The following is a 141,472-nucleotide window of genomic DNA, read 5'->3' as shown; positions in this document are numbered from 1 at the left end:
TACTGCTTTCTTAGTGGACATCTCTCTCTGCATCCTGGGAAGATTTAGAATTAAATGTAGATGAGGCCGGCGCTGTGGTGTAGCAGGTTAAGCTGCTGTCCGCAGTGCCGGCATCCCATAAGGGTGCCAGTTTGTCCCAGCCACTCCACTTCCTATCCAGCTCCCTGGGTAATGCAGAGAGAAATATCTGTCATTCACTAGTTCACTCTCCAAGTGCCTGCATCAGCCAGGGCTGGTCCAGGTCCAAGCCAGGAGCTAGGAACTCCATCCTGGCTTCCCACTTGGGTGGCGAGGGGCCCAAATCCTTTAGCAGAGCTGCTGGTACTCAGACTGGCACTCTGATATGGAATGCCAGCATTGCAAACAGCAGGTGCACTGTGCCATAATGCCAGCCTCTAATTAGAAATACTTTCAGGAGCCGGTGTTGTGGTGTAGCGGGTTAAGCTGCCACCTGCAATGCCAAAATCCAGTATGAGCACCAGCTCGAGTCCTGGCTGCTCCACTTCTATCCCACTCCCTGCTAATGCACGTGGGAAGGCAGCGGAAGATCGCCCAAGTGCTTGGGCCCCTGTAACCTATGTGGGAGACCTGGGGAAAGCTCCTGGCTCCTGGGTCCTAGCTTTGACCTAGTCCACTCCTGGCTGTTGTGGCCTTTTAGGGCGTGAACCAGCTGATGGAAGATATCTCTCTCTCTCTCTCTTCTTCTGTCTCTTCCTCTCCCTGTAACTCTACCTCTACCTTTCAAATAAAATAAAAAAATCTTTATAAAAACTACTTTTAGTGCTTAATAAAGTATCTAAACATCTGTCTTGTAATGCTAATTTTTAAATGTAAAATTAACTGTTTTAGACTTTTGATTTTTAAGTTAAAAACTCTTTAAAAGTTTACACACTGTTTTGGAAGTTTACAAGTCACCATATGAATTATCTTAATTTATTAGTTTAGTGAGAATTAATTAAGAATTTGGGAAGGTTTATGAATCATAAAATTGAAGTGTTTGAAAAATAATCAAATTATTAAATTAATAAGTGCAGTTTAAAATGCTTAACCAATTGGATCAGACATCAATTTTCTAGAACTATAAATATAATAATAAACTGTTTAATATAAAGCAGGATCTTAATCTGCAGGTAATGAATATTAATTTTTAAATCCAAAGTATCATTTTAGGGTGACAAGCTCTAATGCATTTTAAAAATCTCTACCTTTTCTTTTTCTTTTTTGTGCTGCTCTACAGCAAGTTCACAGGGAGCTCTCCAGATCCAGAATGTAAATTCTTCCCAGTATGAATCGCTGGGAGAGGGCGGTTGAGGCCGCGTGAGTAGGCAGCAGATGCGCGCGCTGAGAGCGTCGGAGGTTAATAAAAATGACACCTCGTGAACTCTGACTTCTTACCTTCCTTCCAGGCTGGTTTCTCCAGCCCGCAGATGAAGATTCTTGCATCACCTTCAACCTTGCATTTCAGAATCTTAGCTGTCATTCCCTTATCTCCGTCTCTCTACTTGTGGCCTTAGCCCAAAGGCTTCCATTCAGAAGCACTGTGTTGATTGCACCACAGTCAGCCCAACTCCATAGACTGGAAACTCTGGTCATTTTTCACTCTTGCCTCACTCTCTCACCCAATCCTGATAAGCCTTTCTATGTTAGGTCTACTTTCTTCCAACCTTTCTCAGTCACCATTATCATCCAGGGCCCCAAGATCTTCACAAGGATTTCAGCCCTAGTCTTTGGTCAGTCTCCCTCTTTGGGGTTCATTCTAAACAGAGCTGTCACAAGAGTCACCACATTCTGTTTTTTTTTTTTTTCACTAATATTTTATTTGCTTGAGCGTTTACCAACTCTCTAACATCTGTCAAATAAAACCCAAGCTGTCCTTGACCTCCATGGTCTTTCACTGACAGGAAGTACTCCTAATCTTAGCATCTTCATCTTTATTTTTTCTTTTTTTTTTAAATATTTATTTATTTATTTATTTAAAACTCAGAGTTACACAGAGAGAGAAGGAGAGGCAGAGAGAGAGAGAGAGAGGTCTTCCATCTGCTGGTTCACTCCCTAATTGGCCGCAATGGCCGGAGCTGAGCTGATTCGAAGCCAGGATCCAGGAGCATCTTCCAGATCTCATACTCGGATGCAGGGGCCCAAGGACTTGGGCCATCTTCTACTGCTTTCCCAGGCCACAGAAGAGAGCTGGATCAGAAGTGGAGCAGCCAGGACTTGAACTGGCGCCTATATGGGATGCCAGCACTGCAGGCAGCAGCTTTACCTGCTATACCACAGTGCCGGCCCCAAATCTTCATTATTTCTTGATGAGACCTGCTGTGGTTTGAGGTTATCTGCCAAACTTCGTGTCCTGGAAGCTTGGTGTCCAGGCTGTTGATGTTGGGAGGTGCTGGAACCTTAAAGACATAGGGCTTGAGGCTGGCATTGTGGCACAGCGAGTTGAGCCTCTGTTTGCAGTGCCAGCATCCCATGTGGATGCCAGTTGAAGTCCCGGTTGCTCCACTTCCTATCTGGCTGCCTGCTAATGCACCTGGGAAAGCAGCAGAGGATGGCCCAAGTGCTTGGGCTCCTGCACCCATGTGGGCGAGCTGGAGGAAGCTCCCGGCTCCTAGCTTCAGTCTGGCCCAGCTCTGGTGTGAATCACAAGATGAAAGATATTCTCTCTCTAAATCTGACTTTCAAATAAACAACAAGCAAATAAATAAATAAAAAAAGAGTATCAAGTGATATATTTTATATGACTGTATTTTGTGCACTACAAAATTCTGTTCAAATATAGGGTTGGGTAGCTGTGCTGTGGCTATAAAAGCCAAGGATTTGGACTTGGAAGCTGTACTTGGAAGAGTTGAGTTCTTGCCAGTTGTGTTTTCAGCAACAATTAAACTTCCCTGAGTTGAAGCGACTTCACCAGGAAAATGGCTCTAAAATGCTTCACGTTGAAGGAGTCGGGAAGATGAAGCAAATGGTCATCAATAAAAGCTTTATAAAAACTTTGAAGGGCCAACGTGTATTTCTCAGTGATGACGAGGCAAGCACTTGGCTACTAAATGTTTACACAGAGACCAATACATGTTGACTTGATGACTCAGAAATATTTTAAGATGAGGCCCACATACCAATATGGCGTAAGTAGCATCACTTTATGAATGGCTTATTGTGGCAGAAAAACAAGGAGCTTTAAGGATTCAAACGCAATGAACACTTCTAACCTACAAAGGAAGTAAACAGGACTCCAGGCATCAAAAATGGCATCCAAAAATCTCACCGAAAATCAATATTTCTTTGAAAGCAAGTCAATATATTTATTCAATTAGGAGAGATTAGTTGAAAGTCATGGCCTTTGTCTGTATTCTCTCAATTTCTGGGCCCTAGGTCTGAAGTCTACTCAATATTTTCTCATTCACCATTGTTTGTGTTGGTTCCAGCACATATTAATGGTACATCATGCTGAGCCCTGGTTTAAGCCCTGGAGATACACAAGTGAAGATAGTTCAGGTTCCTGGGGATCTTACATCCCAGCAGAAGAGAAATAACTAGTTATTAAACAAAATAATTACAGATTATAGTAAATGCTAGGAAGTAAGTAGTAGAGCAGGAATAGGGTTGGGGAGCACTCTAGATGGTGCATTCAAGGAGGACATCAGGAGGAAGTGACATTTAAGCTGAGGTTGGAGGATGAAGTAGAGAACCACACAGGGAGTCCAGGAGGGAGCAGGCCAGACTGCTAGAAGGGTGAATGACACAGAGCGATCTGGCTGTGTTCAGAGGCCTCTGCAGTTGGAGCCTGGGAATTTAGAAGTCTAGTTACAGATCATGCAAAGTTGGTGGGTCTTGGGGAGGAGTCTGAGTTTTCTTCTATGTGCAATGGAAAACCACTAAAGAGGTTTACATATTATTGGAATGTAAATGGTGCTATTTAAAAAAACATATTCAGTGTTATAATACTAAGCTTAGAATTGGTTCAACATATAAGTTTAAAAGAAAATGGAGGGAGTGGGCAATTGGCCTAAGCAGTTGAGACACTGATTGAGATGCTCACAGCTCCCTGCCACTCATAAGGGGGATCTGGACTGAGTTTCCAGCACCTGGCTTCAGCCTTGGCCCAGTCCTAACTGTTGCAGGCATTTGGTGAGTGAACCAGTAGAACTGAACTCTCTCTTGTGCCTGATTTTCTGCCTCGCAAATAAATAGATAGATGAACATATAAATAGATAAGAAAAGGGACCAGGCATTTTGAAATTTGGGCTTCCTCCATGTGGGTGGGGTGCATTGAGTAGGGACTGCCACAAATTTCACCTGCTGTTCTCATTATCCATCTTGGGAAACTAGGATTCTTAACATTCCAAGTGCAGGCTGCTTTCTGGGTTGTGGAGACGAAGCCTTTCAGGTCTGGTTTTTTTTTTTTTTTTTTTTTTTTTTTTTTTTTTAATTTTTTTTTATCTTTTTCTTTTATTTAATGAATATAAATTTCCAAAGTATGTCTCATGGGTTACAATGGCTTTCCCCCCCATACCGTCCCTCCCACCCACCACCCTCCCCTTTCCCACTCCCTCTCCCCTTCCATTCACATCAAGATTCATTTTCGATTATCTTAGTATACAGAAGATCAGCTTAGTATACCTTAAGTAAGGATTTCAACAGTTTGTTCCCACACAGAAACATAAAGTGAAAAATAATAGATGATTTTTTTTTAAATGATGATGAAATCAGATCAGACCTATTGTCATGTTTAATCCCAGTGAGAGTCAAGTTGGGAATTGATAGTTTCTTTTCTTTTTTTTTTTTTTTTTTAACAGAAGATCAGTTTAGTGTACATTAAGTAAAGATTTCAACAGTTTGCACCCCCATAGAAACACAAAGTGAAATATACTGTTTGAGTACTTGTTATAGCATTAAGCCTCAGTGTACAGCACATTAAGGACAGAGATCCTACATGAGGAGTAAGTGCACAGTGACTCCTGTTGTTGACTTTACAAATTGACACTCCTGTTTATGGCATCAGTAATCTCCCTATGCACCAGTCATGAGTTTCCAAGGCTATGGAAGCCCCTTGAGTTCTCCGACTCTTATCTTGTTTAGACAAGGTCATAGTCAAAGTGGAGGTTCTCTCCTCCCTTCAGAGAAAGGCACCTCCCTCTTTGAAGATCAGGTCTGTTTTTAAACAGCTTCTTAAAGCTCTATAGTCATAGAAGATGACTGGTATGGAGAGATCTCTGCAGTATGCTAACAGGAAGAGAAAGGCTGTGTCCAACAATGATGTGTTGACACTGTGTATACATAAAGCGTCTTTGGGATGCCTACGAAACTCATGGTGTTGGCCACACCTATGGTGAAGAGATCTGGGTAGCTGGGGGATAGGATGGGACAGGATTCTTATTGTATTTCTTTTTGTCTCTTTAATATTTTAAGCGAAATGAATATTAGCTATTTAAAAATTAATTAAAACCCTGAACTTTTTTTTTCAATATAGATCCTTATCTGAAAGGAAACAGACTATGTTCCAGGTTTGGTGAGGAAGAATTTGCATCACTGGACAAACATGAAGTTGTTCTATCTGATTGAAATCTAGACCTATGACGTCCGATACAGTAGACACCACCTTAGTTGTGTCTACCTTACTTCAAATCAAATTGAATTGGATTTAAGAAGTGTGGTCCTTGGCCATACCAGGCATATTGCCAGTACTCAGTAGTCATGTGCCTCACGTGACTAATGGCTACCAGATTGGACAGCACAGATTTAAGACATTTCTGTCATCACAGAAGGTTCTATTGGACAGCCTGCTGTAGACTTATGCAAAATATTGCCATAGTTATGCAGGAGCTCTTAAAACTTGAGATCAATACATAGAAACTTGGGAGTACAATAATTCAAATATATTCCAACACTAATTTTCCTAAGATGACTCACTAGAACGACATTTTGAGATGCAATCAAAACTCCCAGTATTAGATTTCTAAGGTAGGCAGGGACATGTTGGAAAGGTGCCTACACACACAAATAATTTTGTCACTACAAAAAAAATCAGTTTGCACCAGTGTAGACACAGGCAGTTATAGCCTGAGCATTAAAGAATTATTTTTCTAAATGTAGATTTAAGTAAAACTAACATGCTTGTTGTTTACTGAATTTGGCACTCTGCCTGATATAATAAATGAGTCAATAGTACTAACATGATAACAGGTTGAGTAATGAGATTCAATTATATTCAACATCTTAAGTGCAATTTGTCAACTTTTCTCATTTTTTGCTATCAGTATGCACTCAAAGCTTTTCACAAAATGTATTTTAACCAACCATAGTCATCATTTTTCTATTGATATTCAAATTGATAGAATTTAATCAATGGAAGTCCCTTGAAGCTGGTTTCTGCATTCTTTTATGTAGTACCAATATTTTTTAAAAGCATCTTTGTAGGACCGGCACTGCATGGGCATCCCTTAAGGGCTCAAGTTCGAGTCCCGGCTCTCTACTTCCAATACGGCTCTCTGCCATGGCCTGGGAAAGCAGTGGAAGATGGCCCCAGTCCTTGGACCCCTGCACCCTGGTGGGAGAACCAGAAGAAGCTCCTAGCTCCTGACTCCTCGGCCCAGCTCCAACTGTTGCAGCCACTTAGGGACTGAACCAGCGGATGGAAGACCCCCCTCTCTCTCTCTCTCTTTCTCTCTGCCTCTGCCTCTCTGTAACTCTGCATTTCAAATAAATAAACATTTAAAAAAAGATAAAGCACATTACCACAAGCTTAAAAAAATAAATAAATAAAAGCATCCTTGCTGGGGCCGGTACTGTGGTGCTTCAGATTAAAGCCCTGGCCTGAAGTGTCAGCATCCCATATGGGCACCAGTTCTAGTCCCGGCTGCTCCACTTCCAGTTCAGCTCTCTGCTATGGCCTGGGAAAGCAGTAGAGGATGGCCCAAGTCCTTGGGCCCCTGCACCCATGTGGGAAACCCGGAAGAAGCTTCTGACTCCTGGCTTCGGATCGGTGCAGCCATCTGGAGAGTGAACCAGCAGATGGAAAACCTCACTCTCTGTCTCTACCTCTCTCTGTAACTTTCAAATAAAAATCTTTTAAAAAAATTTTTAAAAGTCTTCCCTTAAAAAAAAAAAAAAAGCATCCTTGCTTTCTGACCCAGCAAGATGTTCCAAGACTGACTGGTACCTTCTAAGGCTGAGACATGCAATTGGTATTATCTCTATGGCATGCTGGTTCTTTTCATTGAAAATGGCATTTGATCCAAAAATTTAGATAGCAGACACACATACGATCACATTTACAATGGAGCAATAATATTGTTCTTGCCGGTGCCGCGGCTCACTAGGCTAATCCTCTGCCTTGCGGCGCCGGCACACTGGGTTCTAGTCCCGGTCGGGGTGCTGGATTCTGTCCCGGTTGCCCCTCTTCCAGGCCAGCTCTCTGCTGTGGCCAGGGAGTGCAGTGGAGGATGGCCCAAGTACTTGGGCCCTGCACCCCATGGGAGACCAGGAGAAGCACCTGGCTCCTGCCATCGGATCAATGCGGTGCGCCGGCTGCAGCACGCCGGCGTGGCGGCCATTGGAGGGTGAACCAACGGCAAAGGAAGACCTTTCTCTCTCTCTCTCTCACTGTCCACTCTGCCTGTCAAAAAGAATAAAAAAAAAAAAACAATAATATTGTTCTTTGGACATTTCAATGAACAAACCAAGAAAATATATATTTTGTTAAATTGTATTGGTTTCTATTAATATTTCCAACTTAGTTCTCACATAACCACAAGCTTGCTTCCACTTTTTATTTTTCCAGATAACTGTATTTTCCTTTCTTTATAATCAATGAAACATTCAGTTACCACTCCAAATAAAAATGTTGTATTCTTGACAAAGTTAGCAAAATTGCTTTTATCTGCCAATGCAGGAAAGTATGAGATAGTAATGCAAATATTAATCTTAACAGTAAAACCGTTGAATAACATTCAAATTTTTCTTTGCTTTTCTCTTCTAATGCACCTCACTAAGGATGGTCAGATCAATTATTTTGCCATTCATGATAGCTCTTCGTCCTGTGTGCTTGTCTAATATTTACAAAGGTATGGTCTAGTCCTCTTGTCTTGGTTCACATGTGGACATGACAGGCAGGCAAACAACTGTCACCTCTGAGTTCTTGGATGGCACTGATTTTTTTTTTAAGATTTATTTATTTGAAAGTCAGAGTTACAAAGAGAGAGAGAGAAAGGCAGAGAGAGAAAGAGGTCTTCCATCCACTGGTTCACTCCCCAGATGGCCTCAACAGCCAGAGCTGCACTGATCCGAAGCCAGGAGCCAGGAGCCAGGAGCTTCTTCTGGTCTCCCACGTAGGTGCAGGGGCCCAAGGACTTGGGCCATCTTTTACTGTTTTCCCAGGCCATAGCAGAGATCTGGATCAGAAGTGGAGCAGCCGGGTCTCAAACCGGCACCCCTACAGGATGCCGGCACTGCAGGCAGTGACTTTACCCGCTACGCAACAGCGCTGGCCCCTGCAGTGACTTTCAGCTTCTCACTTTTTTCTCATGACAAACTAGGATTATTTTAAATATGCAAATTATCTTATCAATAGTTAAAAGGCAGATAGGCTACCTGCATATTATATTTTTAAAATAGATTTTTACATAAAAGGAAATGAATGGCGTTCAGAAATTATTAGTGAAAATGAAATGGTGTCACTGGGTAACCTGTTATAGCAATTTTTAAAATTTGCAGTTATTTATTTTAATTTTTATTTGAAAGGCAGAGAGACAGAGAGGGGACTTTCATCCTCTAATTCACTCCCTAAATGCCCACAGAGGCCAGCGCTGGGCCAGGCAGAAGCCAAGAGCCAGGAACTCCACTGAAGACTCCCCGTGTGGGTGCCAGCGACCCAGGTACATCAGCGATCGCCTGCTGCCTCCCAGGCACAGTATCAGGAAGCTGCATCGGGCGAGGAGTAGTCAGGACTTGAACTAGGCATTCTGAAATGAGATGAGGGCATTCAAAGTGGTGACTTCGCCTGCTGCACCACAACGCCAGCCCTACCTGAAGTAATTTTAGCCAATCAACAACAGATTTAAAATTTAAAATTTAGACTTTATAACCATAGATTTCTAAGACACACACTGAACACACATGATTTTGTCACCATAAGCACTCCATATATACATATGAGGATGCAGGAGGTTAGCCATCATTTGACATAAATGTATTTTCTTGTTCAGCCTATGAATGAGCCAGTGGAATGATTTCTGGAAGGAATTTGTGCATACCTGCTTGGTTTCCTAAAAGAAAACAAAACAAAACAAAACAAAACAAACAAACAAAAAAACGAATCAGGACTCCCTAATAGTAATAGTGAACCAGAACTGATTTTGCCATTACATCTGGTGGGTAGATCACGTGGGACTCCCTGAGCTGCCTCCGTGCTCCAGCAGAGCCTGACCCAGAGCGAGTGCCACTGTTGCCTCATGCATTCCCGGTGGGCCTGGGGCTGGGGTCCAGCTGGATGCTGACCTCCTCTGGGCCTCACTTTGCTCTCCTGAGCTGCCACTTTGAGCAAGAAGGCCCGTTATGGGGTGGTTACTATCAAATTAGAAAAACTCAGCCTGGTCACGCCTCTATGTCCCCAACTCCAGCTTGTGCACAACACACCTGTTTGTGTCCCCACAGCAGCCTGTGCTCATCCTACTGCCACACCATTTATTGCGTTGTGTCATAATGGCTGGCAATCCTGGCACCTTTCATACCATATTTTACTATTATAGGACTTCAGAAAGTATAACCTTTCAGTTGGAATTAGCTGTTCCCTCATTACTTGCATCAGATAGGCCTCCTGAGGTTAGACTTAAAGACTTCATGAAACCACTGAACTCTGATTTATCTTACATAATGAGATACACGCTTTTTGTATAAATATATATATATATATATATATATATCCTAGAGAGCAGCAGCTTGGAAATTATTTATAAATCTCTAAGGAAGTTCAAAGAGTCAAGTTTTCTAGGGAAGTCTGCAATCTATGTACTAAGACTTAAAAATAAGACAGGTGAGTTGTCAGGTGTTGACGCTGTTGTACCTTCTTCAAGGTAGAGATGCTCTTGTCCATGTCTCTACCTGCGATGTTTGAAGGCACTAAATGTATCATCCAGTGAATGTCTGTGGAATGAGTAAAGCACATGAATGTAAATACATACACCTTTTCCTAATCACCAGCCCAGGAGGGCTGTCCTTTAGTCACCAACCAGAGGCTTTGGTAGGACCTGGACTTCAGTCTAGCTCTTGAGAAAAGCCCAGGTGACAACACGGAGAGCTGAGGTGTGCTGCCCAAAGGCTACACAACCATGAGCTTCTATTGATTTCGTGACCTCTGCGTCAAATTCAGTTCTCGACAGAAGCGCCTTTACTGGATTATGATTAGTCATTGCTGAGTTGGAACAAAGGAAAAAACCCACAGGACATTGTTGCTGTGTTGAAAAACAAAATCACTATTTAAGACAACTGCCCACTTCTTTAGAAAGTAAGCTCAATGAGAGCAGAGACTTGGCTGTTCTCAACATTTTATATTTTAAAAGATTTATTTTTATATTATTCATTTGAAAGGCAAAATAACAGAAAGAGGAAGAGACAGAGATAGATTTTCCCATCTGCTGCTTTGCTTCCCAAATGCCCTCAATGACCAGGGCTGAGCTAAGCCAAAGTCAGGAGCCAGGAATTGCGTCCAGGTCTCCCATGTGGGCGGCAGGGACTCAAGTACAGGGGCCATCCTCTGCTGTCTCCTAGGTGCATTAGCAAGGAGCTGGATCAGAAGCAGAGCAGCCAGGACTCAAAACAGCACTCCAATATGGGATGCCATTGTCATAGGTGGCATCTTAACCCACTGCATCACCAGGCTGGTCCCTTAATATTTTTTGTAGTGTTATAAATATCACACAATGTGGGCCTAGAAACATATTTAATTTATATTGAATGAATGAATGAATTTTATCATCCAATGTCCTTTATGTAAAGAACTATACAATAAGTTCTTTCTTGATGTACTACATGAAGAAAGTTAGTCTTACTGAATAAAACTGGTGTGCATCTTTTCACTAGACAGCATGAACTTGTTTTTCTTTGACTTTGCTTCCAGGAAGACCAAAGTGAGCCATTCTAAGAATATCTTAATTGGACTTCCTTTGTCTCTCCTCTTTCCAGTCCAGTCCGCCACGGCCAGGAATTCTTTATGGAAAAAACCATGAGACCAAAAGATTACATCCTGTGCCCCCTTTTCATTCGAGCCCCAGTCCATTTCTCCCATGCTCAAGGCCTCGTCTATTTGTTCTGTCCTTGTCCCCCTGTCCCACTTGCCTTTGCCTTCTGCCGTCTGCCATGTTTCATGCATGAGATCCATCCTCCCCTTAGCACAAGCTGTGTATTCCCACCTCCAGCACATTTCTGCTACTTTACAATACTCCTTCCTCTCATATCTCAAGTGCTGATCCTCCCTGAACTCCCTGACCAGAGACTTCATTCTTTTTTAAGTATTATTTTAGAATTTGATTTATTTGTTTTCAATTTATTTGAAAAGCAGAGAGACAGAGAAAGACACATAGAGAGAGATCTTCCACCTGCTGGTTAACTCCCCAAATGCCCGCCACAGCCAGAGGTGGGCCAGGAGCCTGGAACTCTATCTGGATCTCCCACACAGGTGGCAGGGGCCCAAACACTTGATATAACCTGCTGCTCCCAGGAGGCACATTGGCAGGAAGCTGGATCCAAAGCGCAGCAGCCAGGACTTGAATCAGGCACTCGGATATGGGATGCAGGTGCCCCAGTTAGCAGCTTGTACTGCCTGTGTTTGAATCAAAGTAGCTCCACTTATTATGACTCAGTTTCCTCATTAGTGCTACTGTAGTTTACTGCCTGGTAAGGTTATATAAGGTTTCAATACAACTTTACCCATTTTCAATATTAGCTACTAATATTCTCCCTCTCTCTCTCTGTAACTCTTTCAAATAAAGAATCTTAAAATTTTTTTTTACTTATTTGGAAGTCAGAGTTAGAGAGAGAGAGAATCTTCCATCCTCTGGTTCATTCCCCAGGTGGTTTTAATGGCCAAGGCTGGGCCAGGCCAAAGCCAGGAGCCAGGAGCTTCATCCAGGTCTCCCTCATGGGAGGCATGGGCCTAAGCACATGGGCCATCTTCTGCTTTCCCAGGTGCATTAGCAGGGAGCTAGTTCAGAAGTGGAGCAGCCGGGGGACTTGTACCTGAGCCCATATGGGATGCCAGCATCACAGGCAGCAGCTTAACCCACTACACCGCAGCACCAGCCCCTGTGTGTCTTTTAACAACAAGGACGTGTTCTGAAAAAATTGTGTTGTCGGCCATTGTGTCACTGTGCTCACATCCTGCGATGGGCCTGCAACAAACCCACAGTAGAGGTCAATCACTCAAGATAGCTTCTTGGAGCAGTTAGGAGGTCTATGAACAAGAGCTGAATGCAGCTGCTTCCAGCATAACATAGCATCCTGTTTCACAGTCACCTTTTTTTTAAGAGTACACTCTAAAACAAGCATAGGCAGCGAGCATTTAGCCCACCTGTTAAGATGCCCATGTTACACATCAGAGTGCCTGGGCTCAGTTCTCCCCTCCCGCTGCTGACTCCAGCTTCCTACCAACACAGACCCTTGGAGGCCACAGTGAGATGACTCAAGAAATTGGACCCCTGCCACCCATGTGGGGGACCTGTACTGAGTTCCCAGCTCCTATCTTTGGCCCCTAGGGGACATTGCAAACATTTGGGAAGCAAACCAGTGGACAGGTGCTCTCTGTCTCTGTTTGTCAAATGAACAAAAATTCTTCAGAAAATGATTGAGCATGGTATAGTAAATACAGATCAATAACAGATATTTATTAGCATTACCAGGTATTATGTACTGTACATAACTGAATTACTATATTTTTGCTATATGATTGGCAGTACAGTAATTCGCACCAGCGTCACCCACAAGACAGATGAATAGTGCATTGCACTATGACATTACAGGGGCTATGACATCACTAAGCAATAGGAATTTTTCAGCTTCATTAGAATCTTATGGGACCATGGTTGTATATGTAGTCCAGCCTCGACTTAAATGTCATTATGTAGTGTGTGAATGTATTATCTTACTTAAGTCTCACAATAATTCTATTAGGTAGGAGGCAGTATCTTGGTTGTAGTAAACACGCATTATAACAAGGTCACTGGTTTAACACAGATGACTGTGTGGCATCAAAAGAGCACTTGGTAAGAATCCTTAGTACTCTGAGATTTCCTTTCAGTTTCCTTTCAATATTGTTTCTTTCTTTATTAGTCTGTTTATGACCCTACCTGGGTTTCTGTTTCAAGATTCAGGTCTTCTCACTTGGCAGCCTTTTTCTCAGAGCCAGTGACAGGTTATAACATCTGACACACACTCCTGGGCCAGGACCCAACTTCAAACTCTTCTACAAACCCTTTGTTCTGGATAGGTATGAGGAAAACACGTAATGCACATGGAAGAAAGTGTAAAATCTGACTGAGACTCATTACAGGAAGTCCTTCTGATCATGGACATGACCGTTCACTGTCTTTCTCCTCACCCCAGCAAGCTGGTGTAGGGAGACGCCAATAATCTTTGAAGCATTACTTGGTTTGGGTCTTATCATGACATTATATTAGATTTTTCTAAGTCGAGGACTTAGGGAAGGTATCCTCTTTCAGATGGGAGGAGGCTGCTCTATCCACTCATCATCCCTCTCACACATGTATCTCAGTATTATCTAAGGACCTTAAGATGCCAGTCAACCTTGGCTTCATCTTGCATCATACAGGATACTCTAAACTATTATGGCTACGTTCTGAATATACACTGGATAGAGACTGGAAATTATTTATACGTGTTCAGTGAAATTCAAGTGCACAAATTCCCTGGAGAACTTTACAATACAGTCATTTAAATAAAACAGGTTAATTGAAAGATGTTGATGTCATTAGACATTCTTAGGCCCCCACAGTGAGATGCTGCACATATAAAGACAGGATTCTACCCCACAGCTTGCAATCTAAAATTAGATAAACACAGGCAAGCCAGACAAACATAGGCAGCACTTTTTTTTTCAGCCAAAAAGAAATGATGGAAGAGAAAAATGAACATAGTGAGTTAAAAAGGCAAAGGGAATTGGCAAATATTTTATCTCCTGCCTTTCATCTGTAGCCATAATTACCTCTGCAGAAGCAATGGTATTAAGTTAAAGAGGGAGGCTGTGTGAGGGTCCCTGACGGATGTTGGAACAGCAACCTCCAGTCTCAGATGTCCGGAAACTCCTTTTATCCAGCACTCCTGGTATGTGCCCACTTGCCTGACTTTGGGTCCCGAAAGTCCACTATCTCCAAGCTCAGCACCAGACCTGACAGCCCGACCAGCATGTTAGGGACCACAGCTTCCAACAGCTGATGGAGTTTGGAAGTTATACACTGCAGCAGGCCACGTGCTCTGGAGGTGACCAGCCTGGGTGCCCACGTGAACTTCAGGTTGAGACTCCCTGTTAACCCCCATCCTATGTGGTCAGTCCACAAGCCAAGTTCACGGCCAAGCCTGGCTGACTTCCTCCCTGATGTTAGGTTAAACACACACACACCCCTACAATGTGCCTGGCTTCAGGCTAGGTGGTAGGGCTGCAGGTAAATATGCCTTCTTCTGGAGCTTACAATTTATCCTGGGAGACAGCTGACAGAACATTTTAATATAATGTGGTAAATGCAGTGGCAGAGGGCTGGTCAGGGTGAAGCTCTAAGCAAAGCTACCCAGCCAGACTGGGTGGTCAGGGAAAGGTTACTGGAGAAGAGCATTCTGAGAGCGGGGCAGAAGGGAGCCAAACGCCAGACGAATAGGTTTTCAAAAGAGAAAGAGAGAGGGAGGAAAACGGTCAAACTCCACAGCTGTCAGGTAGAATGGATCTGGAGAAAGTCTGTTGGACTGTCAAGTAGCAGCAGGTCAAGGGCAGCCGCGGGCAGGGAAGTCAGGAGGTGAAGGCAGTCCCACTGCCCGCAGGCTGAGGAAGTACAGGGAGATAAGACACAAAGCGTGGCTGAGAAAAGAAAGTGAATGAGAGGAGGATGTCATCAGGGGAAGTTGTGTTTTTGATCAGCAGGGCAGGTTTCTAATCAGAGAAAAGAGCTGATGGGAGATAAAGAGAAAAAGAGATAATTGATGGACACAAGGAACAGGTTCTTCCTTCCAGATTTCACTTTTGTTCTCATGGGATGGGCTCTGATCCTCCTCCTGATGCTAGGAGCTCCGAGGCAGACCTGGCTTCTAGTTTCCCTTGCATGGAATGCACCTCCCTAAAAGATAACAATGACACGGACTAAATCACACAGAAGTCCTGATGGCCGACTCCCTTTCCAACAAATCAATCTAAGAACTAATGTGCCTACAAACACGTGATATACCTTTCTAGTTTAGAACACTTGCGTCTACAATTCAGGGCTTCCATGTCCCATGTCCTGGAGGCTTAACTATTAACTGGACTAACCAATTGGAAGGTTCTTGGTTTGAAATGGTTTTATAACAAAGAGGGCTTTAGAGAGTTATTTAATCCAGGCTCGGGTGAAAACTGAGGGTAAGACCCCCTATAATCGCTGGCGTACTCAGCCGAGACAGTGCTTGCCAAATTTGCTCCATGACAAATCTTCACTTTCGTTGTTTATCATCACACATTACTGAGGCCATCAGAAACTGTACCCTCTGTTTCCTCCACAACAAGTATATGAAAAGGTCTTGGGTAGGCCTTCTTAGTAACTGAGTTTTGGTAATTTTAACTATTGGTGTAAATAGTTACACTATTTTTAATTTGGTAATTTTAACTATTGGTGTAAACTAATTTCTCAGTTACAGGAAACTAATTTCTAAGTTACAGGAGGTGATCTTCTTCTTCTTCTTTTTTTTTTTTTGACAGGTAGAGTTACAGACAGTGAGAGGGAAAGACAGAGAAAGGCCTTCCTTCTGTTGGTTCACCCCCAAAATGGCCGCTATGGCTGGAGCTACACCAATCCGAAGCCAGGAGCCAGGTGCTTCTTCCTGGTCTCCCATGTGGGTGCAGGTGCCCAAGCACTTGGGCCATCCTCCACAGCCCTCCAGGGCCACAGCAGAGAGCTGGACTGGAAGAGGAGCAACCAGGACTAGAACCCGGAGCCCATATGGGATTCTGGCGCCGCAGGCAGAGGATTAGCCAAGTGAGCCACAGCGCCAGCCCCTCTTCCACTCTTTTATACTGAGAACACCTCCTCCATTATGCTGACTTGGTTTTTCATATTGTTTAGTAATTTAATAAAAAAGCCAAAATGAAGTTATGTCTTCTTTTAAACTGCAACAATAGAATTCAAGAAAAAAATCGGAGCTGACAGCCAAAAAGAAACAGAAAATTGCTGCAGCCCAATAAAATGCCAGAATTTGATTTTTTTTTTTAAGATTTATTTTACTTGAAAGGCGCCCTTACAAAGAAAGGGAAGATACAAAGAGATCGATCTTCCATCTACTGGTTCACTCCCCAAATGACCATAATATCCAGGGTATGGGCCAGGCCAAAACCAGGAGCCAAGAACTCTAGCCAGATCTCCCATATGGGTTGCAGGGGCCCAAGCACTTGGGCCAACTTCCGCAGCTTTCCTAGGCGCATTAGCAGGGAGCTGGATTGGAGGTGGAGCAGCTGAGACTTGATCCATTAGTCAAATGGGATGCCACGTCCCAGGCAACAACTTAACTCACAACGCAATAATGCTGGTCCATGTTGCACTTTTTTTTTTTTTTTTTAATTTATTGGGGGCCAGCGCTTTGTCACAGCAGGTTAAAGCCCTGGCCTGAGGTGCCGGCATCCCATATGGGTGCTGGTTCTAGTCTCGGCTGCTCCTCTTCCGATCCAGCTCTCTGCCATGACCTGGGAATCAGTAGAAGATGGTCCAAGTCCTTGGGCCCCTGAACCCACGTGGGAGACCTGGAAGAAGATCCTGGCTCCTGGCTTCGGATCAGCACAGTTCTGGCCGTTGCAGCCATCTGGGGAGTGAACCAGCAGATGGAAGACCTCTCTCTGTCTCTACCTCTCGCTGTAACTCTTTCAAATAAATAAAATAAATATTTGGAAAGGCAGTGTTACAGAGGTGTGTGTGTGTGTGTGTGTGTGTGTGTGAGTCTTCCATCCGTTGGTTCATTCCCTAACTAGCTGCAAACGGCTGGCCAGATCCGAAGACAGGTACCAGGAGCTTCTTCCGGGTCTCCCACATGGGTACAGGGGACCAAGGACTTGGGCCATCTTCTACTGCTTTCCCAAGCGATAGCACACAGGTGGATCGGAAGTGGAGCAGCTGGGACTCAAACTGGAACCCATATGGGATGCCGGGGCTGCAGGCAGTGGCTTTACCTGCTATGCCACAGCGCCGGCTCAGCACTGATTTCAATGCTTGTATTTATTACGTACCAGGGAGCTCATCATAAGCCGCTTGAGAACAGGAATTGGTTTTTGTGTCATCTATTCTCCTTACCCACACAGTACTTACCATTTTGTAGGAATTCAGTGAACACAGGTAATAGTGGGTTGATTTTAAAAAAGTTTTAATATGAGGCCTTCAAAAAGTTCATGGAAAATACCTCTAATGTAAAAAAATACATGGGTTTAAACTTTTTTGCACCAAAATACATTTTTCAAAGATTTTATTTACTTTATTTGAAAAGCAGAGTTACAGAGAGGCAGAGATAGAGGTACTCCATCCACTGGTTCACTCCCCCAATGGCCACATTGTCCAGGCTTGGGCCAGGCCAAAGCCAGGAGCCAGGAGCTTCTTCCGGGTCTCTCACTTGGGTGCAGGGGCCCAAGCACTTGGGCCATCCTCTACTGCTTTCCCAGGCCATAGCAGAGAGCTGGGTTGAAAGTGGAGCAGCCAGAACTTGAACCAGCGCCCACATGGGATGCCAGCACTGCAGGCAGCAGCTTTACTTGCTACGCCACAGCATCAGCCCCTAAATTTACTCTTTATTTCTGTTTTTCCACAGAACTTTTCAAAGTACCCTCTTAGATTTGTCATTTGGTAATACAAGTATCTTCCCAAAGCAGAGTCCTAAGTTTTGCTCTTTTAATAAAAGCACACAAGGCAACACGCTTTTCATAAAATATTACCTTCCTCCTACCGAGACTGGGGAAACAGCATCGTGAGTGATTCTTTTGGTTTAAATTCTGAAATTAAATGCGATCAGCTATACAATACTGGCATGCAGATATACACAGGGCACACCTGGCAACACAGTTGGCATGTATCAACACTTATTGAATTAAAGAACGAATTGGGCAATCATTCAACCTGAGGCTGTTCCCTTACCAGTAAAATAAAGTTATTACTTCTCCACCTCCCACCCAAGATTACTGTCAGGAACACACCATAGAACAGTTGTGGAAATGCTTAAATGCTCATTACCACCTGACGGCAGATTCTGTATATTGACCTGTCACTCCTATGAGCTGGCATTTTTAAGGCTACCAAGTGAATTTAGTGTTTAATTAAAGCTCACAACTAACGTAGGAAATTACTTTAAACATTTATAATTGGGGCGTTGTAGGCCATTCCTAATTTTGTCTGGTTGCAGGGCTGCGGTGCCATACACGAAACGGCTGTAACCAACTCCCACTCTCAGGAGAAACTCGTTTTTCTCCGGTGTGCGACCAGCTAAGCAAATACACAAACAGCACGAATCAGTGATCCCAACCTAGCACCTCAAGGCAACGCGTGGTCAGATCCCCCCCAGCCACAGCGACCCCGGCGACACGGAGGAGGGAGAGCGAGGCTCGGACCCCAGCACGCCGCCCCTCCCCCTCCCCCCGCAGCCCCGGGGCGGCGACGCGGGCCCCTCGCCCCGGACGGTTGGGGTCCCCGAGCGGTGGCCAGCACCCGCGGCCAGTTGGGCAGGGCGAGCGCCGCGGCCGTTGAGGACTGCAGCTCCCGGCAGGCACCGCTTCCGCGGCCGACGCGCGTGGCGGCGCTGCCCGCTGGGAGTCGTAGTGCGGTCCGGGTAGGAGAAAAGGGGGAAGCTGCCACCACCGGCTCCTCCCGTGCACGTTTCGGACACTGGGCCTGGAGGGGCCCTCGCCGGCCTACCCGTACCCGGCGTCCCCTCGGAGCATAGGGAGCGCGGAGCGGGGGCCGGCGCGGCGGGAAAAAGGCCCCCGGAGGCCGCGCACGTGCGGGGTGGTTAGCGCTGAGGAACCCGGAAGCGCCGCGCACCGCCCACCGCGGCGGTGACGGGTTAACGCTCCTGCGGGTGGAGGTGGGGGAGGGCTGTGCGCCACGAGGGGCCGCCCCAGCCGACTCCGCCGAGCAGCGCCCGCCGGCCGGCCCTCCCTTCCCCCCCTCCCGCGGGCCCTACGCCGCGAGGCCCCGCCCCCGGCAGCGGCGCGTGCGCAGAGGCCCCGCCCCTCCGCCCAGCCCCACCCCCACACCCGCGGCCGCCACCTCTCTCCCATCCTCTCCGCTCTTTCCTCCTCCTGCTCTCTCTTCCCTCCTCCCCCTCGCCGCCTTGACTCCGCCTCCTCCGGCGCTGACGCTCGCGTAGGGCTCTGGCGTCAGACGCGCGGGGCGGGGCGGGTGCGGCGGGGGGTATAAGTAGAGGGTGCAGGAGGCGGTGCTTCCCCTTCTCCCCGGCGGTTAGTGCTGAGAGTGCGGAGTGTGTGCTCCGGGCTCGGAACACACATTTATTATTAAAAAAATCCAAAAAAAATCTAAAAAAACCTTTAAAAACCCAAAAAAAAATTTACAAAAAATCCGCGTCTCCCCCGCCGGAGACTTTTATTTTTTTTTTCTTCCTCTTTTATAAAATAACCCGGTGAAGCAGCCGAGACCGACCCGCCCGCCCGCCCGCAGCAGCTCCCAGAAGGAACCGAGAGACCGAGGCCTTCCCCGCTGCCCGGACCCGACACCGCCACCCTCGCTCCCAACCGGCAGCCCGCAGCCAGCGGCAGCGGATCGACCCGGTTCTGCGGCCGTTGAGTAGTTGTCGATTCCGGTTGAATTTTGTCCCTCTGCGCTTGCCCCCGCTCCCATCCCCCCGGCGCCGGCCCCCCGGCCCCAGCACTCGCCCTCCTCCTCTCACGGAAAGGTCGCGGCCTGTGGCCCTGCGGGCAGCCGTGCCGAGATGAACCCCAGCGCCCCCAGCTACCCCATGGCCTCGCTCTACGTGGGGGACCTGCACCCCGACGTGACCGAGGCGATGCTCTACGAGAAGTTCAGCCCGGCCGGGCCCATCCTCTCCATCCGGGTCTGCAGGGACATGATCACCCGCCGTTCCTTGGGCTACGCGTATGTGAACTTCCAGCAGCCGGCGGACGGTGAGCGCCGGGCCCGGCGGGCGGGCGGGCGGGCGGGCGGCCATGAGGCCCGGGCGGCGGCGGCGGCGGCGGCGGCGGCGGGCGGGCTAGGCCGGGGCGGGGGTGGGAGGGCTTGTCACCCACCCTGCGGGGGCCCGGCGGGGCGACACCCCTGGCCCGCCCGCCCGGGGACCCGCGCGGCCGGCCGCCCCACGCCCCCCGCGTGCCGGGCCACTTCCTCCTTTGCGACCATTTTCTCGGCCTCGGCGGCTCTGAAACTTTGGGGGTGATGACGCGCCGGGGAGGGCGGCTGAGATGTCCGGTCCCTGCCCGGCGCTCCCGCCGCCCAGCCGCAGCAGCGTTCGCCGCCGAGTTCTCGGGGCGTGGGTGGGAGGCGCTCGCTCCTGCCCGGCGTCCCCGGCCCGGGGAGGAAGTGCAGTTTGGTGCTCGAAAAACACCACGTGTTGAACCCTGTAACCCCGCAGGCCGAGGCCTGTGCCTGCTCCCGGCCCAGTCGCCTGGGGGAGCCACCGGGCCTTAGGATGAAGTTGAACGTGGGGAGGAGTGGCGGGGGTCCTGAGCCCCGCGGGTGTGCCGTTCACTGCTGCGTGGCTGGCGGCCGCGGAGACGCACATGGCCCGGGAGGCTTTCCCCGGGGTGCGGCAGCGTGGTGGGAGGGGGCCGCGCTGCAGACCCCTCCCCGGCGGTCTGGGCCCCTCGCGGCCGACTCGACCCCCCCTACCTCAAGACTGCTCCGCGATGTTGGTGGTACTTGTTAGGGGGCCCGGCCTCGACCCCTGAGGTGGTCGGAGTTTGTCTTTTATTTCTAGCAGTGGCTCAGACTGTCTAGGAGTCTTGGGGGAGAAGTGAGTATTGAGCGCAGACTAATCGAGGTGATGGGCGGGCGGGAAATGCCGCCAGCCTGGTCTTTTTATATTTGTGTTCAAAACCAAAATTTGGAAATCAGGGAAAAAAAAAATCTGAGGCTTGATGGGCTTCCGTGTCTGGCCCGGTGGACTTGCAGAACCAGCTCCTCGTGATATGGCCCGATTTTCTTTCCCCTTCTGAGCTGCTTGGAGCCGTGTCAAGTGTTGGAAGATGGGAAGAATTCCTTTTTATTCTAGCGGAAAGGGTCTTCGAGGGTGGACTTTGCGCCTTGATTTCATTAAGGTCCCCGGCGGGACGGGGTCAGCGGCCAGTGCTCCCCTGGTGAAGTGGGTAGTTGTGATTGGGGCGAGCAGGAGGTGACAGAGCCCGACGCTGGGAAGCTGCAGTGCAGGCTCCCTGCCCTTTGGCTCTCCAGCCAGAGTTGCGAATGTCACTTCCTGACAGCCCTCACTCTGGGCACGCGTGTACCTGGAGGAGATCAGAGAGCGGAACTCTGCAGAAGCCGTGAATGTGTGCTAGAGACAGAAAATGGCAGCTTGGACGTGGCGGTAGCTCTACGGTCAATGTTTTTAAATCCCCAAGAACAATTGTTTGAATTTTTTGGGACTTGAAAAGTTGGACTTCGGTTACCGTGGTTACGGTATACTGTGTGATCAGTCCCTCCAAGTTGACTAGTAATAGTGCGGTGACTGCTCAAGAGAAGGTCGCATTTTTCTGTCTTCTATTTTTTGGTTTACCATCTTTTCCAAATAGATTTTGGAGTGTGTGTGTGTGTGTGTTTTCCCCTCTGCATTGATGGACTTGTAGAATAGCTTCTGCAAGTGACCAGTATTCAGTTAATGAAAAGAGGCTCAGCAAAGTCAGCTAAAAAAAAAAAAAACCACTAGGGGAGCTGAGTGGGTGTGGTCAACTGATAATGAGCTGACAGCTGTGTATCAGTATATTCTAGAAACTGGAGCGTTCATTTATACAAAGAAGTGCCTGGAAAATTTGTCCTGTCGATAACTTTACATTTACTTTGGAGTGGAATTTGTGTGTTTCAGGATTTCAATCTGACCGTTTCTCCCTACTTAGGACTTACTTTTTGTACTTGAGGATAGAATTTTCCATTTAGGATCTCAACTTTAAAAAATGTTTCTTTAACGGTATAGGTACACATAACTTAGTCCTTTAGAAACTGATTTTAACTGTAAGATAGGTATTTGAAATTTTCTGGCACTTTCCAGATGTAACTAGAGTAAATTGATCATCAATTGTGAAGAAAACTAAAATGATAAAATTGAGGTAAAATTAATTGTGCGTCAAGAAAGCATTAAAAGTGAGTTGTAAGTATTTCAGAGCTGATAGTCAGAAATTCTGTAATGACACAGCTAAGCATGTCCAACTTCGCATCCGTTTGTGAAGGCATTTTCAAACCTTCCTTTGGCTTTGCCTTGTTTTTTCCATGGGAATAGGAAGTTGTGCCATGAGTCACTGAAAGGTCCCCCATAATTTAGGAGGTTTTATTTTTTAAGACTGTTGAATAGTTTTTGTATGATACTGGCAATGATAAGCAATGAAGTGACCGATCCTGGCAGATAGGAAAAATGTGAAATGCTCAAGTCTGGAAACTGCTTTGAGCCTGTCAATAATGTGCAGTAGCCTAATGTCTTTTATATTGCTCATTAAACAGGCTGCGGATGAGGAACCTGGGTTTTAGGTTTACTAGATACAAATGGCAATTAAGGGGAGAGATTGTCTCAGAAACACGTTAATTAGCAACGTGCCGCCTCTGAGTCTGTGGGAAACTTGGGGTTTCTGGTATTTGTCTTTTGGCAATACACGGTGCGCGACACTCTGCATGGTCAGGGGACGAGTCCAGCTGTGGGAGCGCGCGCCCAGCCACCACCCCAGTGCCACAGCTGGTGTGGCCCCCAGTGGCCGCTGAGTGTGGAGTAACCTCTGCTCGTGTCCTCTCTGCAGCGGAGCGTGCTTTGGACACCATGAATTTTGATGTGATCAAGGGAAAGCCAGTACGCATCATGTGGTCTCAGCGTGATCCATCCCTTCGCAAAAGTGGAGTAGGCAACATATTCATTAAAAATTTGGACAAATCCATTGATAATAAAGCACTGTATGATACATTTTCTGCTTTTGGTAACATCCTTTCTTGTAAGGTAAGCAAACATGAGACAAGTAAACACATTCAGAGTGTTTACCGACTTTTAGTTTAGTCCTTAAAATAGTCATTGCAGTCTGTTAATGACGGGTGTCTTTACTTCCTAAATACTTAAGTTAAATGGCTGACAGATGATCTCTGAACACTGGAAAAATATTGATAGCAAGTAATGAAAAGGGGGTGTATACTTTTTCCCTAGGTGGTTTGTGATGAAAATGGTTCCAAGGGCTATGGATTTGTACATTTTGAGACGCAGGAGGCTGCTGAAAGAGCTATTGAAAAAATGAATGGGATGCTTCTAAATGATCGCAAAGTGTAAGTATAAAGAGTCATTTTTGTAGATCCTGTTTCTATTCTAAATCCACTCTTTAAAAAATACTGTGCTTTTAATAGGTAGAAGTAGAGTGGAAATAAACCGCATCTTGGTAAGAGGTTTCATAATTATCTTTTTCCTCAGCACAACATACAGATAACGTTGAATTTAATGCAACTGGTCAGCATTCAGAACCAAAAGAAACAAGATAAGTTAATGGGGACATAAAACTTTTTTCAAAATAAGTGCATTTGAAAACCAAGAATTCGTTCACACTTAACATGAATACTTCCTGAGCTATGATTAGGTTGGTCCATGTCACAGTCGGGAACTGAAGCTAAAGTATTAGTTTTTACGTGGTAGTAGGAAAGACGAGTTGACTGACTTGACGTGGCAAGTGTTTTTAGCCTCTGTGCCAGTGCGTTTCTCTTAGCCGTCTGGGGAAATTCAGCTGTAAGGTCACACTATAAGGCCATAAATGATCTCTAGGAGCCTGTTGCTGTGTGACCCACGTCACTCTTCAAGGTGTGGGTCCCACAAGTCTCGGGAGGGCTGTGATCTGTATCGGTTCCATAACCGGGGAAAGCCTTTGTCGTGGACGTCTCTAAAATCCAGTGTCTTGTATTGCTTACAAAGGCCAACTTCTAGAAATGGTTCCCCTCCTGAAGTGAGAATACTCACTGCCATTAGTCCAGGCGGAGTGCCGAGTCGGAAGTGGCGGGTTTTAGTATATTTCAGATTTTTTAATTAGGGGTCCTCTCTGCAAGTATCTCAGAATGCAAAAACCTTGGATCTCTGAAACAATATTTCTGGTTCTTGGCACTTTGGGTAAGGAATACTCAAACCTGTACTCAACAGGTGAAATGCTTGCCAGCTGTGTTTCCGAAAAATAATTAAAAGTGCTTCACACTGGTGAGATCCAGAAAAATGAAGTGATTGAAGCCTTTTGGAAAATAGATTGTATATATAAATATTCCTAAAACATTTGTGTTCCTTTGAATCACAAGGACAAATATGAAGCATATAAGACTAATAACGTGGAAAATGCATGCCATATTTTCATGGGGATAAAGAAATAAGACTATACATGCATCCATTACTGAATGTATGGGGGAAAAAGTTAAAGGTTTTTATATCATTCTGTTGATAATGCTGCACTTAACACCAAGCTGTTTTCTGAAGGTACTTCTTGAGTTTTGTGGAATATGGAATTAAAAGATGTTTATTTCACTGCAGAAAAATCTTGAAATCAGTTTGTTGGTTTTTTTTTTTTTTCATAAAATATATTTTCCATAAACTTTGTAGACCCTTAATATGTGGTTTTCAGAAATTTTTACACCAGGGTCACTTTCCTGTCAACTGGGTAAGCACCCTCATGTCACCAGTTGTAAGTTCTTATCTTGGGAAATGGCACTGAGGGCTGGAGCCCCCCTGCAGAGCAACTTCAGGAAGGTCCCTTCCCTGGCACGTTTCATGCTGCTGTCTCAGGCGGAGTTGCACTTTGACCCGGATGTGCTTCCAGAGGAGAAAGTGCTTACTGAGAGAAATGTTGCATTACTGTGATTGCACTTCAGCGGCTTGTTCTTTTTAAATAGTTCCTGTGTTCAGTGAAGACCCTGTTTCTGTTTCATAGTAAACGTTTTGTTACAGAGTCTGCAAATTCTTAATAACAATTAGAATATCAACAGTCTGTTTAAATCGATCAACTTTATTATAAAATAGAACCTGATGTTGTAGTCCTTACATATTTTAATAGGTTTGTTGGACGATTTAAGTCTCGTAAAGAACGAGAAGCAGAGCTCGGAGCTAGGGCAAAAGAGTTCACCAATGTTTACATCAAGAATTTTGGGGAAGACATGGATGACGAGCGCCTTAAGGATCTCTTTGGCAAGTTTGGTAATGTGTCTGAATTAAATTTTTATATTCTGTCTCTTCCTTTCTGTATTTCCTCTGCCTTTCAGATAAACTAATAGGTGTTTGCTCTCAAAGTTCTGAATAATTGCTCAATGTTTAGTTTTGACCAATATGTCAGAAAAAACTGAGATACCTTTCATGGAACTTAAAAGTACTTGCAGTTACTTGAAATAAGCTACTGGCTGTTGGACAGACTACAATGTAACATAAAAATAGAGTTTTATCCAGTTTAGATTAAAGGTTAATCGTGTTGGATTAGCACAGTACGGTGTGAGTGAGTAATTAGAACAGATTATAAAAGGTTTTGCTTTTAAGATGCTGGATTTGCACATATTTCAATCTACCTCCTCCAAGTCATGCATTTGCCACAGCCAGCTTACGGTGGTATGCGGTCTGTAGTTCCAGGGGGGAAAGTGAGCCAGTCTCAGTAGCATCACGTTTGAGCTGTTTAAAAGGACGGTTTTCAAAGGTGAAGCCAAAACCCGCTTTTTGCAGTGATAACCTCCTTAGACCGGCCTTCTCAATCAGTGGGATCTTAAAATACTGTTGTCTTGGATTTATACATGATGTCATTAAACTTGAAATTAATCAGCTGTAAACCAGCCTTACTTTGAGGAGTGGTAGAGTGAATCAGTGGTTTGCTTAAGCCACCCTTAACCTTTTGTTAATAGAGATGGCGTGTGTGTGTGTGAGAGAGAACTAACAGTAAAGAATAAGGAAATTTTTTGCCAGCCTGCATTGAACATCTACTCCTTTGAACAAAAAATATTTTGCACAAAGATAAATAATTTAAGGCAGAAAATGAGTGACTTGTTTTACATCTTACTCCAGATTCATTTGGGCCCTGCCTTTTGTGTGTTTCATCTTCCTTCTTAGTCTTTCTTCAGTGAGAGGCTCTTTCTAAGGTTGATACTTACTTAACCCGGATGAGTAATGCTATGTGAGTTGACCACCGAGTATGTAAATATGTCAGATATTTTCTTCACTTTGTCTTGCAAGGTAGAGATTAGAAGATTAAAAATAGGCCAAGAGTACATAAGAAAGTCTCTCTGTTCTCATACATCTTCTAAATTCTCTGATTAAATTATTAATAGTCTTAATTTCCTCCACATGGCCTGAGATTTTTGTGTATGCGTGCCTCTTACGTTTTGAGTTTCCCTTTTCTCTCAGAAAGGGAAGGGGGAACCTATCTTAGGAAGCATCACCTCTTTCAGGTGACTGACTGAGCTGTGTCTGAACAGAGGGCCAGCCATGTATGCCCTCCACTCCCCTGTTAAAGGTCAGGTGGGTGAGCGCTTAAGGAATTAATACTTCCATTATCAAAAAAAATCAGATTATTGGCCAAGAAAAACTGTTAGGCTAAGAGTAAAACATCCTGTCTTAAAAGGGGCCGGTGCTGTGGCATAGCAGGTAAAGCCACTGCCTGCAGTGCCAGCATCCCATATGGGTACTGGTTCAAGTCCTGGCTGCTGCACTTCCGATCCAGCTCTCTGCTGTGGCCTGGGAAAGCAGTAGAAGATGGCCAAACTCCCTGGGCCCCTGTACCCGCATGTGAGACCTGGAAGAACCCCCTGGCTCCTGGCTTCAGATCAGCACAGCTCCGGCTGTTGCAGCCATCTGGGGAGTGAACCAGCAGATAGAACATCTCTCTCGCTCTCCCTCTTCTCTGTGTAAATCTGACTTTTAAATAAATCTTTACAAAAAAACACATTCTTTAATTGAAGGAAGACTTTTAGAGAATAGAAATTGCTTTCTTAATGGAAATAAAGGGCCTTAGAAGAGAAAGTGCCTATGGGACGCACAGAGATCAATTTTAAAGTCTTAGGTATTTTTTTTTAATTCCCTTTCTCTCCTGCCATGGCTTTGCTTTTTGTATGTTGAAAGTTGTCAACTAAATATTGTGTGGAACATCTTTGAATTATTAAAAAACTTTTTTTTTCAGGACCTGCCTTAAGTGTGAAAGTAATGACTGATGAAAGTGGAAAATCCAAAGGATTTGGATTTGTAAGCTTTGAGAGGCATGAAGATGCACAGAAAGTAAGACTTAAGGGCACTAATTCAATGTAGTGTGATCTGCGGTGAGGAGGGGGTATATAGCTGAGTTGCTGTGGTATTGAAATTTCTGTGCATACCAATGGCTGTTTTATATGTTCTTGCATTGTTTTTAGTGTTTTACACTTAAAGCATTGGGTTTTTAAGAACGTAAATTGGGATCCTACATTGGGGATGAGTTTTTATGAGTTTAACGTGAACAAGTTTCTGTTACTGTTAACGAAGTAAATTTCTACATTACAAGTTACTAATTAAGATTTTTTTGTGTGTGATTTCTGCAAGGCTGTGGATGAGATGAATGGAAAGGAGCTCAATGGAAAACAAATTTACGTTGGTCGAGCTCAGAAAAAAGTGGAACGCCAGACGGAACTTAAGCGCAAATTTGAGCAGATGAAGCAAGATAGGATCACCAGATACCAGGTTCAGTTTTAATTGAACAAGCAAAATAAGACAGGGATGAGGAAACCTATTTTACATGCATTTCAGTTACTGCAAGGTAACTGGAGGGTTTGAGAGGGGGAAGGAGAAGAAACATGGGATAAAATAAGTATGTGTAGGTGCAACTGTGGTTTCCCTTATACTTCTTCTACAGTTTTCCTTTCTTTTTATTAGGGTGTTAACCTTTATGTGAAAAATCTGGACGATGGTATTGATGATGAGCGGCTCCGAAAAGAGTTTTCTCCATTTGGTACAATCACTAGTGCTAAGGTAAAATGACATGATAACGCACTTTGGAGCATTTAGGGGGGAACATCTCTTGCACGTGGAGGGATCTGAATGCAGCACAGGGAGGGGTGAGATCAATATCAGATCTTTCATTTTCCTAGAAATGTTTTGCTTCATTATTTTAAAAACTGAAGCTAGCATTTGAAGTGGGTCTTGCAGGATGATGGTTTGTTTTCTGCATAGAGAAGGCTGCAGGGGGCACCTGGCAGTTTAAATTACTGCTTGGGATGCCAGCGTCCTGTATTGCATTGCGGGGGTTCGAGTCTGCCACTGAACTTTGATCCAGCTTCCTGCTAATGCAGATGATGGCTCGAGTACTTAGGTACTTGCCATCATGTGGGAACCCAGATTGAGTTCTGAGCTCCTGGCTTCAGCCTGAACCAGCTGTTGAGGGCATTTGGGAAGTGAATCAATTTTTCTCTCTCCCCTCACCTGCCCCATTTGCTTTCAAATAAGATGAAAGTACGTTATTTTTTGAAGACTGCACTTGGTGACCATAGTTACTGATCCTCAGGTGATAAGTGTATTTCTAGAGTCTGTTAAACTAGTTATTTTACTGCATTTATTAGGGGATGATAATTGTTACTGCAGTCTGAGTATATAATTCATTCTAGGCAGTCAGGTCCCACCCCTCGTCCCCTAACGATAGTAAAGATAGAGATTGTGTTTCCTTCCTACAGTCAAATCAGAAACTAGTCCAAATTCTGAACTCCTGACTTGGGAGCTTGTGCTCTAGATGTCTGTGTCCTGTGTCCGTTGGCCAAAAGGCCTTCTGTGTACACATAATTTTGCTGGGGTAGGGGAAAGCAGTAAAGGAACAATCATAGCCACTAATCTGGACTGACCTCGTCTGTCGTCTTTTCTACTGAACTCTCCCTGGCAACCCATAGACCAAGGGAGCTTCTGTGATGGTGAGGAATGTTTTAAGTGAAGTAGAATACAGTTAAAAATGCAAGTGCTGTGTTGGAGCATTTTCTGAGAGTACTTGCAGTGTTAGGGAATTCATTCCTGAGTGTCTGTATTCCTTAGAAGTTGTTTAAATGGACCATTGTGCATCTGTTTTATTTTGAATGGATGACGCACGCATGTTTTTTAAGGGAGAACTCTCATTACATTAAGTCCTACGTGGATTATAGCACTCAGGTGAGAAAGTTAGCAAGAATTTATTCTAGAGGAGGTCTAGTTTGACTTGCCAGAATAAAATTTCAGATTTTTGCAGTGAATGTCAGTTTAGTAGATCTTGAATGTATTTAGATATTTAAAATTTAAATCTAATGCCAAATTAGCTATCTTGCAAAGTTGACTGTTTCCTCTACCTCATTCTTTCCTTTGGCTTTCTTGCTTGGCTACGATAATAATGTGTGGCTTGTCCTTAATATTGGAATGTTAAGGGGCAATTTTGAACTCCAGGGGTGAATACAAGATGATCACAGCATTAGCTGGGTTTAGGTATTCGATTCAGCAACTGGTGTTCACCATAAGTGGTAATACTGATTCTGCCATTGCATTAACTTTATATTTTTCTCCTCTCTTACTAGGTTATGATGGAGGGTGGTCGAAGCAAAGGGTTTGGTTTTGTATGTTTCTCCTCCCCAGAAGAAGCCACTAAAGCAGTTACAGAAATGAACGGTAGAATTGTGGCCACCAAGCCCTTGTATGTAGCTTTAGCTCAGCGCAAGGAGGAGCGCCAGGCTCACCTCACTAACCAGTACATGCAGAGAATGGCGAGTGTGCGAGCTGTGCCCAACCCCGTGATCAACCCTTACCAGCCAGCACCTCCTTCAGGTTACTTCATGGCAGCTATCCCACAGGTAGGTTTTAGGAGGAACCGGAGTTTCAGGAGAGTCATTTCTCGGGGTGGTGCCCCCAGAATAGGAAAGGCACAGATGACACTAGGAGGGGAGGATTGTGACTCAGTTGGGTAAATACTGGGAGAGATTGTAACTTGTCGCATTGTTTGCCTTTTTCTGGAAGCCTGATACACGTTTGCCTTCCTTTCTGCAGACTCAGAACCGTGCTGCATACTATCCTCCTAGCCAAATTGCTCAACTCAGACCAAGTCCTCGCTGGACTGCTCAGGGTGCCAGACCTCATCGTAAGCCTTTGGGTTTTTTTTTTTTTCCATTAAGGTTATGGATTGGATTAAAACTAAACAGGCAAATTAGTTATATTTTGGTGATACATTAGCTATTGCTTTTCAGAATTTATTTTTTAATGGATGTTGACTTTGGGGATTCTAGCATTTATTAAAGGTGCCCAAAAATGCCTCACCATTCCTGTCATAGTTAAACAGGAATGTCTGCTGGTTTTGGTTTTTCCTATTATGAAAATTTGGGAAATAGATCCAGTTCTTAGTTTCCTAGTGGGTTATTCAGTAGCATTAAAAGATTAATTGTGTCTCGTCACCTATGAGTGTTGAGGTTCTGGCAGTTAAGCCTTGCCCCTTAGAGAACAGGGCCACCTTGTAGGAACACCTGGGATTTGAGGATACATTGTTTGAGGTTTAACTAAGTACTTGCCTTCTAGTCTGAAAACAGCAGCTGTGAAACTTAGCCTTTAATGTTAGTACAGCTCAAAAAATACAGCCTGAACATTGGCTTGGTGAGTTGTCTCAGTTAACGTCTGTTCTGTCTCTAAATGTAGCATTCCAAAATATGCCCGGTGCTATCCGCCCAGCCGCTCCTAGACCACCATTTAGCACTATGAGACCAGCTTCTTCACAGGTTCCACGGGTCATGTCCACACAGCGTGTTGGTGAGTCTTAGCCCTTCCTGTACCAGTTCATCTCTAATTTGAGGTAGCAGGATAAAAATAACAAAAATGTTGTTCTCCTGTAGCTAACACATCGACACAGACAATGGGCCCACGTCCTGCAGCTGCTGCTGCTGCAGCCACTCCTGCTGTGCGCACGGTTCCCCAGTACAAGTACGCGGCAGGCGTTCGCAATCCTCAGCAGCATCTAAATGCACAGCCGCAGGTGACCATGCAGCAGGTGTGTGGATTAAGGTGACAGGCCTCGGTCGTGAAGGCAGCCGTGCTGGGAGAGAGAGGTCAGGTTATCGGGAGCATCTTGCTAGTTGCTGATAGGATCTAGAAAGGAACTAAAGGAATTAAACAAGACTAGAGGAATTAGACTAAAGGAATTAGACAAGCAGCCAGCAGTGTCCATCCTGAGTTACTTGCACGTGTTTGAGATTTTTGTTTGAGATAGTTGTAAGGAAGAAATGAAAGAAAGTTTTGGGTTTTTTTGTTTTCAATTTATTTGAGAGGCAGAATAACAGAGAGAGGGAGAGATAGAGGTCTTCCATCCATTCGTTCAGTCCCCAATGGCTGCAGCAGCCAGAGCTGGGTTGATCCAAAGCCAAGAGCTTCCGAGTCTCCCATGTGGGTGCAGGGGCCCAAGCACTTGGGCCATCTTCCACTACTTTCCCAGGCTATTAGCAGGGAGCTGGCTGCTCCATCCCATATGGGATTCTGGCACCACGGAGGCTTAACCTGTTTTGCCACAATGTCTGCCCCAAGAGTTTATGTTGGACTGTGAGATTGGGATTGAACTCATTTTGTTCTAACCCTGGAACCAAGACCCATCATAGAGATGGGACTACAAGGGATACCCTGGGTAAGAAAGTGATAACTATCAAATGCTGTTGAGCATATTTGATATTAGATTTGAGCATTTGATATTAATTAGGTTTCTTAGTCTGTATTTCTTATCAGTCACTCTGGTGATTGTCCACTGATGACTGTGTTTGATTTTGCTATTGACTCTGTACTTAAAGCTTAAGACTATTTCTGTATTATATCTAGCCTGCTGTTCATGTACAAGGTCAGGAGCCTTTGACTGCTTCCATGTTGGCATCTGCCCCCCCTCAAGAGCAAAAGCAAATGTTGGGTAAGTGTGTTTGTCCCACCTTCTCAGTTAGAGACTGGAAGGACAAGGATCACTTTGACATCCTTTACAGTTAAAAATAATGGGGCAGTGGGATTTGAATTGGCTTAAACCTAAGTGCCATTAAATTCTTAATTGTAGCTTTTGAATGTTTGTATTCCTAGGTGAACGGCTGTTTCCTCTTATTCAAGCCATGCACCCTACTCTTGCTGGCAAAATCACTGGCATGTTGTTGGAGATCGATAATTCAGAACTTCTTCATATGCTTGAGTCTCCAGAGTCTCTCCGTTCTAAAGTAATTTAAATTTATCATTTGTCTAGTTGCTTCTTTTATTATGCATTTCACAGCTTTTTATGGGAACTTAACTCTACAGAGTGTTTACATAGTGCTTTGTGTAAGCCATGCACGGTGCTAAGAGCTTTGTAAATATTAATTGTAAATACATACCCTGGGCTGCTCATTATCCCCCATTTAATGTAGATAGGGAAACTGAATCATAGCATGGCTGAATAGGCTGCCCAGTGCTCGCAGAGCTAGTGAGTGGCAGAACATGCATTCAGGTCCCGTCAGCATCTGTGTTCGTCCCTGCTTTGCTGTTAGGAGGAAAAATTGAGTGCTAGTCAGCCTTGTCCCTTTTTTTTTTTTTTTTTTTTTTGTCAAGAAGCACAAGGGGGTTCCACAGTGAGCTGACTTCAGAACGGGGGGTTCCGCACTGATGAGGGAAAGGCTGACCGCTCTGCAGTGTTTTCTTAGGCCTGTCCTCTGCCCGTGTGTTTCCTCCGTAGGTGGATGAAGCTGTAGCTGTACTACAAGCCCACCAAGCTAAAGAGGCTGCCCAGAAAGCAGTGAACAGTGCCACCGGCGTTCCCGCTGTTTAGAGTGAGTGTTTTCCCCACTGCCTTATGTTTTAATTTGTTTCATTCATATTTTCTTAAAAGTTAGTGGAGTGTATTTTGAAACATACTTAGGAAAAATGTATTTTTATAGGCAATTGAAATGTATTGTTAATTCTCAGAGAAGTAGAAATATAGATACAGAGAAGTGAAAGGAAATCTTGCTCTTGGATCGACTGGAATTGTTTGTCACAGCCTTGTCTTAGCTGCTCTGTAAGGGGCTGGCTTTTGTAGTTCAGACCTTTCGGTAGTGGATGTTGGCTTCAGTACTTGGTTGCTGTTTCCCTAAATAGCTTTGGTTTTTTAACTGCTAGTGCTGCTGTAGGTTTTATTTATTCAAAAATTTTTTTTTACATTTACAGATTGATCAGGGACCACGAAAAGAAACTCGTGCTTCACCGAAGAAAAATATCTAAACATCGAAAAACTTAAATATTATGGAAAAAAAACATTGCAAAATATAAAATAAATAAAAAAAAGGAAAGGAAACTTTGAACCTTATGTACCGAGCAAATGCCAGGTCTAGCAAGCATAATGCTAGTCCTAGATTACTTATTGATTTAAAAACAACAAAAAAACCACAAAAAAATAGTAAAATATAAAAACAAATTAATGTTTTATAGACCCTGGAAAAAAGAATTTTCAGCAAAGTACAAAAATTTAAAGCATTCCTTTCTTTAATTTTGTAATTCTTTACTGTGGAATAGCTCAGAATGTCAGCTCTGTTTTAAGGAACAGAATTGATAACTGAGCGAGGAAACGTAATTTGGATTATAAAATTCTTGCTTTAATAAAAATTCCTTAAACAGTGTGTGATTCTTTTTTTATTTTCTCATGGAATAGCTTAACGGTACTAAGCTGGAAGTAGCTGGCAGTCTTTTCCATGAAAAAAAAAATGCAAGATATAAAGATTTTAGTTTTGTGTAAAAAGGGCACAGAAGACAATTCCTATAGTGTATTTTATGGGTTTAGATTTCCATATGAATTGAACCAGTGATACTAACCGTTCATGTACAAAACTGACAACCATTAAGTTTTGAAATCAGGCCAGTTGATGACTGGGAGTTTTTAGCTAGCTCATTAGTTGAAACTCTTAAGTGATATAAGACAGAAACAACAACTACAATATTGGGAAGACAGATACTGTTACTTTGGATAGCAAAGCAGGTTCGTTGTAAGCCACCTTTTTTTTTTTTAATTTTATTAACTTGAGAGGCAGAGGCAGAGAGAGGTCTTCCATCCGCTGGTTTGTTCCCCAGATGACTACAACCTACAACACCTAGAGCTGGAGCCAGGAGCTTCTTCCAGGTCTTCCACACAGGTGCAGGGGCCCAAGGACTTGGGCCATCTTCTACTGCTTTGCCAGGCCATAGCAGAGCTGCATTGGAAGTGGAGCAGCCGGGACTCAAACTGGTGCCCATATGGGATGCCAGCACTGCAGACCAGGGCTTTAACCTACAGTGCCACAGCACTGGCCCCTCAAGCCTTCCTCTTGAGAGCTCTGTGTTTTGGTAGTTGATGTTTATGCTGTAGTAGCTCGTGAACTCACTTGGATCATCACAAATGGAGGCGATCACCTCTGCAGCCCAGGACCATATCTTTCTGCACACCACTAGAAGAGTTCACTTTTTTTTTTTTTAAAGATTTATTATTTGAAAGAGTTACAGAGAGGTAGAGACAGAGAGAAAGGTCTTCATCCGCTGGTTCACTCCCCAAATGGCCACAATGGCTGGAACTGTGCTGATCCAGAGCCAGGAGCTTCTTCCAGGTCTCCCACACGGGTGCAGGGGCCCAAGGACTTGGGCCATCTTCTACTGCTTTCCAGGCCATAGCAGAGAGCTGGATCAGAAGTGGAGCAGCCGGGTCTTGAACCGGCATTCATAAGGGATGCTGGTGCTTCAGGCCAGGGCATTAACCCGCCTGCGCCACAGTGCCAGCCCAAAAAATACACTAAATTGGACTTCTGGTTCTCATTACCTGCTGGAAGTAACTAGATTGCCTTTGGGAGCAAATAATTCAAATTAAAACCCTGGCCTGTGACAGTGACAGCCCTCCCTTCTGTAGCTGGAATGTTTCTCCCTGTGGCTGGAACCCTCACCCTTCTACCCTGTGGCTTAAGTCTCTGCAGAGGTCATGCTAATGATTACATTTTGCCTGGTCTGCATGTACCCCTTTAAGGGCTGACTGTTCATTGAGATGACAGGTTTAAGATTTGCCTCAAGGCTTCCGGGAAGCAGAGAGGTGAGTATATACCGTGCTACTTGAAATTCTGATGGAAAGTGGTTCAAAATGGAGCAAGTGTTAGGGAGAGGTTTGTGAAGTTTCCACAGTAGCTTCAGAATCTGTTGCCGGTAGGGTTGGTACGGCTGGTAGCTTCCCTACCTTGAGTGCTTGGAACTCAGTGTTTCTGGTGGATGTAATACAGATCATGCCCTGCCTGTCCTCGAGATGCCTGCGTGTCTTAGGTGTCACGACTTTACATGGCTGTTGGGCCAGAGCCAACAAAGGTGGGAGGCAAACCTCAAAGGCATTATTTTAGGAAAAGTTAGGAGTCAGTCTCATGTAAGGGTTCTGTGTTGGCAAGTTAAGCTAAAATGTGTAACTCCAAAATCAGTCCCAGGCTGCCTTCAGTTGTTAGTGGATGTGTACAGAGCAGCAAAGGATTTCAGCCACCTGACGGGCACAGGCCCGGGATGGGGCTGACGCCCTGCCTTCCTGTTGGACCTATCCTAGAACAAGTGTGCTTCTGTCTAAGGGAGCGAAGAGGTGCTCGCTGCTGTTGCTAAGCTGTCAGGGAGGAAATGAGCTGTTAGGTCGGTCTTTTTCAGGCAGCAGTGCCGTTAGCAGTGAGTTCATTGTTTAAATACGTGGTTAGGGTGTCCCAAACGGAAAACAAGGGTATGTTGAATCGAGAACGGAGCAGGCTCATGGCAACTTAAACCTGGGTTTCCTGTAGACGGTGATTCAGTATTTACTAATGCGGTGTTTGTGGTCACTTCATAGAACATGACTTCCATGAAGAACAGGAACTGACAATACGTCCTTCATCTACAGTGGCTCTGGGGTGGAAAGCTGCTGTCATTGGGCTGCCACGTGTCGTCCTGTGTAAAGCATGTCTGTGGGTGGCTGCATCAGCTGGACGTGTTGACACAAAGTTGATAGGTGACTTTGTTTTGTGGCTGCTACATGTATGGTGACCAGTCCAGGTCCTCCCCTCCACGTTAACATGTATGCTAAGACCCGTGTGGTTGAGATGAGCTACACCTTGACAATGTGCTGTCTTTGGGGAGACTGAAAAAGATCGGATACTGAGGTTTAACATATTTATTAGATCTTACATAGGCAAAGGGAAGGCAGAAAGACGGGTGGAAGCAATCAGTACACCAGCTAGTACTCTCAACCGGGATGCACACCTCTGCCAGCCAGGGGACCCGGCCAGCTGTGCAGATGTCACAGAGTGACCAGGCAGGGCAGACACACTCGGACGATGCCAGAGCTACAAGGATGAGTATCTCCCTTTTCCTAGCTTTCTGCTGCTGCCTCTTTGGTCGATGTAGCCTGTCTTCAGACAGTCTCGTAGGATAGATTTAAGGGTTCTTGGCTACCGCTTTGCAGTGACACATCACTTTGATATGTCTCGGGGCATCTGCTTTCAAGTGCTCTGAATACTGGGCAGGATCACAGGGTAACCTAATTCAGGATAACCGTCGTAATCACGGCTGGAAAAGATTGCACGATGTATGAAGGGAGGAAAACATGCCATTTACTTTTACAGACAAGGGTGCTTTCAAAAGTTCACAGGAAGTGGACATTTTGAAAAGTCTGGATTTCAGAATTTTTCTCAACATGTTGCGCTGTTTGGACTGCCAAGCATTCCTTAGGACCCTCTGATCATTTTCCTAAACTTGTTCATTTTCCTATTCTGGCGTCTCTTGGAACCGGCGGACTTAACCCACTTCAGCCTTTAATAGACTTAGCCTTTATCCACATGACCTGTTTCACTTCTGTGCCAGTTAGGAGGAAGTCAACCTTTTCTCAACAGTTAGTAAGACAAATGCTGAATGAAATTCCGACTGTTGCTACTAAAGACGACACTTCCACCAAATGGGACGTGTTACCTTTCAGATGAGTGACACATCTGCTAGTTCAAGGCAAAGCCACCTCTAAATGGGGCTCCTGGCTGACTCGGGTCTGTGCTATTAACTTCAGGTTTAACTTAGCTTTTATTTCTTTAGTTTTTTTGTTTGTTTTTTAAAGATGTTTGTTTGAAAGGTAAAAAGACAGGGAGACACAGATGCTCTTCTGATGGTTCACTCCCCAAATGGCCCCAGTGGGTAGAGCCAGGAGCCCATAATCCATCTGGATCTCCCACCAGGGTGACAGGCCCCTTAGGCATGAGCAGGGAGTTGGATGGGCAGCAGGGCAGGTGGGACTTCAGCTGGTACTCTGATATGGGATGTCATTGTCAAAAGTGGCTGTTTAACCCACTGCGCCAAAACACTGGCCCTCTTGTTAATTCTTGACAATTTTTTGGTGTTTTCTTTACCGATGATATTAATAGTAGTTTCTCAAAGAGATTATTTTGGTCACTTAAACTTAGCTTTCACCTGAAGGAGCAGTCATGATTGGTACAAGTCCCAGTTCGCCCCTTAAAATACATGGACCAGTGAGCTCTTGGAGAGACGGTGAGTGAGCCAGCACGTGGGAGTGCGGTTAGAAGGCTTCGCATGCTGTAAGCAGCTGCCCTTGAACTGACTCCTGACCACACCCCTGTGTGGCCATGAGGAAAAATCACCCCTTGTCTCGCTTTTTAAAGTTGTTCTTAGGGCCGACGCTGTGGTTCAGCAGGTTAATGCCCTGGCCTGAAGCGCCAGCATCCCATATGGGCGCCGGTTCTAGTCCCAGCTGCTCCTCTTCTGATCTAGCTCTCTGCTGTGGCCTGGAAAGCAGTGGAAGATGGCCCAAGTCCTTGGGCCCCTGCACCCACGTGGGAGACCTGGAAGAAGCTCCTGGCTCCTGGCTTTGGATCAGCGCAGTTCCGGCCTTTGCGGCCATTTGGGGAGTGAACCAGCGGATGGAAGACCTCTCTCTGTCTCTCTCTATGTAACTCTGCCTTTCAAATAAAATAAATCTTAAAAAAAAAGTTATTTTAATTCCACCCAGAGTTTAAATTTTACTTCTTGCGGTACCATTTATATAGAGCTAAGTCTAAAGCTCTAAAGACAGCTTTATGATTGTTGACGAGTGTTTGTACCCACGCAGTCACCTCCCACGTAAAAAGAGTGAACAAACATTTCCAGTCCATCCAGGCTCCCGGGGGGCCCCCACTCAGTTCATTTTTGCCCCTTTCCCAAGAGATAAACAGTTTTCCTACAGCTGTCACCATACATCCATGTTCGATGTTCTTGAACTTTGGATGCTTGGCTCCTGTCTGCCGTTATGTGTGCCGGCTTCATATGCACAGTATTAGTTGGCTCATTTCTGTGTGTGGTATTCCACCTTGGACCGCATTGCAACCCATTCTCTTGCTGACGGAAACTTGAGTTTTCAGTTCTTGGCTGTTTAGAGAGAAACGCAAGCCACAGTGAGGTGGCAGATAGGATCTTGGGTGCCGCAGTGATAATTGCTCTGCTAGGGCCACCAGCAAACTACAACTTGATTTATTGCACTGAACCACAGCCAGAAACTCCAGACAATGCAACATTGATTTTTGCAGAACAATCAATGTCTTCACATTGATTCCGAAACAAAGGGGAAATATCTTCAGATCTCTGAAAAAAATGCGAGCAAGTCTTAAAATGTGGACTGCTAATGCATTAATAAAAATGTCTTGAAATGGATGCTATTACCTCGTGCCTTTAACCTACAACCTCCTTTTTCATTTTTAAGCTTTCCTCAAGTGTTAAGTCTTTTTTAAGATTTTATTTATTTATTTGAGATGCAGAGTTACAGATGGGAGGGAGGGGGACACAGAGAGAGATCTTCCATCCGCTGATTCACTCCCCAAATGGCTGCAACAGCCAAAACTGGGTCGATCCAATCTTCAAGGTCTCCCACATGGGTGCAGGGGCCCAAGCACTTGGGCCATCTTCCACTGCTTTGCCAGGCCTTAGCAGAGAGCTGGGATGAAAGTGGAGCAGCCAGGGCCAGAACTGGTGCCCATATGGGATGCCAGCACCACAGGTGGAGGCTTAGCCCACTATGCCACAGCGCTGGACCCTGGAGCTTTTTCTATTTAAAGACAATCAACTACAAGGACAGAAACAGTGCATGGAGCCATCCCCCCGGAAGACAGGATCCCGGATGGAGCCTATATCATTTCTTCTCTGGTGACGATTTCTGAAATGAGGAACGTAGTCCTTGCATGATGCCATACGTTTTTACTTTCCATTGAGAGAATGTCAAACTTAAAGAACCTTACATAAACAGTACTGAGAATTTCCACATCCCCTGTGCCCAGTTCACATCTGCTTTTTCATTCTCTCCACGTGTTTGCTTCAGAACCGCGTTAGAATGGACTGCAGAGATCACTCCCCTTTACCCCGTGTTTCCCGAGCATAAAGGTCTTTTATGTGACTGCAGGAACTCAACACTGATACCCACAGAAGTCGTGGGTCTTGACTTTGCCAGGCAACTCTCACGGTGTCCTTGGCTCCCCAGGCTGTTGAGCCTTTGGTTGCCTTCTCCTTTGTCTTTTGGCTTCTTTCATCCGCCCGCTTTCTCAGCCCTTTCTTGACTTTTGCGAAAAGGACCCTATTTTATAAATGTTTTTTAGTTAGGGTTCACTGGAAGCTCTGCTTCTGATTCCAGCTTCCTGGGGATGCATCCCTGGGAGGGCTCAAGTAGTAGGGTCTCTGCCACCCAAATGGAGTGAATTTAGGCCTGGCCCAGTCCTGGCTGTTGCAGTCGTTTGAGGAATGAACCAGCAGATAGAGATCTCTGTTTTTCTCAGATTAAAAAAATTCAAGGTTTATTTGTACCTCCCTTGGACCAGGCACTTCTCTAAGGAGCCCTGGTGCCTTTAGCAAGGAAAGATGCTTACCAAGATGAAGGCGTTAGCTTAGGCCTGCTCTTTGCTACTGATCTAGCATCGCTTCCAAGTCAGGAAATACGAGTTATACAACCCAACCCTCACACGTTCTCCCCCATCCCATATGTGCATCTCCACTCTCCCCCAGCAATGTCAACACATTCACTCCAACTCTCCGAACGCAGGTGGCAGCGTCCTCACCGCTGCACCCCCACCTCCACAAACCCCAGTTCCAAACACCTCTCCCGGATCCAGCGTATTGGATTACTTTTCCCCTGCCCTACCCACCCCCCTCCCCCAGCTTATTTACGATAGTCATTTGAAATAATGCAATTGGATTTCTTTCTTTCCTTCCTAGACGTAATAGCTGAATATCTAAAGCACATAAAGCAGTAAAGGTTTACTGTTGGATTTGTTGGTTGTTCAGGTGAATTAGTTTTCTGGGGTGTCGCCAATTCCCTGGAGGCCCGTTGTCCCCTCAGCCATGAGTGGTGGTTCTTGTCCACAGAGCATGCCACTCTAGGGGGCGAAAAGGGAAGCATAGTGTGATTTAAGTGTGAAGCTGAACTTTTTTTTTTTAAAGCTTTATTTACTTACTGATTTATTTGAAAGGTAGAATAAAAAGAGAGGAAGAGACAGAGGTCTTCCATTCGCTGGTTCATTCCCCAGATGACCACTACAGTTAGGACTGAGCCAGGCAGAAGCCAGGAGCCAGGAACTCCATCCTCATCTCCCACATGGTTGTCAGGAGGAATCACCTGCCTCTCAGGCACACTAGCAGGAGCTGGATTGGAAGTGGAGTAGCTGGACATGAACCAGGCCCTCCGAAATGGGATGTGGGGGGGGATGGGGTCACCGGTGGCTGCTTAATCCACTGCACCACGATGCTTTCACACATATATGGACTAATTTTATCTCTTCACGCCTTTTGCCCATTTTTAAATTGGGTTTTTGATGTTTCTCCCTTTAATTGAGTGACTGATGTGTATATTAAGGATATTAGTCATTTGTGATATTTGTCGGGAACACTTTTTCCCGAATTGTATTTTGTTTTTTAACTTTGTTTATGATGGGTTTTTGTCATACAAAAGTGGTTTTTGTTTTTTTTTTCTAAAGATTTATTTATTTTTAAAATTCTTAAAAGATTTATTTATTTATTTGAAAGGCAGATTTACAGAGAGGCATAGGCAGAGAGAGAGAGAGAGGACCTCCATCCATGTCTCCCGCGTGGGTGCAGGGGCCCAGACACTCAAACCATCTGCTGCTGCTCTCCCAGGTGCATTAGCAGGGAGCTGGATGAGAGGCAGAGCAGCAGGGGCTTAACCTGCCGCACCACATTTTGGTCTCTGACCTCTTTGGAGTTTATTCTGGACAGTGTGAAGAATGGCTCTAATTTTCTTTCTCCGAAAGCTTGTCCAGATGTTTTAATGTCGTTTGTTTAGAGTCCATTGTGATATGAGATGCCATGTCTGTCATACTCCACATCTCCATCTAGAGCTGCATCTATTTCTGGACTTCTGCTCTTTTCCATAGTCTGTCTGTCTTTTTTTTTTTTTTTAAGATTTATTTATTTATTTGAAATTTAGAGTTACAAGAAAGAGAAGGAGAGGCAGAGAGAGAGAGAGGTCTTTCACTCTCCAGATGGCCGCAATGGCTGTAGCTGTGCCAATCCGAAGCCAGGAGCCAGAAGCCAGGAGCTTCTTCCAGGTCTCCCACATGGGTACAGGTGCCCAAGGACTTGAGCCATCTTCTACTGCTTTCCTAGGCCATAGCAGGGAGCTGGATCGGAAGTAGAGCAGCCTGGACTCGAACTGGCACCCACATGGGATCCTGGCACTAGAGGCGGTGGCTTTACCCACAAAGCCACAGCGCCAGCCTCCATGGTCTTTCTATTCATGTTCCCATACTATGGCCTTCATTACACCGAAGCACCATTGTCTCCGAGCCTTTTCCTAGCTATATTTGCATGTTTTTTCCTGTGTGATCATTTCAGTTTGTCTTGCTGCAGGGGAAAAAAAGTTTCTTGGTAATTTTATTGGGATCACATTAAATTTGTAAATTAACAGAACTGAAATCTTAATAAAGTTGAAGTATCCTAACCAAGAACAGATGTCTTTCTATTTGTTCAGGTCCATGTTTTTGTCTTTCAAGATTACTTTATAGTTCATTTTGTAGATTTTGAACATTTCTCGTTAAGTTTTATTCCTATTTGAGCTTTTTTATTGGTCTTGTAAATGGGTTTTTTCTTCCATTATTTATCTCAACTGGTTAATACTTATGTGTATGAAAGCTACTGGGTTTTGTATGTTGATGATATTTCCTGATATATTGACTTTTTAAATTAAAGAATTATCTGTTCTATTGGAAAGCCAGACAGAGAGGGGGAGTGAAAGGAGAGAGAGAGAGAGAGATAGAGAGATATTGTCTGTTCACTGGTTCATTCCCCAGATGCCCACAGCAGCCAGGCTATACTGGGCCAAAACTCATATCCAGGAGCTCCATCCAGATGTGCCATGTGGGTGTCAGGGACCCAAGTACTTGAGCCATCTTCTTCCTCCCGGTCAATTAGCAGGAAGTGGGATCAGAAGCAGAGTTGTTGGGACTTCAACCAGATGCTCCCGCGTGGATGCGGGTGTCCAAGCAATAGCTTTAATCTGCACCATAAAACCTGGCTCCGTTAATTTTTTTTTAAATGAATTCATTTTATCATTTCTTTCTCTAGAATCTCCCAGGTATGCTAACATGTCATATCATATGGTAAAAAAAAAAAAAGATACAGTTTCACTTTATCTTCAATATTTGTATGCCTTTGCTGTGTCTTAATTGCATTAAATATAGAGACCACAGGAATCTGTGTTCTTTCCGCCCTCCAGTGTTTCATGATTAAGTAAGAAGCCATTGTTAGGTTGGCAGTGTCTCCTTACACACACACAGCACCCACAATTTATATAGGATACATGTACACACATATAATGTATAGGTGTATACTGAATAAAGTAGAATAAATACATGTGTGTGTATCCATTGTAAGCTGTGTCTTTTAGCATTTTTAAAAATTTTTTTATTTTTTATTTTTCTGACAGGCAGAGTGGACAGTGAGAGAGAGAGACAGAGAGAAAGGTCTTCCTTTGCCGTTGGTTCACCCTCCAATGGCCGCCGCAGCTGGCGCGCTGCGGCCAGCGCACCGCACTGATCTGATGGCAGGAGCCAGGTACTTATCCTGGTCTCCCATGGGTTGTAGGGCCCAAGGACTTGGGCCATCCTCCACTGCACTCCCTGGCCACAGCAGAGAGCTGGCCTGGAAGAGGGGCAACTGGGACAGAATCCGGCACCCCGACCAGGACTAGAACCCGGTGTGCCGGTGCCGCAAGGCGGAGGATTAGCCTATTGAGCCGTGGCGCCGGCCATGCTGTATCTTTTAGCATTATACAAGTATCCTCCTTTGACTAACGTATACTTTGTGAGCTGTTTGTGACATACTTTTCTTCCAATGGGAGAGAGTACACCTGTTCATTCATGGACAAGGCAGCCAGGTACAGTCCCTTCGCTAGCATGCCCATTTGTATTATGATTACCAGATACCTAGTGTTGTGTTTCTGGTTTACTTTATGTGGTATCGCCGCTTTTTTGTTTTTAGATTTGTTTATTTGAAAGTTAGAAAGTTAGAGTTGCAGGGGGGGGGGGGAGAGAGAGAGAGAGAGAGAGAGAGAAATCTTCTGTCTACTCCCCTCAGATGGCTACAACAGCCAGGGCTGGGTCAGACCAAAGCCAGGAGCCAGAAGTTTCCTCTGGGTCACTGTGTGCATGGCAGGGGCTTTTCCCAGGCCATCAGCAGGGAGCTGGATCAGAAGTTGAGCAGCCAGGAAACAAACCAGTGCCCATATGGGATGCTGGCATTGTGGGTGGCAGCTTTACCTACTACACCACAACACCAACCCCCTTGTCTGCGTTTTGTGTATGTGTGTGTGTGTGTGTGTGTGTGTGTGAAACCCTTTTGGTGTTTTGGAAAGATTGCATTTTTGCTCTAATTATGTTGCCATTTTTTTCTTACAAACCTTTTATTATTTGGTCAGTTGTTAATGGTATCTTTTGACTTCTTTATATTTTTAAAATCACTTAAAAATTTGTAACTGACATAAACATTTTAACTGGCATATTTATGGGTTATAAGATATTTAGAAACATGTATATAATGTATACATTATATGGGTATATAATGTAAAATGTAGCATGAGGGTAAACATTTCTTTCCTCAAACATGTAGCATCTCTTTATGGCAAGAACATTCAAAATTCTTTTGTCTGGTTGGGGTTTTGTATAGAAGTTAATACAGCGCCCTGCCATTATCTACAGCCACCCTTCTGTGCGGTACAACACCGGAGCATCTTCCTGGTATCTAACTACCGCTCCGTACCCATCAGTCAGCCTTCTCCGACCCCTCCCCTCTCACCACCCTGCCTGTCACCAGCACTCCACTCTGAACTGCCAGGAGCCCAGCCTGGTTGGCTTCCGAATATGAGTGAGACACTGCGGTGCCGGTGCCAGTGCCGGTGTTTCTGCGCTTGGCTCATTTCTCTTAGCATAACGGCCTCCAGTGCATCCAGGTTCGTACTAATTCCTTAAGAGCCACTGATGTTAACTCTACCTCCCGTCTCTTTTCCCTTTCCCTTCTCCTCCCAACTTTTACTTTTGTCGCTTTGCCCTTTTCTCTTTTTATTTTGGAAATTTAAAAAGGTGTACAAAAGTAGAGAAAATATAATAAATCCCATGTTTCCATTACCCACTAAACATTTGACCAATTTTCTTTCATCCATATTTTCTGACCTACATACCCCCAGATTGTTTTCAGGCAAATTTCTTTTTTTTATTTTTTAATTTTATTGTTTTTTTTTTAAAGATTTATTTATTTATTTGAAAGGCAGAGGCAGAGAGAGAGAGAGGTCTTCAATCCGCTGGTTCACTCTCCAGATGTCCGCAACAGCCAGAGCTGGGCCAATCCAAAGCCAAGAGCCAGGAGCTTCCTCTGGGTCTCCCACATGGGTGCAGGGGCCCAAGGATTTCAACCATCTTCCACTGCTTTCCCAGGCCATAGCAAAGAGCTGGATGGGAAGTGGAGCAGCAGGGACTCAAACTGGTGCCATAAGGGATGCTGGCACTGCAGGTGGTGGCTTTACCCGCTACGCCACGGCGCCTGCCCCGAAGCAGAATTTAAGTGCTCTAGTTGCTGGTGTTGGTTGACATGTCTCTTAAGCGTCTGTTAAGTTAAAGGTTCCTATGGCTTGTAAGTAATGACATTGAGCACTTTTTCTTGTTTATTGGATTTTGTTCAAATTTTAAATTTTTTAAAAATTTTTTTATTTTTTTTTATTTTTTGACAGAGTGGACAGTGAGAGAGACAGGTCTTCCTTTTGCCATTGGTTCACCCTCCAATGGCTGCCGTGGCCAGCGCGCTGCGGCCAGCGCACTGCGCTGATCCGATGGCAGGAGCCAGGTACTTATCCTGGTCTCCCATGGGTGCAGGGCCCAAGCACTTGGGCCATCCTCCACTGCACTCCCGGGCCACAGCAGAGAGCTGGCCTGGAAGAGGGGCAACCGGGACAGAATCTGGTGCCCCGACCGGGACTAGAACCCGGTGTGCCGGCGCCGCAAGGCGGAGGATTAGCCTAGTGAGCCGCGGCACCGGCCCTCAAATTTTAAATTTTAAAAATTGGGTTTTTTTTTAATTGTTGAAGAGGAGTTCTTTATGTGTTCAAGATGCAAGTCCTTTGTCAGATCTCAGTTTTCAAATGCTTCCCCCATTCTGTGCCCAAGATTTAAATGTGGATAAAGTCCAATATCAATATATCAATTTTTCTTATTTAGTTCATAATATTTGTGCCCTCTCTCTTTTAAAGAAAGATTTATTTTTATTTATTTGAAAAGCAGAGTTAGAAAGAGAGAGACAGAGAGAGAGAGAGGTACATTGATCCATCTTCCATTTGCTGGTTCACTCCCCAAATGGCTACAACAGCTAGAGCTGGGCCAGGCTGAAGTCAGGAGCCTGGGATTCCATCCAGGTCTCCCACATGGGTGGCCAGGGGCCCATGTATTTGGGACATCTGCTACTGCTTTCCCAGGTGTGTTAACAGGGAACAGGATCAGAAGTGGATCAGCTGGGACTCAAACCAGAACTCATATGGGATGCTGGCATCATAGGCAGCAGCCTAACCCACTGCACCCTAACACTGGTCCCAAGACCACTGTCTTTTTTAATTAATTAATTAATTTTTAAAGGAATACAAATTTCATAAGTACACTTTAGGAATATAGTTATTCTCCCCTCCATACCTGCCTCCCACCCGCATTACCACCCCTCCACTTCCTCCCTCTCCCCTTCCCAGTCCCATTCTTCATTAAAATTCATTTTCAGGGCCGGCGCTGTGGCGCAGAGGGTTAACACCCTGGCCTGAAGCGCCAGCATCCCATATGGGCACCGGTTCGAGTCCCAGCTGCTCCACTTCCCATCCAGCTCTCTGCTATGGCCTGGGAAAGCAGTGGAAGATGGCTCAAGTCCTTGGGCCCCTGCACCCACATGGAAGACCCGGAAGAAGCTCCTGGCTCCTGGCTTCGGATCGGCACAGCTCTGGCTGTTGCCTCCAATTGGGGAGTGAACCATCGGATGGAGGACCTCTCTCTCTCTCTCTCTCTCTTTGCCTCTCCTCTCTCTATGTAACTCTGACTTTCAAATAAATAAATCTTTTTAAAAAATATTTTCAATTAACTTTGTACACAGAAGACTGTACTAAGTAAAGATTTCAACAATTTGCCACACACACACGAAAACTGTTTGAGAAGAAGTTTTACAGTTAACTCTCAATACAACTCATTGAGGACAGAGGGCCTGCATGGGGAGTTAGTGCACAGTGACTCATGTTGTTAATTTAACAATTAACACTCTTATGTATGATGTCAGTGACCACCCAAGACTCTTGACATGAGTTGCCTAGGCTATGGAAGCCTTTTGAATCCACAAACTCTGTCAGTATTTAGACAAGGCCATAAGCAAGGCCTACCTTTAGAGAAAAGTACATCCTTCTTTGATGGCCACTTCTTTTTGCTGGGGTCTCACAGAAGACCTCTCTTGGCACTCAGTCATGGAAAGGTATTACAGCTAGGGGCTGGTGCTGTGGCATAATGGGTAAAGCTGCCACCTGCATCTCTGGCATCCCATGTGGGCACCGGTTCAAGTCCCAGCTGCTCCACATCTGATCCAGCTCTCTGCTATGGCCTTGGAAAGCAGTAGAAGATGGCCCAAGTCCTTGGGCCCCTGCACCCACGTGGGAGACCCAGAGGAAGCTCCTGGCTCCTGGCTTTGAATCAGCTCAGCTCCGGCTGTTGCAGCCATCTGGGGAGTGAACCAGCAGATGGCAGACCTCTCTCTCTCTCTCTCTATCTCTCTCGATCTCTCTCTATCTCTCCCTATGCCTTTGCCTTTGCCTCTCTGAAACTCTGCCTTTCAAATAAATAAATGTCTTTTTTTTAAATAAAAAAAGGTCTTACAGCTAATACTTGTAGATTCCTTTATGACTGTTGGAGGCAGAGTGTGAACAGGCTCCAGAGCACAACCTCTTTGTGCATCTTTTTAAGTCTTTATTCTTTTTAACTTTCCTCTTATTCCAAGAAGCAACTCAGAGCAAAGCACATTCTAGAAGTCCTCCTTCCCCAGGTGCTGGGTGGGTGCTGCGGTGGGGAGCTGGCTCTAAAGTTTTACACTCTGAAGCGAGAGAGGTTAGCGTGGTCCTTCTAAACACCCGGGGCCGTGCCCACGTCTCCAAATCCCTGAATCCAGACGTCCTGCCCTAGTGCCAAACAGTTTATGGTTAAACTTGAATTTAATTTTTTACTTCAAAACTATCAGGAAAAGGAATAGAAAACTAGAAGCACAGTACAAAGAACTTATTTTCTCAGCTACTAGAGAGTACGTTGTCACGGGACCTGGGCATGTCAGTATGTATTTCCTGTGCACTGGGACATTGTCCTACATACCCATCCGCCACCACCCAGGCCATTGCTGTCACTGTTTAAGCTGACTTCCATGACCTCCATAGCTGTGGACATTATAGACCAGCTATTCTGTCAAAGTTCCCTCAATGCGGGTTTGAGGTTCCCTTATTATCACATTGAGATGATGCCTTTTTTGGTGAGAATGCCACAAAATTAATGCTGTGTTTTTCAAGTGGTCCATGGTTTCATTTTATCCCATTACTGATGTTCATTTTGAGCGTTTGATTAAGTAGTCATCTGCCACTATAAAGTTGCTATTTTTCTCTTTATGATTAATAAATATTTTTGTAGAGAGGTTTTTGGAAATTATGTAAAATATGGCTCCTCATCAAACCTCCAATTTATTCAATGACTTGTTTATACTTATATAGATTCATAGTTTCCGGTTTTATTCAATGAGATAATATGTTACATGAATTTTTTAAAGGCTTTTAAAATTTATTTGAAAGGCAGAGTTACAGAAAGAGAGAGGCAGAGGCAGAGGGAGAGTGGGGGGAAGAGAGAGAGAGATTGAGATCTTCCATCCACTGGTTCAAATCACCAAATGCCCACAACTGCCAAGTTGGGACCAGGCTGAAGCCAGGAGCCAGGGGCTTCATTTGGGTCTCCCATATGGGTGGCAGGGTCCCGAGTGCTTGGCCATTGTCCACCGCCTCTCATGCACATTTGCAGGGAGCTGGATTGGAAGCAGAGAGGCAAGACTCAAACCTTGCACTCAGATTTGGGATGTGAGCTTAACCTGCAGCACTACAATACCTGCCCCGCTTCCACTGTTAATGTTAGCGCTCAGATGATCAGCGAGGTGGCTGTTGGCTCATTCAAACTGGTTCTGTGTCCTTTTGCCACGTCCTCATAATTTTTTGAGTACTTTATGGCTCTAAGGCACAAGATGTTCCAGACTTTTCTTATGCCGTTCCTGTTCCTGCGCTGGAGTTAGCCATTTCTCCAAGGAACCCTGTTTTCTTTTAGTGAACAAAGGGCATTAGAAGTCAAGATCTTGGCTCCTGGTGTGCTTGTATATTGGGGTCACTGCACCCAAGCCCCTTCCTGGGTGACCTAGGCGATCCACGAGCACACAGGGGAAGCACCACTCTCCCGCAGAGTGGACTTCACTGGCGACCCTGGCTGTAGGAGCACCAGTCATGACTGCTGTTTCAGGCAGCAGGAAGGAGGAAGCGGGCAAAAGAATTCTCCTCTTGTTGAGTCAGTTCCCTTCCCTCCCAGGACAGTTCTGCTTGGGTACCACTCCTTAGGACTTAGTCACATGGCTGCATTATTCTGTTGGGCCCGAAGTCCTGTTTCTAAAGACAAGAGGGTGATAGCAATTAGGTTGGGTCAGTTACAAGAGTCTCTCCCGCTCCGGCCTTGGCTGGGAGCAGCCTGGGCATCCTCTCAGCATGCCAAGAAACCTACAGGTGTGCACCTGTGACAGCACACCACACCCGGGGCCTGCTGAAGCGGCAGGCATGTCCCTCACTGTCTCGCCCAGTGAGGGTTAAGGGCAAATAAAGATGTGGCCCTTGTTGCCGGTATCCCCTGGAGGCTGGAGCCGCAGGTCATCCCGGCAGTGGGCTATCCCTGCCCTGCAGCTTTCCTGTTCCGCCTTTCCTGAGAACAGTACTTCCCTTCTATCAGGAAATCTGCCCCCACTCCAGGTCAATCTAGCGAGCTTGGCAAATCGCAGTGCCTGATCCTGCCCCCAGGGGTGAGGGTACGGCCCAGCCCAGCCATTCCTAGCCTCGCCCTGCACCTCCTGGGACATTTTCAAGTAAGCCAGAAAACTCGACATCCTTGATGACAATCTCTCTCCCTCCTGCCCCAGCCAGGCCTCAAGTTCTCCCCATTCTGCCTCCTGGTGTCTTTCCTGTGCACCTCCCCGTCCCCCTACCCCCAGCCACCATCATCTCCCTCCTGAACAACTGTGTAGCCTCCTAAAGAAGGATCCCACGTCTGGTGGGGGCCACGTCCATCCAGTCCACTGCAGGGGGTGTCATTCTTTCAAAGGACAGATATGGCTGTGTCACCCCACCATCCCCTATCCTGGCCTTAGGATCACGATGAAGCTCCTTAGTGTGGCCACGATGCCTGGGGGCCGCTCTGTCTCATCTCATTCCACTCTCCACTGGTTCTTTTCAGTGTGGCCATCCGGGCCTTTTTGCACCCCAGGGCCTGGTACTAACACGCGGCTTTGTCCATGCTGCTCCTTCCAACCAAGTACTCCCCACCTAACTCTCCCCCTAGGTGACTCATCCTCTTGACCTTAGCTCACACATTCTCCCCTCAGGGAAGCCTTCCCTCCTTCCAAGGCTGAATCCCCCAAGCACACACAGGGCAGCACCTAGGAGCACTTGCTGCCCAGCTGGTGAAAGTTTGTCTCCTTCACTAAGTAAGAGCTCCAGGAGGCTCCTGAGGCTTCTGGAATGACCAGCAGCGAGTGAACTGGTGCACGCAGTGAGCAGGCAACCTAGCCCAGGCCCCCTGGAGCCTGTCCCCAGACTCCCCCCAATCAAAGGTGGGCTCTGGGATGCAAGTGACTGCCCCTCCTGCCTTCCGGTGCCCATGTGCCCACAGAATGAGAGCTGGTAGGTGGAGAGGAGGTGAAAGTCCTGCCTGGTAATCCTCTGCCTAGCGGCACCGGCACCCCTGGTTCTAGTTCCGGTCGGGGCGCCAGATTCTGTCCCGGTTGCCCCTCTTCCAGGCCAGCTCTCTGCTGTGGCCAGGGAGTGCATGGAGGATGGCCCAAGTACTTGGGCCCTGCACCTCATGGGAGACCAGGATAAGTACCTGGCTCCTGCCATCGGATCAGCGCAGTGCGCCAGCCGCGGCGGCCATTGGAGGGCGAACCAACGGCAAAGGAAGACCTTTCTCTCTGTCTCTCTCTCTTTCTCACTGTCCACTCTGCCTGTCAAAAAATAAAAATAAAAAAGTCCTGCCTGGGATCAGGGTGGGGGGTCCCTTATTCCACACCCAGGCCCCAAAGTGCAGGAGCTCTACCTTCAGTTCTCCAAGCCTTCCCAAGCCATGCCCGGAAGGGAAAGCCAATGTGCAAACTCATTTGAGTTGTGTTTTGTCATAGAAAGCTCCTTGGCCAAGGTTGATGACCTGACAACCCAGCACTGGACACACACTGGGTTTGGACATTTAAAAAGTTGGCCTGGGGATGGTGCTGTGGTGCAGTGCCACCCATGACACTGCTACCTGTGACACCGGCATCTCCCATGCCAGCACCTGTTCAAGTCCTGGCTGCTCCACTTCCAATCCAGCTTCCTGCGAATGTGCCTGGGAAAGCAACAGAAGATGGCCCAAGTAGCTGCACCCCTGCTATCCATATCAGAGGCCAGGCAGGAGTTCCTGGCTCCTGGTTTTGGCCTGACCCAGCCATTTAGAGAGCGAACCAGCAGATGGGAAGATCTCTGTCTCTCCCTCTCTCTGTAATTCTACTCTTTAAATAAATGAATAAATCTTGAAAATAAAAAGTTGGCCCAAAGGCAAGTTAAAAATTGTACTTGATATGGCCAACTTTGCCGACTATCATTATACCACACAGAAGTCCTGGTGAGCATCTGGGGCATGGTTAAAGTGTATATTTGAGTGCTTAGAACATTTCTGCAGCAAATGAGCCACAACAGATCTAAGCACCTCCATGAGCAAAGCAGATGCTGCAGGAAACACGGAGTGCAATCCAGTCCCCGAGGGGTTTACAGATGCTCTGTTAGGGAGCATGGCTCAGCCAAGACAGGAAGTGCCGAGATGCTAAGGGAGACAGCTTCCGGAAGGCTGCACGAGGGCAAGGCAGTACACCACTGGGCACACAGAGCCCGACTTCATTTCCTCTGCTGTAGAATGGCCCAATAATTTGCATGGTGGTTGATCAGGAGGACGAACAGAGATCCAATACGCAGACTGGCGAGCAGAGAGGTGTTGAGCAAGTCGGAGTGAACGCTACTGTGGTGGTGCTTTGAGGGCCACCCGGAAGGAGTGTCTGCCCAAGTGGATACCCTGTCACCCCCACGCAAGCCAATGCACTTGAAATGCCAGCATTAGGACTTTGGTTTTTGGGTTTGCGGCTTCACTGCTGGGAGGCCCTTGTTAAAAGGAAAATGTGTTAATTGAAAGTGCTACTACAAGGAGCCATGAGATGGAAACACCTGTCCAGGTTCAGTGCCGGAGAACAGCAAGGAACAGGATGGAACCTGGGGCATGAGACATGATGCTCCCAGCAAGCGGCAGGCCACATATTGTGGCACCAGCGTTTCTCGCCCAGCTGACCGTGACCTTGGACAGCTGCCCTAACCTCGTGGTGGCTCCCCCACGCAGTGTCCCTCTCCTCGGATGGTGCTGATGGTTGTTTTGATGTGGAAAGCACACGCTGTGAGTGGCGAGGAAGCGCTTGAAGACACGGTCCACGCAGTGAGGGGCGGACACCGAACGAGAAGCAGGGGTCGCAGAGAGTCCCCGCCACGGGGAGCAGGCAACGCTGCCGCGGGGACCCCACCAGGGTGCTCTCCCCACCAACTGAAATGGCCAACGGCACAGCTGGATTGCGTCATGGCGACCGCCCGCAAGAAGCAGAGATGGCGGAATGTCACTTCCTGGGGGGCATCTGATCCCGACCTGCCAGCAGTTCTGCGGCCCTCACCTTTAAGGAGGGTTTTCTCCTCTTGTACCTCTGTATCTGGCAGGCTAAGACGGACAAGCTGACAACGAAATGAGGCAGACAGGAAAGCTATTTGTTTAAAAGATGTGAAAGCGATGCCAACACGGAGACTTGGTGTTGCAACAGTCCACAGGGGGGCATTGCATGCCAATTCATCATCTGTGGAATTTTCCACACCCTCACTAGACAGAGATCAAAAAACAACAGACAGATGACAACTCTGTTATTTGTCTCAATGGGAGACCCCTTTAGGTCTTTATTAAATTCCTACTCCTCTCCGCGCTAGAAGCTAAGGGCCAATTAAAAATGAAGAGACTATTTGCTCAGCCTGAGATTTGGAGAGAAGCACAGGGCTGGTGAATGCTCCCAAACACTGGCCAGCCAGCCGGCAGCAGCAGGATCTCCCAGGGAGCTTTCTACAGGGCCTGCACCTCGGGAATCCTGATTCCACAAGGTCTGGCACCGGGTGTGGACATGGAAGCCACCTGGAATGCTGTACAAAACGGGAGGCCTGCAGACGCCTTTCTGGAGGGCCAGTGTGGAGCCTAAATGGGCCCAGGAGACAGATCCCCTTTGTATTTAGTTCTCGGCAGCAGTTTTTCATAGGCAGAACATTCTGCTATTTGATGTCAACCAACCAAGACTTAGCGCTGAGGAGAGTGGGCATTTAGCCTTGGGGGTTGACACTCGAACCTGATATCAGAGTGTGAGTCCAATCCCCCCGGGGCTCTGCTTCCTGCCAACGCAGATCCTTGAAGGCAGCGGTGAGGGCTCAAGTAACTGGGTCTCCCACATGGGTCGTGTTCCCAGGTCCCGGCTTTGGCTTTGACCCAGCCTTGGCTGTTGCAGGCATTTGGAGAGTGAACCAGCAGATGGAATGTCTCCATCTCTCCAACTCTCTCTCTCTCTCTCTGCCTCTCAAATAAATAAATAAAAATATTTCCTTAGTATTTGTAAAATACTTAGAGCAATTTCAGATAAATAAGAAACATTTAATAAATAACCATTAGTTATTCCACTGCCTCAATAATGATAATGTTTTGAAGAAAAACACAACTGAGTTTGGAGGCAAAAAAGGTTGGAATGAGAAAAGGGGCTGGGAGGGAAATGGGGAGGGGTTATTTTAGCTGGGGTAGTCAGAGAGGGCTTTCCTGAGGAGGTGGCAAACACAGAGCTTCATGAAGGTCTGGGGATGGAAGGGAAGCAACAGACAAGGACCAGAGGTGGGATGTGCTTGGCAGGCCCGGGAGAAGAGAGCAGGGCTGACAGGTGGAGGGGCCAGGGGCGAGAGCCCACCGGGCCGCTCAGCATCTCAGTCAGTGGGGCTCAAGCCTTTGTCTCCCAATGTGCTGTGCCAGGCCATGGGCTATGCTGGTTATCGAATAAAGGACAATGAAGTACTAACCATGTTGTAGCCCCTCCATCTGCAAATTAGAAGATCAATGTTCCAAGCTCTACTGCTCACTCTCCAGTACATGCAAAACCCAACCAAGAAAAAGTGTGTGTGTGTGTATATATATATATATATATAAAATCTGTCTGTCTATCTATCTATCTATCTATCTATCTATCTATCTATCTATCCATCCATATATATATGCTGCAGCCCACAAAGCGGAAAGTCCAGATGGGCTCGGAATTGCGAAGAGCACTACGTGGCTCTTACAGGCGAGCGGATGCAATTCCCTCGAGTGCCCTTATGTGTTACCAATAGCTGCTTCCGCGCAGGCAGTGGTTCCCAGAGGCAGTGCTTTGCTACTGTTTCCCAGGGACCGATTCCAGATTGGGCCGGGAGCCTGGCAGTGCAGCCAGTCGGGCGCACGCGGTTGTCTCCCACCGCGCGTGGGCAGGGCAGAGCTGCAGCACTGGCGGCTTCGACGCAGGAAGCTGTGCTGGCGGTGCCGCCTCCACGGTGTTTGGAGGGGATCGTGGCTTCCCCCGCGCTGTTTCTGGCGTGTCGATGGTAACTTCCTGTTTCTCTGCGGTCGGGCGCTCTGGGTTTGTTTTGTTTTGGGGCTGGGGCCCAGGGGTATCTCCCCAACACTTGCATTGCTTAGGTTTCTAAGTCACGTGCCTGTGGGGTTTTCTGTGCAATCAGAGCTTTGGCCCACCCATTCCCCTCTGCTCTCTGTAAGCTAACATGCCCACCTCCCCATCAGGCCTCTGTGGTGGGGAGGGGGCTCTGTGTGTATCTTGGGGTCTTACTTCCTCTGCTTCCCTCCCTTCCCACACCCCAAGGAGGGGCCCAACTAGCCAGCCAGCCCAAGAAGGGCCAGGAGCCAGGAGAGTGCAGGGGCCCAAGGACTTGGGCCATCTTCCACTGCTTTCCCAGGCCATAGCAGAGAGCTGGATCAGAAGAGGAGCAGCCGGGACATGAACTGGCACCCGTATGGGATGCCGGTGCTACAGGGGGAGGCCTAGCCCGCTACACCATAGCACCAGCCTCATTACTAATCCTTTAATATACTGAAAGGGAATTCACAGGTAACGCACATGCCATTCAAAATGGTGTACCAATTATAACCCACAAGAGAAATAAAAACAAATAAAATAATAAAATGCAAAGCTAGCTATAAGAACAGTTTGTAATCAAATACAGCCCCTCGCTATGTGAATGCACAGGGGAGCCCACACTAGAAGTCACGACCAGGGAATCACCGTGGGTGTGGCCGCGGTAGATGGAGGGCGTGGGCAGGTGAGCAGTAGGACACCTCCAGCGCCACGAGATGCTAACATTGGCGACATGACTTCCAAAGCAGTGAAACGGGGACCAGTGCTTGGATAAGATTGAAAGCTAAGTAAAATACAACGTTCCCTCCCTTTACACACGGTACCATTCAGGCTCTAGTAAAACTGCAAGACAGCCTTTGTTTATATCCAAGAGGTCTTATGGGACATGTACAGTAGGGAAAAAAAAACTATGTATACATGTCAAACATCTCTTGTACCAGAATAAACCGACCTTTTAGCGCCATTTTCCTTGAACTTTTTGAAGTACCCTTTTATAAAATGGGGTTAAGTCTAGACTCGGTTCATTGTAAATAAATGTCCCACGGGACATGAGACCTTCGTGGGGAACAGGAAGGTTCTGTGTGTGAGGGATCGCCCCATGCTTTGCAGCTCGCCTGCAAGCAGTAGCTCCCTACCTAGGACTTGACAATCAAAATCATGCCTACACATTTTCAAGATGCTCCCTAGGGGGCGCTACTGACAAGCCTTTCCCCACATGGAGACGCACTGCTTTGGGATTAAGTGCCGGAACCACCCCCTGACTGGAGTTCCTTGTGGACATCTTTCCCAGCCGGATGGAGGCTGCCATCGATAGATGGAACCAAGATATTTCCTGAGGTTCTGGATCTGTGAGCCCCTGAAGTCAGACAGTATCGGTAGTGCCTATTCGGCGCAGATGTTACATTTTGTTTTTGTTTGAGTTTAGTGTCTGACATAAGTGACAACAAAAAAAATAAGACTAGCACAACTTCAAAAGTCAGTTATATATGTGTTTGTGTGTGTGCGTGTGTGTGTGCGTGTGTGTGTGTGTGTAATTTAACCCTTTCTCTTCTATATCGTTACTTTGTTATATCAAAAGACAAAATGTCAGGGTTAGCCTTGTGGCATGACAGGTTGGGCCACCGCTTGAGATGCCAGCATCCCATATCAGAGAGCTGGTTTGAGTCCCGGCTGCCCCACTTCCGATTCAGCTTCCTGCTAATGCATCCGGGAAGGCAGCAGGCAGAAGATGGCCCAAGTGACTGGGCACCTGCCACCCGCGTGGGAGAGCTGGGTGGAGTTCTTGGTCCCTGGCTTCAGGCTGGCCCAGGCCTGGATGTTACAACCATTTGGGGGAGTGAAGCAGCGGATGCAAGATCTCGCTCTCTCTCTCTCTCTGTTGCACTACCTTTCAAATAAATAAACATTTCAAAAAAAAAAAAAAGGAAAAACCACTTTAAAAAAGACAAAATTACAAAAATAAAGTTAAAAAATTGTTAATTTTTCTTGTTTGAAAGGCAGAGAGAGAAAGACGGGGACAGTCAGATAGAGATCTTCCACATGCTGATTCACTCCCCAAATGCCTACAATAGCTCTTTTCTTTTCTTTAAAGATTTATTTTATTTATTTGAAAGACAGAGTTACAGAGAGAGGTAGAGACAGAGAGGTCTTCCATCCGCTGGTTCACTCCCCAGATGGTTGCAACGGCTGGAGCTGCGCCAATCCGAAGCCAGGAGCCAGGAGCTTCCTCCGGGTCTCCGGCGCAGGTGCAGGGGCCCAAGGACCTGGGCCATCTTCTACTGCTTCCCCAGGCCGTAGCAGAGAGTGTGATCGGAAGAGGAGCAGCTGGGACTAGAACCGGCGCCCATATGGGATGCCAGCGCTTCAGGACAGGGCTTTAACCCACAGTACCACAGCACCGGCCCCCTAGCTCTTATTTGTAATTCCAGAACCAAGCAAGAGCCCATTCCTTAAACAGAGTGAGTGTTTCAAGGAGTCACGCAGAGGAGGTTGGTTTTATAGACAGAAAAGGCTGAGAAAAGCAGAACAGAACAGAAAGTGGCCTGGCCGTCGTCCCCAAGTTACTTTCCTTGTATAAGTGAAAGCAGAGGGAGCTCCCCTATTGTGCCAGCTGCCACAGGCTTGGCCAGGGGTTGGGCCGGTCCCTCCTGCTCTCCCGCCTGCCTGCCCGGTCAGGCACGGGGGCATCAGCACCAGTGATCTCACTTTGGTTCGGCCAGTTGGACCTAGTCCAAACCAAAGACCTCCTAGAACTGGGATCGAATGATTAGTATCACTGGTGCATTTTTTAATTCTGCAAAGTAGGACTAGGAAGAGGAAGTAAGCTTCAGAGTGTTATGTCCGTGTAAGTCAAAACTGCTCTACACGCGCGTGTGCACACGCAAACACGCATGGCCGTGTTCTCTGTGCAGAGCTCTTCCCCAGGAACATCGAGCCAGGGCCCCCGCAGACTGAATCACTCACCTGGAACTCACATGGGCCAGGTGAAAGCTGGGTGGGGTGAGGGAGCTGTCAGGCGGCTGCACTGTGCCAGGAGATGTAGGGAACTGGAGGATGCTGGTTAGCAGATGCAGAGAGAACAGAGAAGCAGAGAGTCCCAGAAACTTCCCCATTCTAAGACCCGCCCCTTCTCAAGACCCAGCCAGCACCTGCCCATCAGTCCCTTAAGTACCCCTGTGCTGTTAAAGTCCATCTCCCCTTTCTGCTCGCCACGTCTAGGGTGTATTCTTTTTTCTTTTTTTTTAAGATTTATTTATTTGAGAGGCAGAGTTACAGACAGAGGAGAGGCAGAGAGAGAGGTCCTCCATCTGCTGGTTCACTCCCTGAATGGCCACAACGGCTGGGGCTGTGCCAGGCTGAAGCCAGGAGCCAAGAATTTCATCCGGGTTTCCCACATGGGTGCAGGGACCCAAGCCCTTGGGCCATCTTCTGTTGTTTTCCCAGGCCACAGCAGAGAGCTGGATTGGAAGTGGAGCAGCTGGGACTCGAACCGGCACCATATGGGATGCCAGCACTGCAGGCGGTGGCTTTACCCACTGTGCCACAGCACTGGCCCCCTGATTGGTCTTTTAAGTTCTTCCCCTTGCATCAAATTTGCAGACTATGCTTCAGGGGGGCGGACTTTAATCAAAGGTCAACACAAGAAGTTGCTGTGGTCTTTCCACACTCAGAGCCAGGCTCTGACCCTCATCAGCTGTGAGTCTCTCTGGTCTTTAAACTTGGGACAATAACAACCACCAGCGGCCAGGACTGCAGTGACAGCTGGGCAAGAAGAGGAGAGAGGCGGGCTCAGCACAGTGTCTGTCCCTGTGCCCTTGCCTGTCCGGCTAAACGCCTTTCAGGAATGGGGAACTGAATTCCAGAGTGTTTGCTTGCTGACCAGTCCTTCTGAGAGTCTTAGCCTCGAAGGCAACACCTCTCTTGGGTTTGCATTTTAATCAGAAGTTCCAGCACAGCACGGCATGATGGAGGGGGAGGGGCCTTAGAAGTGATGTAGTCCAGCCCTCTCGTTTTACTTTTAAAATTGTTACCAAGGGCAGAGTTGCATACAGGTTAAAGGGTGCATGACTGGACCAACAGTGGATTCAGCCCTCACCCTAAAATCCCCATCCTGGCAGCCACTTCCTGTGCTGAGCCCACGCACCCCACACCACCCAGTACCTGGCTGAGCAGCTGCTTCCTTTCCCGGCTCAGGCCCGCCCCCACCATGGGTCTCCCACTTTGGAGAAGCAGGAGCTACCTCCCGACTTTGTGATTGGAGCTGTGTGGGTTGCCCAAGGGCTCACTGAGTGGATCACCGGGGTAGGAGTAGATGAGGCCAGACCCTTTAGTGTTCTCAAAGCTCCTTAGCACCTCCTCCCAGCTCAGCCTGGGAGCCACTGCTGAGGCAGAGAGCGAGGCACAGAGCGAGGCAGAGAGCGAGCGAGCGAGCTTTGGAGAACGCTGGCCTTTGGCTCTGATGGTTTTTTTCTTGAGCAAACCCTTCCTGAGCCTCAGCTGCTGCTTCTTGCCAACGGCCACAGTTTTGAGGATGGGTAGGGGTAAAGTGGGGGACATGGTCAAATGCTGTGTACAGAGGGCGATGGCTGTGGGTTCCGGCTGCACGTCCTTGAGCTCATCGGCTTCCTTCTTGGAGCCCGGCGTGCGGCCCCATACCATGGTGTTGTCTGGAAGATTCTACGAGGTAGGCTGTGTGGAGCAACACAAGACTCACGAGGAGGCCCACAGGGCCCCTAGTGCTCACACACACACACACACACACACACACAGGCCTCCTGTTCTTCCGCTCAAGGTCACGGGTCTTCTTGCTATGGGGCATATAGGCAGGGATAGGCGTGCTCGCGAGAGACGGCGCACTTCTGCCTGCTCCTCCCTCATTTTGCCCACTTTCCTGGATTGCACGCCCGCGAGACCAATCATGCCGGCTTCCAGGCTCCAGGAGCCATCGCTGGAGCAGCCTGACCACTCCGACCCCCAACTGCTCCCCGACTGGCGGTCGGCCCCCAGCGCAACCAGCAAGGGCCCCACACCCCGAGTCCGGGCTGCCACACTAGATGACAACATAGACAAGAGGAGAGTCAGATTGCCTATGAAAGCCCCAGGCTCCCGCTTCTCTAAAGGGCCTCCGGCCCTGGGCGCCCCTCGTCGTGTGTGCACCTGCTTTGCTTGGTTCTCTCTCCACAGCTCTTTCCTTATTTCTACAGCACAAGAAGGACCGCTGCACCTGTTCTCTGAGAGGCCTTCTCCCACCTGCTGCTTTTCTGCCTCCACTCACCACCCACACAGCCTCATGGGTCAGCTAATCCAGGCTCCTGCTTCCGGCTTCGGTTAAATGCCTCTGGCCCCGGGAGCGCCTTCCCTGTCCCAGATCCAGAGCTGCTTCCCCCAGGGCCTGCACCTGTGTCCCTGGCACCGCTGCCCTCATGTTGCTCCTTACTGGGCGGCTGTGGGAGTGCAGCAGCCTTATCTGGCACACCCATTGTGCACCCCCGGGTGGTGAACAGCACCAGACACACAGTAGGTACCCTGTCGGTATTCGTGCCAGCTCCTGGCCGGGGCTGCCAGCCACCCCTTGCCCCGACGCCGCCCTGGCTAGAGTTGCGGAAAAGCTGGTGGCCTCAGGTTCTTGTTTATTTAACCCATGTCAAAGTCTGATAACTGAATGGTAAGACAGGGCCAGCAGGTGGGACATGCCCAGGGACCGGGGTAGTGCCAAAGGGGCCCGGCGTGGCTGAAAGTGCCCTTCCTCTGCCCCCCAGGGCTCTCGGTGCTGCCAGCAAAGTAGAATCTTCTTTGCACGAGATGTGGAGTGGCAGGGAAGGGCCCCTCGGGCTGTTTCAGAACAGTCCTGGCAAAGCCCTGGGCACCCAGGACAGGCCTGCCTGGGGCGTTAGCCGCCATTTCTAACCTCTTTAACGCTCAACGCAAAGGCACGACTCGGTGACAGGTGTCTGGTGCTGATGTTCATGGAGTTATTTTCAAAAGTCAAAAGTTTGTTTTTTTAAATGGGTAAACTATTTATGATTATCTGTTGCTGGCATAGATGTCTCTAAGACTGAACAAACGCATGCCCGGAGGGTCTCCACTTGGTGCACAGCTGGCTGGGTGCTCAGGGGGACGCAAGCTTCTGGCCGGCAGCTGAGATGAGAGAGGGTGGCAGGTGCTTAAGAGCCTGGGAATTGGAGCCGGTGCTGTGGCGCAGCATGTTAGGCGGCTGTCTGTAGCCCCAGCATCCCATACGGGCGCTGGTTTGAGTCCTGGCTGCTCCACTTCTGGTCCAGCTCCCTGCTATGGCCTGGGAAAGCAGTGAAAGATGGCCCAAGTCCTTAGCCCTGCACCCGTGTGGGAGATCTAGAAGGAGCTCCAGGCTCCTGGCTTTGGCCTGGCCCAGCTCTGGCTGTTGTGACCATTTGGGAAGTGATCCAGCGAATAATGGTCTCCCCATCTCTCGTTCTTTCTATATATAACTCCGCCTTTCAAATAAATAAATAAATCTTTTTAAAAACTTTATTATGATGCAAAAAAGTTGAAATCCATGCATAGTTTTTTTCCTTATACTTATTTCCCCATGCCTGTTTTTTTTTTTTTTTTTGACTGGCAGAGTTAGACAGTGAGAGAGATAGACAGAGAGAAAGGTCTTCCTTCCATTGGTTCACCCCCAAATGGCTACTAAGGCTGGTGCACTGCACGGATCTGAAGCCAGGAGTCAGGTACTTCCTCCTGGTCTCCCATGCGGGTGCAGGGCCCAAGCACTCGGGCCATCCTCCACTGCACTCTCAGGCCACAGCAGAGAGCTGGGCTGGAAGAGGGGCAACTGGGACAGAATCCGGCGCCCCGACCAGGACTAGAACCCTGTGTGCCGGCACCGCAAGGCGGAGGATTAGCCTAGTGAGCCGCGGCGCCGGCCTCCCCCTGCTTTTCAAAGACTGATTCCATTGACATAGAACTCCTGAGAGTGCAGACAGATCAGTGGTTGCTGAGTATGAGGAGGCAAAGAGAGGCAGGCGGGAGGGATTGCTAAGGGGCGGCAGGTGCCTTCTGGGGCTTCTGGGGACAGTGGGTAAGTTCACTGCCTGTATTGCCCTGCTGGCTTCACAGCGGTACTCTTGTGACAAAACTTACCAAAGCGTGCATTTTAAACATAAGACCACAGGACTGCCATCCCTGTGTTCCATTGGAAGTGGCACAGCGAGGTTAAGGAAGTTCCCCAGGGACACACCGCTGGCCTTCCTGCCTGGTGGCCTCCTCGGGGCTCCCATGCTTCCATGCTTCCTGGCCTGGCTTCTCACGCCTCCTGCAGCACGCACTGGAGGGCTGGTTCCTTACCAGCCCTGTGTCAGTTCTCCTCCAGGAGTCACACAAAGACTCCAGGCCAGGGCCCCTGCGTGAGGTGCAGCTCCGGACTGCCACCTGGCCCTACCTTCCCTTTTTACTCACGGGGGAGGGTCTGTAGAGCAGGGAGGGTGTTAGTAGTGAGGAGGAAGTCACCATTCCCCTCAAACTGTAAAACTCCAGAGCCTGAGCAGGACCGTCCAGGGATCCCCAAACCCCGTGTCCTGCGCCAGGGCAAGGGACTGCCATCAGCTTTGGTGCCTTAGGGCCTCCAGACTGGAACATTCCCCAAGCCTTGTCAGTTTGTTACATTAACATCTCTCGTGTTTTCCAATATCCACGTCAGTGCCACCTGCGATGCACTGTTGCTATGGGAACAGCCACACACCCATGGCATTTGTTTAGGCGCAGGCAGTGCTGCTCAGCTTGCGTGCACGATGGAATCTCCTGGGGAGCTTTCCAAACTGCTGATGCCCAGGTCTCACCTGCAGGGATCCCGGCTTTATCGGCTTTATCGGCTTTATCGGTGATCAGGGCGCGAATAGTCCTAGGTGTGAATGCTGCTGGCTGGTGAATAACACCTGCTGTGTTCAGAGCCCCTGATGGCTCCTAGAATTCTCCAGGCTGGGATGCTGGCTCCGGCTTGAGCTTGCTTTCCAGGAGCTGGGGGCTGGTCCTGGAAAAGTGCCTGGCTGCGAAGGTGCATGAATCTACATCATGGAACAGAAGAGAGTCTGCAACTTCATTCAGTCTTTCTCATCTACCTGCAGAATGCAGATTGGCTTCGTGTGTGCTGGGAGCCTACTGAGAGGCAGGGAGTGGATCCCCAAAGCTGAGCAGAGGAGTCGAGAGAGAAATAAAATAATGGTTAACACGTAGGCGACCTTAGTGTGTGCTGGTGCTGCTCAGAGGACCCGACAGGGTTAATTCACTTAATCCTCACAACAGCCCTCGGGAATAGATGCTCCCAGACCCATCTTGCCAATAAGGAAACAGAGGCACGGAGAGGTGAAGCATCTTGCCCAAAGTTGCACAGCTGGGAAGTCCCACAGCCAGGATGTGCTGTGGACTCGACTGAGTCACTTTCTGGACCCTCAGGGATGTGGGGTACACTTGGACCGTGGTATGGAAGATGCCATTGGTTCACCCCCCAAATGGCCAATATGGCCGGCGTGCCGTGCTGATCTGAAGCCAGGAGCCAGGTGCTTCTCCTGGTCTCCCATGCGGGTGCAGGGCCCAAGGACTTGGGCCATCCTCCACTGCTTTCCCGGGCCACAGCAGAGAGCTGGCCTGGAAGAGGAGCAACCGGGACAGAATCCAGCACCCTGACTGGGACTAGAACCCAGGGTGCCGGCGCCGCAGGCAGAGCATTAGCCTAGTGAGCCGTGGCGCTGGCCGAGAACTGGGTTTCAAGCTGAGTCATCCGTGGAGGCAGCACAGGCGTCAACTTCAGCAGGGTTTAGATTCAGGTATGGGCTTCAGAGCAGGATCGAAAATTACAGGACACGAGGCAGCCTGGAGGGGCATCATTGTCCTTTTCGCTGGGGTGTCAAAGGCCGCAGCAGGTCCTCTCCGAAGCTGCCCCGTAGTTCAGCGCTCAGAGACAAGGTCTGTGCTGGCCAGATGTCGGCTTGTGGTTTTAGTTCTGTCTCTGTTTGTACAGAGCTGATGGTTGTCTATCTTGGGTATAGGTAACAAGACTAGATCTTGCTTTTCTGAACAAAGGTAGCAATTCCATAGAAGGCAAAAATACTTTTTTTATTTTTAAAGATTTATTTGCTTGAGCAATCCAAGCGTCCTGTGGCTTCCGTGAGTGTGTGTGTGTGTGTGTGTGTGTGTGTGTAAGATCCTGCTCTGTTGCAGCCATGTGTTGTCTTTTTGTCTGCTTAAGCTTCATCAGGGTGGGAGGCAACGGTTGGATGTTTGCTCTTGGACTGTCCTGGTTCGGTTTTTCCAGGCCCCTGGTGGCCACCCAGGACAGAGAAGGGCCACGTCCATGATCAGCTGTGAGGAGCGACCATCGGCCATGAAGAGAGAATCCCCGAGAAAGGAAATGAAAACCTACCGTAGGCGGAGCCAGTGTAACCAGCCAGATGGGGCAATAGGTAGGGAAGGGGCTACACAGCGGTTCAGCGTAGCCAGTGCCTGAACCAGTTATCCTTTGGTTTCTGGAGGACAGGAGCTGTTTGTGACTAATCCATAGCTTCTGCTGTGCCCCTAATATTTCCCAGTTTATCCCCTCCACACTGCCCTAGTCGGCTCCAGGCATCTCCTGCACGAGGACAGCTTGCAGGGGACCCTGGCTTCCCACAGCAAGAACACATGGGACCTCGGACTCCAGGGTTCTCTGCAGCAGAGGCCTCACTAAGGCACCCTGCCGACACCCAAGAAGGGACTGTCACAGCTAAGGTCACCCAGACTCCCTGCACCAGGACACCCCGATTCTGGGGAGCGCATCCCAGGACTCCCGTTCTATGTTCTTTTTGCATGAAAAGCCCTTTGCTGTTCTGTGTTTTTCTTTCTTCATTCCTCCTCGGCTTTCACAGCTTCGCTTTCCTAGCAGTTGAGATCTGGGAGGATCCCTGTCCATCATCCTCTCCCGCAGAAAGCCTTGCCTGCCTCCCACCTCCCTCTGCATCGGCCGGGTCACCGGGCCTCCTGTGCACTGTTGGGGGCCACTGGTGATCGCTCTGTCCTGGAGCCGGCTGAGCTGCGTGTCTGTGTCTTCCTGGATGGCTGGTGGGGCTGGGGCAGTCAGCCCCATTTCATCTTCATCTGCAGCCTTCCACACCCAGGCTGTGCCCGCACGGGGCCCCTGCATGGAACCAAGCTCCCGGGCAGTGCATCCCCAGGGCCCCTCCCGGGTCACTTCTGCGATGACGTCATTCTCAACAGCTTCACTTCCACAGAGTGATGTCATTCCGCTTTGTGACTCATCCCTCCAGTGTGGGCTCTCTTGGTTCTCTCTCTCTCTCTGGATTTATTTATTTATTTAGAGGCAGATTTACAGAGAGCAAAAAAGAGAGAGGTCTTCCATTCTCTGGTTCACTCCTCAGAGGGACGGAACGATCTGAAGCCAGGAGGCAGGAGCGTCTTCTGGATCTCCCACGTGGGTGCAGGGGCCCAGGCACTTGAGCCATCCACTACTGCTTTCCCAGGCCATTAGCAGGAAGCTGGATCGGAAGTGGAGCAGCCAGGACTAGAACCGGTGTCCGTGTGGGATGCTGGTGCTGCAGGAGGAGGCTTAACCTACTATGCCATAGCGCTGGCACCTGTTTTCTTTTTTAATTTAATTTTAAAAATGTATTCATTTGAAAGGCAGAGTTACAGAGAGAGAAGGAGAGATGGATGGGGGGTGGCAAGGCTGAGAGAGAGAGAAAGAAAGATCTTCCGTTCACTCCCAGGCGACAGGGGCCCAGGCACTTGGGCCATCTTCTGCTACTTTTCCCTGGGGCATCAGCAAGGATGCTGGATTGGAAGAAGAGCAGCCTGGACTTGAACCAGTGCCCATATGGGACATCCGCATCATAGGCGGCGGCTTAACCTGCTGCACCACAACGCCAGCCCCTCCCCCTGGGTTTTCTATACTTCTTCCCGTTTGAAAGAAGGGACTAAGAAGCACTTTTGTTTGACAAGTGATTCGGAGCAAGGAATTCAGAGCCCGTGTGCGGGGACTGGAATCCTGACCCTTCACATACTGTGACTTCACTTCCCTCCCCCTCACTCCCATCTCTTGTAAGACAAAGGTGGCAAGGGCCTGAGCTCATGAGGTTGTTGCCAGGATTATATCCATTTGTAACGTCAGCATGGAGCCCACCTGGCCCACTGTGCATGCCGCCTGCGGTCAGCCAGATCTCCATCCTCTGCACGGCTCTCGCCCTCTCACAGACACGGGCAAGGCCGGCGGCCCAGCCACCTCAATCCTGACATGAGGCTGATGCTGACCATAGGTTCAGTGTCGGTTTTTTTTCTTGTGGCAGCCATAATAAAGCACTACAAACTGAGTGGATGGGACTCCTCCCTTGTCTCTTCCCAGACCCTGGCCCCAGGCATTTCTTGGCTCGTGGCCGAATCCTTGGATCTCTGCCTCCGTCCCCACGTTGCTTTCTCCTCAGTGGATTCCTGTGTGTCTGTCTCTCTGTCCTATAAGGACACCTGACAGTCTCATCGGGTTTAGGGCTGCCCTAATCCAGTAGGACTGCATTTTGATTATATCTATCCACACCCTACTTTTCAATCAAGTCATATTCTGAAGTTCCAAGTGGACACACATGTTTGGTAGACACCAGTCAATCAACTACAGTCACAGGGTTTAGCTGTTCCAGAACAGAAAATCATCCCAGGACCGTGCCCATCTCAGAACTACCTATTTCTAGTACTATTTTGCAACTCTCCAAGGTTTCCTAAAATTCTGTGTATTTCTTCAAATTCCAAAGAATCTTAAGGTACTCAACACAGCCCAATACAGGTAAAATCAAGATAGATACATTGCCCAAACTCTTTTTCTGTTCACCTCAAGGAATGAGGAGGACATTGGTGGTTGAAAAAAGATAGAAGGGGGTTAGTGGGAGGGGCAGACTTAACTCTTCCCTCCTCATCCTATGGCTCCTGTCCACCAACCAGGAAAAGTTTCCAAGTTTGCTCTCAGGTCCCTTTGTTCATATGGCCCATAGCTGAGGTACTCAGAGCTGGGCTATAAGAGGGACCAGAAGTCACCATCAGGGGCACTGGATGGCCTGCTGCAGTGCAGGCAAGCCCCCGCCACTAGGAGCCACACTGGACCCTTCTGCACTGCCCATGCCAGAGGCTCAACAAATCAGAGCCTCATGGTCCACACCCCCACAAGACCATGGGTCCTAAATAGCAAAGGATCAAAGGATACACCTGAAGTAGAGGCGTGGCCCCGTGCAAATAACACCCCAGGGGCTCACGAGGCAGTTGGTAATGTCCCTGTTCTAGAATACGATGGGCCACAATGAGGAAATTGCCTCTTTTCCCATCAGTGAACCAGGCCGCAGATTCTGTAAGGTTAGGGGACTGAAGCCGTCACGTGCACCCGTGTCACTGCGGGGCCTGGTCCCTAAGAGGCACTCGATGAGTATTCCTAAATTGAAAGAACGCTAAGCTTTTATTGACCACAGACCAGGCACAGAGTAAATTAAGGTACCTTTGCCAATAATAATAATGATAATAATAATACATTGATTCAGAAATTGAGCAGCACGCACATTTATTTATTTAAAAATCCATTAAGAGTTTAAAAAATCCAGAAAAGGCACGCTGGTAAAGTGATGGTCCAGGTCTCACAAGACACCCTCACAAAGCAACTTCCTGGAGGCAGGCTGCTTCCTTCCTCTCCCCACTCCAACACTTGCAAATTCTGCAATTCAGGGCAACGTTCTTAACTGTCCTGTGCCTCAGTTTCCCTCCCTGTAAAATGATAATAATATCAACAGCTACTTCGGGTGGGTGTGAAGCTTAAGTGACTGTTTTCACGTACAGTGTCTCAATGTCAGCTAGTATTGTGACACAGCCAGTCTACCTATCTAGGGCTTGTGCATCCTTGGAGTCAATCAACTACAGAATAAAAACATTTTTTTGAAGATTCATTTATTTATTTGACAGCAGAGACAGATCAGAGCCAGGCCCCTCTGCCCATCGAGGCCCCGTACTGGGCCCACTAGGCTGGGTGTGGATTCCTGTCACCCTTCGAACCACTACGTCATAGTGCCTCTCTAACTTCATGGCCCTAAGTCTCTCAACTCCCCCCCCACCCTTTTTTTTCTTCTTTGTATTTAAAAACAAGATTTATTTTAGTCAGAGACCTCCAGCCAGTGTGGCCTGGAGGGGGGGGTTCCAAGAGAGGAAGCACCCAAAGGGGCTGGTGGTACTGGGGTTTTTAAGCACAATTTTTTTTGGGGAAAAAAAAAAGCAGCCTTGACTATGAGCTTGACGTTCGGTTACAAGACAAGGGCAAGGGCAAGGCCATGGAAAGGCTGATCTGCAATCTTGTTTGCCAAGGGGTGGCATTGGTAACTTGTTTTCACAGTAAACTGTGAGCTCAGAGGGATGGAATCGCCACTCCCTTGCTGTTCTTGTGATAAGAGTGGACGCTCCCAAGGAGGGAGGCAGGCACTTCTGACCTTGCTAAAGGTAGTCTGGGGGAAGCAAGGATTTTGCACCCACAATTCCCACTGGTACCAACCTGACTGCCTATTAACCCATCTGACTGCTCCTCCAGAATAATGAACCCTGACTGTGGAGAGCAACTGAGACTAGGCTAAGTTACTGGAATTAAGACTTATTCTATGCATCTGCTCTCCCACAATATGGCACTGGGGAGGAATAAACTTCTACGCAACTGCCTCTCACCAACTTGACAAACTGCAGGAGCTGATCCTGCTCCTGATTGGAGGAGAGCAGCATGCTCGGCGTGTTGGTAGCAGAGTTGGGATTGGTGGAAGAGGACTATAAAGGAGGAGAGAGACAACATGCACCAGGAACATCTAAGGGGAACATCTGAAGGAACACCTGTGCAGCCCCCGAGAGAGCCGGCCGGCGGTGTGCCGCTCCCCCGCGGAAGTGGGGAAAGTGGCAGGGGGCACCGCCCTTCCACGGAGGTGGAAGGGTCGGTAGCCAACCCGGGAAGAACCAGCAGCAAACCCGGGGAGGGCCGAGCAGACAAAAGAACAGCACAGGGTCCTGTGTCGTTCCTCCACGAAGAGGGGGAGCGACACCTGACTTCTGGGAGGGGTACGCAACAGTGACCGCTCCAGCTTCTTCAGGCTGAGTATGGGCGGAGTAGGGAAAGCCAATCAAGAAGGATCCAGCAGGAGGTGGGCTCTCGAGGGGGCGCAGGGCCAGCTTGCAGAAACGGCTTCCATCCAAGGTGTCGTGTGCAGGCCATCTAGAACTTCACTGTTTCAGGTCTGGAGAAAACGGATCTAACAAGCAGATTAAATACAGGGACAGAGTCACTGTCAGAGAACCGAAAGAAGATGCTGTCCAAGCCATGAGAAAGTTTTCCCATTGAGAGGCAAATAGAAACTGACAAGAGGGGCTTGATAATAATCAGTGAGCTTTAAGGCCTGGCCAGGTGTGAGACTCAGACCTATCTATCTCCTCACACCAGGTACTGGAAGAGGCCTCACAAGGGAGGGAGGGCACCTGTTGACTTCCATTACCTAGCTGACCTGGGAGGAGAGCTGGCCTGAACAGAAGGCAGGTGGCATCTCTAAAAGGAAACTTACAGTTCTGCCTGCAGTGTTACTGACCCTGCTTGGCCGTCCCCTCCGTAGTTCTGGTTACTTTGGAAGCTGGGCAGAGTGAAAGGCTTTTTCAGGTTAGAGCCAACAGGACCTGCAGCTCTGACCTGGGAGTCCTTCGACTCCAGGGAAGTTCTGTTTCCAGTGACCCAGCTCTTGGCTGGCAGAGCTGCCAGGACTCTCCAAAAGTGGACTTCGGTGTCCATCTGAAGCCCTGGCTTTCCACATCAAAAACCAATGCCATTTGGGGCAGACTGGCCTGTTGGGTCTCGTTGATGGCAGACCACTGCGTAAAGCTATCATTAATTGGCCTGCCACCTATCCTTTCATTGATCCTGCTGCCTAGCGTGCTCCACTTCGTCCTGGTTTCTGGTAAAGTAGACCACAGAGGCAGTCTTTAATGTTGGCCAAGGGAGTGCTCAGTCCATCTCTAATCTTTGGTGGCCTGAGCTAGCAATCTGCAGTCACAGGCATGCTCTGATAGTGGACAGCGCCCAAGAGGAAAGCTATGTCCTCACTTTAAGATCAAACATGATGACCACCTTTTGCAAACTGTCTATACATTTTGAAGTTATTGGTAAAACCTTTTCTCTCTCCCTTAGTTTGGTTTGAAAAGGGGGGTAGTTTGCTTGCTTACTGTGCTCCTGGCAATGTAAATCTAGCTGTGAAATCATCACTTGAGCTCGGATTTTGGCTATGCTATTTGGTCTTCTGTGTGGCCAGGCTCTTCTTATAGAAAAATGTTCGCCATTCCTTTTATCAGGTCTAAAGCTCACACTGCGTGTCCCACTGCAGAGCCCTTCAGAGTAGGGTCAGGTTCCCCGTCTCTGAGGAGAATAGAGGAGCAATGAGGGAGCAGGCCAGGCTTCCCAGATCGCGTCCTCTTTTATTTTTATTTTGACAGGCAGAGTTAGACAGCGAAAGAGCGAGAGACAGAGAGAAAGGTCTTCCTTTTTCCGTTGGTTCACCCCCAAAGTGGCCGCAAGGGCTGGCGCATTTCGGCCGGTGCATTGCGCTGATCCGAAGCCAGGAGCCAGGTGCTTCTCCTGGTCTCCCATGGGGTGCAGGGCCCAAGGACTTGGGCCATCCTCCACTGCACTCCCGGGCCACAGCAGAGAGCTGGCCTGGAAGAGGAGCAACCGGGACAGAACCGGCGCCCCAACTGGGACTAGAACCCGGGTTGTTGGCGCCGCAGGCGGAGGATTAGCCTAGTGAGCTGCAGTGCCAGCCCGCTTCCTCTTAGTAACTCAATATCAAGCGAAAACTTAGCAAACAATTTTAAATTTTAAATAACAACGTATAAAAATATTTACCAAAAGATCCAAAACCTTCTATAAATTTCAGGACAAGAGTACATGTATTTGCAAACATCTCTTAAATATCTAACACAAGTGTAATTTGTTCGACCAGCAAACTCCAGCACAAACATATCAATGACTTAAACATTTTTAGTTTCTTTCTACCAACAAATTTAAAACATCTGATACATAGATTGATTCAGGTAATGTGAACCAAAAAGGTATTTTGGGCAGTTTAAATTTATGAGCAATATTTTATCTATAAGCCAATTAAAACAGAGCTCTTAATAATTTTCCCATGTAGACATACAATCTGTACACAAGTATAACATACAACATAGAACAATAAAGCAGTTGCAGTAATAGCTTCTTAAAATATTTAACTCTTTTTTAAAAAATTACCATCAGTCAATTAGAATTACTTCCTCTTCTTAGCAGCCTGAATTAACCATACTTTTTCTCAGTTGGAACCTATAGACCATTATTGGCTTTATCTGCTAAAAGAACTGTCCCAAAGCACTGAATACAATAGGGGTCAGGGGTAAAAGTCCTTTGTAACCCAAAATAAAAGAGGACACTTTTACAGAGAGGCAGAGGCAGAGAGAGAGTTCTTCCACCTGCTGGTTCACCCCCCAGATGGCAACGGCTGCAGTGGCTGGAGCTGAGCCAATTCAAAGCCAGGAGCCAGGAGCTTCTTCTGGGTCTCCCCACGTGGGTGCAGGGGCCCAAGCACTTGGGCCATCTTCCACTGCTTTCCCAGGCCATAGCAGAGAGGTGGATGGGAAGTGGAGCAGCCGGGTCTCGAACCGGTGCCAATATGGGATGCTGGCACAGCAGGTGACGGCTTTACCCACTATGCCACAGTGCTGGGCCCTAGAGGACACATTTAAACACAGAACCAACAACTTTTTAACTTCCATGAGCAGTTAGTCTGATGTTTTTGTGTTCAGAGAATATAAAACTATGGATGACAAAACACTTTAAATAGCCATAGTTAAAATTATAAACTCATCAACCAAGAAGAGTTACTTGCTTACTCCACACAGTATTTTTGAAAGCACCTGTAAGATTCTACAGAACATTTGTCCCTTTTAGGCCTCTGGGCCTTTCTCATTAAGATAACCATCTTGTCTGATAACAACACAACAAGATCATTGGACTTTTGCAACTTCTGGACATTTGTATCAGTAGCATTTTACATTACCCTAACTTAAAATTTAGCCTCACTTCACATCTTGACAGCACCTTTAATATAATCCAAATAGCTTATTAGTTGGTGTCTCTACAAGACGAGAGATATATCCTTTGATATTTCCAGTGGCCCAATAATTGCCTTGCCTATAAAACCAGAGCTGTCAAGGGCTCCTCACTCACAGGTGGCAGTGCGAGTTCAGTGGCATATTGCAAGCCAGAGCCTGGTCCCAGGAGCACGCAGGAAACACGGGTGTTCAGCAAGTCCTGCTCCTCTTTCCTCCTCTGTCTCAGATGCCTGTTACCCCAGGGTCGGAGGGCATTTTACACTTCAAACACTTAATTACTCATTTTTCTGTATTTGAAAGGCAGAGGGTGGGGGTGGGTGGAGAGCGATCAGTCCACTGGTTCACTGCCCACATGCTCACAACAGCCAAGGCCACGCCAGTCTGGAACTCCCTCTGGGTCTCCCGCCTGGGGGGGCAGGAACCCCTGAGCCATCACTCCCAGGATGCATGCACATTAGCAGGAAGCTGGAATCAGAAGCAGAGTCAGGACTCAGACAGGCACTACAATACGGGAAGCAGGCAGCCCAGTGGCAGCTTAACCATCGCCCCATGGCATCGCCCCATGGCAGGGCCACTTCCGTGACGCAGAAAACCACTCAGGCATGCAGAAGCACTTGCTGTGACCTTGGAAAAGTGACTCTACCCCCTGGGCCTGTCTTGCCATCGGTAGGACATTGATCCAATGTCTACCTGGAAAACTCAGGTGCCAATTAAAGGAGAGGCGGAAGAAACAAATAGATGATAGGTGACACTGCCCCCCACCCCACCCCAGCTCCCAGCCGCCACGGCAAGGTGGAACAAAATCGGTGTGGATTTAGCTGAAGCAAGTATTTGGAGGATTATTTTCCACAGCAACTAGAAATGAGAGCCTGTGGAGAAAGAAGCTGAGGTGGGTAGGCCAGAGGACAAAGTGTGTGTGCAAACCCAGCTGACCTAATTGAGACCAGAGCTTGCTTTTCAGGGTTCAGGTCACAGCCACTTCCAGTTTTTTGAGGTTTCTGATCTGTTAAGGGAAAAAAGCTTAAATAAGCGGAAGTGGGGTTACCTACTGGGGCAGACTTTAAGTTACAGTCAACAAAGTTTAACACAAACAGTTGAGCCTAATACAAGTGTGCTAATCTTAAGATACCTTATTTATTTATTTATTTATTCACTCACTCACTCACTCATTTATTTATTTCTAAATCCGAATTCATGGTGCACTGGTGTTGGCAGGTAATGGGTGCCCCGGCTGGTTGCGCCCCCAGAGAACAAGTCGCCCTCTGGCCGGGCGCTGCGGTGGGGGTGGGGCACCGCTGGCCACGCCCAGGTAAGGCCGGTGCTCAGGACAGGTGCGCTGCCGAAGCGGACTTTCCTGGGTTTGAGGAACTCTGAAAATCTGATAAAAACCTTGGACTTTCTCCCCCGAAGAATTCGACATCCGTCTCCACATACCCCACCGCCACCCTCAAGGACCTCAGGAGTCCAAGGACCCAGAGGGAGACCCTGGCGCTCTCGGGGTGGGGGTGGGGTCTCTGTCCTGTTGCCGCCCCAGGCTCCGCCGAGCACTTGGGCGCCTGCTCCGCGCCGGGTGGCTGCGGGCGCTGGACGCGCGGGGAGGTGGGCGGTCACCCGGACACGCTCCGCCCGCACCTGTCCTGGGACCACGCTCCCAGCTGCTGCGGGGGGAGGGGACGAAGGGGCGGTGCGGCCCTGTGGCCGCCTCACCTGCTGACGCCCAGGTCCAAGGCGAGCGGGCGCGGGTCTGTGAGCAGCCTCAGAGCCGCGGGCCGCGCCGCAGCAGCAGGTCCTGCTCCCCGCGCCGCTCCGGGCCCGCCAGCCATGAAGATGCACTTCTGCATCCCGGTGTCCCAGCAGCGGCCCGACGCGCTGGGGGGCCGCTACGTGGTGCGGCCGGGCGGGGTGCGGCCGGGCGGGGAGGGGGCCGGGGGCCGCGCTCGCCTGCACGCTCGGCTCACTGGGGATCGGGTCGGGTGTGTGTTTGCAGCTGTACTCCGTGTACCTGGACGGGTTCCTCTTCTGCAGGGTGCGCTACAGCCAGCTGCATCGTTGGAACGAGCAGGTGAGCGGTTGGAGCGGAGACCGGCGGGGAGAGGTGGGGGACCCTTCCCCGGCCCGGGTCTCCTTACCTGCGAAAGGAGGTGGTGAGTTGCTGGGCCAGCGGCTCCAGGAACGCACAGCTGAGGTGAGGTGAGGGCGTGGCGTGCAGGTGCTGCTCCCATTCCCTCGGCAGCCCACCTGGTAGGGAGCTAGCTTGCGGTGGGTGGGCTCCGTGGCAGCGCGGGCTCTGGCTCGGGACCACGTGCCCCTTCAAAATGAACAAAGCTTCTAGAGCAAGGCGTGGCTTCAAGTTAGGACTCCTGCTGTTTTAATTCCAGGACAACCTCTCGCACTGACTTCCCCGCCATGCATTTCTGGCCTTTCCAGTGGCGAGAAGCAGTTAGTTAGTGGTTAGTCTGCGTTTCCTACGCTTACCCCTTTTGCAAGGGTGTGCCTTCCTTTTGTCGTTTTCAAAGGGCGATACAAGCACTTCAAGTCCCGGCCAACTAGGAACCCGGGAAGCACATGGCTGAGTGCGGAAGCCACTTCCCACTCTGGCTTCTCAGCCTGCTGTCCCTGAGAGGAGCCTGATGTACTGCTCTGGGTAGTGGGGTCATTGTTCTTGTAAGGAGGTGTTATCAATCTTCAAGAAGAGTTCAGGAGTACATGCGAGTTTGCAAATCAACTTCACCCCGCTCTTTCTCCCGAATAGACTCCTTCCTCCCTCCCTATTGTGGTGATCACACATCTCCCTCACAGAGCTGTTCTGCGGAAGAAGTAGGAAAACAGACAAAGTCCAGGCCAGTGTTCCCTCCTGGTTGCTTTGAGCCATGGCCCTTTATCTAGGGATCTGATGTTTACCAGGGGACCTGGAGAGCCGGGATGAATGCGTGGACATTAGACCCCAAGACTGCGGAAAGGACCTGCGTCATAATTCCGCTCGCTCCAGGTTGTCCCCACTGAGGGACAGGTGTGGAGGCCTGTGAGTGTGGCAGAGGAGGCGGGGGGGGGGGGGGATGACATTTCCAACTGACTCCTCTGCTTCTCGTCACTGGAAAGGCCAGAATTGCATGACGGGGAAGTCAGTGTGAGAGGTTGTCCTGGAATTAAAACAGCAGCATCTGAACGCAGTCCTCACCAGCCCTGCCCCCTCGAGACAACCTGCTTGTCCACGGGGCTGTGTGGACAAGTGAAGAGAACCTGTCTTAAGGCTGCTATGATTAGAACCACTTTGGGAACATCTGCGAAGATGCTTTTTAAAGATCATTTACTCAGTTAACCAAGAAATAATTTCCTGCAAAGAAGACAGATTTCTGCTTGTGTTTAATAGAATTAGCATAAAGCCAGGGTGTTTGAGCTTTCGCCTTGGGTGATGCACCCATGGGATTGCCTGTGACAGTAGCCCGCATGGCAGGGAACTTTCCTGCGCCTCAAAGAAACCATTGTTGCTGTGCTGTTCTGTGCTAGGTTTCGCTGGCTACAGGGTCAGGCGAGTAATTTTGATGAGATGAGGGTCAGTTGAGAGGTGGCAGGAGGTGACAGGAGCTGTTATGTCTCCACTAACACAAAGTTGCCTCAGAAAGCGGGGGCCCAGTGAGTACAGATTTTCCAGTGTTTTAAGAGAAGAGCGGGACATCAGTTTGTTTTTAATGAAATTTATTTAGGGGAATGGTTTTAGTTGACATCAGGGATAGGGAACATCTGGCCCATGGGCTATAGAAAGCCCACAAAATCATTCGGTCTTGCCCTGCTAAGGCAGGTGGGATAGGACTGGAAATTTGATAAAAATACAGGTTAATTAATTTATTTATTTTAAAAGATTTATTTATTTATTTATTTATTTGAAAGGCAGAGGCAGAGAGAGAGAGAGGTCTTCCATCCCCTGGTTCACTCCCCAAATAGCTGCGACGGCCGGAGCTGGGCCGATCCAAAGTCTGGAGCAAGGAGATTTTTCTGGGTCTCCCGCGAGGGTGCAGGGACACAAGGACTTGGGCCATCCCCCCAGTGCCTTCCCAGGCCACAGCAGAGAGCTGAGTCAGAAATGAAGCAGCTGGTACTTGAACCGGCGCCCACATGGGATACAGGCACTGCAGGTGGCGGCTCCACCTGCTACGCCACGGCGCTGACCCACAGTAGGCTAATTTTTAAGTGGATGATTTTGTATGGCCCGCAAATGATGTTATAAATATCCAAATGGTCTCCTGCAGAAAAATGGTTCCTCACTCCTGGTTTACAGAGAAGATAGCCAAGAAAGTTCTCAAATATTCCGCATTCAGTCTCCTCCATTAACCTTTTCTAACAGTGTGGCAGATTCATTACAGTTAATGAAGCGCTAGTGATACATTATTAACTGTGGTCCATAACTTATTGAGACTTCCATAGCACCTTAGCGTTCACACAACGTCCCATCTCTGGCTCAGGATCCTAACCAGGAAATCACATCACATTTGGTCCTCATGTCTCCCAGGCTCCTCTGGAGTTTCTCTGACCTTTCCTTGCTTTGAATGACCTTGACAGTTTCGAGGCATGCTGGGAAGATGTTTTGTCCAATGTCCACTTACTGGGCTTTGTTATCTTGTTTTTTTTTCTCGTGATTCAACGGGGTGATGGGTTTGGGGGATAAGGACCCCAGAGGTAAAGCAGCATTCTCGTCACATCATATCGAGAGCACCTGCCGTGAGCGTGACTGGGGTGGACCTCGGTCACCTGCCTCAGGTAGTGTTTGTCAGGCTACTCCTTTCCCTGTCCGTGGCATATTCTTTGGAGAGAAGTCCCTGAGACAGCACACACTTAGAGTGGCGATTGGTGTTCCCTCTCCTTGAGGAACGAGTACATAGGTGATCTGAGATTCTGCACAGAGCGTCCAGTCACTCCTGTTTCTTTATTCAACACCATGTCTAGTAGACTTATGCATATTATTTTATACTTTGGATTATGCTGCAGCTATAAAATATAACTATACTGCTATATTTTCTTGAACAAATGATTCCAGCTGTGACCCACTGGAGCACTTGAAGTTTGCTCCTGTGTCTCTGACATTCTCCCATTGTTAAGGCTTTTGTTTTGAATACTTCTTTTCTTTCTGGGACTCCAGGATCATCTGGTCCCTTTTTTTTTTTTTTAAGATCTATTTATTCAAATAAGAAAGACAACAGGCAGGGTGGCAGAGAGATCAGTCGATTGACCGATCTACCTACCAACCACTGCTTCATTCCCCAAATGATCACAGGAGCCAGATACAGGCCAGGCCCAAGGCAGGAGCCAGGAATCCCATCCTGGTCTCCCATTTGGGTGACAGGGGTCTAGGCACTTGGGCCATCTTCCAGGGCCTTCCCAGGCACATTAGCAGGAAGCTGGATCAGAAGTGAAGCAGCTGGAACTCGAATGGAATGGGCTCTCCAATATGGGATGCTGGCATTGCAAGCTGTGGCTTAATCTGCATCACAATGCTGCCACCACCACCTTCTCCCCCCATCTCCCCATCTTGTATCTTTCCTGTTTCAGTCATCAGAGTGGCCATGTCTCGCTAGATCCCAGCTGCTTTTCAGAGAATGGTGTTAGACACCAAGATTTGGGCACTGTGTGTGTTCATTGCTCCAGCAGTGTAACTGCTTCTAGACCTTCACAGCTGATGGAACCAGTACAGGGGAAAATGCAATTGAAAGATAAGTTTATTTTGGTGTAAAGATTTCTGAGGTGCATGCAGTTTTTTCCTACTACTCATTTTCCATGAGTGTTTTGAAGATCTTCTGTATGCATGGATTTCAAGCTTTTTTGCATCAGTACAAACTAATTTTTAATTTCATTTTCTGTGAGCTCTTTGAAGACTTCTCAAGCAAGGGATGTAAACTGAACCGTGTATATAGACATAGCTAAGATAGTTTTATATTTAGCTGTCTGTACATTAAAGTGGAACATGAGTTACTGCCAATATATCCAACTGGAATGCATCATCACATGGGTATTTTGGCCTCCTCTTCTCTGAATTCTCGCTACAACCTTAAGAAACCTGACTCATGATATCTGCCATTTCTTCTTTTTTTTTTTTTTTAAGATTTATTTATTTATTTGAAAGGCAGAGTTACAGAGAGAGGGAGAGACAGATAGAAGGAGATTTTTCATCTGCTTCCCCAGTGGCCCCAACAGCCAGGATTTGACCAGGCTGAAGCCAAGAGTCAAGAACTCCATCATGGCTGTCACCACGGCTCAATAGGCTAATCCTCCGCCTGTGGCGCCAGCACCCCAGGTTCTAGTCCCGGTTGGGGCACCAGATTCTGTCCCGGTTGCCCCTCTTCCAGTCCAGCTCTCTGCTGTGGCCCAGGAGTGCAGTGGAGGATGGCCCAAGTGCTTGGGCCCTGCACCCCATGGGAGACCAGGAGGAAGCTCCTGGCTCCTGGCTTCGGATCAGCACAGTGCGCTAGCTGCGGTGGCCATTGGAGGGTGAACCAACAGAAAAGGAAGACCTTTCTCTCTGTCTCTCTCTCTCTTTCTCACTGTCCACTCTGCCTGTCAAAACAACAACAACAACAAAACTCCATCGAGGTCTCCCATGTGGGTGGCTAAGGCCCAGGCACTTGGACCATCTTCCATTGCTTTCCTAGATGCTTCAGCGGGGAGCTGGATCAGAAGCAGAGCAGCTGGGACTCAAACTACTATGCTTGCTGTGATATAGGATGCTGGCTTTGCAGGTGGCGGTTAAACCTTCTGCACCACAATGCTGGTCTCATCATTCACATTATTTTTCTTTTCTTTCTTTCTTTTTTTTAAGATTTTTTATTTATTTATTTGAGAGGTAGAGTTACAGACAGTGAGAGGGAGAGACAGAGAGAAAGGTCTTCCTTCCATTGGTTCACTCCCCAGATGGCTGCAACGGCCGGAGCTACACCAATCAGAAGCCAGGAGCCAGGTGCTTCTTCCTGGTCTCCCACGTGGGTACAGGGGCCCAAGCACTTCGGCCATCTTCTACTGCTTTCCCAGGCCACAGCAGAGAGCGGGACTGGAAGAGGAGCAGTCGGGACTAGAACTGGCGCCCATATGGGATGCCGGCACTGCAGGTGGAGGATTAACCTGCGCCATGGCGCTGGCCCCCATTTACTTTCTTAATTGTTTGATGCTGTACACCTGGCTCTGCTGGAACTGTGAAGCCATCCTCCCTTGAGGAACACCTTCGTCAGCTGGAGCACGGTGCTCACATCTGGGCGGCTTCTTTGCCGTTAGTTAGTTTTGTAGACTTCGATCAGCACCTCTTCCCTTTACTCCTTTCAGTGGGATTGTTCTGTACACTTGTAATAGAGAAGGTCCCGTTCTGCATTCTCTCCTGGGATTCCTCCGACCTCCCAAATGATTTTTAAAAAATATCTGCACATGTTAAGCTTGTGTTGTAAAGTTCAGTAGGTTTTGACAAATGCATATGGTCATGTGGAAGCTACAATTCTGTGTAGTATCCTAGAGAATAGTTTTATTGCCTGAACAAATTCCACGTGATTCCCCTCTGAAGGACTCTTCTACCTCAAACCCTTGGGGGCTGTGGGTTTCTTCACCACCCCTATTCTTTTCCAGCATGTCTTACGATTGAAATCATACGCTGTGTAGCTTTTCCAATTTTCTTCTTTCACTCAGTACTATGCATTTACGATTCATTCATATCTTTTTGTGGTTTGACAGCTCTTTTTTATTGCTGAATAATATTTCATTGGGTGGATATATCCATTTCTTTATCCATTCACGTGTTAAGGGGCATTTTGTCGCTTCCAGTTTTGAGGATTATGAATAAACCCGCTGTAAACATTCAATGCAGGTGTCTGTAGGGACATAGTTTTCAGATCAGTTGGGCAAATACTTAGAAGTAGGATTGCTGGATTATAGAGTAAGGCTCTGTTTAGCTTTGTAAGGAATTTCCAAAGTGTCTTTTAGAGCCACAGGATTCCCTCCAGGACATAGGATTTAAATTTTTTAAATGATAAAAATAAATATTGCCTTCAAATGCTCTAAAAATCAATCAAACAACCACCAAACAAAATGCATTACTTTTTTAGATGCTACATCAACACCGTCCCGTGGAACTTTCTGTGCTGATGGGAAATCTCAGTATCTGCCTTGCCCCATCCAGTAGCAACCTGCTATATTTCACATGGCTGCTGAGCACTTGAAATACGATGCATAGAGCCAAGGAAGTGAGTTTTAAGCTTTTAATTTAAAGGTGCTCCTAGGTGGCTAGTGGCCAGCATACCTGATGGTCGTGGTGAGGATGTTGGCTTTACTCGAGTGAGACGGGAAGCCCTGGGCATTTGGGGCAGGGCAGTGGGATGACATGGCTTACATGTTCCCCGTGTCACCTCACATGCTGGGTTAGGAATAGACCAGAAAGGGCCAAGGTCAGGAGCTGAGAGCTGCCTTAGAAGGCTACTACCATAGTCTGGGAAAGAGATGACCTCGCCTTGGGCCAGTATGGTGGTAGAGAAATCAATTTCCCCCAGATTTGGAAGTTGGGATCCATGCAAGGTAAACACATGACAAATATATACTGTATTTGTGACAAAGGCCACAGAGCTAAAATTCTTGTCTGATGGTAGCCTCATTTCTCTTGGACCAGCTTTCATTTTTCTGAAAACAACTGACTATGGCCATGGTAAGCTTTGAGCCCCTCCACCCCACCCTGCTCCCTGGGCGCTGTGTTGAAATCCGGCTGGGGTTCTGGGTGGTTTCCCTTCTCACCTTCAGGCTTGGGCTGGAGTGATGCAGACACACTTTGATTCTTCATTTTAGATTTGTTTTCTATGCACTCAGCATTTGGTGTCCATAAAAACGGCTGTCACGGTGGTCTTGGGGCACGTGGAGGGGCTGGGAGGAAGCGCCTGTGTGGCTTTCTACTGGGATCATGCATCAGCCTTGTGGGGATTCTGCAGCCAGCACTGGCCAGCAGAAATAAAATGTGGACAGCATACGTAATCTTAACTTTCTAGAAGTCACATTAAAAGGGTAAAAATACATAGGTAGAATTAATTTTACTAAGCTTTTTTTAAATCTAGTTTATATAACTATTATAGTGAGCTATTTCACATTCCCTCTCCTTTGCACTAACTCCCTGAAATCCAGAGAGACTGACGTGAGCCGCAGTTCAGGGCTCACTGGCCACAGGCAACTAGTACAGCTGGTGAGTATTTGCTGTGACGTTCCGCTTTGGTGGCGGTGGGGTGGAAGGGTAGAATTCCCAGTTATCATCAGTGACATCCAAGACACTGTTGCAGAATGAATTATTGTGAAAAGAAATATTGTGTGATGTGAGTGGGAAGTTGTCTTGTAAAACAAATGAAAAATAAAGACATACCCCAACTCAACCAAACGTAGACCTGGGAGTTGTCTGTCTGTGATACGTCTGATAGCCCCTCTAGGACATGTACTGGAATAAATTTCTCCCTAAGAAAATAAGATTATCCTCTCCTTGTCCTTTTGGCTCCCTGGGAGGATTCCTTTTAAGTGAAGTGCTAGGAGGGGCACTTGCTCGCTTTCACTGGGTGTTCTCTGGGTCTTCCAGCTCCAGCGAGTCTTTGGGAACTGGCTGCCACCCTTCCCCCCGAAGCACTATCTGGCCATGACTGTATCTATGGCCAATGAGAGGAGAGAGCAGCTGGAACAATATTTGCAAAATGGTATGTATTTGCATTTTAAATAGATTTATTGATATAAGGTAAGCACCATAAAATTCACCCATTTGAAACATATGGTCATATAGTTTTTAATGTATTTATATACTTGTGCAATCCTCACCTTAGTCTGATTTTAGGTCGTTGTCATCATTCCAAAAAGAAACCCAGTACTCATTAGTGGGGGTCACACCCTGTTTCCTCCCCAACCCAGCCCCGGTGAGCACTACTCTGATTCCTTTGTTTTTTAAATTTATTTACTCATTTATTTGAAAGGCAGAGACAGAGATATCTTCCATTCGCTGGCTCATTCCGTAAATTATCTAAACAGTGTGGTCTGGGCCAGGATGAAGCCAGGAGCCAGGAACTGCATCCAGGTCTCCCACATGGGTGCAGGGGCCCAAGCACTTGGGTCATCTTTCGCTGCCTCCCAGGCCCATTAGCAGGGAGCTGGATCGGAAGCAGAGCAGCTGGGACTGGGACCGCCTGACAAGTGGCAGACTAACTTGCTGTACCACAAAACACTGGCCCCGCTGCTCTAATTTCTCTCTCTATAGAATTGCCTAGTCTAGATATTTCATAGGTAGGTAATCGTATGATAGGTGTTCTTTGTATCTGGTTTTAAACTATTCAGATTCATTGTCAGGTGCTGTATGTTGGCTTTGAAAACAAAGAAGTGTTACCTGGATCAAGACTGAATGCAGGAGGACAGGCACTGTGGTGCAGCAGGTCGAGCTGCAAGATCAAGTCCCACCTCTGCTTCTGACCCAGCTTGCTGGGAGGTGGCGGACGATGGCTCAAGTACTTGTCCCTGCCACACAAGTGGGAGACCCTGATGGAGTTCCTGGCTTCCGGCTTCAGCTGCACCCGTCCTAGCTGCTGTGGGCATTTGGCCCACAATGGACGGAAAGTCTCTCTCCATCTCCCTCTCCCTGTCACTCTGCCTCCCAGATAAATAAATACACAAAGAAATAAACTTTTTTTTTTTTTAAAAAGCACAGGGATGAGAGAAATGGTTTATAGGAAAGGTCTTAGGAAATATGAGGCATAGAGGCTTTATTATTTTTGTTTTTTCTTTTTTTTCATTTTATTTGAAAGGCAGGGAGAGACAGGCAGACAGAGATCTTCCATCTGCTGGTTCACTCCCCAGATGGCCCCAACAGCTATCTGGGTTTCCCACGTGGGTGGCAGGGACCTAAGTCCTTGGCTCATCACCTGCTGTCTCCCAGCACACGTGCGTTAGCGGGGAGCTGGATCAGAAGTGGGGCAGATGGGACTGGAACCAGTGCTCGTGTGCAGTGCCAGCATCACAGGTGGTGGCATAACCCACTGCACCACAAGAACCATTTGATGTGATTTGTCTGCCCGCATCTTAGTCAAATATTCCTTTAACACTTGGCCTTTGTACAAATGGCCTTTGTGCAGTGTCTGAGGGATTGCTGTTCCAGGCCTGGTCTTCCTTCATGTCATTAGGGTCAAGGCCAAGGAAGGTCACCATGCAGCTTAAGGGCCTGGCTAAGAGCTCTGGCCCTGGCACCGATCCAGAGCCCAAACCCACTCTTACTCTTCTCTGGCTGTGTGACCTTGGGCAATATGCTTACCTCCTCTGAGCCTCAATTCTTTATTTGTAAATTAGAGATAATATTTCTTTTTCTTTCTTTTTTTTTTTTTGACAGGCAGAGTGGACAGTGAGAAAGAGAGAGAGACAGAGAGAAAGGTCTTCCTTTGCCGTTGGTTCACCCTCCAATGGCCACCGCGGCTGGCGCGCTGCAGCCGGCACACCGCGCTGATCCAAAGGCAGGAGCTAGGTGCTTCTCCTGGTCTCCCATGGGGTGCAGGGCCCAAAGACTTGGGCCATCCTCTGCTGCACTCCCGGGCCACAGCAGAGAACTGGCCTGGAAGAGGGGCAACCGGGACAGAATCCAGCGCCCCGACCGGGACTAGAACCTGGTGTGCCGGCGCCGCTAGGTGGAGGATTAGCCTGCTGAGCTGCAGCGCCAGCCTTGGAGATAATATTTCCTTCAGGGTTTGTCATGGAGATTAAATGAGCTGAAAGACAGGAAGTGCTTAGCCCAGGGCCTGGTGCACCATAGTCACACTGGTGAACTTGCATTAGAGGATGCTTGTTCTAGCAGCTAGAGGCTGGAGGCTTTTGCCCCTTGAAAGTACCCCTCAAAAAAGAGCGCTGGCCTTTTATACAGTGGTGTTGTTTGGGAATGGACCCTCCCACCCCCGCACGCATCGCCTGGTCAGTACATGCCAAGTTTGAATGTTGGTAGAAATCGTTAGAGAACAGCAGTAAAGCAGCAGCAAAAAGGAGAGAAATTTCACAGCGATCCCAAGTCAGCTCAGCTCCCGTGTGGGGTCCGGGGGAAGATCAGACGAGGAGGAATGGGTGGCCAGCTCATACCTGAGCTGCTCTGGCCACTGGCACTGGTTACTGGTGTTTTGTTTTATTTATTTTTTTAAAGATTTATTTATTTGAGGGACACAGTTACAGAGAGAGGGAGAGACAGAAGGAGAGGTCTTGCATCTGCTGGTTACTCCTCAGATGGAAGCAACAGCCAAGGCTGGGCCAGGCTGAAGCCAGGAGCCAGAAGCTTCTTCTGGGTCTGCCACACAGGTACAAACGCACAAGTACTTTTGCCATCTTCTGCTGCTTTCCCAGGCACAGTAACAGGGAGCTCTGTTGGAGCAGCCAGGACGCGAACTGGCGCCCATATGGGATGCTGGGCTTGACCTACTATGCCACAGCTCTGGCCCCTTGTTTTGCTTTTAAAATTTCTTTATTTAAAAGGCAGAGCATTGGAGAGAGGAGCAGGGGATGGAAAGCGAGAGGGAGATCTTCTGTCTACTGGTTCACTCCCCAAAAGGCTACAAGAGCCCAGGGCTAGGCCAGGCCAAAGCCAGGAGCCTGAAGCTCCATTCAGTCTCCCATGGTGGGTGGCAGGGCCCAAGCACTTGGTATATCCTCCACTGCTTTCCCGGGTGCGTTAGCCAGGAGCTGGATCGGAAGCTTGAACCAGCACTCTGATACAGGGGATGCTGGTGTCACAGATGGAGGCTTACCTTTCTGTGCCACAACGCCATCCGGTATTGGAGTTTTAAAAGTAATGGAGAGAGTCCGGCGCTGTGGCGTATTGGGTAAAGCCACTGCCTGCAGTGCCGGCATCCCATGTGGGCACCAATTCAAGTCCTGGCTGCTCCACTTCTGATCCAGCTCTCTGCTGCGGCCTGGGAAAGCAGTGGCAGATGACCCAAGTGCTTGGGCCCCTGCACCCACGTGGGAGACCCGGAAGAAGCTCCTGGCTTCGACCTGGCCCAGTGCTGGCAGTTGCTTCCATTTGAAGAGTGAACCAGCGGATGGAGGACCTCTCTTTCTTTCGCTCTCTCTGCCTCTGCCTCTCTGTAACTCTGCCTTCCAAATAATAAATAAATCTTTAAGAACAAAGGTAAGGGGGAAATATTTCTCTGAATGTGGGCAGGTAAACCTCTTTAAGTCTTTCCGACTGCCATGCGTGCCTTTTTTGGTAACCTCTTGAGAACTCCCATTATTCAAAGAGGTGCTCTCAATGCTTCTTGGTTGATTTGAAACTTTCCAAGTTGCCAAGTGTCTGGCTAAGCTTGGGATCTAGACTCACGTCTGGGCTGATGTTTTAGGGGCACAGCCAGCTAAGCTGCCCCTTGAGATGTGCCCACATCTCATGTCAGAATGCCTGGTTCTAGTCCCAGCTGCTCTACTTCCCATCCAACTTCCTGCTAATGCAAGCTTCCTGGTTCCTGGCTTTGGCCTGGTCCAGCCCTGGGCACTACAGGCATTTGAGGAGTGAACCAGTAATTGCAAATTCTCTTTCTCTCTGCCTATGGCTCAGCCTTTTTTTTTGTTTGTTTGTTTTTTTGTTTTTGAAATAAACCTACAAAAAAAAAAAAAGAGATCATTTTGCTTTTTCATTTTTCATATTAACTTCACCAGCCTCTGGGCAGAGAAGTGTGGGTGTGCGTGGATGGAGTGAGATTCTCACAAGCACCATCACCCCGGCTTGGTAGGAGCGGTTCTTGTTGTTGTTAGGGCTGCCTGCAGGGGGCAGGCTTTGTGGGTCTTCCCGTGTTTGGGAGGTCACAATCTCCTTCACCTTCAGTGGGGACCACCGGGCAGCAGCAACGTACCGTGGTGGACAGAATGATTAACACACCTGGCTCAGCCCAGCCCAGGCTAACCCATCTCGCGGTTCGTGTTTTCCAGTAACTGCGGACCCGAACGTGTTGAAAAGTGAAGTCTTCATTGATTTCTTGAAGCTGGTACAGCTGGTAAGCTTGCTCTTCTGTTCTTGGGCTGTTATCTCTGTGCTGAACGTGGGGCTGTGTTAACCGTGTGGACACGTGTGTGCACGTGTGTGCTTCTGCTTGGCTGGCCCACAGAGCCTGGACTCGGGTGGAATGTATTTGCTTCGAATGACTTGGAGAGCGGTTTCGATTTTGTTCTCCTGCAAGTTTAGGATCTAGATGGATCATCAATCTACCTCTGGTAGATTTTATTAAATAGACACCTTCTTTTGTGGCCTCAGAATCATTCATCTCAAAACCGACCAAGGGGAAAACAGCCTTGGAATGCAGAAAAAGAAGGGCGGCTTTGAGCATGAAGTGGGTGTGTGGCCTGCCCTGGGCTTTCTTGTAGCTGAGGCATGGAGAAAATTCAGTGGCTACAATGGAACCTTGGGGAACTCCCTCTCCTTGGTCCATCGAAAGAACCATGGCCACTTGCCATCTAGGGCCTGAAGCTTTGCCCTCTCCATCTATTTAGCACATCACTCATTCTGATTGCCTAAAGGGAGACGTTTTTATGCCTGCATGTTTGAGTTTGAGCTCTGACAAAGACGAGGCTTTGCAGTAACATGACAGTGTTGAGCTGGATCGCAGCAAGGGGAGCAGGAATACCTCGGCCTGACGTGTAGACACTGGAGCACATTTCGGTGAGGCAGGGGTTCACGGTGCACACATATTTACTGGCCCACTCCACTTTAAGAAATGGTGCACTTGATGGTTTAAAATACAAGAGTGTATCAAAAGGGTTGTTGAAATGAAATGGAAAACTAAGTTTATTTGGGCACAAAACTTTTTTTAAAGATTTATTTATTTTTTTTGAAAGAAAGGCAGAGTTAGAGAGAAAGAGAGATTGATTGATCGAACTTCCATCTGCTGGTTCACTCTCCTAATGGCTGAGGCTAGGCCAATCCGAAGCCAGGAGCCTGGAGCTTCTTCCAGGTTCCCCTGTGTGGCTGCAGGAACCTAAGGACTTGGGCCATCTTCCACAGATTTCCCAGGCCATAGCAGAGAGCTGGATCGGCAGTGAAGCAGCCAGGACTCCAACTGGCACCCAGATGGGATGCTGGCACTGCAGATGGCAACGTAATCCACCACACCACATCACTGACCCTGTTTTTTGTTTAAGATTTATTTATTTGAAAGATAAAGTAACAGACAGAGAAGAGGGAGAGACAGAGAGATGTCTACCATCTGTTGGTTCACTCCCCAGATGGCTGCAATGGCTGGGGCTGGAGCCATGTCAAAGCCAGGCGCCTGGTATTCTGTCTGTGTCTCCCACGTGGGTGGCTGGGGCCCAAGACCTGCCGTCGCAGACCCATTAGCAGAGAGCTGGATTGGGAGCAGAACAGCCAGGACTCCAGCCGGCGCTCAGATTAAGATGCCCATTGTTATGCCACAACATTGGGCCCTGTCAATGCTTTTTAGCAATCATTCATGGGGGATCAGTGTTTTAGAACTTTGTGAATATTTTTCTTTTCTGATAACTTGAAAAGCTTTTACCTGGTATTAGTTCTGTGAGTGTTTTTGCTTTTGTAATTTTATCCAAAAGTCTTGTACAATACTGCTGCTTCCATTTTTGTAACGTCTGTTTTTTTTTTTTTTATTCCCATGAACTTTGCGAGTTCCCTTTCATAGTCTTTTGTTCTCTTACCTCTTTCTTAAGACTTTTGTCAGTTCTTTGAGGTCTTTGTTCAGAGGAGCCATGTCTGTATTAGCATATCCATCATTTTCTGCTTCGGGGCATAATTCTTCAGGTGTGTGTTTTCTGTGTTATGTTTCCTTCTTCCCCTCTCCGAGGGTGTTGGCACAGCCCTCCTGCAGGTTCTTCCCAGGTTGTCACTGAAGCTGAGAGAGTGTTCTTTCCAGGCTAGCTGTTGGCTGACACGTCGTGCTGGGGAGAGGCGGGGCTTGAGCCACTTCCTTTTGTCTGCTGTGGTTCTGGATCTAACCTTCTGTGTCTGAGTGTTTTCTTCCATATCCTATGCTAAAGCCCAGCACTCTGTTTTGTTTTGTTTTGTTTTTTAATATTTATTTTTTTGAAAGATTTATTTATTTATTTGAAAGTCAGAGTTACACAGAGAGAGAGAGAGAGAGAGAGAGAGAGGTCTTTCATCCACTGGTTCACTCCCCAACTGGCCGCAATGGCTGGAGCTGCGCAGATCGGAAGCCAGAAACCAGGAGCTTCTTCCTGGTCTCCCATGTGGGTGCAGGGGCCCAAGGACTTGGGCCATCTTCTACTGCTTTCCCAGGCCATAGCAGAGAGCTGGATTGGAAGTGGAGCAGCCGGGTCTTGAACTGGCTCTTATATGGGATGCTGGCACTGTAGGTGGCTGCTTTACCCCCTACACCACAGTGCTGGCCCCAGGAGGTTCTGTTTAAATCAGGAAGGTTGTCCTGTGTGTGCCTCAATCTGCCTTCTCCCGACCTTGATTGTTGACACATTCCACAAACGTGCCTTGAGTGTTGGCTTGGGCTAACGCTGCTCCGGAGACGGAGCCCGGCTCGGGGAGTTGGCCTCATGTGCTCTGCAGACTGTCTCCCGTGCCCCGTGTGGAAGTGATCAGGGCCCATGAGTGAGTGTGCGGGAGATGTGTGGAGCTTGGTGCGCACACCTCCCTCCGGGCGGGGCAGACTAACCACAGGACACACTCACATCCTTGGGAAAGTCAGCCACATCTCCTCTTCTTCCTCTTGATCTGAAAGGAGTCATTTTTTAGCATATGTTTTAAAGGAAGCCCACGGTGCTGGACGATTTCGAAGCTTCTTTTTTCTATTTAAGATTTATTTACTTGAAAGGCAGTTAGAGAGAGAGAGAGAGACAGAGAGAGAGATCTTCGCTGGTTCATTCCCCAAATGGTTACACCAACCAGGGCTGGCTGAATCTAGGAGCCAGGAACTCCATCCACGTCTCCCATGTGGGTGGCAGAGACCCAAGCACCTGGGCCATCTCCTGCTGCCTTCCCAGGTGCATTTGCAGGGACCTGGATTGGAAGTGGAGCAGCTGGGACTGAAACCTGCGCTCATATGGGATGCTGGTGTCAGGGGCTCAACCAGCTGCAGCACCACGCCAGACCCAGCTTCAAAGTTTCTTAAAAATAGATGCATTCGGGCCGGCGCCGCAGCTCACTAGGCTAATCCTCCACCTTGCGGCGCCGGCACACCGGGTTCTAGTCCCGGTCAGGGCGCCAGATTCTGTCCCGGTTGCCCCTCTTCCAGGCCAGCTCTCTGCTGTGGCCAGGGAGTGCAGTGGAGGATGGCCCAAGTCCTTGGGCCCTGCACCCCATGGGAGACCAGGGGAAGCACCTGGCTCCTGCCATCGGATCAGCGTGGTGCACCGGCCACAGTGCGCCAGCTGCAGCAGCCACTGGGGGGTGAACCAACGGCAAAGGAAGACCTTTCTCTCCGTCTCTCTCACTGTCCACTCTGCCTGTCAAAAACAAACAAAAATAGATGCATTCTTCTCAGTTTTTCATTCCTGAGGTACCTGGCAGCAGCATGCTGGCTTATTTCAGTTGTGTGTGTGTGTGTGTGTGTGTGTACACAATCCAACTCCACCAAGCTGACTTCCCCCTCTAATTGTGTTTTTGTATTGCTTTTGCATTTTTATTAGTTCTATAAATACATTAAAATAGTCCAGTAAAATTCAAATAAAATCTAATTCTTCCTTGGTCACTACTCCCAGCTTATTATTTTTATTTATTTATTTATTTATTTAGACAGGCAGAGTGGACAGTGAGAGAGAGAGACAGAGAGAAAGGTCTTCCTTTGCCGTTGGTTCACCCTCCAGGCCGCCGCGGCCAGCACGCTGCGGCCGGCACACCGCGCTGATCCGATGGCAGGAGCCGGGTGCTTCTCCTAGTCTCCCATGGGGTGCAGGGCCCAAGTACTCGGGCCATCCTCCACTGCACTCCCTGGCCACAGCAGAGAGCTGGCCTGGAAGAGGGGCAACCGGGACAGAATCCGGTGCCCCGATCGGGACTAGAACCCGGTGTGCCAGTGCCACAAGGCGGAGGATTAGCCTAGTGAGCCGTGGCGCCGGCCCAGCGTATGTTTTTTTAAGATTTGTTTTATACTTCCTTTTATTTCATCATTATCAATATCTTTTTTTTTAAATGTTATCTCTTTTCAAAGCAGAGCAAGAGAGACAGAGACAGAGAGAGAGAGGCACAGAGATCTTCTCTCCACAGGTTCAACTCCCCGAAGGCCTGCAACAGCCAGGGCTGAGTCAGGCCAAAGCCAGGAGCCCAGAATTCTGGCTGCGTCTCCCAGGGGGGTGACAGGGGCCCAAACACTTGGGCCATCCTAGTGCCTCCTAGGACGTGCATCAGCTGGAAGTCGGGTTGGAAGCTGAGCCACCGTGACTTGAACCAGGACTCAGTACAGGGTGTGGGCAAAGGGTGTGGGCATTCCAACTGGCAGCTGAACCCCTTGTCCACAAGGCCCCCTCCCCCTCCTCATCATATAAATATATTTTGATGCCATTATTTCTCCACTTTACCATATTGTTATAAAATGGCTTAATTTTTAAAATCAAAGCAAAATGGGCTTATATATAGTTTCATTATTGTTTATTTGAAAGGCAGAGAGAGAGAGAGAGATCTTCCATCTGCTTTTCACTCCCCCAAATGCCTGCCACAGCTGGGACTGGGTTTCCCACATGGGTGGCAGGGACCCAAGTACTTGTGGCATCATGGCTACTCCCAGGGAAGCTTCTTAGTCAGTACGCCACACCCCTCCCCTGCAGTTTTAAATCCGGAAGCAATGCCTTTCACATGTTGTAGCTTACCTTCAGATGTTTGAGGTCAGGAGGTTAATGAAGTGTGTCTATGAATGTCTCTTATCCTTCCGTTTTTAGACATTCTCCAGGGACCATTATGGGGGGGTGGAGATGAAGGTGTCACCTTTGATGACCTCCTCCACCACACCTGTACCCCCAGCTTTGTTAAGCCAGGATTTTAGATCCTTTGTGTTTTCATTGTCCCATAACACACAAATATGTTTTACTGTGCAGCCAAATTCTGTCTATGATTACCTTTACTCTCTTGGACAACTTTTATTTTTTACTTTTCCTAGAGTTAAAATTGTACAACGTAAAAGAAAAACCACATTCCTTGTCCTTCACTGTGGCGCCGCCTCTTGCCACACCTCTAGCAGTGTGGAAAACAGAACTCCCCCCAGTGGTCAGGCAGCTCGGATCCTTGGGAGACGATCCGCCCTGAGTCTCCGTTTTACTGATGCTGAGGGAGACCAGGAGGATATGTTTGCTGCTGGTGGGAAAGAGCTGCAGAGGAGGAGAGGTGGGCAATGGGGTGGTTGGGAGTGTGCCAGAGAAGCCTTGAAAATCAGTGAGTCCGTGACCTTGAACTTGAGGAAGGAGGGCGGGGCACAACCTGAGCTCAGGTGGAGGAGTGACACCTCTTAGGTAGAAGGTAAGACAGAGAGATTGCGCAAGGCAAGAGGCCGCTTCCCAGGTTGGGCCATGAGTAGGAGGGAAGTTCCCATCTCAGTGTCTTCTGTGTGATTTACAGAAGGTGAGGTTGGGGTGTGGGGGGTGGGGATGAGGAAGAAGGCAGGTGTGGTTGGTGACTTGGGGAAAATGGAGCCGGTTGACACAGATTGTGAGTCAGGTTTCCAGTGGGTGAGGAAACCTGTTAGTCGTGCTGGAGAGGAGGAGGAAGGAAGTGAGGGCAGCTGGGAGGCCCCGTGTCCCACCCTGGCCATTGGCAAGGAACAGCGTGGCCCTTTAGCCTCTGCGTCCTACAGTGTGGATGAAGGAGGTCACCTTAGCCCAGTGGAGACTTTAATGTTCTTTGCTGAAATATGGGTAGGGTAAGTATGCAGTGGTGGGCTGGAGAGGGTGGTTATGCATAGAAATAATCCACTAGTAAATGCTCCATTTTGGGGACCACTATCTTAGTTTTTTTTTTTTTTCCAATCAGGTAGATTATTTGGAGAAACTATGACATATCAATTATTCAGGTGTCTATTTGTACAGGGCAGTGTCGGAAATAAACTCACCAGCATCCTACTCTGAAGGAACTTACCGTCTAAGCAGTCATCCAAACAAATCAGTATAAAAAGCCAAGGGAGGGACCAGGGTGGTAGTGGTAGCTGGTGAAGCCGCCACCCGCGGTGCTGGGATCCCAGGCCAGGGGCCGTTGCCAGCTGACTTACCCCCAGCCAGTGGCAAAGAGTTGGATCTCCCAGGAGCAATGGAAGGACCCTGGCGGGTTTTAAGCAAGAGAGGAACATCTTTAGGTTTGCATTTAAAATGCGTTGCTATTGCGGCTGTTAGGAAAGTGCTCTGGTGTGGGGAGGAGAATGGAAGCCGGGAGGCCCCCTCAGACGTCCATGCGGGGGGCTGGAGGGGCTGTGGTGCTGGTTAGAGTCTGGGAAAGGTGATGCACCCAGGAGAGGGTGTGAGATGAGGGCTGTTCTGCGTCACTCGGGCCCTGCCTGGATTCCTTCCTGAGGCTTCTTGACTCCTAATCCCTTGGAAGGTACGGAACTTCCTCCTCATCCCTGGTAATGCTAACAAAACAATAAAGCCACCTTGAGAGTCTGTGACCAGTACTGTTCATCCTTATTTTAACTTGAGACAAAGAGCTTCCATCTGCTGGTTTGCTCCCCAAGTGCCAGCAGTAGCTGGGGCTGGGCCAAGCCAAAGACAGGAGCCTGAAATTCAGTCCAGGTCTCCCTCTGTGGGTAACAGGGACCCACCTACCCGAGCCATCACCTGCTGCCTCCCAGGGTGCGTATTAGCAGGACGCTGGACTCTAGAGCGGAGCTCCAACCAGGCACTGTGTGTGATACCGGCTGCAGGTGTTCCAAGCAACATCTTAACTGCCAAACGCCCCCGGCCCTGCCCATTTTCCTTATTCTGGGAGTGAGGTGTGGAAAGGGAATGTAGCCTGTTCAGTTTTTCGCACACAGCGAGAGATGGGAGCTCCACAACAATTCAGGGCTGGTGGGGTGTGGGGAGCTGTCAGGTTGCTGAACAAGTGGAAGAGCTGGGAGGGTGGTCGTACAGCAAGGGCGTGGAAACTCCACACCCACCCCCGCCCCTCCAGGAGTCTCCTGCTCTTAGACTATCCTGAGTTGTGTCCATTACAATAAATCAGCAATGGTCAGTACAGTTCTCCTAAGTTGCTTGTGTCATTTTAACAAACTCTGGGATCTGAGAGGAAGTCCTGGGAACCCCTGAATTCGGAGTCAGCTGGAAAGGAGGGTGGGTAGCCCAGGCACCCCGTTTGCAACAGGCAGCTGCAATGGGGGCAGTCTTGCGGAACTGGGCCCTTTCACTTGTGGGGTCTGGGGCTGACTCCAGGTTAATTGAGGCGGAAGTGAACTGAATTGTTGGAACAGCCATGTGGGGTCCAAGAATTGGAGGATCGGCTGAACCAGCATCCCACCCCCAGCCCTCACCCTGACCCAACCCCAGCACACACACATGCACAGAGTATCACAGAGAATCTGTAATAGGGACCTCTCAGGATGCTTAGAAATATTTAAAACTGGAAGGACTCATTCAGAGACTACCAAGAGTGCGGATGATGTGGCCGAAAGCTTTTTTCTCCAAGACGAATGCTGTACTGTGCGTTTGCAAGCTGTTGAAGCTTCCTGCTGTTGCTGCGCCGTGCCCCCCATCATACCCCCTCCCCCACTCTGCCCCCCCTATCGTACCCCCTCCCCCACCCTGCCCCCATTCAGCTGCTGTGTCCCTGGGGATCGCGTTCCCACAAAGCACCCACAAGGGCGGCCACTGATTGTTCGCCTGCTGCCCCGGGGGCTGCTGGGTGGGGAAATTTATTTTAGTTTCCTTTGGCTTACAGAACACGTTTAACATCACTGCCAAGCCAGCCTTCCTGGACATACTTCTGCCTGGCGGAGGGAGGATTGGGGTCGACATCCTAACATCAGACACCGCTGAAAGAGTCCTGGAGGTAAGCTGAGCTAAGGACGCAGCCTGAAAATATGCAAGTGCTTTATCTGGGGATGCTGAGGGAGAGGAGGGAGAATGGAGCCAGGCCGTACCGAGGTGGCTGGTGACAGGGTTTCTCGGAAGCTCCTCTTCCCCACGGGAAGGAGGCAGGCAGCCAGTGCCCCGTCGGGTCTAACTCTGGGTGCAGAGTCAGCTCCCTGGGGACAACAAGCAGGACACCCAGGAAGCTGCTCCCTTCTCCAAATGTGCCCACCCCCAGCCCTGCCGCCCAGGCCTTGCTTCCTCCGGCCCCACCGGGCTGCCGAGGGGACACCAGCTTCTCACACCTGGGGCTCCAGGCCCTCTTCCCTGGGAAGGCTTTGGTTCTAACCCTCCAGGGAGAGGGATGTGGGGCGGGGGGGCGACTACAAAGTAGACAACGTGAGGAAGTGGGGGAGTTTCCAGGGCCTTCCAAAGGACAGGCCACTCCTGTGCTGGGGTTGCCATCCGAGCCCTTGTGAGCCAGGAACAGGAGCGCTCCTTGGTGGGCTCCACCCCTTCAAGCCTGCAGGAACCCACGGTGGGGCACCTGGTTCCTCCTCACAGCCCGGCAAGGAAGCCCACTCATGTCCTCCTGGCAAGGAAACACCTCCTCTGGGTCTTGGTCCTGCCCCGGAATGATGATTCTGGACCTTTCTTCCTACTCACGTCATCGTGTACGTACCCTCCCCTGACCTGTCCTTGGCCTCCTTGTTCCTGCAGATGCTGGGTGGCAGTTGCTGAGGGCATCCACTGAGGTCTCCTGGGCTCCTCCTCCTTCACCCCCCCCCCCCCGCCCAGGTCCTAATCATCTTCTCCCCTCCCCCACCCCTCCAATGCCCTGATCTGGGTTCCGGCCCTCATCCTTCCTCAGCTACACTTCTATAGCTGTCCCTAACCTAGGCTTTCTGCTTCCGGTCTGGTCAATCTTATGTACTGATTTCCAGAATGATCTTTCCAAAAGCATCAAAGACCCTTGATGCTTAATATTTGAGACACATCAGTGGAGGAGGAAGACAGGAATAGTTGGGGGGGGGGGCGGTGCACAAGGTCAGGTGCACCTGGGACAAGGCAGGTAACTCAGGGGCACGGCTGCAGGATGAACAATACTTTAGAAATGTTGGACTGTGCAGAATGAGAGAGCATATGCCAGACCCAAATACCTCACCCCGGCATGGTTTTTACACCCTCAGCTCGCTGGCCACACTAGACATACTTGCAGCTGAAGGTGGTAGGGAGAGAATTTGGGATCTCCTACCTGTGGGGTCAGGAGGAGCTCTGGATTCAAATTCTAACCCTGGCACATAGTGGCTGTGTGAGATTGGGGGAATTCTGCAACCTTTCAAGATGGTGTCAAAGGAATTCCAGAAACCATTGGTGTTTCATAAACAAGTGTGGTTACGGCTGTTGGTCGTGGTTGGCAGTGGTTGTAGTTGATGTATAGAGGCAGAGCTGGGTGGGCACGGAGGAGGGCTGCAAGCCTAGGATTCCACAGTACCATCCTCTCTACCCAGCATGCCTTGAAGCTGATGGCATGCATTTGGTGAGGGACACTCGCGATCTTAGAACAATGAGCCTTCCCTCTTCCGGTCACCGTGGCTTGTGAGAAAGTCAGACCCGGGACACTGGGTCATTAGATCCATGTGACTGGAAGTGCTAATGATTCTAGCATTTCCATAAAAGGTGAAGTGAGCCCTGGCCCAGGCTTTGATGGGAATCCCCTTCCGGGGCCTGGAAAACTCTCTAGCTTGCACAAAACTGTCATTCAAATTTGTAATTAAGCCTGGCTGTCTGCATCTCCTCAGGCATGCCTGCTGCCACTCTCCCATTGCATCCCTGGCCCTCCGCCTCGCCTGCCTCTTGCCTGTAACTTGTCAATGCGCCCCCTGAGGGCCAGCCGGAAGCTGAGATCTAGTGCGATCGGAGTAGCCTTGGTAGAGTCTTGAGTTTGAAGCGTCATCAGCATTCGCCAAGAGAGATAATGTTAGTGTGCTCCCTCCTCTCAACAGAAGCTGCCTGTAGGACTTTATAAATCGTAAAAGGCTTCTCCCATGTCATTTTTGTCCCCAGCTTTCTCTTCTAAATGAGTGAGGAGAGAGAGAAAGCTCAGTTGAGTGGAGCTTGGGTCAGATTTACTGTAGGAAAAGATGTCTTCATGATGATGTTAGTAAAGACACAGAGAAAGAGAGAGAGAGAGCCCTGCATTCGGGTTTGGGGTCTTCTGCAAGTTCATGGGCAAGAGCAGGATAGAAGGGGAAGAGGGTGTGCCCGTGTGGAAAGCTGTTCTTGATTCCAGGGCTGGCCTGATAGCGCCCACTCATACGGCCACCTAAGCAGGCCGTCTTACAAGGTACCATCAGACCCCTGCAAGGAAAGCACCCTCTTTGCAGCTGCTCTTGGCGCATCTGCCACTTGGAGACCAGGTGCTGTGAGGGCAGGTGCTGGGCATTACAGAGACAATTTAGTGAGCTGGGCTGGGAGGGGGCCAGGCTGGGGAGAGCCGAGCCAGCCTGTGGTGGGGTGGAGGTTCCTGCTCAAGGAGGGGAGTGCACGTAGGACCTGATGGCCCAATTGTAAACAAGGATCCACTGGTGCGGAAACAAAAGCTTTAACTGTAAAGGTGGAAGACGGATGTGAGCTGAGGGCTGCCTGGGCCTGGATCCCGGGTGTCCACTGAGCACACGCTAGTCAATTGCACCCGAGCAGCACAGGAAGCGTCAAAGAGAGGCAGGCCTGGGTGTCAATGGCAGATGGTAGCATGTCCATGAGGGTTTGCCAGCCAGGCAGTGGGGTTGGGTCCTGTCCTGCACGCGTGGACATCCAGTCCACAGGAAGGCACACTGGGGCGCACTTCCAGGGGCGATGCCACACGTTCTCAGGGAACAGCTGTTCCCCTCTGGGGGATGTTACCAGAATGATCCGGGAGAAGTGTCCTCAGCTGAGACCCGTCTCTGTTCACTGGGAGGGGCTGGCTTTTATGGGCTTCACTCGTAGTCCGTATAGCTCCAGGTTTTCTAAGGTGACTATATGCCATTTTTAGATCCCAACATGATTCCTTTGAGTGCCCACGAGGCCACAAAACGTGGATGTGCATGGGTAGATCTGATGCCGCGTGTCACAGTGAGGAAGCGGGCGCGCACTCCTAACACCACCCCTCCCCTCCTTGCTTGTCTTTGGTTCAAGGTCGTGTCGCAGAGAATCGGGCTGTGCCGGGAGCTCTTGGGCTACTTCGGCCTCTTCCTCATTCAGTTCTGTGAAGAGGGAAAACTCTCTGGTAAGAAGGAATGAAGGCAGCCAGGTCATGGGGTGGGCGGGTGAGAGGCTGGCCACACCCCCAGCCAGGAGGAGGTCCTAACTTGTGTTCTCCACCCTGGGGCAGGGTTCTGGGGAGTGGGAGAAGGCATCCTTGCTCAGAGTGAGCTGGGGTGGCAGCTGTGGGGGTAGCAAGGTCAGAGGTAGACCCAGGTCTGTCCAGCAAATGCACTTCCTCTTTCACTGTCCTGACTATGCTGCCTTTCCCCTTGGCCCCTGGGCCTGACCGCTGTCCCCGGGCCGCACGCAGCAGCCCCCCATGACTGGAGTGCCAGTGTCCCGGCATTGGGGCATCACATGGCAGCACAGTGTCTCCTTGTTGGGAGACACTTGCGGAATGTGGATGACGTGAAGACGTTCTCAGATTCTTTGAAGAAATAAAGGGGTAATGAGTGATTGATGACAATCCAGCTCCCACACTTTGGCTTTTCTCTAGATATTTCTCTAGTGTATTCTAGATAATACCAAGTTTTTGTTTTTGTTATCATTTTTTAAAAATTTATTTATTTATTTATTTATTTGAAAATCAGAGTTACACACAGAGAGAAAGAGAGGCACAGAGAGAGGTCTTCACTCCCTAATTGGCTACCACAGCTGGAGCTACACCAATCTGAAGCCAGGAGCCAGGAGCTTCTTCCAAGTCTCCCACATGGGTGCAGGGGCCCAAGGACTTGGGCCATCTTCCATGGCTTTCCCAGGCCATAACAGAGAGCTGGGTTGGAAGTGGAGCAGCTGGGACTCGAACTGGCTTCCATATGAGATGCTGGCACTGCAGGTGGGGGCTTTACCTGCTACACCACAGTCCCAATTCCAAGTTTTTTAAGTTGTAAAATGGTATCAGTTATCCTAAAGGAGTTGACAGCATGTATGCATGAATATCAATTTTTTGTACCAAAACAAGCTTATATTTTAATTCCATTTTTCCTTAAACTTTTTGAAGTTGACTTGTATGTCCTGAAGAAACTGTGGGGAGGTGACTTTGAGCCAGGAGTTGTGCTGGCGAAGCTCTTGGGCACCTCTCTGATCCTATTTCTTCATCTGCATCACAACATGATGTAGCCCTACGCAAGGGGCTAGGATTTTATGAGGATCAAATAACAGTTTTCCCCCTGTGTCTGTGGATTTCTCGTCTACAGAGTAAGCCAACGTCGGTCAAAAGTATTCAAAAAAATTTCGTCTGTACTGACCATGCACAGGCCTTTTCATTGTCCGTATTCCCTAAGCAATACCATATCATAGCTATTTACGTGGCATTCACGTTTTATTAAGTAGGATAAGAGTAGATAGAGATGATGGGATGGAGGCTGTGTGAAGGTTATATGCAGACACTACAGCATTTCATATGAGGGACTTGAGCGTCTCCCAAGCTGGCTGTCTGCAGGGGATCCTAGAATCAGTTCCCTGTGAAGACCGAGGGGCAAGTATATTTGTTTGTTGAATGAACTTTTAAAAGTCACATACAAAATGTAAGAGAGCATTAACTGTGATTTTCTTTTCCAGTAATCAGGCTTTATTTTCTCACTCGAAAGCCTCTATGTGTCAACTACTTGAGCTGTTTCGACCAATGAGACTGCCTCTGCTCTTTCTCTAGTGGTAAAAAAGCTGGTGGACTTTGAACTCCCTTATGTCAGTCTTCTGAGTTGCGACATGGACGGCTGTACTGGCTGTACCGTTGGCCTCAGGAAGTGGTGAGCGCTCAGTGTGGCGGGAGGGACTCGGGCGTCTCCCCGGGCCGATCAGCACTTATCAGGTCCCGCCTCGGCTGCTCACAGCCCGGCAGCCTCAGAGAGCGGGGGAGCAGGAGAGGAAGGCCAGGGAGAAGGGACCAGGATGCTTGTCTTCAGGGAAGCAGGCTGGGGGTGGCTTTCTCTGTCCTCGAGCGAGTCCTCAGGGCTATTGGGATGAGCCGGGGACCCTCCAGTCTCCATCTGCACTGAGAGGCAAAAGGAAGGGAGGGGTTGAGACACGGGATGGAAGCGGTGTTGGCAAGGGTTTGCTTTGGGATGGATCCTCGCTGTGTTAAGGGAAGGAAGTGGCGGACAACGGTCAGCAGATCTGATTCATCTGTTGAACTGTGGAAATCCCTGATGGCCAAGGATGAACCTGGCCTATCTGCGTGAATGTGACTCTGAATATTTGGCTTAAAGGATATGCACCAGCACCCCCCATATTCCTAGCCCAATAGGACGCACATGTCCCTCTGCGGAAAATATAGTCATTTTCCCCAGAAATGGGGTTCCGTGAAGAACCAATGAGCAGAACATCACTTTGAGAGGCCAGCACATTTACTCATCCTCACTGCTGTAACCTGTGTTCCCAGAGATGATCCCATGTATGCACTGCATGGCCACTCTGGTTCACATCTCCCAGCCCAGCTATTCTGTAGTCAGGACAGAAGCTTTACCAAAAGGCATTTTGAAATCCAGGGGTTGTAGTTACCTTGACCTCATGATGCCTTGCTGGAGTGCCAGGGTGACTTTGAATTTTGGAAGGACATTCTCAACAAGGCTGGAAGAAGTTCATAGGCTGCTGTTTGGAAATGAGAGGGTACTTCCGCAGGCTTTATGGAATGAAAGATCCGTTTATTTTTTTGTGCAAAAAAAGGTTTGAAACAAATGTATAGTATGCATTTCCATAAGCTTTTTGAAGACTTCCTTTATTCTAAAAAATGGTCAAAACTTTGGGGCAAGGAGCCAGAGGCAAGGGAAAGAATTCAGGCCCATTTAAGGGTTGGAGATCAGGTGTCCTGGAAGGCACTGGGTGTCTCTGGGTCTGTTTCTTCATCTGTATCACAGTGTGAAATAGCCTCTCTCAAGAGGCTAGGAATGAGTGGGGGTCTATGCCCAGCTGATCCTGGGATCAGAATCCGTGAATCCAAGTCCCAGTCTCTCAGAATTTAGCTACGTAGCCCCAGCCAGTTCTGAGCCTCCATTTCTGTAATTGTAAAATATAATAATAATAAGAAGAATAATACCTATCTCCTAGGGTTGTTGTCAAGGTTAAAGTAATCCCATATGCTCTATCAGTCTTGGTCATCTTTATTCTTTTTATATTGATGACATTGATGATTATAGTGGCCCCTAAAATCCTTGGGGTTTAGATGATGGACTCACGAGCCCTCTTGGGAACTTGAGATCCAAGGACAGATGAAGATGCTGTCCCTCACCTTGAGGCCCAAAGTAGGAATCACGCTGTGCCTGTGCCTGTGTTTTCGTGAAATAGGTAGACTCCAGATGACAGGGGCAAGGGAACGCATCTACACCACCCCAAGCCAGCATCTTGGACCCAGGCCGAGCCTCTGCTCATGAGAGCCGGGGAGAAGGCGGTCCCGCGCTGATGCTGGAGCCCAGGGCCACATGTCGGATGCAGAGAACTACTGTAGTGTCCCACAGCTGCCCGCCCTCTTTCCTGAATGAGGCTGTGCAGGGGCCTCTGGGGCGTGTAGGGCAAGAGCTGAATGGAATGTCAATGGGAATGCTTCTCCCCATGCCCAGAATGAAGTTGACCCCAAAACACCATTCTCATCCTCTACCTGGCCTAAGTCCGGCGCCCCTCCAGTCTGAGTGTTGGCCTGTCAGCTCTGCTGTCGGGTTGATGGCAGATCACCTTCTCCTGACCCTCGGGAACCCTCTCCTGGCCGTTTCGGTTGATTTGGTCATTCTTAGCAGGCCACCACACTTGTGCAGCAACACGTTACTGCTCATCCTGCTGATGAGTCCAGTGGACTTGGCAAGTTGCTCTGCCGAGACCCAGAGAGGCGGCCCTGGGCAGGCTCTGGAGTCTTCACATTCGGCATCAAGAAAACTTGATCAGAGCAGCAGTTGGGATAAACTGTCTGTGCTTCCACAGCACGGGGCATGAGTTACAAACGCAGCCTTGGAGGGTGGGCACCAGAGGAGGGGACGCTGGGGGAGCCTTGCTGAGAAAGGCAGATCAGCTGAGGACGGAGGAGGGGGAGGCAGTGGCTTCCTGGCAGGGGGAGAGGAGAGAAAATGTGCCTGGAAAGTGGTGTTGGCAGTAGGGGTGGTAAGAGTGGAACAGGAATGAGCGCTGGGCTGGTCCCTTGGTGGGCCTTGGGAGAGGGCAGAATAAATGGTCCAGTTCCTGGGACTTGGAGGGTCTGGAAGGTGACTCAGGAGAGCCCCTTCTGGTTAGACTGTGGGGCATGAGACGGAGGGAGAATTCTGGGCAGGGGTTACCAGAGCAGCTCAGCCCAGAGGTGAGGGTGGCCTGGGCTCAGGGGGGTGACAGGGTGTCCAGTAACTGGTGACCAAGAGTGAGGCTGAGTGGGAACAAGGATGAAGACCCTGCCCCTGAAGCGTTCTTTACTTCTTTTACTTTTGAATCTTTACTCTCAGAGCCCATCAGGTAAGAGCTTAGACTACAAAGAACATATGAAACCAAAGAGGACAAGGGACAAACTGAAGGTTAGGCAGGTGCAGGCATGTGACTGTGTGAGGCAAGGGAGCCCTGGTTTGCAGGGCAGGAGACACCGCTTTCCAAAGACTGACTGCCAGGTGGGCCGTTGGCCGTGTTGTAGGAATTCACCGAACACGCTTGAATCGTGCAGGTACATGGATCCATCCCTCGACGCCAAGCTGATGGACTGCAGAGTGGCCGTTGGCTTGCTGTATTTGCAGGTGAGGGGGACCAAGCACTCTCTCAGGACACTGCCAGATGTTGCAGGCCATTTTGGCATGAAATTATTATTTTTTATTTGACAGGTAGATTTATAGACAGTGAGAAAGAGAGACAGAGAGAAAGGTCTTCCTTTTTCCGTTGGTTCACTCTCCAAATGGCTGCTACGGCCAGCACTGTGCCGATCCGAAGCCAGGAGCCAGGTGCTTCCTCCTGGTCTCCCATGCAGGTGCAGGGCCCAATAACCTGGGCCATCCTCCACTGCACTCCCGGGCCACAGCAGAGAGCTGGCCTGGAAGAGGAGCAACCGGGACTAGAACCCCATGTCCATATGGGATGCCGGTGCCACAGGCAAAGGATTAGCCAAGTGAGCCACGGTGCTGGCCCCGTGAAATCATTTTTTAAGATGTAGTAGTTAAGAATCCTACCTCTGCCAGCACCGTGGCTCACTAGGCTAATCCTCTGCCTGCGGCGCCGGCATCCCAGGTTCTAGACCCAGTTGGGGCGCCAGATTCTGTCCCGGTTGCTCCTCTTCCAGGCCAGATCTCTGCTATGGCCCGGGAGTGCAGTAGAGGATGGCCCAGGTCTTTGGGCCCTGTACCTGCATGGGCAACCAGGAGGAAGCACCTGGCTCCTGGCTTCGGATCGGCGCAGCGCGCCAGCTGCAACATGCTGGCTGTGGCGACCCCTTGGGGGGTGAACCAATGGGAAAAAGAAAACCTTTCTCTCTCTCTCACTGTCTAACTCTGCCTGTCCAAAAAAAAAAAAGAATCCTACAGACACAGAAAGGATGATAGAGGTTACCAGGGACTAAGACTGGGGGAAGGGAGGCTGTTATTTCATGGGAACAGAGTTGTTATTGGCGGATAATCAATTTCTAGGTATAGGTTGTTGGGATGGTTATACAAGATTTTGATTGTATTTAATGCCATTGAATCACATACTTAGAAATATGGCTAAAATGGTAAGTGTTCTGTTGTGTCTATTTTTATTAAAAATACCGAAATGAGACTCGCACCAGAGCTCACTAGGCTAATCCTCTGCCTGCGGCGCCAGCACCCTGGGTCCTAGTCCAGGTTGGGGCACCGGTTCTGTCCCAGCTGCTTCTCTTCCAGTCCAGCTCTCTGCTGTGGCCCGGGAGTGCAGTGGAGGATCGCCCAAGTGCTTGGGCCCTGCACCCCATGGGAGACCAGGAGGAAGCACCTGGCTCCTGGCTTCGGATCAGCGCAGCGCGCCAGCCGTAGCGACCATTTTGGGGGTGAACCAATGGAAGGAAGACCTTTCTCTCTGTCTCTCTCTCTCACTAACCCTGCCTGTCAAAAAAAGAAAAAATACCAAAATGAAAAAACAAGAAGAACAATTTACAGAGGGAGAAGAATCCCACCTCTCTCTTAACCGTCGCTCTCTGAATGTATAGCTGATGCTCCACCATCTAGGCTAATTTGACATGAAAGAATATCCCTGAGACTAAGTTCACATGCGGTCACTGTATTAGTCTGCTTTTGTTACTTTAACTAAAATACCTGCGAGGAGCTTCTTGGGAAATTAGTTTATTTCCGCTTATAGTTCTGTGGCTACAGTTCAGGACTGAGCGTTCCCCATTTTCTAGCGTCTGATGGAGGACTGATCACGTGATGAGCCAGGAAGCAGAGAGAGAGAGAGAGAGAGAGAGAGAGAGAGAGAACGAACTTGGGGCAAACTTGAATTCAAACGATTAAACCTCTCCTGAGAACTACTCTCCCAGGACATGTTTCCAAGAACTCCTACCAGTCCCAACTTCTAGCCACAGCCAGATCAAGTCTCTACTCTTAGTCTGTAAGCATCTTGCCTGAGTTTTGGGGAGACAAGTCCTACAGTGCCCATAGCAACCTCTAAATCCCACTCTATGATAGCCTCTTTGCCCTGAGCCAGCAAGCAACACACACGGGCTCCCATGGCCCGTGACCTGGCAGCCGCAGTGGATCCTGTGTTCTGAAGGGTCTCATGCTGATTCAATGCCACCTTGGAATTCCTCATGGTTTTTGAACAAAGACCACGTATTCCTTTTCCACTGGGTGGTATGTTGGTGGTCCTGCCTACCTCTACCTCCCAGCCTCTACAGACATGAATTCAGAGTCTGGCCCCGTTTCCCTTCCCTGCCCTGGGTGTGAGGGTTCTGCTAAGCAGTATGGTGGAAGCAGAGGCTGCCTCCCCGACAGCCCCTGGCTGACCTACCTCAGTTCTCAGCCAGCCTCCCCGGCAGCCCCCGGGCGTTCCCTCTCGGCACATCAACGTCTTGGGAGACCTGGTCCTTTGCAGGCCTGGCTTGACGATTCTGGGAAGGAGGTTGAGAACTTTCCCAGCCTCCTGGGAATTCCCTGACAATATCCCACAGTCCGTCCCCAGGGTGGCCTTGCCCTGTTCAAACCCCACCGAGGCTCGCCGTCTCACTGAGACAAGACCCCAAATGCTGTTGTACTCATTTCATTTCCCCCTTAGCACGTCCACTATCTAACAGGACATGGCCTTCGTGTGTACTCAGAAGGTCGTGGTGGGGCAGATGTGTGGTACAGCAGAGAAGATGCCACTCAGGTACCCACGTCCCACATCAGAGAGCCTGGCTTTGAGTCCTGGCTCCACTGCTAATTCCAGCTTCCTGCTAATGCACACCCTGGGAGGCAGCAGGTGATGGCTTCAGTAACTGAGTCCCACCACCCATGTGGGAGACCTGGATTGAGTTTTCAGCTTTAGCCTGGCCCAGCCCCAGCTGTTGTGAGCATTTGAGGAGTGGACCAGTGAATGGAAAGTTTCTCTTGGTCTGTCTCTCAAAGAAATCAAATTAATTGATTTAAGAAATGTTCATGACTCTCCTGGTATGGATTTTGACATTGTTCATATCAAAATAAACTTTTTAAAAAAAGATTTATTTATTTATTTAAAAGAGTTACACAGAGAGAGGAGAGGCAGAGAGAGAGAGAGAGAGAAAGGTCTTCTGTCCACTGGTTCACTCCCCAAATGGCCACAATGGCCGGAGCTGGGCTGATCTGAAGCCAAGAGCCAGGAGCTTCTTCCAGGTCTCCCACACAGTACAGGGGCCCAAGGACTTGGGCCATCTTCCACTGCTTTCCCAGGGCATAGCAGAGAGCTGGATCGGAAGAGGAGCAGCTGGGACTAGAACTGGCACCCATATGGGATACTGGCGCTTCAGGCCAGGGTTTTAACTCTCTGTGCCACCGTGCCAGCCCCAGTGGGTACATTTTGATGTGTCAGCTTCCTAGAGGCTTATAGAAGGTAAAGAATCTCGGCACACACACTTCCTTGGGTGCTTTTTTTTAAGAGACCAAGGCACTAATAAAGCATCTCCATGAAGCTCTTTTAAATTCCAGCAGGAAAATGAAAATGTCATCCGAAAGTATTTAATATGTGCTCTCATATTTTATGGTCAGAATAGCTTTGAGTCCATTTCCTGTTTTAAATATAAGAGGTAGAGAGCGAGAGAGATGGAGATAGAGCTCCCATCTGCTGGTTCATTCCCCAGATGTTTGCAATGGCCAGGACTATGCCAACTTGAAGCTGGGAGCCAAGAACTCAATCCAGGTTTCCCATATGGGTGACAAGGACTCAATCATTTCAGCCGCTACCTGCTGCCTCCCAGGGTGTGTGTTAGCAGGAAGCTGCAGTCAGGAGCTGGAGTGAGACTCGAACCCAGATACTCCAGTGTGGGACGTGGGCATCCTAACCAGCACCTTAGCGATAAGGCCACATACTTACCCCCCATAGCATACTATGATCCATACGTGATCATGTTCAATGTACTTACACTCATGTTACCTGGGTATGGGGCAGGATTTACCATTTTAAATATTTATTGGGGGCTCGTTGCCACTGTATTCTTAATGTTATGATAAATTATTCATGTTTCTGGTTTATTTACTATGACATCATTGGCTGAAATTGCATCACCACGTCTAATATTGGTCCTGTGGGAAATAGGTGTGTGATCTTTGCAATGTGGTTTCCTGTTCTTGTGGTGAGAGATCAAAGCTGCTAGCACTACAATATTTTTTTAAAGATTTATTTATTTATTTGAAAGAGTTACATAGAGAGGGAGAGGGAGAGGGAGAGAGAGAGAGAGCTTCCATCCACTGGTTCACTCCCCAATTGTCTGCAACAGCCAGAGCTGTGCCCATCTGAAGCCAGGAGCCAGGAGCTTCTTCTGGGTCTCCCACATGGGTGCAGGGGCCCAAGGACCCGGGCCATCTTCTACTGCTTTCCCAGGCCATAGCAGAGAGCTGGATTGGAAATGGAGCAGTTGGGACTCGAACCAGTGTCCATATGGGATGCCGGCACTGCAGGCAGTGGCTTTACCTGCTATGCCACAGTGCCAGCCCCTACAATATTACTTTTTAAAAGCCTATTTATTTGAAAGGCAGAATTACAGAGAGAGAGAGAGCTCTTCCATCTGTTGGTTCACTCTCTAAATGATGGAAGCAGTCAGGTCTGGACCAGTCTGAAGCCAGAAGCCAGGATCTTTTTCCAGGTCTCCCATGTGGGTGCAGGGACCCAAGTATGTAGGCCATCCTCTCCTGCTTTCCCAGGCACATTAGCCAGGAGCTGGATCAGAAGTGGAGTGGCCTGGACTCAAACTGGTGCTCATATGGGATGCCGGCATTGCAAGTGGTGGTCCAACCCGTTGTGCCACTGTGCCACAGTGCTTGCCCCACACTGATTTTTGTCTGTTTTCATTAGGAGTTGTAAACCAGAGAGACACTTTCCTCTGCTTGTGACTGGGAAAAGGATAGCTTCCTGGGTTCTGTCCCTTACTCTGCCACTGGCTTTCTGTCAAGGTTATCTCTGGCCCACCACCTTCCAAACCACGATGTCCCCCTAGTAAGTGATGAGGTTAAACTAACAGACTCTAAATCTTCTCCCAGCTTTCACAGACAATTATTCACATCTTAGCTCTTTGCCTGGTAGTGTCTTCCAAAAACTGTAGCTAATGTTGCAGTCATCATTATCATGACCATTGCATCACTCCCTGAATCTGAGCCGGGGTACTGAGAAATCAGAAATTAGACCCAAGCTCAGCAGCCAAGGCAGGTGCACAATTTGCGGCCTCTTGCAGATACCTTCTTTGGCTGCCCCCAAAAGAATGCACCTCCCTCCCTCCCTGCTCCCGCGGTAGTGACCCATGTCCTCTCCTATCACGCCCAGTGGGCGGCCAGTACCGGTTCCCACGCGATCTCTCGCTAGCCAGGCTCTTGATGGCCATGGACAGAGAGTGCGTCTCACATGCCTAAGATATGTGAATGATGAGTTCTAATGCATTGGGGAGTTGTGCTAATCAGCCGTAAAGGAGAGCCTTTTGATGGTTCTACAAGCACATGGCCCTGAGGATGGCCAGGGAGCTCACTGGGTTGCCATGTCCTGCTCCCTTTCTTCTCTTCCTTCCTTTTGAACTTGATGCTGACAAACTGGGAGACCACATGTGGACACATACGTGTCTAGGTTTTCTCACGGATGTTGAAGGCTTGGTCGCTTCTAAGTTTTCGTTTCAGCAGGCCTAGTACAGTGACCTTGTGGACATGAGAAAAAGGTGCCCCTTCCTCCAGGCAGGCCCTGGCCCATATCAGGCCTGTGGCTAAGCAGCTGATGGCCCCTGGTGGCCCCGTGCCCTGTGCAGGTGCATACGTACCCCGCACTGAGCGTTGCTGGCCAGAACTGAGTGAGCGATGCTTTTCTTTGTAAGGCTCAAGCTCGCCATTTCTCACTACTGTGCCTTCTGTGGCAGGCGTTGGAGTGCTTGCGGCTGACAGGCAGGAAAACCATGGCTTCTGCGGTTTCACTCGGTTTATAAAATTGGGTTCTGTGTGAGTCCCCATCAGCCAGTCTTCCAGGCACTGTGTAACGAGTGGCGATGTCTGTCTAGACTTGACTCACTGTCTGAACTGCCTTGGAGTGAGACACTGTAGAAGATGCATCTGAATGATGACTTGTGAGCCCCAGATCAGGGTGGACAGTTTCCGAATGATAGAAGTCATAGAGCTGGTGACCTCTGCCACGGATGGCGATGAATGAGGTGTCTGCAGTCAGTACCTACTCCTCTGAGCCCTGTGTCTCTCTCTCTGACCTTGCTGCCCTGTGCTAACCAGTCCTTGTGGAGCTGCAACATCGAGCGGAATTCGAGAGAGAAAACACTCACGCCCATGCTGATTCTGTTCTGTATGTGGTGTGTGGGTTCAGCTTCCAGGACAGTCGGTGACAAGGAGAAAGCCTTGGGGTGGGCAGCAGCCTGCCCAATAAGGATCTAATGGCTTGGCTCCGTGTGGAGGTCAGACCTGGGTTTAATCTGACCGTGGCCACTCACTTGCTGGGTCATCCTGAACATTATGGCCTCTCTGAACCTCCAACTCCACAGGGAAAAGTCAACAAGAAAACCTGCCTAAAATAGATTCTCGACAAATATTTTTCTTCTCTCTCAATGCCATATCCCCCTTTGCCAACCTAAATAGCAATGTCAGAAGTGTCTTCAGCTTTTAAAAAAGGTTTATTTATTTATTTGAAAGGCACAGTGACAGAGAAAGAAAAGGAGAGAGAGGGAGAGGGAGAAGGGGAGGGGGGGAGAGAGAATTTTTCATTTGCTGATTCATTCCCCAAATGGCTGCAATGGCTGGAGCTGGGCCAGGCCAAAGCCAGGAGCCAGGAACTCCATCTGAGTCTCCTATGTGGGTGGCAGGAGCCCAAGTACTTGGGCCATCATCTGCTGCTTTCCCAGGCTCGTTGGTAGGGAGCTGGATCAGAAGCAGAGAAACCAGGACCAGACTGGCACTTTGATACGGGTTGCTGGGATCACAAGTGTCGGCTTAACCTGCTGCACCACAACATCTGCCCCCATCTTCAGCATTTTGTTCTTTTCTTGGAAATGAACATAACTTGCCAGTCACCAAGGGGTATAACACACACACACACACTTCAGACTGCAGTGCAAATGGGTGTCTGCTGATTGGCGGGGAGTTGTTGGGTGTTTGCTGTACGTAGGACACTGGGCAAGGTGCACCCAGGTCAAGGGCATGGGGCTTCCCTTGATGGGAGGCACAGTCATGGACAGTCAGGGAAGAGAGGCTAAGGTAGCCCTGCTGATGGGATGGACAGTAAACCTGAGTCTCCCCGGAGGCCAGGCTGGCTGAAGGAAACAGGCGACGGTGCCAGGAGGAGGAGAAGAGAGCCCAGGAGGTACCTGGAGCAGCAGGCTTCATTACTTCTATTTTTCTTTTTGCTTCCAAAAACTTCTTTGAGCTTCCACAAGAGGCAGTTGTCTTCGGGTGACGTCTGCCTTTGAGCCCAGTGTCACACTGAAAGCTGCACTGAATCAGGAAATCATCGAGAAACCGGCTTAGGGATTCGGAGTATGGGGAGATCGATGAGGGCGGTGACCCAGCCAAGCAGCCAGGCCCAGCCAGATATTCAGGTTTAATTTTTTTAATGGAAACTGCTTTCATCTTATAAAACGACTGCAAACTTGGAAGAGCCCAAAATGGAAAGTAAATGTCAACCCACATCTTAAATCAGCCCATAAACACAAACTGTTGACTTTTTCGGTGTGTTTGGTTCACATACATTTCATATATCTATATATGCACATCCATTCCCTTGATTCATGTCTTTATACGAGGTTTTTTGTTTGGATTTTGGTGGATATTTATTTTTTGCTGTTTTATAAAAAAATTGAAGTTTCTGATTATGCCTCATTTGTAACTTGGTGTTTATCACATATTAATACATCATAGACTTTTCCTTCCTGTGTTACTAAGTATTCCATATAATATCCCATATCATTAAGTATTGTACTTAATTTTTCTTGATTGCATAGCCTGTTTTTTCATTATACCCGAACTCAGTGGCCTATTTTGGGCATTTCATCACAATACCTACATGCTGACAGGGTGGCTGGGGAGACTGACTGTTGTCTTGGAGCAATTGGGACATTGTGAGCCACACAGTAAGCACATAGATATGTTAGCTGAGGTTTGTTCGTTATACAAGGCAATACTTGGCTGTCAATATATTTTTCCTCATTTGTGTGTTAATGGGTCTCCTAGGTGGGTTTAGATTTGCATTGCCTAGTTTCCTCTAGAAAGCTGTACTGGGGTAGAGACGGGGGTTGTGGTGCAGCAAGGTTAAGCCACCATTTGGGATCCCCATATCCCATATCAGAGTGAGTTTGAGTTCCAGCTACTCCCCTTCTGATCCAGCTTTGTGATATTGCCTGATATTGGGAAGCAATGGATAATGGCTCAAATCCTGGAGCCTCTTCCACTCATGTAGGAGACCCGGATGGAGTTCCTGGTTTCTGGCTATTGTGGGCATTTGGGGAGTGAAACTTAGGATGGAGGATCAATGTCTCTCACTTGCTCTCATTCTCATTCTGCCTTTTGAGTAAATGAAAATAGTATTTTTTCAAGCCATACTACTGTCAATCCTATTAATCCTGTCTGCAGTGTCTTGTGTATTTTCCTAGATCACTGCCAATTCTGATCATTGGGTTGGGCATCTCTAACCCAAAAATCAGAAGAGAGAGAGAGAGATCTTCCATCTGACGGTTCACTCCCCAATTGGCCGCAATGGCCAGAGCTGCGCCGATCCGAAGCCAGGAGCTTCCTCCGGGTCTCCCATGCGGGCACAGGGGCCCAAGGACCTGGGTCATCTTCCATTGCTTTCCCAGGCCATAGCAGAGAGCTGGATCGAAAGAGGAGCAGCCAGGACTAGAACCGGCGCCCATATGGGATGCCGGCGCTTCAGGCCAGGGCATTAACCCGCTGTGCCATAGCACCGACCCCCACATTTAAATTTTCATCTGTGATTTAGTTGACTGGGTGGTGTGGGGAAAGAACTAATTTTATTTTCTTTGCCAAGTGTTTTCAGTTGTCCTCAAACTGCTGCAAAATCTCTTCCTACCCATAACTGAAAAGGAAACCTTTATCACACGCTCCATCATTATACGGAACCACTTAAGCTCTCCTACACAATGAACTTTTTGTCAGATTAACTTATTTCTGCCACGACTGCTAATTTTACAATTTTTGTTGTTTTAAGGCAAAAGAGGACATTGACAAAGAATGGGCCAAACCCACACAGGCACAGAGGCAGAAATTAGAAGCTCTCCAGAAAGAAGACAATCAAACACAGGTGAATCAAATATTACACCAAGAGAAACCCCTTGGAGGAGAGTTAAGAAATGCTGTGGAATTGCACTGTTTCTATAATTTATTAAACTGTCAGGCACTGAAGACTAAGGTTCTTTTTAAAAAATGAGAACACGTGCATTGATTTTTCTGGTTATGCAATTAGTAAAAGCCTATTGCTTAAAGATTCTAAAAAGAAAAAACTACAGATGGTGTTTAATGAGTCTTTTGCCAAGTTAATTAATATAGATCTTCAGCATTCTTTTTAATGACTACGGAGTATTCCACTTTATGATCCTGTTCTTGCTTAGTCGCCGGTTTCCTATTCTTGCAAGTCAGGTTGTTTCCAGCATTTGCTTCTATAAATCACTCTGGCAGTGAGCACCATGAGGCCGCAGCCTGCGTCTGATTAATCTGCACGCTCTGTGTTCTAGCGCCTGGGCCAGATCTCGGCTGGAGGTCTCAGAACGCTGCAGCCACCATCCTCGCTCTCTGAGGCTGTGTTCTGCTATTCCTTAGGTGATATTTCTGAATATCCCTTTTTAAACCTTCCTGACGGTGATACCAGTTCAGATGCCTCCTGCTCCCAAGCAGTGCATATGGGTCTGACTAGCCAGACATATCGTAACAAAGAAATGGTTTCTACTTTATTGTATATATATATTTTTTGAAAGGCAGAGTTAAGGAGCCGGCGCCGTGGCTCACTTGGTTAATCCTCCACCTGCAGCACTGGCGTTCCATGTGGGCACTGGGTTTTAGTCCTGGTTGCTCCTCTTCCAGTCCAGCTCTCTGCTGTGGCCCGGGAGGGCAGTGGAGGATGGCCCAAGTGCTTGGGTCCCTGCACCCCATGGGAGACCAGGAGGAAGCACCTGGATTCTAGCTTCCGTTTGGTGCGGCGTGCCAGCCGTAGCGGCCATTTTGGGGGGTGAACCAACAGAAGGAAGACCTTTCTCTCTGTCTTTCTCTCTCACTGTCTATAACTCTACCTGTAAAATAAATAAAAACAAAATGAAACAAACAAACAAAAAACCCTTAAGTACATGAATTAGATTTCAAAGTTGAGGCCTTACTGCAATGAATTCGTTTTTTCCTGAAAGCACCGTGGAGTGCTGATGCATACCCAGCATTTCGTAAGTGCTTGTGAGGTTCTGCTGCTGTCAGAGCCCACACACGAACAACCACTGCTTTCCTTGATGGAAATGGACAAGAAAGTGTGGAACTGGAAATGAGTGAATTAAAGAAGAGCCTTTTGATACAAATCCGAGATAAGCGCCAGCCCCTGGGCTGTTGGTTTTGCCAACGAAGGTTTCTTGGCACACAGGCACGCGCACCTGTTTCTACATTGTCTGAGGTGGCTGTCGTGCTACAGTGTAGAGGTCCATGGTGGCGATAGAGACGATTTCCCACAGGGCTCTTTACAGAAAAGGTTGCTAACCCTTGTTCTAAATGAAACATACATACACACACCTTCTGCTACTGTATGTGTTAAACAGTGCTTTCTAGTTCATCTTCAAAGAACTAATTTTTCAAGTAGATCATGCTGGCATATTGCGGTCTTCTGGTTTTCCTCAGGGACATTGCCTCACAGAATGGCAAATGCCAGCAAGTGTGTTGAGTAAGTTACTTATTCAACCCCAATTTTCTTGCAAAAGAGAGCTTCGTGTACAAACAACTACTTGCATTTGTTTTAGCTCATTGCAATTAAGGAATGATTGCACTTTTGTAAGTGCTCTCAAACAATAAATAAACAATGGTCGACTCATACCCTATACTGAGTAAGAAAGTCCTGTAGCAAGAGCATGCGCCCACTCTCTGAGCGCTCCGGGGCAAGCTGACCCAGCCCCGCTCCCACCCTGCACAGGTACCAAGGGTGATTCTCAGTGACCCCGCTGGAGACCAGGCAGCCGAACGCATCTCCGAAGCTGCAGCATGGGTCCCAGCACAGCTGTGTCCTACAGCGCGAGACTGAGAGTCAGCTGTCCCTCTCTGCTTACGTCTCGCCATGTTTCACTTTGTCAGAGAGCATAGTCCTTGAACGAGAGGTGTGAGCTCCCTTGCTTCAGGAGAGGCTTGGGAAAGAGCCAGGTTGTCATTATGTAGCTATCATTCTTTTTTTTTTTTTAAGGATTTATTTTATTTTTTGAAAGGCAGAGTTTCAGAGGGGGAGAGAGAAAGAGGTCTTCCAACCGCTGGTTCACTCCCCAAATGGCCACAACAGCCAGAGCTGGGCCAATCTGAAGCCAGGAGCCAGGAGCTTCTTCCAGGTCTCCCATGCAGGTGCAGGGGCCCAAGCAGTTGGTCCATTTTCCACTGCTTTCTCAGGCCACAGCAGAGAGCTGGATTGGAAGAGAAGCAACCTAGACATGAACCAGCACTCATATGGGATGCCAGTGCCACAGGCAAAGGCCCAGCCCACCACGCCACAGTGCTAGTCCCATATTTATTTATTATTTTTTAAAGATTTATTTATTTGAAAGAGTTACACAGAGAGAGTGAAGAGACACAGAGAGATCTTACATCTACTGGTTCACTCCCCAAGTGGCTGCAATGCCAGGAGCTTCATCTGGGTCTCCCAGCATGGGTGGCAGAGGCCCAAGCACTTGGGCCATCTTTTACTGCTTTTTCCAGGCCATTAGCAGGGAGCAGGATTGGAAGTGGAGCAGCCAGAACGCTAACCAGTACCTATATTGGTTGCCAGGGTCACAGGCTGCGGCTTTACCTGCTACACCACAAGTCCAACCCCCAATATCAGTTTATTAAATGCAGTTGTTAGTAACAATACTTTGTTAAAAATGAAAATCCTAGACAAACATAATAGGACAGAATGCTAGGACTGCAGCCGGAACCATACCTGGCCTGCGGTCAGAGTATCCTACGAGTGTCCCCTGGGCATCTGGGGGTGCTGGAACTCTCTCTGTAGAAAACAGGCCTCCTTGACGGGCGGCACGGCTCACTAGACTAATCCTCCGCCTGTGGCGCCAGTACTCTGGGTTCTAGTCCTGGTTGGGGTGCCGGTTCTGTCCCGGTTGCTCCTCTTCCAGTCCAGCTCTCTGCTGTGGCCCCGGAAGGCAGTGGAGGATGGCCCAAGTGCTTGGGCCCTGCACCCGCATGGGAGACCAGGAGAGGCACCTGGCTCCTGGCTTCAGATCAGCGCAGCACCAGTCATGGTGGCCATTTGGGGGGTGAACCAACAGAAGGAAGACCATTCTCTTTGTCTCTCTCTCTCTCTCACTGTCTAACTCTGCCTGTCCAAAACAAACAAACAAACAAACAAAAAACCAGGCCTCCTTGTGCTGCTGTTTCGTAGCCATTTCCAAACTCTCCTCTGACAACACCACCATCAAAACAGTCTGTAAAAACAAGTTACTTTTCTTCCAACGTGGATCTCCAGGTAGTTTTTAAAAGACACTTTAAATGTACACTCGCTGTGTGTGTTGTTATAATCTGCTACGATAGAATCATATCTGCTCATTCATTTTATTCACCCCACTCTTACTCCTCCCATGGTGCGTTTCCCGTCCTGCTCTGTCCCAAGCACCGTTACAGGTGCAGGGACATGATGCTGATGAGGCAGGAATGGCTCCTGCCCCGGCAGGGCACGCCACGAGCTTCCCCACGGCTTGTCGTCACTGCAGAGGCGTGGTCTTCATTCCTGTGCCCCAGAAAAAAAAGCAAGGTGCTCTCCTGTGACTCGGTTCCCAGCATCCTCCTAGACTGGCAATAGCCTCTGACGTGAGGGTTTCATCGGCTTCAAGTTTCTGCATCTTTTGCTTCCTCTCTCCCCCGCGTCCTCGTCCCTTTGGAGCAGTTTCTGGAGCTGGCCCGTGAGGCGCAGCACTACGGGTGCGTGCAGCTGGATCCCTGCACCTGTGACTACCCAGAACCAGGCTGCCGGGCTGTTCTTTGCGTCGGCAACAAGGAGATCAGCTGCTGCATAACCCTGCCGGATGGCCAGACCCGAGACGTCACATTCCAGCTGAGCAGGGTGAAGTGCTGGCAGGTCACTTTCCTCGTGAGTATCCCGGCGGCCTGCTTTTCCTGTGACATACAGCCTCCACCCGGGGTTTAAAAACCCCATTGCTCTTGATGACCAAGTCGGCCGTAGGGAGACAGGTTTACCAGTTGGCTCGGTAACACCACTCATGGTTCCCTGCTGCTCTGCGCAGCTGTCGTCACAATAGCAGATAGAATTAACAGCTGCTTTTATTGAGCACTTGCTTTGTGTTCAGTGCTGGCAAACTCTTCTCTTGGAAACTGGATGCTGACCAGCAAGGCTCTTCTTAAGGGGGCCTGGAAGCTTGCATACAGTACCTTCTCCCTGCAAGAGAAAGCCTCGTTGTCAGATTGACTGAGAGCCTATTTAGTACCAGCTGCTGGGCTGGGCACTTCTGTATCTATTATTTTTTTTCTTTTTTTCTTTTTCTTTTTTTTTTTTTTGACAGGCAGAGTGGACAGTGAGAGAGAGAGACAGAGAGAAAGGTCTTCCTTTGCCGTTGGTTCACCCTCCAATGGCCACTGCGGCCGGCACACTGCGGCCGGTGCACCGCGCTGATCCGATGGCAGGAGCCAGGTGCTTTTCCTGGTCTCCCATGGGGTGCAGGGCCCAAGCACTTGGGCCATCCTCCACTGCACTCCCTGGCCACAGCAGAGAGCTGGCCTGGAAGAGGGGCAACCGGGACAGAATCCGGCGCCCCGACCGGGACTAGAACCTGGTGTGCCGGCGCTGCAAGGCAGAGGATTAGCCTAGTGAGCCGCGGCGCCGGCCCCGTATCTATTATTTAATTCTTACATGTACTCAGTGAGCTAAGCGGGATTAGTTCTTTGCAATGAACACTGAGGTTAAGTAGTAGAGGACGAAAGCAACCTAGAGCAACCCGCACACCTACATGCTCCATCCGTGGGGATTTTCTAGCTGACCTAGGGCTTCCCTGTGGCATGTGATACCGTCCACCACACTTTCTTTCTCAGAACACCCTCTCTTGCCATGAGACTTTGCCCTAGAGGTTAAGATCCCAATTGGGACACCTGCATCCCATGTGGGAGGGCCCGCGTTCAATCCCGGGTTTGGGCTCCTGACTTGAGCTTTGCACTATGCAGACTCTGCCAAAGGAGTTCTGATGGCTCAAGTGATTGATTCCTGCCACCCATGCGGGAGACCTGAGCTTTGGGGAATGAACCTGCAGATGGAGCGCTCCCTCCCTCTCTCTCTCTCTCTCTCTCTCTCTCTCTCTGACTCTCAAATAAATAATGGTTTCATAACACCACCTCTTCTCCTGCCTCTGTTTTTGTAGACCTTCTCCCTCTGAGCACTCCTGAAATGCTGCTGTCCCCTGCGGTTCCACTTCCAGGATAGACGCTAGATACCATCTGCCATCAACCACCAGGTCCTTCCGTCTCAGGACTAGTATTTCCTGTGCCCTTTGGACACCCTCCCTGGGCATTGCACAAACATCTCAAACTCAGCCTTTGCCAAAGCAGACCTGTCCATTCCCCTTGTGCCTGCCCTGTGCTTGCACCCTTCCGCCTGTCCCCTGGTGAATGGGGCTTCACCACCGCCCCCTAACTGCCAGGCTGGAAGGCTTGGAGTTGCCTCTGACTTCCCACTCCCCCTTATCATGCACGTTGAATGAGCCCTGGCCATGCTTCTACCTTGCTGTCCCTCGGAAATCTCCCTTTTCCCCCCTCGCCGCTTGCTCTCAACATTCCCGCGTGGATGGGTTGGAGAGCCTCCTACGCCATCTCCCTGCCTGGCACTTTCCCCTTGGAATCATGGTGTGATTTCAGTCCTTTTGAGAAATTTGTTACCCAGCCCCAAATTTGACCTGGCATGGTGAATACTCTGTATTCATATGAAAGAATGTGTCTTCTGCTATTGGGTGGAAGAGTCTGTAAATGGTGATTATTTGGGGGACTGACTTAATTTTTTTTGGACTTAGTATAATTCTTAGGAAATTCATCCAGGTTGTTGTGTGTTTCAGTAGTTTCTTTCTTCTTCTTGCTTAGCAGTAGTCCCTGGCGTGGATGTGCCAAGTTTGTCGAACCATTCACCCACTGAAAGACATCTGGGTGTTTTCAGTTTTAGCTGCTGTGGATATAGCAGCCATAAATATTCATGTACTCACTTTTGTCTGAACACAAGTCTTCATTTCTGTGGGTTCAGTGCTCAGGAGTGTAATTGCTGGATCATCCGCTAATTAGGGGTTTAGGTTTTTAAGAAACTATCCAACGGTATCATTTTCCATGCCCACCAAGAGAATATGATTGATCCAATTCCTCTGCATCCTTACCAGCGTTGGTGTCGTTACTATTTTTTATTTTAGTCATTCTGATAGGAATGTAATGGTATCTTGTGGTTTTAGTTTGCATTTCCCTCACAGCTAATGATGTTAAACATCTTCTCCTGTGCGTATTTGCCATCTGTATATCTTCTTCGGTGAAATATCTAGTTGTTTTACCCATTTTCTAATTGAATTGTTTGTTTTTACCATCGAATTTTGAGAGTTCCTTGTGTGTGTGTATATGTATATATATTTAAAGATTTTATTTATTTACTTGAAAGGTAAAGTTACAGTGACAGAGAGAAAGGTCTTCCATCTACTGGCTCACTCCCCAAATGGCCGTAGTGGCCAAAGCTGTGTTGATCCAAAGCCAGGAGCCAGGAGCTTCTTCTGGGTCTCCCACATGGGTGCAGGTTTGGGCCATCCTCCACTGCACTCCCTGGCCACAGCAGAGAGCTGGCCTGGAAGAGGGGCAACCGGGACAGAATCCGGCGCCCCAACCGGGACTAGAACCCTGTGTGCCAGCGCCGCAAGGCGGAGGATTAGCCTAGTGAGCTGCGGCGCCAGCCTCCTTGTATGTTTTAGATGCTTGTCTTTTCCTGGCCATCTGGTTTGCATATGTTTTCCCTCTCTCTCTCTAGTTTTCCTCCTCTTAATAGAGCAAGCTTTTTACTTTTGATGAACTCAAACTCATCACTCTTCTCTGTGGATTGTGTGTTTTGGGGGTCAAGACCAAGAATTCTTTCCTGAGCCTTAAGACACGAATATTTTTTTCTATTGTTATTTTCTTAGAAGTTTTATAGTTGCAGGTTTTACATCTAAATAGGGTGCATTTGTGTGGTGTGTGACACTTGGGGCGAGGCTCCCTTTGTTGCATGTGGGAGTCCCTACTGCCCCAGCGCCATTCATTGAAATGGCTGTCTTTCCTCAGTCAAGTTGCTTTTGCCCTTTCAAAAGTCACTTGGCCGTGTTTGAGTGGGTCTGTTCCTGGGTTCTCTGTGTGCAGATAAATATGTCTACCAATGCCGCAGTCATTTTCTGTCATTGTAACAGTTCTGTCGCGATCATTCAGATACCATACAACTTGCCTGTGTAAGCATACAACTCAATGGTACTTCATATATCCACAGAGGTATATAGCCATCGCCATGGTCAATTTTAGAACACTTGCTCTTTAGAACACTTTTTAGAAAGACACCTATACCCATTAACTATCACTTTCTTATCACTGCATGGCCACCAGCCCTAAGAAGTTAGCCATCCACTTTCGGTCCCTATAGACTACATTTGCCTATTCAGGACATTGCCTGTTAATAGAATCGTATAATATTTGTGTTTGTGACTGGTTTTGTTTAAGATTTACTTATCTGAAATGCAGAGTTACAGGGAGAGAGGTAGAGAGAGAGAGAGAGAGAGATCTTCTATTCCTGGTTCACTCCCCAGATAGCAGCAACAGCCAGGGCTGGGCCAGGCCAAAGCAGGAAGGAGCCTGAAACTCCATCTGGGTCTCCCATGTAGGGGCAGGGGCCTAAGCACCTGGGCCGTCTTCTGCTGCCTTCCCAGTGCATTAGCAGGACACCGGATCTGAAGTGGATAAGCTGGGACTCAAGCCAGCATTCATCTGGGATGCTTAACCAACGGCACCACAACGTGGGCCGCTGGGACTAGCTTTTGACTTAGTGTGTTTCCAAGGCTCATCCTTAGAGTGGGTATCAGTACTTTGTTCCTTTCCATAACCAGACCCAGTTCCACTGTGTCTGCTCATCCACAGATGGGCATTTGAGTTGCTTCTCTTTGGGCTGCTGTGACTTCTGTTCCACGGGCATTTGTGCCCAAGCTTTCCTATGGCTCTGATTCTTCGTTTCACCTGGCCATCCAGCCAGGAGCGGAATTGCGGGCCAAGTGGTAACTATGTGTGTGATAGTCACAGGCGCTGCCAGGCTGGCCTGTGTGGTGGCTGCGTCAGTTCATATCCCCACCAACAGGGGTGAGGATTCTGGGTTTCCCATGTCCTTGCCAGTGCCTGTCACTTTCTGACTGAAGTTACAGCCAGTTACTGCATGTGAAGTGGTATACAGTTTCATTCATTTCTGTCTCTTTGCTCTCTCTGCTTCATCTTGGATCAGTTTCAAGATTATTGATCTTGTTTCCTGTAATGTCTAATCTGGCTGTCCTATCCAGTTCATTTTTACTTCTAATATTGTATTTTTCACCTCCAGATGTTGTATTTCATCTCAAGGAATTGCTTGTAGCTCTTTTTGTATGTTTTATTTCTCTCTTATCATGCCATTCTTTCCTTATTTTTTTTTAAAAGATTCATTTTATTTATTTGAAAGACAGAGTTACACACACACACACAGAGAGAGAGAGAGAGACAGAGAGAGAGAAAGAGAGAGAGAGAAATCTTCCATCCACTGGCTCACTCACCAAATGACTGCAACTGCTGGAGCTGCACCGATCTGAAGCCAGGAACCAGGAGTCCCCTCCAGGCCTCCCACACAGATGCAGAGGCCCAAGGACTCGGCCATCCTCCACTGTTTTCCCAGGTGCATTAGCAGGGAGCTGGATCAGAAGTGGAGCAGCTGAGACTTGAACCAGGACCCCTATGGGATGTCAGTGCTTCAGTCCAGGGCTTTAACCCACTGTGCCACAGTGCTGGCCCTTTATGCCTTCCTTTAAATTCTTGTGTGTGTGGAGCATATGTAAGTAACTTTGAATTAAAGTATTTTGTCCACTCATTCCATCATTCTGCAGTTTCTGGATGGTTTCAGTGGATTGCTTCTTCTCCTCTTCACAGAGCATGTTTTTCTCCTCCTCTGTATAGCAGGTAATTTTTTTTAAAAAAAGATTTATCTGAAAGGCAGAACAACAGAGGGAAGGAGGGAGAGACAGAGAGAAAGTCCATCTACTGGCTCACTCCCCAAATGGCTGCAGCAGCCAGGGCTGGGCCAGGCCAAAGCCAGAAGCCAGGAGCTCCAGCCTGGTCTTCCTCATGGGTGGCAGAGGCCCAGGCATTTGGGCCATCAGCTGGTGCCTTCCCAAGTGCATTAGCAGGAAGCTGGATCAGAAATGGAGCAGCCGGGACTCGAACCTACGCTCCAGTACAGGATGTCAGTGTCGCTGCACCACCACACCAGCTCCCTACGTCATTTTTCGTAGTTTGCCAAACACTGTGACTTCACATTGTTGAAGACCAGACTATTACCTTCCTTTAAGGCTATTACTCTGGCATGCAGTTAGACTCCTTGGGGTTGGCTTTACTTGTTTGAGGCTTACTTTTCTTTTCTTTTCTTTCCTTTCCTTTTCCTTTTCCTTTTCCTTTTCCTTTTCCTTTTTCTTTTTCTTTTTTAAGATTTGTTTATTTAATTGAAAGGCAGAGAGAGAGAGAGAGAGAGAGGTCTTCCATCTGCTGGTTCACTCCCCAAAGGCCGCAATGGCTAGAACTGAGCTGATCTGAAACCAGGAGCTTCTTCCAGGTCTCCCACATGGATGCAGGGGCCCAAGCACTTGGGCCATCTTCTACTGCTTTTCCAGGCCATAGCAGAGAGCTGGGTCAGAATTGAAGCAACCAGGACATGAACCGGTGCCCATATGGGATACAGGTGCCACAAGCAGAGGCTTAGCCTACCACACCACAGCACTGACCACGTGAGGCTTACTGTTAACCTTTCTCTACCCAGTACTTGTCCGGTGTCTCTCTACTCTGCCTGATAGAAACATGAGCTCTTTCCTGCCTTGTTCGTGAACACCCAGAACTGTTCAGCCTCCTGCTGTCAGTAGCTGGGTGCCCAGCCTCGTGGCGTCCCGCCCTGCACACACACAGGTTATTCATCCTGCATCTGGAGAGTGGAGAAGAGCACTCAGGCGCTCTGCATGGAGAAATCCCTCCTCCTTGGTATTCTGCCTCCCCCCACCCCGCCCCGCCCCGACTCTTCAAATCGCAGCTTCCCCAAGCTTTTCTTTGTCCCTGGCTTGGGGAGAACACTCTGCGCTGTTGGCTTCCCTCTGCTGGTGCTGCATCTGGCCAAGTCTTTCCAAGGGCTCACCTCGTCTGTTCTCCTTCTCTCTGGGCTGAGAGTCTTGCACTAGCTAATGTTTCGTGTCTGAAGCTACTTCCCGATTCATTGTCTAGACTGATGCTGCCTGGGCACCATTGCCGAGACAGAAGTCTAAGTGCATTGTTATTCAGCTTTAAAGACCTCATAATGAATGCCTGTTGCCTTCAGGATGAGGTCTGGCATCCTTAGCTTCGTTTACAAGTCCTGCGAGAGTTAGGACTCTCCAGAGGTGAGTAGCAGACACCGATACACCTTACGCGAGTGAGGAAAAGGGGGTCTGTTGGACAGCTGTGGATTAACCTACCGAGTCAAAGGAAGAACTGGAGAAGGGGCGTAGGCCAGTCAGGAAGCAAGGGAGCTAGGAGACCGACTTTCCATCAGGGCCTGCTCCTTGGGCCTCTGTCTTCTGGAATGAGACAAAGGGCCCAGGGAGTGTGTGTCCACTTGGCCTACGCGTGGATCTGACGCCACTCTCTGACTTGTTGTTCCCTGACAGTCCTACAGGGATAGCCCACCATGGAAAAGGGCTGGTTTTGCTCCAGGAGTTTGAGACTCTGTTACTAGGACGAAGAAGGATGGATGCTGGGTAGCAGACACCCCAGACATCCCCTACCACGCTCTCAGGACTGGGCCCTGCCTCTCTATCCCCTGCCATACCTTGCTGCCCATGCTGCAGCCACACGCAGTCACCTGCAAGGTCTCCCGCTAGCCAGGCTCCCTCATGCCACAGTGCATTTGCACTTGCTGTTCCTCCCACCGGGAATCACCTCTCACTCCCCCTGGCACACAAATGAACAAAACCCCCAACAAACTTGGGTAGCTGCTACTTCTGCTCAGGTGCTGCTTTCTCCAGGAATACTCCCCCTCCCCCCCAACCCCTCCCAGCCCCGACTTGGGTTGGGTGCCCCTTCTGTTTACTTCTGTAGGCTGCTGTTTGCCTCTCTTCTGCCATTTACTATATCAAACTGTGGTGGCCAAACAGGGCTCCTCAGTAGACTGAGGGCGTCTTGGAATTTGGGATAGTCTCACTCATGTTGGTATCTTGCCCAGCACATTCACAGGCACTTAACTTACTGTAGTGTGTTCAGTAATATCTTTCCCTCTGCAGGGGACTCTGCTAGAGAGGGATGGGCCCCAGCGAACTCTCCACCAGGACTTGGAGCTCAGATTCCAATATAGTGAGGAAAGTCACTGGCAGTGGTTTGTCATCTATACCAAACAGGTGAGTTCTCCAGCAGAGCTAAACATCTTCTACACTGTGATGCAAAGGCAGGGAGGGCAGGAGAGAGTGCTGTGTTCTCCCCTGCTGGGCTGTGATCCCTTTCAATTTTGTTTTGTCTTCTTAGTCATCATGCCTTCCTGTCGGTTAGAAATGACTTTAGTCATCAAGGGGTAGCAGGCTCAATAGTGGCTTCAACCAGCAGTCGGCAAATATTTCTTAAAGAGCCAGATGGTAAATAGTTTACCAGTTGAGATTCCTATGGTCTCTTTTGCTGCTACTTTGTTAAAAGCAACCGTAGATAATTCATAAACAAATGAATCTGGCTGTAAAACTTTATTTACAGAAACAGGTGATGGGCTGGACTTACTTGCAGACCCTGGCCCCCAAGAAGGTAAAAAGCTATGTCTGTTATCTGGAAAGCAAAAGCTTTACCCTATGTATTTCCCAGCAGACCTTCTATCATGTCTTAGCTGCAAGGGAGTCTAGCAAAGAGGAACAGAATTTGTGGTTGGCTTAGAGGAAGCATGAATAATTGCCTGGGGGTTGGCACTTTGTCATCCCAAACAAAATCAGGGTCTTGTAGGAGAGGCTGTGGCTGTTGGGAGCACATTACTCATGTTTAACTTAGAACTAAAATTGGAGTAGAAATCCCACTACTCCAAAGCAAGGACAATCTGATTTTCTAAATACCAAATTCAATTGAAATCAAACTCTAGATGTTCTACAATGGATTAATCTTTTTAAAAAGATTTATTTATTTACTTGAAAATCAGGGTTACACAGAGAGAGGACAGGCAGAGAGAGAGAGAGAGAGAGAGAGAAAGAAGTCTTCCAACTCCCCAGTTGGCCGCAATGGCCGGAGCTGTGCCGATCCAAAGCCAGGAGCCAGGAGCTTCTTCCGGGTCTCCCATGCAGGTGCAGGGGCCCAATGACTTGGGCCATCTTCTACTGCTTTCCCAGGCCATAACAGAGAACTGGATCAGAAGTGGAGCAGCCAGGTCTTGAACCAGCTTCCATTGGGGATACCAGCACTTCAGACCAGGGCGTTAACCCGCTGTACCACAACGCTGCCCCTGGATAAATCTTTGCATTGACATTTATTCTACTAGAGTCAAAAGTATTAAATCAAAATCCTAAGTTAAACAAATGAGTCGTGGGCCTGGTCTTGTGGCACAGCAGGTTAAGCTGCTACCTGTGGTGCCAGCATCCCACAAGAGCACCAGTTTGAGTCCCAACTGTTCCACTTCTGTTCCTGCTCCCTGCTGATGCATCTAGGAAAGCAGCAGAGGATGGCCCAGGTTCTTGGGCCCTGCTACCCTCATGGGAGACCTGCATGGAGTTCTAGTCTCGTAGCTTTGGCCTGGCTGAGCTCTGTCTATTGCAGCTATTTGTGGTGTGAACCAGCAAATGGAAGATTGTCTCTCGCTCTCGCTCTCGCTCTCATTCTTGCTCTCTGTCTCTGTAACTCTGCCTTTAAAATAAATAGATATATTTTTGAAGAGGAAGAGGAAGAGAGAGAGAGACCTTCTATCTACTGGTTCACTCCCCAGATGGCTGCAACGGCCTGGGCTGGGCAAGGCCAGAGCCAGGAACAAGGAGCTGCCTCTGGATCTCCCAAGTGAATGCAAGGGCTATCTTCTGTTTTCCCAGGTGCTTTAGCAGGGAGCTGGATCAGAAGTGGAGCAGCCGGGACTCAAACTGGTGCCCATGTGGGATGCCGGCATCGCAGGTGGTAGCTTTACCCGCTAGGAAACAATGCTGCAATGGCCAGGTCTTGGCCAGGCCCAAGTCAGGAGCCAGGAGCTCCTTGCAGCTCTCCCATGTCCCTGGACTCAGACTGGTGTTCCATTATGGGTTGCGAGTATGGCAGGCAGCAGCCCAACCTGCTGCCCCACAGAGCCATTCCCACTAAGGCCTTTCTACCTTGGCTCCACTCCCACCTGGATTTCTCTCTCCTCCCTCCTCTCCCCCATCATTCCCTCCATCTTTGAACATGACCTTGTGCTAAGGTTCTGTAGCCTCTAGCTCAGAGCTTCCATTGGCTCAGATCTTAGTAGGGCCCAAAGAGAAGACAGCAAGCCAAAATTAAAGAGCAGGATAGGAAAGGAAAAGTGTTAGTGGGAAAGGAAAGGAACAAGTGGCACTGTCACAGGGGACCTTAAATTCAGTACACAGAGCTGGGGTCCTGCAACGTGGGAGTGCCAGGCTTTGTGCAGCAAGATGTACAATCGTGTGTCTTGGCCTTCACAGTGATGATTGAGCCACAGATAATGTTGGAGCCAACCCTCATTCTTGAAGGTGAGTGATTAAATATAGGAGGGTACCGACTTCAAAATGCATATGGGAAAATGGAATTAAAAGATGAGCTTATTTTAGTGCCAAAAAAAAATTTGAAATCCATGCAAATAAGAAGTCTTTAGAAAAGACATGGGAAATGTATATTATGGAAAGAGTATGCATGAATTTCAAAATTTTTGCAGCAAAATATACTTATTTTTAATCTCCATTTTCCACTAACTTTTCAAAATTCTCTTGTATTAAAAAAAAGAAATGAAGAAATAAAACTAATTTTTATTTCAACCAAAGCAATAGGTCCTAGTATATTACTTTAAAAAAAAATTTATTTGAGAGGCAGAATTATAGACAGAAGGAGAGACAAAAAAGTCTTCCATCTGCTGGTTCACTCCCAAATGGCCGCAATGGCCGGAGCTGGGCTGATCTGAAGCCAGGAGCCAGGAGCTTCTTCTGGGTCTCCCACATGGGTGCAGGGGCCCAAGCACTGGGGCAATCTTCTACTGCTTTCCCAGACCATAGCAGAGAGCTGGATCGGAAGAGGAGCAGCCGGGACTAGAACCGGTGCCTATATGGGATGCTGGCGCTGCAGGCAGAGGCTTAGTCTATTACAACACAGCACCAGCCCCACAGAGGGGGTTTTAAAAGGAGAAATATTAGTAATGAGATCTTATACATTTTTAACCTCTTTTTAAAATCTGCTGTAAAGGCAGGGCTGGGGTTGGCCTAGTGCTTAGCTTTGTCTACATCCCACGTGAGAGTACATGGTTTGACACCCTGCCGCAGCTCCTGGCTCCAACTTCCTGTTAATTCAGACCTTACAAGGCAGTGGCGATAGCTCAGGCAACTGGGTTCCTGCCACCCACCTAGGAGACCTGAACTGGGTTCTTGGCTGCCGGCTTTGGAGCCCTGAGCATTTAGGAGTGAACCAATGGGTTAGCACACACTCTCTCTTCTGTCTCAGCTTCTCAAATAAACGAAAAAAGTTCTTTTGAATTTACTGTAAAGAGAAAATGGATGGCTAGGTGCTAATTGTACTTTATGCAAATTGTTGGACATTGAAGAAGAAACCTAAACTCTAGGAAGTGTGCTCTAAAAGGCGGAGCTTATCACCTGCCTAGTGGCGTGAGGAGGGAGAGAAAGACAATGAAGACCTCTTCAACTGAGAGAGTTCCTTATTTCTGGATTTCTTAGGCTTTTTTGCTGAGTAGCTGCTTGAAAAAGATGATCTCGGAAAAGATGGACAAGTTAGCTGCCGAGAATCCGGAAATGGTGAGCGCTCTTCTCTGCATCTCTCTCTCTCCCTTTGCGTTCCCACCATCCATGGACCCTGGAGGCCAGACTCCGCCCCCTGCTGGCCCCAGGGGAGGAAACCACACCCCACAGAGAGCTGGCTTCCTGGCTTCCTCCTGGTGTCAGAGCTGTCAGGGTCAGAGCGGTCAGGGCAGAGGGAGGTCTTCAGACTTCAAGCCTTTGCCCAATGTGAGGTCATCTTTAGATGACTGCAAATTCTTTAGCCCTCGAATCTGTGTTGTTTTACTTCTGCTTTCTCCTACATGGAGGCTTTGCAGTTTGTCCTAAAAAGCTAGGTCACAAAGGAGCTTGAGGGCAACTTTAACTCAGCAGGGAAGATCTAGAGTTACAGAGGCAGAGAGGGAGAGAGGCAGAGAGCTCTCCAAGTGGCTGCAACGGCCAGAGCTGGGCTGATTCAGCTAGGAGCCAGCAGTTCTTCCAGGTCTCCCACGTGGGTGCAGGGGCCCAAGGATTTGGGCCATCTTCTACTGCTATCCCAGGCCACAGCAGAGAGCTAGATCGGAAGTGGAGCAGCCAGGACTCAAACCGGCACCCTTATGGGATGCAGGCACTGCAGGCCAGGGCGTTAATCCGCTGCACCACAGTGCCACAAGGGAAGATTTTTTTTTTTTTGACAGGCAGAGTGGACAGTGAGAGAGAGAGACAGAAAGGTCTTCCTTTTTTGCCGTTGGTTCACCCTCCAATGGCCGCCGCGGCCGGTGCACTTTGGCCGGCGCACCGCGCTGATCCGATGGCAGGAGCCAGGTGCTTTTCCTGGTCTCCCATGGGGTGCAGGGCCCAAGCACCTGGGCCATCCTCCACTGCACTCCCTGGCCACAGCAGAGAGCTGGCCTGGAAGAGGGGCAGCCGGGACAGAATCCGGCGCCCCGACCGGGACTAGAACCCGGTGTGCCGGCGCCGCTAGGCGGAGGATTAGCCTAGTGAGCCGCGGCGCCGGCCCAAGGGAAGATCTTAAAGAAGCTCCAGAGTGTGTCTCTTGGAAAGAGTCCGCAGCCTCTTGGGGCTTCCATTGTGCCTGATGAAGACACCTTTGGCAGCTGGAGAAGCCGTCGAGGACAAGCAACGCTCCAGGCTGCAACTTTCACAATGCAAAATTAAGCAGTATTTTTTTTTTTCTAGTCTGTGTGTATTTGTTACAGGTCTAAGGAAGTAAGTAAAGGGGGCTGTAAAAAATTTACTGAAATGTTAAGTTTTTCTGAGTTCCTTTTCATCACCATGATTTAAGCATGTCTCAAATAAGACCGCACAGCTTGATTTTTTTTTTTTAAATGATCACTCATACCGATGCCTGGCTAGCATTTGTAAGCACAGTTCTTTTGCATAATATTATACTGATCTTTTAAAAATGCATCAGGAAACATTTGGCACTTTGCCCTACTGTTTCCATTCACATTTAGCCCTGCCTAAGAGGGTGGATGCCATCTTTATAGTTGAACCTTGACCTTTACTTTACAGATTTCTTTCTAAGAAAATAATTGTATCTTATACTCATTTCTGTTTCTTGCGGAGCTGAAAATATTTTTCTAGGGAAAATAAATTCACTGCTTCTTGGTGGCTGAACAGTTCACCACGTGCTAGTGGGTAGGATGTGAAGGAGGCTCTTCTTAAGAGAGTGTAAAATCCAAGCTCTCAGGCAGGATGGCTGTGATTATTATATATAAAGAAGAGGGAGAAGAAGAAAGAAAAAAGCAATCAACTGAAGTAGCCTCATTAAATGAGAGAAGTGCTCTCCAATGCGGGTGAATAATATGTAAGCTACTTGATGCAGGAAATACTTGTACAGTGAGCAGCTAAAGAGCCAGCTCAATACAATGTGGAAAGTAGATGTCTATTTAACGTTTCCGAGAAAAGCAACCGCCACCCCCACGCTGCTGAGGTTTGCACAGAAATTGAAATCTGTCAACTGATCTACGTGGCTGACAGTGACCTCAGCCCATCTTGTTCTGCTGTATCTAGACATGCAACAAGTTTCGCTTTCAAAAAAGGATCTCTTTACGTATGCTGTTTCTTGGAAAGAAAGTTTAAGAGCCTTGCTCTTGAAAATTGGCTTTTCAAGAGAATGTCATAGGGATTATCTGCCTTTCAACCTGGAATTTCATCTCCAAAGCCCTTGGCCGAAGGGGCTGGTGGAAGGTAAAGAGGATGACACAGCCGGGCTGTTTGAGCTCACACGGAGTACTGGGCCCCAGCACACGGGACGGTGGGTGAAAATCCTGTAGTGGCTTATGGTAGCCTGAGTCACATGGCCGTCCCATTCAGCGGTTTTCTAGGCAATCACACAGTCTCTGCTGACACGTGTCACTTACAAGTTCTATGGGCCAGAGCAGAGAGGTCTCGATTTTGCAAGACTCACTCTGAGCCCAAGATTTTAATAATCTTGAAGAATCTGGGGGCACAAGGAGGAAACTGTATTCAAATGAGCTGCATAAATAGAGCAGATGGCCCAGGAAGCTGATGAAATAGTGATACTGGTTTTATTCTAGAAAGAGAGAATGAGTAAGAAAAGAAATTCAGTGCTAAATTTAGTTGGTTAGCTTTAGTTAATACTTTTACAGATAAGACTTGAGCTGCTTATAAAGAGATCATTAAAATTTGAGGGAAGGAGATGCACTAAAGAATATAAACCTACCACAGCCAAAAAAAAAAAAAGTTAAATCCTTAAAAGCAGTATTAACCAAAAACCAAAAGAAAAATAAAGTAAGTTTTCTAACAGCTATACTCCTACCCAGAACCTGAAAAAATTTTGTCTTTGCTGCTCTTAACAAGAACACAATTCTAAAGAATTTTTTTTGAAAATAAAATGTGTTAATCAGATATAGGTTTAGCTACCTATAAAGAAAGCCAAGACAAAGCAAATGTCTGGGGAAAAATAGAAGTTTGTTTCCCTGTCATCTGAAAGTAGCACAGAGAGAAGCCATCTAAAACTGATGCACACTGTGGAAGCGTAGGGCGCGCCCTCCGTGAGGGACTCCTGCCCTCCAGACCCTGGCTGGGTCGGGTTCTCGTCCTACTCCAGGCTGTCAGGCAGCCTTTCCTCCCTGCAGCCGCAGCTGCTCGGCCTCCCTTGCTCCTGCAGGCCTGGAGCTGGTGGAACCCGGTGCCCCGCCTTGCAGTCCCCCGGTGATAGCACCGCGAGGGCCCCGACGTCCTGTCATTGATTTGCTTCAGTCCCGCCCACACCGCGCCTAAGCAGGGGTTGAAGAGCTCCTTTTTCGAAAGTCTCCTCCAGTGCCCTCGGGTCGTGTGCCATCTGCTCCCTGCGGGGACTCTGGCCAGTGCATTAAGTGTACCCATGTCCAAGAGGTCTCTACTCAAGTGTCTCAAACTTCAGTGTGATTCTTTGTTTGATTAATGGTGCCTCTGACTAAGTCCGCTTTTGGCTCACACTCAGCGTACGGATTGGAGCTCTGTGGATTACTTCGGGATTTAGCAGTACATTGCATTTCGTGCGAAGTCCGTCCCAAAGCCGCGTTAAATCACAAAGTCCACAGGCAACCGCCCGTGTTAAACATTGGGAACTCGATTTAGACCCTTGCAAATGAAGGGGGGGAATGCGCCAGTGACAGGCAGGTGTGCCTGCGGCCCCGCGGGATCAGTAAGAGGATTAGCGTGGCACGGGAGATGTGCTGATTAAGTAGAGCATTTGTGCACTTGCCTCTGTAGGCTGTGCTGACATTTCACTCATCTATCCAGCAGATTGAAGTTCCGGAACAAGGCAAAAGTAAAAAATACCACATTCGACAAAACCAGGTCCGTGAGTACATTTATGTCATTGATACACTATCGTTTTGATGAATCTGCCCTTCTTCCCCCTTTAATCCAAGTCATTCTTCTAAAAAATCAGCCAGAATTTTGTTTTTCAGAAGCTATTCTATTTTTTTAAAGATGTATTTTATTTCTTTGAGTGGCAGCGTTAGACAGAGAGAGGGAGAAACAGAGAGAGAGGTCTTCCATCTGCTGGTTCACTCCCCAAATGGCCTCAATGGCTAGGACTGGGCTGATCAGGAGTCAGGGGCTGCTTCTGGGTCTCCCACGTGGGTGCAGGGGCCCAAAGACTTGGGTCATCTCCCACAGCTTTCCCAGGCCATTAGCAGAGAGCTGGATCGGAAGAGGAACAGCCTGGACATGAACCAGCACCCACATGGGATGCTGGCGCTCTAGGTGGAGGCCTAACCTACTGTGCCACAACACAGCCCCTAGAAGCTACTCTATATAGCTTGGACTCCCAGGAGGACCAGCACAGAAGTACAGTATTTTATTGTGGCACCCAGCAGGCCTAAGGGAAATTTTTACATAGAAAATTTCCAAGAGGAGCACAAAATTCTTGAATGACTTGTTACCCCATGCATGTTTTAGAAGCCCTCTTTTATGGTTTGCATGCTATGGTGTATCTCGTATATTTTAGTTTCACAGGACTTCTGCACTGTTTGCTGTTCAAAACAACTGTTACATTGCTAACAGTTGAGCCTTCAGGTCTGCTGTGCAGATCCCAGCTGGAGAAAGCAGTTGTCATTGGTATTATTGGTGAGCACAGGTTGCCGGCATTATTCTAAGCACTGTTGTGTGAATTACCGCATTCACCCTCCCTCTTCTCCACAGCCCTGTGTGTCAGTTGAGAGCAAGGGCACAGAGAGGGTTAGTGGTTTGCCCAAGGGTTGCCCAGGAATGCGTAGTGGAAGGGAGCAGGACAAACATATGTTAATATAGAAGAACTTGTCTTGAGTGAAGAAGCTCAGAAAAGAACCCAGTGAATGCAGCATTCCCCTTTCATAATAAAAGCCTTTCTGGCTGGTTCCGCCAGAGGCAGGAGACGGGAACGCCACCTCTTAGTGGCTGTGTGGCTTCGGGCAGGTCAGAGAGCCTGTGTGTGTGTCAGGACTCCTGACACGCTTCTTCAAAGGCAGACGCCTGCGCCTGCCCGCCAGAGATGGGTGCTGCAGATGTGGGGTGGGAGCCTGGTAATTGGCGTCCGTGTCGAGCCCCATGGGATGCCTGCCACAGCTTCACTCACTGGTAAAATGCGGACAGCAATCATGCCGTCATTCAGCACGGCCATGCCCCAGCTCACTCGCAGCGCCGGGCAGGGGCTCTCAACGGTGGCTGTGTATTGCAGCCCCTGGAAGCTCTAGAACATACTAGAACATACAGTGGGCTGGGCCCCGCCTCAGGGATTTGGAGTTAAGTGGTCTGAGGGGCCTGGGCAGTGGGATTTTTAACAGTTCCCTTAGTTGGTCCTAATATGCCACCAAGGCTGGAACCGTTTCTTCCAGAACAGCGGTTCTCGAAGTGGGGTCCCTGGACCAGCAGGATCGGTATGACTCGGGGACTTGCTTGAAATTCATACTCTCCGGTCCAGACCTACGGGATCAGGAGCTCTGGGCAATGGGCCCTGTTCTGTGTGTGTTTACCAAGACGAGTGTGATACGTATGCGTTCAGTATTGAGAGCGCTGTCCCAGAACAGCCGACAGCACAGCACAGCCGTGCTTGACGCCCGGCGCTCACTGGTCCTCCCAGATGAGTAGTAGTTCTTTTCTTTTTTGAAAAGTGTATTTATTTATTTGAAAGAGTTACAGAGAGACAGGGAGGGAGGGAGGGAAGAAGGGAAGGAGGAAGGGGGAGAGAGAGAGAGAGAGAGCGAGAGCGCTTCCATCTGCTGGTTCACTGCTTTCCCAGGCCGTTAGCAGAGAGCTGGATTGGAAGAGGAGCAGTTGGGACATGAACCGGTGTCCATATGAGATGCTGACACTCTAGGCAGAGACATAGCCTGCTAAGCCACAGCGCTGGCCCCAATCATTGTCTTTTGTTTGTTTGTTTGTTTGTTTTAAAGATTTATTTATTTACTTGAAAGAGTTACACAGAGAGAGAAGGAAAGGTAGAGAGAGAGAAAGAGGTCTTCCATCTACTGATTCACTCCCCAGTTGGCCACAATGGCTGGAGCTGAGCTGATCCAAAGCCAGGAGCCAGGAGCTTCTTCCGGGTCTCCCACATGGGTGCCGGGGCCCAAGGACTTGGCCATCTTCTACTGCTTTCCCAGGTCATAACAAAGAGCTGGATAGGAAATAGAGCAGCTGGGACCCAAACTGGTGCCTATATAGGATGCCAGCCCTGCAGGCGGCAGCTTTACCTACTACACCACAGTGCCAGCCCCAATCATTGTCTCTTAAAGTGCTTTTCTACTTAAAAAAAATTATTTATTTGAAAGGCAGAGTTACAGAAGGGATGGGGGTCGAGAGAGGGAGAGAGAATTCTTCCGTCTGCTGGTGTACTCCCCAAATTGCCACAGTGCCCAGGGCTGGGCTGGGCCAGGCCGAAGTCAGGAGCCAGGAACTTCATCCAGATCTCCCACGTAGGTTTGGAGGCCCAAGCACTTGGCCCGTCTTCTATTGCTCTCACAGGCCATTAGCAGGAAGCTGGATCAGAAGTGGAACAACCAGGACTTGACTTGGTGCTCATATGGGATGCTGGTGCTGCAGGCAGCAACTTAACCTGCTATGCCACAATACTGGCCCCCTTAAAATGCTTTAAAAACAGCATAATGCCTTTTTTAAAAATATTTATTTGAAAGGAAGAGTTACAGAGAGGCAGAAGCAGACACACACACAGACAGAGGGAGAGACAGAGAGGCCTTATCATCCGATGGTTCACTACCTAAATGGCTGCAACAGCCAGAGCTGTGCCGATCTGAAGCCAGGAGCCAGGTCTCCCATGTGAGTGCAGGGGCCCAAGGACTTGGGCCATCTTCTGCTGCTTTCTCAGGCCATAGCAGAGAGCTGGATTGGAAGTGGAGCAGCTGGGACTCAAACCGGTGCCCATATGGGATGCCGGCACTGCAGGTGGTGGCTTTACCCACTACTCCACAGTGTAGCTCCAGTATTACTTTTCTAAAGTTTGTATTTGTGTAGGGCATGCAATAAAGATTTTGAGTGGAGTTGAAGATTGAAAGTAGCATGACTTCAAGAGGGGGAACACCTCAGCGCCCAGTCTCGGGACTCATCTACCTCTGCCAACCAGCAGGGGGCACCCTCCTCATGTATTACTGCAAAATAGAGCATCTACAGGATAACACCGCTTAAGAGAACCATTGCTTAAACAAACATAACCTTTCTGGTTCCCTTTTAATATCATTTTAACCTCCTTGACTTTTTATTGTCGTGGAAGTTATTTCTTCTCACTTACGTTTCTGACCTCTCTGTTTACGTTGCAGCATAAAGACTATACCAGCTTTCTGCTAAGAAAAAGCAAGGTTAAGATAGCTGAAAGTGACTGTGTTTTTAGGAACATAAAAGAAGAAGATCTGTGAAGAGAAGTTGCTCTTTTTAAAATATCCTCTGAGGCTGCCTCAAGACAGTAAAAGAATGGGCATTGACAACAGGCATCATCAGAAACAGGAAAAGTTCAAATTTCTTGATGAGAAGGTAGACCATGTTCATCAAAACTGCCAAAGCACTGTGTGGATCAGAACATTAAAGAGACAGGGGACTAGCGCTCCTGCAATGGCTCCTAAATGACAAATGGCAAACTAAAATCAACTCATACGAGGCTCCCTCTGTTTCCCCCTAAAATACATGTTTACCTGGCTTCATAGTCTCTACAGGTTCTGATATTACATAAATGAAAAGCCCATTATGAGATTTTATAAATTCATGAGAGGTCAAGTTCTAAAGACATGACTCATCAGCTGAGGATAACACGGCTCCATCTGGGAAGTAGAATCATTGAGAAAGAAAGCTGGGCTCCTCTGTTCTGTCTACAGAACCAGAGCAAGGTGATAAAATGCTGGTTTGTTTCCTCACGAAGCTTGGAGCCTGCCATCATGGACACACTCCAGGTAACAAGCTGCCCCGCTGTTAGTGTGTTCCGTCCTTACAACGCCAGATTCGGTTTAGCAGTCTTCATGCTACTTTTTTTTCCTGGACAGTGGTAAGCCTCTGTACTTGATATCAGATACCTATATAGGTCTGTTAACTTTAAAAATATATGTAATTTCTCACCATATTTTTCCATATCCAGTGTACCTCACAGAAATTAAAATAATTATATACAGAATTAAGACCACAATAAGGGAGAGGGACAGAGGAACCTATGTAATAGAAAAAGCACAATATTCTAATGTTCTTTTCTATTAAAATATAAAATATATTTTAATAAATGTAGAATTTACTGATAAAATCCTATAAATGGTATTTTTGAAATATAGCATCTATGAAAACCCTATACTATTTATAAATCGATGCCTATAGCCATAACTTCCAGCACCTTAAAGTTTTGTGTTAATGTTTTAGGCTGTACTAGAATACTTTTGCAGAGGGAGTCACAAATATCCCAAATTACCCGTAGTGAGCATATTAATGGATTAAGATCATTTTCAAATGAAAATGGAAGCTTACCTATATTTTGCCAATTTCTGAGTAGTCAAGGTCTTTCAATAAATAGCAAAGGCCCAAAATAGCAACGTAAGGAGTGACAGCAGACGCTGGAACACACAGAGGATTTGTGTTTGGGGTAAGAGGATGCATATATTAACTCAATCCATATGTGACTGCCATCTTTGAAGATCAAAGGTCATTCAGTGGCCGGCACCGCGGCTCACTAGGCTAATCCTCCGCCTTGCGGCGCCGGCACACTGGGTTCTAGTCCCGGTCGGGGCACCGGATTCTGTCCCAGTTGCCCCTCTTCCAGGCCAGCTCTCTGCTGTGGCCAGGGAGTGCAGTGGAGGATGGCCCAAGAACTTGAGCCCTGCACCCCATAGGAGACCAGGAGAAGTACCTGGCTCCTGCCATCTGATCAGCGCGGTGCGCCGGCTGTAGCGCGCCAGCTGTGGCGGCCATTGGCGGGTGAACCAACGGCAGTGGAAGACCTTTCTCTCTGTCTCTCTCTCTCACTGTCCACTCTGCCTGTCAAAAAAAAAAAAAAAAAAGGTCAAGGTCATTCAGTGCCACCAATCAGCGAGTAACCCCGTGCAACATGTAGTCAGCCTCAGGAGTACAGTGTGAACCTGTGAGCTGGGGGAAGTAGGGCAACCCCCAGGAAAGCCCTGGAGGGAAGAGAGACTTTGAAAAGAGTGGAGACAAGGGGGCAGAGGAGGGGGCAACTAGAAAAAGGGGAGCGTGGTCAGGATGGGAGGACAAGGCTGCTGATGAGAGAATGAGACACCTGCTGTGGACAAGCGGTGTTTGATGTTGAGGGAGTCACTGGGAGACAGAGCTGAGAAGTCAGAGGGATCAGTAGGAGATGCTACTTCAACATTTCATGGACATGGAGGGAAAAAATGGGGGCATAAAAAATGTTTAGTCCATGCAGTTTTGTTCATAATACACATTTTCCATGTGCCTTTTTTTAAAAAAAGATTTATTTATTTATTTATTTGAAAGAGCTACACAGAGGCAGGTGGGGGGAGAGAGGATCTTCATCCACTGGTTCACTTCCCAAATGGCCACAACAGCCAGAGCTAGGCTAACCCAAAGCTAGGAGCCAGGAGCTTCTTTCAAGGACTTGGGCCATCTTCCACTGCTTTCTCAGGCCATAGCAGAGAGCTGGATTGGAAGTGGAGCAGCCAGGACTCGAACCGGCACTCATGTGGGATGCCAGTGCGCTGCAGGCAGAGACTTTACCCACTATACCACAGTGCTGGTCCCATCCATGTGCTTTTTCAAGAACCCTCATATGCATAGATTTCAAAATATTTTTCTGCACCAAAATAAACTTACCTTTTAAATCCACTTGCCATGAATGTTTTAAAGTACCCTCTTGTTTGCCTATACTAAAGCAAAATCTTCATAGTATGGGTAAAGCAATTTGTCCCTTATTTGTGGGTGGAAAAACAAACTTTGTAATTAATAGCTTTTTTTCACAGAAGCATTGAGATGATCTTATATGAGTATATAAGAAAAACACAAAGTTAATGTCCACTCCACAGTACATACTGTGAAGAATGAAAGCCTGGGATAGGAGAAAACACAGTTCAAAAACTTGTGAAAAATCACACAATCCTTAGTTATGGATCTATTTATCTACAACGAGTTTGGGAGTTTGAATCACTTCTCGATCAAAACACTTGACCATTGGGTGAAAAGTCTGAACTTCCGCAGCCAGGGTGCCCTTCCCTGATGCGAGCCCCAGGGGGAGATGGCAAGCGAGACCCCTCCTTTGGCGCTGGCAGTGACGGCCCCCTCCTGCCAGCACAGTCACCCAGCCCTGGGGAAGACATTGGTGGGCACGGGACCTTTGTCAGGCAGGCCAGCATGCTGACCTTCCAATAACTCCTCAGCCAGGTGTGGCATGGCAGTGGGAATGAGCACACAGGGTTCCCGGTCACCACATTCCCTCCTGACCCATCTGCACCCACCAGCGTTGCTTCTCTCCACTTCTAGGCCTGCTCGGTATTTTCACTGTCAAGACAGCTCACACACTTGAGCTTGAAAATTTTGTAAAAATAGAAAATGAGCAGAACAGCAGAGCAGATACAAATGGCGGGCAGGCCCTGCTGCTGAGCCCCTTGGGGAGAGAAGGCTGTGTGCGGGCTCTTCTCAGAGAGCTGGTGTCCCCCACCGCTGGTCTTGGACCACTGTCAGCGTGTGGCAAGCATACAGCTCACACACATCCCATGTGGACAATTAAGTGAATTTTATGCCAGACGTTTCAGCCAGAAATTACATTAGGTCGTGCAAAGTAAAAGCTAGAGGCACTAATTGATCACAATTTGTGGAAAGCCAAATAGGTTCCAAGCTTTAGTGGCCAAAATGATTGTAAAATAGAAAATGGATGCAGGAAGGCAGCGTCTTGGAAGCAGAGAGCCGCCTTCTCCAGGCACTGACTCTGTCTACACCTTGAACTTGGACTTGCCAGCCTCCAGAACTGTGAGCAGTGAATTTCCATGTATCAGTTACCCAGTCTGTGATATTTGTTATAGCAAGATAAATGACTTATAATAAGAGCTTCACTTCAAAAGGTGGGTTCGTCCAGTTCTAGCTGCCGAAAGCAGTTGTCAGATACGTAGGATATAGGATGGGTATGTCCTCCATAGCTGGAGTAGAATGGCTCAGGGCTTTGCTCTGACACAGACATCACAATTTTCTACAAGTGGAAATGAAACCACAGGGAGCACTTCTTGGGAGAGCTCTGGTAGAGTTCCGGAGGAGATGTGCTTCGCTTTTGTCGGAATGATTCCGGGGTTTATTTTCAGATCGCTGTGAGGGTTAAGATCTCTCTAAGCCAGCAAGTTCAGTTCAGTTCAGTTGGAATCCCTGAAGGGAGCTAAGCTCCATTCTGGAGTTGAAGTGAACTCTGTCACAACACAGACTGCTGGAATCTTCTAAGCTGCCCATTATCTGGACCAAACAGACATCCCCGGGGCCTTCTGGTACCAGCATGAACTCTTAGCTTCTCCTTTACTGAGACTTAACAGCCCTGCACTAGCGTGGAATACTGAAGAGTGAGAAAGGAAACCCGGGGCCTTAAAGGAATGGAGGACAAGGCCGGGCAGTCCCGGGCTATGGGTTTTGCTGGTGTTACCTTTTCTCTTTCCTTACCTGTCTCAGGAAGGTATTTATCAACTTATTGACTTGCAGAGTTTCTGGTGCTTATTTTGAAGAATAAAGTTCATGACCACATATGAGCATATCAACCTATCACAGGCCCTTAGGTGAGTTTTCATGGACACTTTTGATGACAGTGTTTTTAGGGAGGTCATTTCTTAGCAGCTTTGGAATCCAAGTTCTCATGCATCCTACAGTCCCAGTAGGATTCTACTTTCAACTACCTAATAGCCCAGATCTCCTTGGCCAGTTAGCTGGGGGCCTGGAGAGCTCAGGCATACCTCCTCACCTGCAACCCCAAGCCCAGAGATGATGCCATCAAGGCAGCTGACGCCAAGCGATGGCCACAGAGTCTTCGCCCAGGGAGGCGACCCAAGAGTGACGCATGACATTTTTCTACACTTTCTAAAGTGGGTGGAAGAGGCTCCCGGGGACTCTCACTATCCCCTGACCTGAATTCTGAGCTAGCTTCTGCCTTAAGCTCTCCATGTAGGCTTGGTCTAGGCAGGCTACCTGCCTCCAGGTCCCCCACCCCACCCTGCCCCACCATTCCTCCCCCTCCCCAGCTTCCCCTCCACAAAATCACCTGTAGGAGCCATGTGTGGGCTGAACCAGTTATTCTGTGTTCTACTTGTCCAAGTTGGGAACTACATTTCCCAGAAGCCCCCTCTCCTGTATGGTTCCAGTTGAGAATTAACCCAAGGGGAACCTTGCATGAAAGCTGGGAGGCCGAGGAAGGGAATGGCTGTTGCTTTCTGGAGGTCTTTGCACAGAGTAACAGGTGGACGCAGAGGGGCCTGGCAGACGCCAGCTTGTCCTTGACCCCTACTGGCCCTGACCACCACAACCCCGGGGCCACTGCCGCATGCCTGGAGAAGGACTCCCAGAAGCACTTGTCCACAGAGGCCACGCTTCCACTGACCTCTCCCCCGACCCCACGTGGACTTCACAGAACCCTCAGACAAACGTGTTCGTGGCTTTGATCATCCGACATCTTCATCCAAACATCACCTTCCTGGGCTCCCGTGACTACCGTGTAAGGTAGAGTTTCTGCAATACATCTGGTATCCTGTGACCCACACTCTCCTGCTCCCCGACCCAGGCTGGCATTTCCCACAATGCACAGCATTTGCTTAGACCTTTGCAAAAAGCAGTCCCTTACTAAGCAGTCAGCTACTTAGTTTTGGAAGGAAAGGTTAATTGGGCCGAGGAACTGTATGCACCCCTGTCACATACATGACTTCATCTGACATCTCTGTGAAAATCTGCAGGCTTCCAGCATGCAGGGCTCGGTGCAAAAAGAAACAACGCATGGCCGTTGCATCATGGAGCCAAGCTCACTTCCGCTTTCTTGGGTTCCAGCTGTTTTCTCAGCAACTCCAGAAATTCAAGGACTAAGAGGTTTCCTTGGCAGTTAGCACAGGGTGAGAGACTCCCTTCTGAAAGGTCTCCTTGAATATTTTCCAGTTGTGCTTTTTGCATCAAATGCAGGGATCTGAGTAAATTCTAAACTGGAACCCGAAAGAAGGGATTCTGGGAAATGTAGTTCCCAACTTAGGCAAGTAGAACAATGGGTGCAGCCCACACAGGGGCTCTCACAACTCATTCTGCAGATGACAAATAGTATTCTCCTAGGCATCAAATTTTCCCCCAAACTGTGCAAGGCCAGGGAGAATAATATTTTCCTCCTGCCATCAGCAAGGAAGGCTTTCCTGGTGGTTTATCTGTGGCTCACAGCAACACGCACTGGTCTCACATCCTGTGGCTTACTCACCCAGGGGTTATGCTTGAAGACCCCTGTTACGCAAAACACCTGATTCCTGCCAGCCTGCTGAGAGGAGGGAAACCCCTTGAGGCAGCACCTCCCAGGAGCATGGCGCCCTCTCACGGCCAGTTGTTAGTACTACAGCAAAACCAAAGTGCACCTGGCGAACAGAAAGATCTTAAAAAGCAAGAAGAATCCTTGCTTTACAAGTACGGTGCATTTTAAAAGACACCCCCCCTTCCGACAATGTCTCTTCTACACACGCAATGGACAACACCAGGGTGGCTGCTAGAGCACTTTGAGCCTCTGCTAAGTGCTCAGGTACAATGTGTTTGAAATCTGTGTTTTCTAAGACTGTACAGCAACACAACCAATACAACTACTCTTCTTTCCCCTAACAAGAAAATTCCCTAAATGAAAATCCTACCCGAAGCAGATGTTTTCTTCCATCCATTTACTCACTCAGTCGTATCTAATATCTAGTGCTCAACTCAACCTTGGCTGCGCATTAGAAGTGTCTAGGCAGCTTTAAAACGTGCAGATGGCTGGGCCCTGCTGCAGAACCGTCTGTACTTGATCTTGGTCATGCATGGGGGTTTGAAGTTCCTAGGTGACTGTCACATGCTGCCAGGGTTGAGAACCACTAAGTAATGGTAATGAGGAGGAAGAGCCGCTTTACCTGAAAACAATGAAGTTGAAAATTTAAGAAATCTTATGTCAGGGCTGGTGCTGTGGCACAGCAGGTTAAAGACCCAACCTGCAAAGCCAGCATCCCATATGGGCACCTGTTCGAGTCCTGGCTGCTCCACTTCTGATCCAGCTTCCTGCTAATGGCCTGGGAAAGCAGTGGAGGATGGCCCAAGTCCTTCCTGGAAGAAGCTCCTGGCTTCAGATTTGCTCAGCTCCAGCCATTGTGTCTATTTGGGGAGTGGACCAGTAGATGCAAGACCTCTCTTTCTCTGTCTCTACTTCGCTCTGTAACTGTCTTCCAAATAAAATAAATCTTAAAAAAAAAAAAAAGTCTTCTGTCAGGTTGAAGAATAATCCCCCAAAGATGTCCATGTCCTAATCCCCAGAACCTATGAATATGGTGACTTGTATGTTGTGCGATCAAGCCATAGATCTTGAGATGGAGAGATTATTCTAGATGATTGACTTGTGCGCCATTTAAACACAAGGGTCCTTATAAGGAGGCAGGAAAGTCAAAGTTAGGGAAGATGCGAGGACATAGGCATGTCAGAGAGGAGAAAAGATGCTACCCCGCTGGCGTTGGAGTTCACTGGAGTTGGAGTTCGTATTCCAGGGATGTTCTGAAGACCCTCAGGGAGGCTTCCCTTGCATGGCGCCTCCTAAGACCCCAGGAGGGACTCGGGAGATAATGTCCCATGGTCATACGCTTTTGTAAATCTTGCAAACTTAGACTATTTTAGCTACAATGACTGAGACTGCCGCCTCTTCCTACTCAGACCTTTCAAGGTACTCTTCTTTTTTTTTTTAAGATTTATTTATTTACTTGAAAGTCAGAGTTACAAAGAGAGAGGAGAGGCAGAGAGAGAGAGAGAGAGAGAGAGAGTTTTCCACCCGCTGGTTCACTCCCCAATTGGCCACAATGGCCAGAGTTACGTTGAGCCAAAAGCAGGAGCTTCTTCCGGGTCTCCCACGTGGGTGCAGGGGCCCAAGGACTTGGGCCATCCTCTACTGCTTTCCCAGGCCATAGCAGAGAGCTGGATCAGAAGTGGAGCAGCCAGGTCTCAAACCGGCGCCCATAGGGATGCCAGCACTTCAGGCCAGGGCATTAACCCGCTGCGCCACAGTGCCAGCCCCTCAAGGTACTCTTCCCTGGATCAAGCATTTTGGGGTTCTGGCCA

General features: G+C 48.4%; 2 protein-coding genes and 2 long non-coding RNA genes across 17 annotated transcripts; 2 read left to right on the top strand and 2 right to left on the bottom strand.

The window, feature by feature from the left end:
- Nucleotides 1–8,694: 8,694 nt before the first annotated feature.
- Nucleotides 8,695–19,266, bottom strand: LOC138849952 (uncharacterized). Of its 2 annotated transcripts, XR_016236541.1 has the most exons (3): nucleotides 19,137–19,247; nucleotides 11,046–11,202; nucleotides 8,695–8,960 (listed from the first exon to the last, which is right to left on the bottom strand). It is a non-coding gene; the product is annotated as an uncharacterized LOC138849952 (long non-coding RNA). The 2 variants fall into 2 exon arrangements; XR_011389269.2 differs by lacking the exons at nucleotides 8,695–8,960; nucleotides 11,046–11,202 and adding an exon at nucleotides 18,566–18,701 and having other exon boundaries at nucleotides 19,137–19,266.
- Nucleotides 19,267–19,659: 393 nt separating this feature from the next.
- PABPC1 (poly(A) binding protein cytoplasmic 1) lies at nucleotides 19,660–33,980 on the top strand. Its single transcript, XM_008255797.4, has 15 exons — nucleotides 19,660–20,356; nucleotides 23,186–23,379; nucleotides 23,581–23,696; nucleotides 25,451–25,590; nucleotides 27,551–27,645; nucleotides 27,943–28,080; nucleotides 28,273–28,368; nucleotides 29,925–30,197; nucleotides 30,391–30,481; nucleotides 31,030–31,140; nucleotides 31,224–31,378; nucleotides 32,194–32,278; nucleotides 32,440–32,570; nucleotides 33,062–33,155; nucleotides 33,532–33,980. The coding sequence occupies exons 1-14, from the start codon at nucleotides 20,164–20,166 to the stop codon at nucleotides 33,152–33,154; spliced, it is 1,911 nt and encodes a 636-aa protein (XP_008254019.1). The 5' UTR covers nucleotides 19,660–20,163; the 3' UTR covers nucleotide 33,155; nucleotides 33,532–33,980.
- Nucleotides 33,981–70,853: 36,873 nt separating this feature from the next.
- Nucleotides 70,854–74,571, bottom strand: LOC149126288 (uncharacterized). 3 transcript variants are annotated; one of them, XR_016236539.1, is made up of 4 exons: nucleotides 74,193–74,571; nucleotides 72,997–73,066; nucleotides 72,179–72,528; nucleotides 70,854–71,677 (listed from the first exon to the last, which is right to left on the bottom strand). It is a non-coding gene; the product is annotated as an uncharacterized LOC149126288 (long non-coding RNA). The 3 variants fall into 3 exon arrangements; XR_016236538.1 differs by having other exon boundaries at nucleotides 70,854–72,528; XR_016236540.1 differs by having other exon boundaries at nucleotides 70,854–72,350.
- Nucleotides 73,609–135,698, top strand: SNX31 (sorting nexin 31). Of its 11 annotated transcripts, none has more exons than XM_089336403.1 (17): nucleotides 73,725–73,849; nucleotides 74,051–74,125; nucleotides 80,139–80,276; nucleotides 80,696–80,731; nucleotides 81,199–81,256; nucleotides 81,638–81,752; nucleotides 85,990–86,054; nucleotides 93,902–94,012; nucleotides 97,213–97,303; nucleotides 98,933–99,029; nucleotides 101,912–101,981; nucleotides 111,052–111,144; nucleotides 114,949–115,152; nucleotides 122,585–122,698; nucleotides 126,185–126,262; nucleotides 129,998–130,054; nucleotides 133,510–135,698. In XM_089336403.1, exons 6-17 carry the CDS (start codon nucleotides 81,695–81,697, stop codon nucleotides 133,603–133,605), a joined length of 1,134 nt encoding a protein of 377 aa, XP_089192529.1. In that variant the 5' UTR covers nucleotides 73,725–73,849; nucleotides 74,051–74,125; nucleotides 80,139–80,276; nucleotides 80,696–80,731; nucleotides 81,199–81,256; nucleotides 81,638–81,694; the 3' UTR covers nucleotides 133,606–135,698. The 11 variants fall into 11 exon arrangements, with proteins under 11 accessions (XP_089192536.1, XP_089192535.1, XP_089192527.1 ...); XM_089336405.1 differs by lacking the exon at nucleotides 73,725–73,849 and adding an exon at nucleotides 73,901–73,950; XM_089336404.1 differs by lacking the exon at nucleotides 80,139–80,276.
- The last annotated feature ends 5,774 nt before the right edge of the window (nucleotides 135,699–141,472 follow it).

This window comes from Oryctolagus cuniculus, chromosome 6 (genome assembly GCF_051225735.1).
Source record: "Oryctolagus cuniculus isolate XC-2025 breed Fujian yellow rabbit chromosome 6, ASM5122573v1, whole genome shotgun sequence".
Taxonomy (NCBI): Eukaryota; Metazoa; Chordata; class Mammalia; order Lagomorpha; family Leporidae; genus Oryctolagus; species Oryctolagus cuniculus.
This window is presented reverse-complemented; position numbering and strand designations above follow the sequence as displayed.

Coding starts and splice junctions, on each gene's coding strand:
- PABPC1 (XM_008255797.4), top strand. CDS start 20,164: ATGAACCCCAGCGCCCCCAGCTACCCCATGGCCTCGCTCTACGTGGGG. Junction 23,380..23,580: donor GTAACATCCTTTCTTGTAAG/GTAAGCAAACAT, acceptor CTTTTTCCCTAG/GTGGTTTGTGATGAAAATGG. Junction 32,279..32,439: donor AGAGCAAAAGCAAATGTTGG/GTAAGTGTGTTT, acceptor TTGTATTCCTAG/GTGAACGGCTGTTTCCTCTT.
- SNX31 (XM_002710716.6), top strand. CDS start 73,885: ATGAAGATGCACTTCTGCATCCCGGTGTCCCAGCAGCGGCCCGACGCG. Junction 81,753..85,989: donor GGAACAATATTTGCAAAATG/GTATGTATTTGC, acceptor CGTGTTTTCCAG/TAACTGCGGACCCGAACGTG. Junction 97,304..98,932: donor TGAAGAGGGAAAACTCTCTG/GTAAGAAGGAAT, acceptor CTCTTTCTCTAG/TGGTAAAAAAGCTGGTGGAC.